This window comes from Empidonax traillii, unplaced genomic scaffold, assembly GCF_003031625.1.
Source record: "Empidonax traillii isolate 1590-97213 ecotype Southwest subspecies unplaced genomic scaffold, ASM303162v1 scaffold1145:size269165, whole genome shotgun sequence".
In the NCBI taxonomy this organism is placed as follows: domain Eukaryota; kingdom Metazoa; phylum Chordata; class Aves; order Passeriformes; family Tyrannidae; genus Empidonax; species Empidonax traillii.
This window is the reverse complement of record NW_020956338.1, coordinates 121,835-266,013: the sequence shown is the minus strand read 5'-3', so window position 1 is coordinate 266,013 and position 144,179 is coordinate 121,835. Positions and strand designations below refer to the sequence as shown.

At 42.1% G+C, this 144,179-nt stretch overlaps 2 protein-coding genes and 1 long non-coding RNA gene across 6 annotated transcripts in view; 2 read left to right on the top strand and 1 right to left on the bottom strand.

Moving 5' to 3' along the window:
- Positions 1–43,762: 43,762 nt before the first annotated feature.
- HIPK3 (homeodomain interacting protein kinase 3) lies at positions 43,763–109,620 on the bottom strand. 4 transcript variants are annotated; one of them, XM_027905333.1, is made up of 16 exons: positions 109,463–109,620; positions 93,812–94,907; positions 62,965–63,088; positions 59,095–59,214; positions 57,206–57,292; positions 56,213–56,397; positions 55,255–55,414; positions 54,717–54,840; positions 52,257–52,378; positions 51,959–52,083; positions 51,685–51,846; positions 50,452–50,748; positions 49,388–49,528; positions 46,335–46,570; positions 45,932–46,053; positions 43,763–44,256 (listed from the first exon to the last, which is right to left on the bottom strand). In XM_027905333.1, exons 2-16 carry the CDS (start codon positions 94,903–94,905, stop codon positions 43,780–43,782), a joined length of 3,576 nt encoding a protein of 1,191 aa, XP_027761134.1. In that variant the 5' UTR covers positions 94,906–94,907; positions 109,463–109,620; the 3' UTR covers positions 43,763–43,779. The 4 variants fall into 4 exon arrangements, with proteins under 4 accessions (XP_027761134.1, XP_027761136.1, XP_027761135.1 ...); XM_027905335.1 differs by lacking the exon at positions 109,463–109,620 and adding an exon at positions 108,797–108,924; XM_027905334.1 differs by lacking the exon at positions 109,463–109,620 and adding an exon at positions 108,663–108,917.
- Positions 107,792–115,743, top strand: LOC114068906. The gene is made up of 2 exons (XR_003573685.1): positions 107,792–107,942; positions 115,631–115,743. It is a non-coding gene; the product is annotated as an uncharacterized LOC114068906 (long non-coding RNA).
- A 23,539-nt stretch (positions 115,744–139,282) lies between these two features.
- The window catches only part of CSTF3 (cleavage stimulation factor subunit 3), a 43,740-nt gene continuing 38,843 nt past the window's right edge, over positions 139,283–144,179 (top strand). Inside the window, exon 1 of the mRNA XM_027905345.1 lies at positions 139,283–139,438. Coding sequence (XP_027761146.1) covers positions 139,409–139,438 — 30 coding nt within the window. The 5' untranslated portion in view covers positions 139,283–139,408. The remainder of the gene's footprint in view (positions 139,439–144,179) is intronic.

Here is a 144,179-nt window from a genome sequence, read left to right as displayed (position 1 = left end):
TAGAAGAACAGTCACCAGTGATTTAACTACGAATTTCCTCAAGACTCCAGAAGAATTAGTCCTTGCTGACCTAATGTTTCTTCAGCAAAACGTGCTTTCTTTAAACAAAGACAAATAAACACTGGGGGTAAGGGTTGCACTGATGCTGAGAATAGTGTCGCTCCCTACTTACAAGAAACAATGCCAAAAAATCTCACCGTTAATACAGATATCCCTAGGATAATAGCATTCATACAAATATCCCTAGGATAATACCATTCCCTTAGAAAAACAAGCAGAGGAGGAATCTGCCTTCAGTGATCAATGACCTCCTGGTTGGCTACAAACCACCTCACAAGTCAACAAACCAGCTTCTCTGCAGACAAGCCATGTCTTTAAAAAAAGAACTAAAAAAAAAAAAAAACGACCACTGCATTTCCAGGTAAATGATTTATAATGTTTCCTTTGAGATTTTATCATCTATCGAATAATATATAGTTGCTTAGGTAAAATGCAACGACCTCACCCACCATCCAAAAGTGACTCAAAGCACCATCAAGGAAGTTTCTGTCCAAAACATCAAGTACCTCCTTTAACTGAGCACTAATTTGAACGTTATTTATTTATTTATGGCAACATTTACAGACTTGGTGGACTAAATACCAGACTCAGTCGCTGAAAGAGAGCAACCTGCTTCCCCAAACTGCATATTCCAGCAATATCTTCCAATTACAGTGACCAGAGATGTTAAACCATTTTTACAGAGGCAGCAAAATTCGGAATTCCTGTCCCAAAATTCAGTTCCCCCAAACACATGTGTTTCAGCTATTTGGCCTAAAGCATATTTGTTGCTCAACACAGCCACGCTGGTTTCTAAGAAAATGAAAATATAAAACAGGAGAAGCCAGAATTAATAATATTGCATTCCCGTGGGATTTCTTCTCACCATCCCTCTACAGCGAGTTCACTAAACAGTAATTTAAAATTCTATGCATCAAAGATTTATGTGGTAGCTTGGTCTCCAGCTTCTGAAATACATAAATACATTAACAAATACGAAGGATTCTCAGAGATTTATCACAGCTGTAGGAGCTTTAGAAGTTCTTTTTGGGTGTTTTTTTTTCCTCCTCCCACCAGACGAAGAGTTGCAAATCCCAGTCGCTAACAGGGGGGCTGAAATCCTCTGGGACGTCAGAGGGAGAGAGCAGCCAAAGTGCCATGAAAAACACCACCATGACCGCAATTAAAGGTGAGAAATACTGAAATACAGATTCCAACATCCAAAGAAAGGGCAAACTGCACAAGGGGGGGTTCTGGCAGAACGTGATTAGCATTAAAAAACAACAACAAAACCAACCAAACAAAAAAAACCCTCCACAAACTAGGAAAGCTTGGCTATTTTTTTAGATTACCCAACTCACTCAAGACAACCTCGGTGTCTTGAAACCCGGTTCATTGCTTTTGAAAGTGTAGGAAGACCTGCACGTATGTATATATAATATATTCTTCAAAAAAGAGGGTCAGTTTGCAAGCTATTCATCAGCTGAAGGGGCTGAAAATAATGTTATAAACATCTAATAAGTACTTGGCATTTACAAGCTGCCAGGCACACAGCAATCAACATTTTCATTCAAGAGTCTGGACATCTGCCCCTCCGTGATCTGCCTTTTCAAAAATAATAAAAGTAAATACGAAATAAATTTTTGAAATAAGAAGTTATATACCGTGCCGTTCTTTCTGAGGTGGGTTTATGGGGTTATTTTACCCTGGGGGGGGGGAGGGGGGAAGAAAAAAAAGAAAAGAAAGGGCCTGGGTACACTGCTACTTTGGGTAGATAACAGAGTTTTTTTGAGAAAGGTGAAATTTAGCGCTGAGTACCAGTTTGTGGAAATAAATAAATTTGATTTCCAAGCATGTATTTGGTCTAAATGGTACTAGAAGTAAAATAAGGGCAGGGAAAAAACCTGGAGAATAATTCCAATCCAGCCGAAGCCAATAGGGAAGAATTTAATTTTAAATAGCTCCATTAAATATAGAGGTTAATTATTTAATCTGTCAAAGCATTTTGATTCAAAAAACCCCCAAAATCTTACAAGGAAATATTTCTGAAAATAGAGTATTTCAAATTTTCATTTTTAATTAAAACTTTTCTTTCTTTAGACCTGCGTAGAGAGTAAGTAATCTGAATGTAAATAATATGAGGACTTAGTTAAATATTTTGTTACATGTCAATCTGGAACACTTGTGAGAAGGCTGAATAATTTCATCACCATCTCTGTTTTGAATCCATCTGAAGCAAAATACTTTTTTCTGGTTTGGCTGAAGTAAAATTAAAACAAACAAACAAACAAACAAACAAAAACTCTCCTAAGTCACTTTGATTAGACTGCTGTCTTATAAAATGTTGTGTATTTCTCATTAGGTAAAGGCAATTAATATAATCAGTCTCCGAGCAGAGAACCACATTTTGCTGTAAATAACACTGGTTGAAAAGGTTGAGCCTCAGACTATCACTGCTGTCGGCTCTTGCCCTAGCATCTAGAAAGGAACGTGCAAATCACTTAATTGCTACAAATGGGGTTTACAGGCAGCTTGTTGACACCTAAACAGACTCACAGAAGGACAATTACACATTTCTATATCCAAACTCTCTGACTGGGATGCTCATTCCAGATGCAATTCATTAAAAAAACCCACAAACTAGGAAAACAGATGTGCCTGCACACCAGAAATCAAAGAAGATCATTCTTCAGAAAGGGTTAGGAGAAAACCAATATTTTCTGACAGTAATGGAACAAAGCCACTGCATTTCCAGTGAAACCAAGAACAACCTTTTCCACACGCAGAGGGGCAAGATTTTAAGAATTTTTCACCCAGAACTAATGTCACAGTACTAATTCCCAGTGGCTGCTCATTACAATATCACAGCATTAATAGAGAGGGCACGAAAATATACTTTTTTTTTTTTTTCTAAATTCTTCAAATGCCAGCAGAAGAAAAAATGCCTCTCAGGATCCCACTCAAGAGAAAAGGAATTTCAACGGGAAGACAACAAGGATAGGCTTTCTTTTCATCCTCCTGGCTCCCTAGTTTGATTTTGGTGACTGTGGAGTCCAAAGCTGGTTTAAGTGGTCACGGACAAGCCTGCTGACCGTGCAGCAGGAGAAGGGAGACAACTTCCCTGCTTGTCCAATTGAACACTTTTTTTTTTTTTTCTAATTTCACAACACAGTTATTTTACCCAGGCCACAAGGAAAACAAACAAACAAACAAAAAAGTATCTTCTTTAAATGACAAGAGAGATCCTCTGGAATGTTCCCATGAAAACCCAGAAGAGCCCAAACACGAACACCTTTCCACAACGCCGTGTCCCTCCAGCAACGGGCTCTGTTCATTCCGCTGGGTTGAACAGAGTTCATGCTGGTTTTGTGTGGTGTGCCCTCATCTGCCTGCTCTCCGGGGCAGATTCTGATTAACATTAAAACCCATACTGTGTCATGAGCCAAGTCACAGCCAGACTATTCACGTGGCTCCGGAGAGAAACAGGATTCTTTTCCCCCATCCCATCGTCTTCACAGCATCTGCTTCACACTGCTATGACCATTTTCCCCCCCCAGTTAGTTCATGCTGCAGAACAAATTCCTCCTCTAGGACAGATGCTTTTCCATCCTGAAACGCTACATATGCTCCTAAAGCACCAGCAGAAGCCCTTCAGCGAGCTGTCAGATTGGCCAAAACCTACGGGTCCCACATCCTTGGCAGGCGTAAATCAGCCTGGGGTAAAAAAAAAAAAAATAAAAATCAAAGTGAGGAAAATCAGGTCACACCAATAAAACCTTACCTTTATTTCAGACCTGGCCTATGCAACCTGATGTCTTCAACCTAGCAGAAAAATTCAGCCTTTACTAAAAACCAGGTCATTTCTTTTTTTGGGGGGAAAAGGGGAGACTGTGGCACCGGGAAACCCACTCACTTGGGAGCTTCCTTCTGGACTCTCCCTGCGACAGTCCCAGACCAGGCAGCCCTGAGCTGTGCTGCTGTAACCTTGAAAAAAAAAACCATCCACGGCACCTGCCTGTCCTGACTAACAGCCCTGCCCTCAACCATTTGGTGGCAAACATTTACAAAAGGCAGCTAATTATGGGAGTGGTTCAACTGGAGGCAAATCCTCCTCAAGGGGCGACTGACCTTCTCGCCTTGGAGAAGCTTACTAAGAGGTTTAGTGAGGTTATTGTCGAAAAGATTTTCTATGCGAGGGATTTTCTTCATAATCCACGGTCCCAGGGAACGCTGAAAACACACTTTTCCAATTAGCTAATAACCGTAGTTTTATTTTTCAAACTGCTAAGTAGCCACACAGGATGATAAAAATCTGCATTAAGTGACTCATATATACACACACCTGCTCCTACAGAGCATCCCACAGCAGACTGCTACAGAACGAGCACAGAAAAATGACATTAAAGGGAACTCTAAGAGTCCAATTTTGCTCTCATTCAAGATAAAGGAATTTTACAGATCAAACCTCTGGGTACTTCAAAGGTCAAGTACATTTATATTTATTCCCTCCCCCCTTTACTCACCAAAATCTTGGTATTGCTTTTATCAGTCAAGGAGCAAAGCGACAGAAATTAAAATGACATATTTTCTTCTAAATGACATATGCCCTATTCAAAAGCATATATCATGCACACATTTCTTGCATGTATCGCTACTATGAATCCACAAGCAAATGCAGATTGATATGTCCTGAGAAAGACACCCCAACTTCCTCAAAAAAAAGGAAAATAAAGCATATGACAAATGACAAACTCAGATAACGATTAAAACTTGGTTCTTTCGCTTTATCAGGCATAATGTGCACTCATTAGGCAGAAGGAGGCTGGTTTTCCCATCATCACTAATACATCTGCAGGATTCCCTGGCAAATTGAAAGTCATTTTAAAAAAATCACCTGCCACTTGTATTGGCGAAACAATACAAGTAGGAAATACTCCAGAAACCGCTTTTCTGGAGAGAAGTTGTTTTCATTTTGGACACACCGAGTGACTGTTGTGCGCACACAAAGGCCTGAGAACGTTGCCCTCTGAAGCACAAATACATATTGACCACGTTTTACGTTTTTTATTAAAATCTGCAGCAACTTCAGCCCAAACTAACCTGCAGATCTCTGAGGTGAAGTGGTGACACAAATATGAACTATCAGCATTACAAGACCATCCATCCCCTCTTCCCTCCTTTCTGCACCCAGACATCCCCACTCTCACCCTGATCTCACCATTCCCACCAAACCTCTCTGTAACAAGAGTGCCACAAAAACTCAGTGTTCTCCGGGTTTGACAGTTTTAACTGTGTTTATCCATTATAAAATATTCCACAACACGTTTTGCTTGAGGGCACTTGATGCTTTTACCAACATAAATCCTAAAAAAAAAAAAAAAAAAAAAAAAAAAAAAAAAAAAAAAAAAAAAAAAAAAAAAAAAAAAAAAAAAAAAAAAAAAAAAAAAAAAAAAAAAAAAAAAAAAAAAAAAAAAAAAAAAAAAAAAAAAAAAAAAAAAAAAGAAGGAAATGCCAAACAAGTGGAAGATTTCTAGCAGGTGTTTCACCTACAGCAGTGATTTCTCTCTCATTATCAAGAACTTCCTTTTACCCCCCACATGCCACGAGCACACAGAGAATGCAATACAACATCTTTACTAATAGTGTGACATCCTTCAATAATTACCCTGTCAGCTAGATCAGCATGAGAGGAGGACTGATGGCAAGTGAGCAACTCAGGTGAGCAACTATTTGGAGGGGGATGAAGTAATAACAGTCTTATAAATGGATTTCCAATTAGGTAAAAAAATAAAAAAATAAAAAAAAAAAGAAAGAACTCTACGGATTTTCCTCAATTACCATTCGTTTAATGTGCTGCCAGGCTTACAGGCCATACAAAAGCAGGTTTCTGTGTAAAGATGCTTCCTTGGAGAACAGCCTTGGAGTATTCTCAGACAGAATAAGCAGCAGTCATGGAGAGGCTTCTATCCTGCCTCCCAAGACTCTACAACACAACAGAGAGCTGAGCAATAGCCTTCCCCTCGCTGACAGAAAAAGGATCTGAAATCTCATCTGGTGGCTTCAAGACAATTATAAACTAAATAAATGGATACTTTGATTAAAGCGAAATTAATGGAAATATCAAGTGTTGGTAAGAATAGCTTCTCTCTAAGATATATCTGATGTTATTTGACGGTGATTTTAATATATAGAAAGCCTGAAGGAGAGCAAATCAGTCACTCAGTGGTGAAGCCACCCTTCCAGTCAAACACTGGACTTGTAATCCCAGTTTCAGAATACTTATTCTAAATAGATTTAGTTTCAACAATAAAATATTTAGCTTCAACATTCAAAAAATATTCTTCACTGATAATTAAATTAAATTATATTGTGATCTTCCTAAAAAAAAAAAAATGAATAGTGACATTTAAGGTATGTAAACAATAAATGAAACTTCAGTGTTCCAATAGGTCAAAGATCCATCTGTGTGCAATACAAAGCTGACAGTTTCATGAAGTGATACTTGAAAACATAAACTACTGTTACCAAATCCTGTTACCTAATGATGCAGGATCTGCCCTAATTTAACAAAAACATCTGGCTCGGGGATGTCAAGTCACAGCTGGCAGGTTGACTTGTCAAGGATCTCACATCAAGTCACAGGACACTTGCAACACCCGAGGCAGACCCTTCGCTCAGAGTCCTGGGCTGGAGCAGCTCAATGCCACGTTCTCCCTTTCTGATTTTGTACAACAGTGCTGAATGTATAATCAAAAACTGAAACCTGATGTTAGGAATTTGTTACTCAAACTGGAAAGTCAAGTATTCCAAAATTAGAAAGTGTTCCTCTTACAACAGCCTCTGATTGCAGACCCTTTCCTCCAAATCCTTGCCTTACTCAGCAGAGGGAGTGGATAGCAATCAGGAATTAAGATGTCTGTTCACTTTACAGTCATCTCCTTCATACCATATATTTGCCATATTTGCACCAGGTTTTAGTCATGAGTTCTTGTTTCATGTTTATCACTGAGGATGCTGTCCCTGACAAAATTGTCTCATCTGTTCCCTAAATGGAAGAAAAAAAGATGAGTTTTTACATCAGGAATCTGAGGTACAAGGAAAAATAATGCCAAAATTCATCAACACCGTGTTGCTTTTGGATATAAACTTGGAATCCCAAGAACCTGATTTATCCAAGTATGTTGCACTTGGGATGTCAGATTTCAAAACAGATATTAATTATTCCTTTTCTATATTGTCTTTTGAGGGAAGCAAGCATATTCTGATAGTCAGGAAAACATAAATTGAAACATAACTGACATATCTATAAGTATATGGTATCAGGAAAACTAAAAATATTCAAATCCTGTGATAGACCGTGTATTTTTCACATCCTTACAAAGCAATCTACCTTTCTTTCTCTCTGGCAACATCCTCAAAGACATTTTAATTCATACCTCTCTAACTAAACTCGAAATACCTGTATTCATGCATTTAAGCTTTGAAAGCTGCTGCCCTTCTTTCAGATTTGAAAGATGCAGGAAGGCTCTGCCAGTTGTTCCTGATAAAACATCTCATCTCCTGTAAATGTCGCCCTGCTTATATCCCCAAACCATCCCACAGTTGCAGCAGTGTCGTGAACAAGGGCAGTTGAAAAAGCACAAAGGCCATCACACAGAAAAACAAGCAAAGCCAGTTTTTCTGAAGAAAAAAAAAAAAAAAAAAAGGCAGCAAAACAGAAAGCAAAGCCTTTGCATTCTCTAAAAAAAAAAAAGAAGCCTTTAAGTTGTCAATATGGAGAGCAGTATGTTCCACTTCTATTTCCAGTGGACTTGCTGCAAGATGGATAGGTGTAATCATTTCTGGTGAATGAGGAAAAAAGCAGCTACTGATTGCAAGGGGTTAAAAATAGCTGAATCAAGTCATTTAAAAAATCATTAGTATTTGTATCTTCCTTTGTTCCTGTTGAATGCAACAAATATCTTATTTAGCAGAAATATTCATGGTTAGGAGATGATTTCTCTGCAGAAGAAAGTGAGACAAATGGCATATTTTTAGGAAATGCTATTAATTTACGAAGTGGGCTTTGATGTGCCTCCGATTATCCGTATTCCTGGCTTGCCCACAGCTACAAAAATCAGTGCTTTTCTAGAGGAACTTGATATGTGTGCTTCATTTTTCATACCACTCAGCATTAAACCAGGAGGCATGATTGTTACCCTTCTCTTCAAAAGACTTTCACTCATCCAAGCAATAATTTCATTTAAACACCACAAAGGGTTCAGGAAGGAGTTTGCTTATAATGTAAGCCAACAGCATATTTGGCACTGATAAATTAAATGTGGAGTTACCTCTGCTTCACACACTGGAGCCAAGGATCAAAGCAGGGTCAGAGCTGCTGGATCAGTCACTTCCACCAAGTCAAACTGGTCAGATTTTATCTGTCATCAATCCATGTGAAACCACTGATGGTCTAAGCATGCCAAGGGAAGACCTGTCCACTTTAATATTGCTTCACAATCCCTTCAAGGAGCGCATATTCTTAATGGAAGCAGGCAGGTCGTGTTCTGTTGCAATTATTTAGCATCGTCATGATCATGTACGTGCAATCAGCTTGCTTGGAAAGTAGTTTTTAAGAGAGAATTTGTGATTTCTCTTTGGAATTGATTTAAACACTTTTTAAAATAAAATAAAAAGGACAAAAGCAATCCCTTTGAAGTAAATTCTGGCTGCAGTACTTGAGTAGCACTGTGGTTGTGGGCCCTTTCTATCCTCAGGCAAGGAGGAAAGGGGGCATTGCCCAGGAAAAGGGAGCTTTCCTGAGCCAGAGCAGAGGGAAGTGGGTGGGAGGGGCAGGCCAGAAGGAGATGGGGAGCACGTGGGTGGTGCGTGCAGGCAGGGAAAGTGTGAGAAAAGAACTGATGTGGCGGCATCAGAAATTTATGCATCCGCACATTTTACACAAGCCATCTCCAAGCACAAGCTGAAGTTATGCTCCATCTATGCAATGTGAGAGTGAAGCCCTAAAACCAGTCTTACTGGGTGGACAACAATGAAGTAAGAAGAAAGATTTGGACTTAAAATGGCAAGCTGAAAAAGGACAATAGTGCTGGCTGACATGGGATGATAGATTTATTATTAACTGAAAGGATCAAACGAATGCACCTTAAAAAAGCAGGTGACAGAGCATGTGAGAAAGACTAGAATTTTTTCTAAGGCTATCTCAGAAGGAAGTAGACGCTTTCACAATACATATTAGATATAATACACACAAAAAAGTATTAAATAAAACTACTGAAATATTCATTATAGAAATACAAGCTAAATCAGAATGTAAAGAAACTCGGCTTTCCCTCTAGAAATGAGGCTGCGAGAGGAAGATTTTTGGGGCAGTAGCTTGGCTTGCATTCTGACACTCAGAGCAAGCAGATATTCACCTGCATGTTACCAGCTAAAAGTGCACATGCTGCAGTTATATTCCACTCAGAAAGGTGTTTTTTAAATGGTTGCCTTAGAAATTCACTCACCTACATCAAAGTCACAGAAGGTTTTGGTACCACAACAGCCTCTGCAAAGACAAGACCTCGTCCTGTCGTTATATCAGCTCCTACAAATCTGAGACTCACAAATCAAAACTCTTTATATGTTTTCTCCAAGCTACAAACGGGCTTTAATTAAGCATGTAGTAGTTAAATCGGAGATCAAAGATGCTTTCATTTTGTGTATCCTGTATATTCAGCACCCACGGGAATCGTGTGAGAGATTCCTGCAAAACCTGAAATGGATTTGGGACTCCAGGGCTCAGCTTTGGACGAAAATTCATTGTGTAAGCCTCTGGACAATAATTCATCTGTCCATGGTTTTGTGCCCCACTTCCAGTATGTGTAAAAAGTGATCCTTTGAGAGGCAGTGGTCTCACTTGAATGATTTTAATGTTTACAGGAATTCAGTGCAATTCCCAAATAAAGGGATGACAAGCACACCAGGGGGTTGGCACACATCAGCTTAGCAAACCTTTCCCTGGGCAGGCAGAAGAGTGAGGTGTTTCAGGTCTGAGAAGTGTGGGGATTTATTAGGGGAGTTCCAGCAAGGGCTGTGACAGGGCAACACACTAAATGAGAAAGATGCAAAAAACCCAAAATCCTAAACCTGCAAAAAGAATTCATTTTCAGTGTTACTGTAGAAACCCTGATGCATAAGAATTCACAAGCACAAGACCCAGATCATGATTTAGTTATTCCAGAAAGTTTCTGTTTACCAGAGTGAGGCAGATGATCAGTTAGTATAGTAAAGACTTCCATGCAGTTCCCTGGAAAACAGCTCAGGGTGATAAAGGAGGCACAAAATAAACATATCTTATAGGAAATTCACTGGCATCACACACACAGTTTTAGAGCTGCTGTTTTAAATCCACTGCAAACAGTCAACGCTCCCATCAACCAAAAAAAAAAGATCTGCCCAAAGCATCTAGAATTTGCAGGAGGTCTATCCTGGTGAGATTGACAGCCTAGGTCTTTCTCTCGGATTTGTTACTCAGAAGAACACTTGTATCATCAAAAAAATTGGGTCTTTGAAGTGGTCTTCCTATAATGAATCTCACTATTTTTTAACCAAAGGGTATGGAAACTGCAGCACACAAAGGTTTTAAAAATCTGCGTTCAGTTGGACCTTTGATGCTGTGACTGAGGCAACAGTGGATAAAAGAGTAATAATTTAGTATTGGAAGGCACAGAAGGATTCATTTTGCAGCACGCAGAATCTAAGCAACGCTTCAGTGATTTATTTTGTGGCCTCAAATAATTAAATATTGAATAAGTAAAGAAACCTTTTCAGATTTTGTTTTCCAATGAAGTCTGCAACGGCTATTTTTTGGGCTTGCTGTTACGTAATCGTTCCTGAATAAGAGTTGCAGATGCTACTGAATGGAATCAACATTCCTGTCAAGAAGCTGCAAGATCTTCCTTCCCCTTCTGTCCCTTCTCCCTTGCCTGAGGGTACAAAGTGACCACAACCACACTGGGCTTGCCATCAAGTGCGACAGCCAGGATTTACTCCAATTCCACGGCTCAGAAAATCCTTTTATCAAGTAAGCTCTTCCGGGCAAAGAGCTCTGAATTTTCTCCCCTTCCAGCGCAGGCAAGCCTTGCAGGTGGCAATGAAAAGAACTGAGTTATGAGTCTGGACCCCACCAGCCATAAAGATGAGCTGTGCAGCAGGGTGGGGCTGTTTGGGGCAGAGGAGGAGCCATAACTCATCCTCACTTTCAGCTATTCAGTCACAACACTGGCAGGACATTCCTTAGAAGTGGCAAGAAAGAGAGCCAAGCCAGTGAATTCTTTCAGGTGTCCTGTTAACTTAAAGCTTGTAAAAAAAGTAGCCCATGGATTAGTGGAAGCTTTATGATGCCATTGAACTGGTTTAGGCTGCCCTTCCACTCATCAGGTCTCCCTATGGGCAAATACTGTCTGAAAATTAACGACTGTACGTACGTCACAAAATAACACCGGTAGATAGACTAAATTTGTGTTTATCTCTTCTGTGCAGGAAAAAAATTCTACAGCAATAAAAGACATTAAAGCCAAAAAAGTTGTGCTAACACAGACTTACTACGTCCCCATGAGCACAGATTAACACCTCGGGTAGCTGGTGAGTGGGAAGTTGCCTAATAGGCGACAGCCAGCAAGCTGGTAGATGTGTCACTAGAGCTACATCGGCAGCTCTATAATGAAAAGATTAGATATTGGTTACATTTTGTCAGTCTTTCCCAAAGGACTTATAGCTCCGTTTCTGTCCCCGGGCTAGTACATAATCATCATCCAGTCAGAAAATCTGCATTATGTGGTGCACTGGCGTGTATCCACAGTGGGATGGAGAAGCCTGTTAGTCATGCCATGGAAAAACCCATCTGTGAGATGAAAGTGAAGTTGTGAAAGGGCTCATGAGCTAGGACCAATAAATAAAATGCTTGTTCTGTTACCAAGCACTGATTCATCCTTCTAACCTCTCCACATTATCAAAATTACTGTTACAGGCAACAAATGCAAGAGCAGCATTAGGTGATACCCTCTCAGACACTACAATAATGGATCTTTCTACCTTATGTTGGCAGCAGGAGAAGCTCTGAGCTTTTTTGTCCAGAGCAGTGAATTTGTCAGGCTACCCAGACAGAAACGGATCACCAGCTCCATGTTTTTCTTTACAGCCCAGATTTCTTACACCAGTTCTGTCTGCTCCCTCTTCATTACGTTCAAAGGATTTTTATTTTTTTTTTCCTCCACACAACCCATCTCTATTTTTTCTCCTGTTGCTGAGTGCTTGCAGGGCTGATTTAGTGGGCTGTGCCTATCCCAGTCAGATGTTCTTTCCTGATAACTCCTGAGTTAACCTCCAGAAGATGCACTGCTTCTGTCAGTTTATAAGGTATGAGAACAGCTAGTCTAGGAGATGGTCCTTCAGATAGCAAATGATTTTTAGTAAAGCTAATTCACAAAAAAAAAAAGTGGTAGACAGGACAGAGTAGTATTTTTTTCTACCTAGACAAAGCTTCAGACTCGGAAAGTGAGTGTTTCCAATGACTGGAACACCCTTAACAAGATCACACTGAGAACAAATACATAGATGTATAAAATAAAATACAGAATGAGGCCAAGAAATGCAACAGCTAAGCTATTCCATAGTATGAGTATTTAAAGAGAAGCAATAACCTATGCTAAGATTGTAACAGACTGTTCTTATAGCAATCCCACTAAACCAGCCTAAACACAGCCCAACTTCATTTTGAGGGTCCAGGTTTTGTACATTTTTCCTGTCCCGTTTCCAGCACTGGATTTTTTTTAAATTTCACAGAAAGCATTTGAACACAGAATTTCTTAGGCTTCTCTTGCTCTTCCACAACTACACTATAATTTATGTAATTTATAATTATTGTTCCATTTCTCACTTAAGTGCATCAGATTTTCTTGCAATTTATTTTATTTGTAACAAAAATCTAAAAACAGTTGACGTATTAGAGTGTAAATGTACCTACTAATGGAAAAGGATTCACCACAGATGTTGAGTGATGTCAGATGATCAAATTAGGATTTCCTTTGTCAATAAGGAGTATCTGCTACATCCTCTACAGTGCTCTGAGAGTAACTTGAGACCAAATCAGGCTACAGCATCTATAGGACATATCACAAAAACAAGATGAAATGTCTTATTATCACTTCTGCATACCCTGGAGAATGAAGTTTGAGGTTCTGTACTGATTTACCCCCAGAAGATATCAACTCAAATACAACTGTGGTTAAAAAAGATTTTCCACCACTAGGGAAGGATGGCCAAGCACTATCAAGGATTTACCAAGCTCTGAGTACGCTATAAAATGATTGCCCCCCATCTCCACCCTCACACTAAAGCCAGCAAATATTGTGAAATAATGTGTAAGTTACCTGAAAAAAATGTGATTTTGGGTTGCATGAAACAGTTCACAAGTTCCATCAGTCTTTTCAGAGAACATTTCATTAAGGGCACTGAAAATTTCAATGTTTTTGCCCTCAACCGCGTTAGTCGAATTTTCCTGCTGCCAGCAGTCCATCTGAGAACACCCTGGCTTGGAACAAGTAAATAACAAGTGACAGGTGTGACTCAGCCAGCTCTAACTAAAGCTGAAGCAGTACAGTAGCTATTGACAGGCTGAGGAAGAAAAGGGGAGAAAGTAGAGTTATGGCAATGGTCTCAACTTCAGGGTCCAAGGCATGTCTACACAGCCAGCAGGTTGACTGGTGCAGCCAGGCCTGATTCACAGGGGGGGCAACAGCAGCAAAGGGATGTTTTTATAAGAGATAGAGAATGACAAGGCTATAGCAAGGTGTTCACACTGTGCCTGGCTGCAGGGCAATCAGTCCTGGCCAATAATAACTCCATCAGCTGTCACTGGCAAATAGCTGTGTTTTGTTTCTGACGTGAAACTGGAACCTTTCAGGTGTACACAACGAAAACCCCTGATGAATCTGAAGTGTTAATGGAGTCCACAGCGCTACGTTGCCTTTTCAAAATAAGTCTAGCTGCAAAAAATTCTTGCTGCAGCTTGGAAGGGACAGCCTGTTAAGGCTGCAGGATTGCTTGTGATGGTCAGCATCACCTCGTGTTTCCTCTGTTGTCTACTGGAGTTCTTCTGACCATTCACGTAATTTTGTTCCTGCACACCGACTGGTTCAATGTTTCGGTTGATTTAAGAATTACAACTGACATATTTTATCCTGTCAAGGAGCATTTGCCTCTTGAGGAAACTCAAAAACTGGAAGCAAGATACCAGAGGGATATTACTTCAGTGACCCTGGAGCAGGGAGACCTGCACGGTGCAAACCCCTTGATATCACTCGACGTCCAAAGGACAATAGCAGGACAGGAGGGGATATAGAAGCCAAGAAAAACGACAATGGAAATGTTCAATCAGGTCAAGTGTGCTGTATCAGTAAAGAATAGGTTTTGACCAAACAGAGCACTGCTGTGCAATGGAGGGGAGCTACCAGAGCAGGGGTGAGAGTCTGTGGCACTGACAAACCACAGGTACTGCTCGCTGCTGCCACTGGAAATAACAGCTCCAGGAAACTGCAGTACACAAAAAAAAAAATAAAATAAAAAAAAAAAAAAAATTCAACACAACACAGGTGCTTTGCCTCCTGAGAAGATCACTCACGTTAGCAGTGAATTGTACTTAAAACTAAAACTCAGAGACCCTTCAGAGTGGGTGCCTGGAAGTGGCTGCGTGCTAAACCCTGTGAGCAGCATCACAAAATACCTGAGCTGTGCAAAGCCAATTTATTGCAAAGTATTTTGCTGCAAGGCGGCAATAACATCTACTTGCCTCCCTTCTCAGTTTTGCTGATAGTAGTTTTTACATGCTACTGGATCACTCTATGAAATGACCCGTGTTGGAATCATTAGGAAACAGTTCAGGTTTTTCTACATTAATGGTTGACGCAATAAACTGTGTCTTATTTAACTGCTCCATTGTCAGAGCTTGTAAATATAAATTTTCAGAGCTGCCTTTATTTCTAATGGCCTTAGCCAAATCGCATGGGGATACCTCCAGTGTAAATTAGAAACTTACTTAATTGTCCTGTGGAATATTTCTGATTTGTGGATGGATGGTGAAAAGGGAGGTGCAAGGCCAAATTTTACCTCCATGTAGCTGCACAGGACGCAAGGCAACTTGAGCTAAACCACTAGGAGTAGTGTTGAAAGATTGATTTTGAATGCCCCCACACCGATCACTTTTGGAGCTGCACTATAAAACTCCACCTTCCTTTGGTCTAATCACATATAAAAGCCGAGTCCGTGATAATATAATCACATATGCCCAGTCTCAGATCTCTGTTTCATTCCAGCAGTTCTAAAAACACACCTCCAACCTGCTCCACATTGGAAATACCCATCAGGGAACCCTGGGTTTTAAGCTCAGATCCTGCTCCCTTTGTCCCCACACGTGAGGAAGGGGTTGGTGGCAGGATGGGGTCAAACACTCCCAGGGGCAGCACCAGTGACAACTCGCAGTGCACCACAAGCACTCCACGTGTGCCTGACTTAAATCCTCTGCTCTGATGCAGGACCTGAGTGTTGCCCTCTGGGAAGGAAGCAAACCATAAACAGACACGTTAAATATAATTTTGGTATTAATTTCACAAACTGCTAAGGAGAGATTCTCGTCTTGGCAGCGATTCTGTGATTTTAAGTTTCGTATACTGTGTCACTTTGTTTTGCAGGTGACCTCCAATTCTGCAAAGGCTTTTAGGTGTGTTGTTATAAATTTAAGTCTGAAATGAGCTGACCTGCTTAATTAGGATGCCTAATGGAGTTTAATGGAACAATTTAGCGCTTCAGATTCAGGTTTCTGATTTCTCAGCTCTACAACAGAGACACCTATAAATTGTATTTATAATACTGTACAATTTGGTCACATCTACAAAGCCTGTTTCCCACAGGTGTATTCATTTCATGGAAATCCTGATGTTTTTTATTTCACTGTTACCTTCCTGGAAAATCTTTCCTCTCTCTCTCTCCCCATGCTTTGGAGGGAAAAATGTATTTGGTAATCTCAGGTCTCCACAAATTGGTGGCCTTGGTTTTGCTGCAGAGCAGCACCTCTGGTGGCTGGTGCATCACCTGGAGAAGGCACAGTGTTCACCTGGGCAAAGCTGGAGCGTTTGACCACCCTCACAGTAAAAGAGGTTTTTCTGCCAAGGAGAATGGTGCTTTGGCACAGTGAATAAGCTGAGCTTGTAAACTATTCTTTTATGGTAAGACACTATGAAATTGTTCAGCAGAGTTTTCTATCTATAGAACCCTTCAGTGACCCTATAGGAATTTACAGAGTGCTCTCTGCTGAGCTGCAGAGATTTCAAAGAGAAGTTTGATTTCTATAAAATCCACCAATTCCACCCTTCTAAAATTCTACAGGCCTATTCTCCCGGGGTTCATTATCCCAGAAATCCAGGTCAAGAGCGGTGTTCACCTTCCACTCCCTTCAAACCTCAAACTAACTGGAATAGATATTACACACACTTCTCCACAGCATGTTCTGCAGTTGAGCAGATGCCCTGCTAGGCATTAGTGTGACCACTGCAAGTGCTGCAGGTGATATTCAGAGTTTTATTTCAATAATGAAGGAAAACGATCTAATCTGAGTATAGCAAACTGCCACAGGAGACTTGTTCACTATGAACTAGATGTAAAGGTAAATACCACCTAACTTTCCCAGCATATTAATACATTTTCAAAAAGGGCTGATGAGAGCTTTTGATGCACCAGGAAAGTCCATGGGTGAGGGGCAGCCCAAATCACAACTGCATTTGTGATGTCAAATCCAGTCATCCATGCCATGAAACCACAGGAGGAGCATCCTCCTAGGAGGGAAGGACAGCACTTCTGTTCCTCTCTTTCCTGCACCAGTGGCTGAGTCATCCCAGCCTCAACAAATATTCTGTAATTAGAGCTGTTCGTTTTATCAATACTGAAGAGCTCCAGAGAAATGGCTGTAAATATTTATTGCCATTGCAAGACTGGAATACTTTCACCGCGCTGCATCCCGCCAGGTAACCTCCTTGGCAGCTCGTCCAGAGGGAAATGAAAAATCTCCCTCTGAAAGGGAGAGCCAATGCTGTGAAATCCTTTTAATAAAGCATCGTGAGTCGTAACCAGTTGAAGACTTTAAAAGGCAAGAAATGCCCCACTGCTGATGTGCTGGACTGGGACACGCGAGTTCAACTCCCAGATCTCATCTACGGCTTTGATCACGGCCCAGTCAATGTGACAGGTGGTGCCATATCAGAAGCATCACTGGTAGGGACTCCTGTAGCTCAGGTTGCTGATTTTTTTTTCTTTAACAAAATTAAGGGTGAAATTTGCCATTCTGTCCTCTCAAAAATTACAACGGCTCTTTCTTTGAGAAATAGAAGCTTACAGATGCTTTTGAGCAGGGGTGTGAAATACTGAAATGTGTCATTTACTGTCCCTATGATTATCCAGCCAAATCTGCTTGTTGCAAGCCTCTGAAAAATGACAATTCGCTCATTCTAAAGACCTGTTAGAATTTGGCAGCATTGTCAAAACTCCCTCTTCTCAACACATATTCTAAATTGGGCCTCTGATTTCTCAAACTAGACACTCAGAGTAGACTCAAATTTGGTTTAAATTATTCTGCATTAGCATCGTGAGCAAACTCTCTTGTGCTCACTCTTTACATTCAGAAGCACCAAGCCTATCTCAGCTGCCTTGTCCCAAGAACCCTTTCCCTTTTTGCATTTATTCTCCAAGGTAAAAAAAAAAAAACCATCTTCCAAAATCCCACGAGTGAGAACAACAGTCTCACTGATAACAGCCCTTGTTTTACAGCCCTGGTTCATTCCTAGTTCATATAAAAACCAACAGCAGCAACAGCTTCCCCTCACCACCAAATGGTTCTCAGGCCAGAATGTTGTGCATTAAGGTAATGGCATTTCTTCTTTCCAAATATATGTCCACAAAGGGGTGGGTGAATCATACAGGGATAAAAATTTACAGTACAGTTCCAATGCATTAAATACATCACATTTTACAACCCTACTGCTCAGGCCACTATAAATTCCCCAGGGAATGCACATACTAAGCAATACACTGAACAAAATTTAATCTATTAAACAAATATTTTGATCTACTAATTTTAGAATGACCCTTATCTACTTCCACATATGACAACTCAAAAAACCCCACTACTTTTAATTTTAAATGAAATAATGATTTATAGGTGACAAGAAATGGAAGCCTTTAAGACAGATCTAGTTAAATTACGTTACTCCACAATTTGAAATGCTGTGTGGTAGTACTACACAAGCAAGAAATAATCATGAGTTATGCAAGCAACTGTTAAAATCTCTTTACCTTGGTCACAAATTGTACAGTGTGAGCTGCACTGGGTACATTTGCAACTTAAAATCCAGTAACCTCATCACTTAACTATCAACTTATACAGTTCTATAATAGTTCACTTATTTCATTTCTGCAACAGGCAATTCTGCTAAACATGCAAAGCAGGCCACAGTTAGTAAATCATGACGTACCACATGGCAGTGCTAGGACCAACCTGGAGTGCTGTCCACAGCAATTCCATAAAAACAGTAACATGGAGGTGTCTCCAGCCTTGATCAGCAATATTTAGCCATTTTCAGTAAATTAATAGCAAATGAATTCTGCTTGCAATGCAGAAAACTCCCCACACTGGGCACTGGTGGGAAGATGCATGGAAAGTGCTCCAAGTGCCTTATTCCACCTCCTCCCTGAGCCCATCCAGGTGCTGGGCCCTGAGGAACAACCTCTCTGAGAGGTTCAAAGAAGCAAGTACAGAAACAGGTATCACATGTCACGACAAAAAAATTACCAGGTGTATATTAAGGTCAGAATTCCTAATGCAATAAACTGTTAAAAATAGTAACAGTGTCAATGCACACCTTGAGGCATTAGTGTACTACTACTCGTATCATAAATGACACTCTAATAACACAGTGAGTACACTGAAGGTGAGGGGAATCAGCACTGCCATGAAATCAGTACGAGATTTCGTAGCTGTATTTAGAAATGAACTCATTAAATATCCAAAAAAAAAAATTAATGATTAGCCCTGCACTACACGATTTTCCATTTTGAAATGAATGTGAGTTTATTTTACACCGCGCTTTCAGTCCAAATATCTGCCATAGCAATTTGATCTAATTGGGTTTTTCTGTTAATTTCTGGTAATCATTAAATTACTTTCAGTGCTACAAGTAATAAAATGCTGACTCCATTTCACTGCTGACTGACACACTCTGCTCAATGTATCTTGTTCACTATCAAGATTTAAAGTCTGTTCACACAGTTTGACAACTCTGCAAACCCTAATCCGGCAGAATTGAATATAATTTCTGAGGATGAGTAGCAGCCTACCTTAATGTTATATTTTACAATAACTGCCTAGAATTCAGTAGTTTCCCAACTATTAGAAATGCCAGAATAAATTGAGTTTGTCGAATAAATTCAAAGAGGCTTGATTAAAAAAATGCCAACTTGGCATAACAGAAGGCATTCTTCGAGAACCTTCGTGTAGTCTCTCATTTATGTTTGCAAAATAATAATTGGAAAGCAACCCTGAGCTTCTGAGCTTAGTTTCCCATGTTCTCAATCATGTAATGCAATGTCAACATTTATGGAAAAGATTAATTTAAAAAATGCCCCATGTCCCTGAAATAAATTGGCTCTGCTCTCAGCTAGTGGAAGGCATATATTTTCTCACTTGAAAATGCTGTCATCACCAGAGAAAGCATCTCTGGGGAGAGGGAGCAAAAACCAGTTTTGTGGTGCCAGAAGATGTTCCCATTTTATTCCTGAACACCTGATATAGGAGCTACATTGCCTGGATAAATAAGATACCCATAGAGTAATTTGGAAATCTGAGTGGAAAAGGAAAAACTACTCCAAATTAAACTCAAAGCAGCAAAGAAGGCTTTGCCCGCATCAGCAGCAGGTGAATTAGTGGTAAAAAGCCCAGGTTTAGAGAGATTTGTAATGAATAAATACTAATAAGTTAACATAGCCAGTAGTGATTCTCTATTCACTACCTTGATCGCTTCCATGAGTGGTAATTCGTGATTTCCAAAATCTCCCTTTGCTCATGTTTTTCCAGGCGGAAGAATTTTAATGTGCTTCTTCCTCACGAAGCAAAGGCCGAGGATGATGATGGTGATCATCAGAGAGTTGAGCAGACAAGATAAACAAAAAAAACCAAACAAAAAAACAAACAAAAAAACCATCTCCCCTAACAAACATGCCACCATCCCTGCGTTCCTGTCACATGAATTCCGTTACCGAGCACCAAGGAGAGCGGTGACACAGGGAACGTGCACAGCCGTTCTCCGGCCATGCACTGGTTAAATCACACGTGCAAAGTGTTTCTGACACCTCTGGTATGAAACTCCGCAGCATCTGCAGTGCTGCTGCTTATTCCATAGGCAGGAGCAGCCCTTCCTCGGAGCTAGACCAGCCCTGGATGTGTGTGTGTGTGGAATGTGTGCTGCAGCCAGCACTGCAGGGAGCTGCAGCTGGAAGCCTTTCCCAACCCTTCCCAGTTTTCAAGACGATTCCGCGAGGGGACAAACAGGTGTGATAATTTCCAGTACTGCTGCCCAGTTCTCACCAGGCAGATGCCCTAATGCAGTTGTGCGTGGAGGAGCTAAAAGGGCAGTTTGGAAGGAAGACAAAGTCCGGAAAAGTAAAGGAGCAGCATGAGGTTAAATATCCTGCAAACGTTGAAGAAATCCTGCAGACAGTTTGATGCAGTGCCCCAAATCGGTGCCTTGCAGAGGTGTAAGCCTTTTGGCCAGCCAGGGAGGACAGCCCTGCCTCTCAGTGCAGGGTGAAAGGCAGACGTGCACCCACACGCAGAGAGCGAGGAGGAGACGCTGCTCTGCTGCAGAGCCCTCTGCAGCTACACCAACCTGTGTGAAAGCAGCGTGGGTGGCTCTCAAGTCAGATGCAAATCGTGAGTGAATACAAATTTGAGGAAATAAATATAGGAGAAGAGCTGGTTTCCACTTCTTTCATATCTTCTGAGATTGCAGTGATTGTTAATTCATTAACATAAATCACAGAGCCGGGCACCTTATATTAGATCAAATATTCATGAAAGCAGCAGCTTTAAAGCTACCACCTTCAGAAAAACAGATGCTGGCCTTACAGAAACACAGGGGGAAAAAGGAGAGATTTAGAAAAACGCATACATTTGCATACAAGCCATACATTTACATACAAATACATGCCTTTACTTAACATGCTAGCTTAGCTACCAAAACATCCACACGAAAGAGCATGAAATACATACGAGTACATGCATAGGGCAAAGATTCTTTTACTTATAGAAGGGGCATCTGTGCATCTCAAGAGCCACAGGTCAGCCAGAGGAGTAAGCAGCAGTCTTTGCTCACGGGCAGCCCCGAACAACTCGAGCATATCGTGTCAACTCTGCCTAACTACTGCAAAATTCATGTTGGTTTGTCCCAGCTATTTTTAAGCCTTTGGTATTAGCAACATGAAGGGCTGGCGCTTTGTATTGAACACCAAAGGCAGGTAAAGATACTTTGAGTTGAACAAATGCTGCTGGAAGAATGACCTGCAATACGTAACCTTGCAAACAAGACCAGAGAGAAGCCAGCGCCTGCACGGATGACAAAACAAACATGGAACTAATACAGCGCTTGGAACAATTCATCACAAGTGCCTGAGGGGCAGATTTACAAATGAGGCGTGTAAGTGCCTCGTAAGACTCGCAGGAGCTGCCAGCTCTGAGAGCTGCCTAACACCTACTCGCTCGAGAAGCCACCGGCCCCTCGAAGAGGCAGCGCAGTTTCTGTGCCCAAATTACTCCAGGGACCTTGCAGGTTCCCATCTGCAGCTGTAGGCACCCAAATGCCTTTGCAGCTCATCAGTCAGTGCTCTGGTAACTACTGACTCACTGAGAATTACTGAGCGCTGCCACCTGAACTACCTGTGGTACTTTTAAAACCGAGCCTTGGAGGTCTCCTCGGGTACTCGTAAGTATGGATTTCCTTTGACAAAAAGCCAAAAAAAGGACAAACGTGGCAAAGAAATAGGATATTGTAAAACCTCAGCCCATGAAAGCTTTGATGTAGATCTTAGTTGCAACATTATACCCACTAATGAATACTCCAGCAGCTAAAACATCTCAGGACACAGGGAGTAACAGTACAGATTGCTGCATTAGGTTGAGGAGAATTACAGGGACAGTTCAGCAAATTCAAAATAGGGAGGATTTATTACTGGAATCCTCCCTTTTCTTTCTTGAAGCCACAGGAACGACTTCACAAGCCCTGACCCAGCTACCAGGCAGGAATGAGCAGGTTTTAGTTTCATTCCAGGAGGCAGCACCTGGGATGAGCGACAGAGAGAATCTTCCAAAAGCCCAACTTGCTGTTTACTTTTGAGCATTTTCTGATAGCTGCAACTGGAACATACTGCTATTTTTGCACCAAAGTTTATGTTAATTTCATCTTGTTTTACCGTAAAAGCTTAAATCACACTTTGTTATAATGTAAATCACCGATCTGAAAACTCCACACTGCAACGTGTCCTCTTTGTTTTGGCCTCTCCAAAGAGAAAGCTGAGCACCAGTGATTTGCATCACCTCTTCATGGGATTATCCATAAATTTGATACTACTTAAAAATTTCTGAATGACTCCTCAAAAAAACAAACCAAAAAAAAACGCAAAAAACCCAAAACAAAACAAACAAAAAAACCAACCAAAACCCCCAACAACAACAAAAACAAACAAACAAAAAAAAAACAACAACAACAAAAAAACACTTATTTTGAGAAAGTTGTTGAGTGTTTGGCATTTGCTATCTTGATGGCAAGATACCTTGGAAGGCAAAATATAATTTTTTGTCTTTGAAATGTGCGCTGAGGGGATTTTGTGGGGTTTGGGGTTTTTTTTGGGTTTTTTGACAATAGCACTGTGGAAAACTGCTGAAAAGTTTCAATTACTGCCACAGTGATAAACGGAGGACCCCGAGCTGCAAGTGAGCACCCAGCAGGATAATGCACATGGAATAAAAGAGGACTATTGCATGTGTACATGTGTTTGTGTAAACGAGACCAAGTGCTGACAGGATTTTTGTTTCAAACGAGAAAAGCCTGAAGAAATAGGTCAGGCCTTTTAAGAGATAATTTGTGTTTCTTGGTACCTCGTGTCGGCTGAATGAAACAACAACTGAGCTCGATAATGTCTTTCCAGCTGCACTCATAGCGGTTGGCTCACTGCAAGTGGGGACAGATGTTTGTCATCACGTTCTATCCCCCAGTCCCAGGAGCAGCTCCCAGCTCCCTGTTTGGCATCACGGCCAAACTTGGGTTTGTTTGCCAGGGTCAGGGCTCCTCTGCCAAAATGAACCGGGAATTGCTGGGGAAGGTATCCTAACATAGGAACCAAGCTACACACATTCAGAAGCCACATCCCCTCCCCCTGCCTGCTCCTCCGAGTCCCACAGCCCCACACGGTACCCCAAAAACCCCAATCCTTCCCCCATGCTGAGCCAGAGTCTCCCCATCTGCCCCCTGAGGCAGCTGCTCCATCCCACACTTGTGCTGCTGGTTGGGAACGGAAGATAACGGCAGAGCACTTCTTATCAGCTCCTTTCCATCTTTGCAGGCGCAGATTTTTATGAAAGCAGGAAGAACCTGAGACAGCAGACAGCTCTATCTCTGACAAACCTGATGGAGGGCGGCCAAAGGATTAAAAAGTTACTGAGGAGGGCTGTGCACTCGTCAGTCTTTCAAACGGACCGAGAAAAGAAATGCAGAGCCCGTGGCTTTGTTTCCCTAGGAAAGCAACCAAAATATTTCAAAACCAGTGTTTCTTGCACATTACCTATCAAACTGCATTGAAAATCAATGCGTTTACAAAACCCCAGAGAAGTCAGTAATACTTTCTGTAACAGGTTTCTGCCAGCACCATCAGGTGGTGAACTGCCTGAGGGAAGATAACCACGTATCCCAGGGCTTTAGTCAGGCTCTGCACTACCCCCCCCCAGAGGTTTGGGTATATCAAGCTTCAGGGTCAGCGCTCCCACCCCTTCCAGGGGGTTTTGTGCCAGCAATTAAGCAGCAGAATCCAAATGTAACTCAAGAACAAAACGCTACGTTTGTTTTGATCACATTAAAGTCAGAAGGAGCTATTAAAAGAAGTTGTAGCAGATGACTGGGTCCCAAAGAACCACAGGCAATAAATTCACATGGCAGCTTTGTTTCATAACTTCAGTCCTACTTATTCCTTCTTTGTCTATTCTAATTACTCCCTGATATGGAATTAATGTAGAAATCAAATTAAATGCTCAGGAAAGTGTACAAATCAGCTGGCCTGAAAGAAACAGCTATTAAAAACAATTAGGTAAATGCATCAATTTAGAAATGCACAGCATGTTTCTGCCTGAGTGAAAGTACAAACACAGAGACAAAATGGAGACCTGTGATGCCAAGCAAGGAGCAGCCTCTCTGGGTCCTGTGGAGGTGTTTGATATTACCATTGCTGGTGGCAGGTTTTGGTGGACTTCAGAGAGCATCAATCAGGGCTTGCAGGTGGCAAGCACTATTGCCTCTTTTCTGCAAAACCTCCCAAAAAGTGCTGTTCCCCTGGGATGGCAAACCCTGTGAACTTCTAGTGGGGGTGTAGCACTGGGACCGTGCAGATTGTCTAAAATGAGTTGACCTGAGGTAAGATAAAGTGCAGATGAAATTTTGATGTTTTACACTGAGATTAACTCAGCAAAAGCAACAGCAGGTAAGGAAATAAGTCACAGTAGAACGGAGAGGTGCCCTCTCTCTCTCTCTCTCCTCTCAATTTACAGCAAGAGAACCACCCCATGAGAATTGTCTCACAAGAAATACATAAATGGTTTTCAATACAGCAAGATCTGCGAATGCAGAGCAACTCTGGGCACTGCCTGTACCACCTCTGGCCCCCAGCACTGAGCCCAGGCTGTGGGGACACACTCAGTGTGGACTGGTGGATGTGAACCTCTTATTTCTACAAGAAGCTGGAGAATATCCTGGTTTCCCAGCTGAGAGAATGCAAAACAAGAAAAAAACCCCACACCTTTACACGTGCTAGGGTATCCACAGGAGACATTTAAGTGACTTCACTATCTCTCTTCTTGAATGCTACGTATTTTCTCTAGCAAAGATAGCTTAACCAGCGAGCCTGAAAATACCTCTGAGAACATTTTTTAACCACACAGTGGGATATGTGCACCTTGGCAAGTAAAAATAATCCCTATTATACCCTCTTGACAAAAACGTGCACCAGACACCTCACCTGAATGCCACTCTATCAACACTGTCAGTACACATTTTAAGAACAAAAAACGAACTCATCCATAATCCCTTTAATCTAAGTTTTCCAAATCATATTGTCACCTCAGCCATAAGAATCCTCTTGTATTAAATGGATAACAAATACAGTATATTCTTTGCTCCGAATTGAGATTACGTCCCCCTTTTAGACATGAAAATCATCAAAGGTGCAATGCTAATATTCATAGAGAGTATTTTCCCTAAAGAGACTGTGGAATCAGCTAAAATGGAAATCCTTCAGCTGCTTTACAAGAATAAATGCCAATATTATCACTGGGAAGAGTACTGGTATAGCAGAAGGATGCTAAGTTTTATCCTGTTGGGGCTAAGACTTTACACAGAAACAGAGCGATAAAATTTTCCCAAAAAGAGAAGGATGAATCAATATATTTATCTTTACTCTCAACCAAACTATGTTTAGATTTAAAAAAAAAAAAACAATGAGTGAATTCACATATCACTGTATTTTTCTGTTCCTTCTGCAAAGAGATTTGATACTGTTAACAGTATCAAAACAACAACTGTGCACCACTCTGAACTGAAATTAAGTTCATGGTGTTCCTGAAGATGTCAGAGGCGCAGATGTCTCAGTACCACACCAGTTTACCTAATGGAGGCAACTCCACACTCTGTTGCCTGGCTAACAATTACACCTACTGGAACAACCTATTGAAGGGGGGAAACCAATTTTAAGAAGGCACAGATAAATAACTGCAGGGTGGTACTCGAGTTATCTTCCAGATTAACCTTTACTGTGCCTGTTTACATTGTCCTGGCCACGGAAGGTCTCAGCAGACGAGCAGTACAACTTAAAATGGCAACTCCAGTTTGTTGAAGTCTTCTTACATACCTCATGCCCTCCATCACAGTTTTGCCTTTTTCCCAAATTGCCCCTTCTGAAAACACCTCCCCCAGGTGTATCACTACAAACTTTGTGGTATCTCACAGGAGAAAGAGCCCACACTTCAGACCTCAACTCGCTGCTCAGAGGCTCAGTCTCCACCCTCTGATGCCCCTGGGATTCCTCCTGTTGCTTCCCTGACCAGTCAAGACACCCATGGCTAGACCTGATTAGTCATGGAAATATCCAAGTATTTCAAGCAGCTCAACATCAATTCCACGAATTTAGGCAGGCTACAATATTAAGAATTTTTCTGCGTGTGCACGAGGAGATAGCATTGATTTCAGCAATAATTGCCTAAAAAGATAATTTTAGAATCAAATTAGCAGTTAAATAATTGTAGAAATTATACAGAGAGATTTCTTTGATTGGATGGTTGTAATAATAGCTACAGAAATCTATCCTATACAGATCCCACATTGCATTACACTACATTATTTTAGCCTGAAGTTAATATTGTTGAAAACAAATCTCATTCTGAGAATATGCTCCTGTAAGATTATTTCTTTGGGTTGATTTTAATTATCTGCGTTACACTGAAAATACTGGGTACATTAAAATATCTGATAAACTTTGAGTATTCCATACACCATTATCTTAGTCCTGTTCCCATTATCTATTACTTTTAATTCATCACTGATTTTTCAAATGAGCTGCTGGCTTTTCAACAAAACACAGGCTGCCCGGCCAGTCCATCTAACAGGAGGTGAGTGTTCTGCAGTGTTTTGGAAGACTGTGGGGTAATTTCAGATAAGCATTATATGTGCTTCCCTTCCAGCATTCCAAGAGTTTCATTAATTGTAGTGGCTGACTTGGGGTCTTTTGAGGACAAAAAGGAGATTCATATCAAAGTCACCATTCCAATCTCCTACCTAAGGCACACTGCAGAACCGAGGAAGCCAAAGTCATCACAGAAGGAAGAGAAAGCAACTGGAACGTCTCCCACATGAAAAACCAGCAGCAGAGTCTCTGTGGGCTCTGCCCCGGCCAGGATTTTCATCGGAGTATTTCCAGCTCCCACATAAATCATAGCAAGGAGCACAAGATGTCGAGCTCCACCTCACACAACCCTAACACCCCAACTCTTCAGATGCTTTCATGGAACAGCGCCTTACCAGTGTTCACCTGGCATCCCATTAGTCCACAAAGCAAAGAATATTGGATGTTTTGCAGCTGGAAGGACCATGAGGCTTGGTATGCTCATCCTCTTCCCTTTCCCTAATCCACAATCCCCTCCTCTCTTGAACTGGTCCCTGTGCACAGAGCTCTTACCACTTGGCTTGACAAATTGGTGCCAAGTTTCAGCTGTGCTCCATTCCCAGCTGAAATGAGAGTGCACCAGACCTACGTTTTTGGGGTTCCTAAATTATCCATTTTTGTGGCAGCGGCTCCTACAGCAGCACTGACTGGTTTTGAATTAGGCTTTTTTTTTAACCCCTCCCCTCAATTGCTGATTGTCCCCTTATTGCTTGTGCTAGGAGACAAAGCAAACAAAGAACAGTATTTATCTTTGTTCTGTAATATTGTGACATTTAAACAAGGAAAGTGGGAACTGTCAAACAGAGATTTTGATATTGATGATGGTGATGGGCTGGATTAGCAGAGAAAGGATTTGACTGATGACAAGCAAAAAGAGGATGGAATAATTAATGCCCAGGATTGAATTTTTATGGGCAATGAATCACTTTAAATTCATTTTACGTTTCTATCAGACTATAAATTTGATCTAATATTCTTAGATTTCAATGAGGCATTTGACTTTATATCTCACATTTTGATTAATAAAATATAAAATGAATATGGTGCCTATGCCACAGATTTTAAATGATTAAATTGAGCAGCAGTGCTTGGAGTAGACTCACTCAGGAAATGATTCTCAGCCTTGCAGTCAACATTTTCATCAGTAGCCTGGAGGAAGTCAAAACTATCTGATAAAAGTCCTCAGATGACAACTGGGCAAGTGATGAACAATGAAGCAGACAGGCAGATGCAGCCAAGTATCAGACCACACATCTGGAAATAAAGAGTGCAGACCAATTTCATGGATAAGAGTGCCTACAGAGGGGAGCAGTGATGAAGGGTTATGTTTACTGAGCAGGCTGCAGCTTCCGTGAGTAGGAGAAGCACTGTAGCTTCGGGGGTCGTTAATCTTGCTTCTCTCAACTACAGCTAAGACTTCTTCCAAAAAAAAAAAAAAGTCTTGGAAGCAGAGGTGAATAATCAGATCAGTGGGAACCACTTCAGGAGAAGCCTTAATTCAATTCTTACATTTGGGAAGATCAGCACTACAACAAAAAAAATTACATTACGTCTAACACTGATGCTGATGCCCATTGCTGATGAACCAGGAACAGCAGACCAGCTGTGGAGGCTGCAGCTTCAGAGGGACATCAGACTGGAAAGACTTCAAAATGGACTCACAAGGATGATGAAAGATGGGGAAAATATGCCTTTGACTGAACCCTATGAGAACTCAAAGCAAGAGGCACGACTTGATCACAGGATTAGAGTAGCTGTGCATGGAAAAGAGATTTTTGGAGGTTCATCAGTCTGGTAGGTTAGGGTGGCCAGAAAACACAGTGGTACAAGTTCAGTTTTGAATTATATACATTTCCAAATATGGTAGTAACGTCCTTCAGCTGTAATTCTGGTGAACTGGCCGGACCCTCAAACATTTCAATCAGATTTCACAGTCTTTTAAAGGTTGCCTGGAGCTGCCACAGTTGTATCAGTCACCAAAGCCAAGGGAAAACTTATGGCTCACGCTATTCAGAAGGCAAATTTGACATCAGTGACTCCTTTGTGACCCAAATGCCTAGAAAATGTTTTAGCAACACAAGTTTTCCCATGTTCTCTGCTCCTTCTTATGGGCCCTCTCCAATCTGCACTATCCTTTTGGATAGAAGATGACTGCAGGAAAAGCTGCATGTGCCCAGGAGTGAACCCAGCTGGTCAACAGGATTTTTGTCCATGGCTTCTCAGTAAAAAATAAAGAGCTTTTTTGGTGGGTGATAATCTGGTAAAATTCTTTTTTGAAAGTAACTCAGTCATTTCATATTAATTATGTGACTCCCTAAGCTTTGTGTAGATGTTTCATTAGCCAAAGAAATGGTAGATATAGAAAATAATGCCTTTTTTTTTAATAGCAGTAGAGCCACAAAGAACACCTCATAAAGTGTCTAATCAACACTCCCACTTATTCATTCAGAAAAGACCCCTGCCTGGAGACAATTTAAAGCCCAAGCTCTAATTCTCCAATAAAGTCAAACATTTGTTTTTAAATAGCAACACGTCGTCGATACCAAGCCTGGCACAGGGAATATATGAAATATATTTTAATACATTCAGAAGGTTGCAGCTTTGAAAACATGTCTGTTGCTGTCCACTATGAGAGCCAAAGCTTTAGCTGGAATACCAATCAACAATGGACAGAAGTGTTTTTTGGGAATATTTAATTCAGCAGCTACATGAGCACCAGGAAATTCAGACTAACCCATCTGAGAACACTGGACAGCTACAACAGTCAAGCATGTATCAGCCTTAAAAACATTCAGCCAAGGCATTTTACCACAAGATCCTAGAAGTACTTTTAGAATGCTAAATAAAACCCAAACCATCAGTTTTAAGCATTTCTTAAAGCCACCCCTAAAAATTTCAGCTCAAAGACGTCACATCAAAGACATACTACAATGACTGAAAACTGTAAAAATGTATTTCCTTTCTTAATTAGCCACAACCTCTACAGAAATCCAATTTTTCATCACTGACCTATTCATCTGCCAAAGCTACTCATCAGATTAAAAGAAAACCACACAAAGAAAGAACGAGGCAAGTCTGTAATGGTTTCTTTTAAATCAGTTTTTCAGAACTTGAGTGACAAAGCAGACCACATAAGCTAAATAATTTCCATTTTCAAAACAAAGAACAACTATTTGGTAAGAAGCTGCTCCCACAGATAAAACTTCCACATTTCAACTCTTTTCTTACCATTTTACACCAGTTGCCAAAACATTTTGCTGGCCTCAGTTATTTCATTGTTCAAGAAATACCACAGAAAACTAATACATCTTTGTTTCCTATTCCTTTGCAATCTGCTTTTTGGCATTTTAATTCCCATGCATTGAAAGGTTCAGCCTTTCTTTCGTCTTTTAAAAAATCTTTCTCTCAGCCTTACAAGTTACACACATTTATGTAACAGTCTTTTTGTGTTATCCTAGATAGCAACTCTACCAGGTTAAATTTACCAAACCCATGCTTCTCAAACACAGGGCAACAATTTATTTGAAGGCATTTTACTTACTTTCAGCTAAAGACACTGCAGTGAGATCATCATATCACTGAACAGCAGAGTGGTGCAGGATAGCTCTGCTGCTCTTTTATTACCTGGTATACAGATGGACTGTAATTCACATCAGCTTCCTTCAGGAGTTTGTCATCACCACACGTCTGCAGGAGCATTTAGGGAACCACAGGACCAGTAGGTGAACCGCCTGAAAAGACTTTCCCAGAGAGCAGCCAAAATCACCACAGTGGACACAGAGGCTTTTAAGCCATAACGAGGAAAATGCACACACTTGAAGGCAATTTAGGAGAAGCTGCAAAAGAAGAGCTACAGCTGCTTCCCTGGTGATGCACCCAACATGATGGGAACACCTGAAAATCGGAGAACACGCCCAGATTTACTCTCTGTGATTAAAGTCTTGCACAGTTTTTCTCCTGATGTCTCCCATGTGTTCTTCCTGCTCAAAGTCAGCAGGAATCCCCTGGGGTATTTCCCTTGAAAGGTGAACATTGGTATATTGCTAACAGATATTAAATGCTAGACGAGGTGTTGTAGATAGTTTTAGGTCTACAGCGATGTGCAGTGGAGAAAATGAGGAGAGGGGCACCCTCTTATGAGTCTGGATTTTTATTGTTCTCTTCTTTGAATGTTCTTACACTTTTCCTTCCTTACTCCTGAGTCCAGAGCACAGAAAGCAGTTTCCCCTAATTTAACGTCCAGATCAAGCAGTAACATCATGTGTGTTACATTTTGCTACACACACTGTATATACCTCATACCTGCAAAAGTGATTGTCATTTAAATATTAATAACATCATCATTTCCTGTCACCCAAATGGAGCCCATAGTACTTACAATCTTCAGATTTTCCATTTTCTGTGATAACTCCTCTTTTATAAAATGGAGAAGCCAAACCGAGTCACTTATTTGTGCTGTTGAGAATCCCTTAAAAGCATCATCTCTCTTCAGAGATGCCCTTCAGACAACTATTGGCATAATTTCTCCATTTCAGACCCTAAGAACATTACTGGCCTTTCCACATTATGAGATGCAGGTGTTCCCTTTATGCCCTTCTGCATGTATTTAGGACTGCCACCAAAATATCAGGTCAAAGACTGGGCTTTGCTCTTAATGGTTTCTTTTCCAGACCCTTTGTCACAGACCTTTTCAAATCTGGAATTGCTGAAAGGTATGTTTAAGGAGGGAGAAGGGAAAGGAGGGAAGACCCTGGTGGGTTTTCAAAACTGTGCCAAGAACACTACAAATACTTCAGCAGCAAACTGCTCTTTCCCCATATCCTGTGCTTCTTCTAACTAAATATCCTCATTGGGAATGTTTTCCTGGGGGTGTTATAGCTGAGAAATGCCCTGTGCCCAAAACCCACCAGTGCTATCCCACCTTGCTGGTAGGAAGGCAGTGCCTCACCCACGGCCCTCAGGATTGGCCATAAAAGACAGATTAGTTCAGTAAGTTCCTTCCTCGGACTCAGAGAAGGGGGTGAGAACAGGAAATAATCGCTGAAATGCTCATTTTATTTTTTTTCTAAATTAAATGTTGCCATGTTTTGACATTAAAGCCTATATTAATATGCAAGTGTCATCAGTATTTACTGCAGCAGAAACAACCATTCCCACATGAGTAGGAAAATACCGTAAACAGAAAAATTACTCACAGTTCCCTTCCTTTTGTTCATAACCTGACCTCAAGTGAGTGTGAAAGACTCAAAAAATAATGCAGTGAAGACTAGGAGGGTGCAATACACGACAGGGTGACTGAACATGTCAGAAAATAGGTTCTTCTCTAACCACAGATCTTAAACAGCCAGTCAGTATTTCTTACAAGCATAACATGGATATCCTTCCACCTACTCTGAGATATTCGCTTGTCTTAATCCACAGAGAACAGTTTCATCAAAGTGGTTTCCGTATATGTGAATTTAAAGTATTAGCTATCTATGTGAATACTAAACCCAGGTTATTTATTATTAGCTAATTATTTATTACCCAGGAATGTAGTGGAAGAAGGTAACTCATGGCTGGTGGATCTACACCAAGCATATCCATCAAAGCCTCAAATCCTCCCAAAGAAGCATCTTTTCCAAGCTCCTGGTGGCCTAACCCTTCAGCCCTTGCTGTGGATCTCTGTTTTGTTTGGAACAGTATGAGTTGGAACCTGAATTTTCCACTGTTCTTCCATGGGGTACCTGAGATGCCTGCAGGTATCCCGTTCTGTTGAGCTGTGCGATCCCAGGTGTGCCAATCCCGGTGCTTCTCGAGGAATTTTGGGATCTGAGAGGCATCGAGTCAGCGCTCAGGTGGTTGCCATCCGCCGAGGAGGAGGAGGTGGGGACTGGCAGTTTAGCAGCTGGCACGGAGCACTCTCCGAGTTGTTCAGTCAGAGCTCCAGCTGCGAGAAGCAGCCACCGCACTGGAGGTGTCGTTATTGTTTGTGAAATCATTGCTAATTAAGGTGAGATCTCACTGTGCTGGTGCTCAGCAAGCACGGGAAGAAATGGACCTTTCCCTGACGAGTTTATCATTCAAACAGAGTACACGAGCAAGCACAGAGGATGATGGAAAGCGTTAGAGGTATATTTTAATGTTTCTTAAAACTTTGTTAGCCCAGAATCCACCCCCCCTGCAGTCTCTCTGATCAGCTGATTAATCTCCTGAGCAACACAACTGTGAGCAACGTGCCTTTCCCTCCCTTTTACTCAAACAACAGTGACACATGCATTGACGGGCTGAGAGATGCTCCACCAAGTCCAAATCAGATTTCAGTATCTGCCTTTCAAAGTTGCACCCACTTCAGAAACTGCCTCTCTCTTCTTCCACCAGGGGGAAACAGTTGCCCGGGGTTCGTGGCTCTGATTCACGAGGGAGTTTTTTAGCTGGCTGGAGCGTGGCAGGAGTCAACCTAAACTTGCACAATTCCCTCCGTCGATTTCTGGAGCATTACTTTTCTCTTTCCTGACAGATATATTCAGTTCGCCTCAATTTTTGCACTGGTTATTCTACAGTCCACGAGAAATCACAGTTTTGTGCTTCTGATTACGGTGGACAATGTAATTTTATTTTCAACCTGAATTCAAGCAGTGGTCCTGGGGGTGACATACTGCTGAAATTAATAACTAACTCTGCATGTCACTGAGCAGTTTGGTGTATATGCAGCTAAAGAAGCAGAAAATACTTCTAAAATGAAAAATAAAGCTTCTTATCTGCTGTTTGAAACCTAATCACTCTGTAGTCGATGGTGAAAGTGTCCCGAGGCACTGACCAGCACTGAGGTCTGTCTCTGAAACCCTAACAGAAAGAAAAGCAATCTCCCAACCCCTTGGAGCCCAACACCTCATCCTGCCAGGATCTCTTCTCCAGGAGATCTCTGCCCTTTGTGCTGAATTCTCATTGAGGTGTAGGAAATTTTGTAGATCTCGGGGATCAGCAGACTTTTGAGTTGTCTTCTGAAGCAGCAACACCAGAGCAAAACCTCTGCTTTTTCTCTCCATGCCCCAATGGAGAAAGCTTTAGCAAAAACGCTGCATGACAAATGCTCTTCCCAGTGTTTAATGCATCATGGAATACCACTTGGAACTTCGTGGCAGTGGATGTGCTCTGTGAACCGTACACATTACCACAATAATCACACGAACCTGTAAAACCACACTGGCTGAACAGAAATCAAACATATAGAAGGTTAAACTCCTTAGACAAAAATAACCTTCTTGATTGAAAATATGGCTCTGCCACATATTTTGCCCCTGCCTCCAATGGGAGACAGCATTTCTTGTGTTCCATCTCAGTGGAAGACAGAGCTTTTAAGGTTGATCGACATCCAGTTTATGCACCTCAGCAATCATACCTACTAATCAACCCAAGGTGTTGGCTGTGACATACCTACAAATACAGTTTTTAACCCTACTGGATTTCTTCACTGAAAAGTGACATCACTGCCGCGTCCTAAAGACAATACAGACCACAAAGGAAGAAGGAGAATATTCATATACTTCATTCTGCTCTTGAATCTCACCCTCAAGCATGAAGAGGTGTCTTGTTGCATTGTCAGAAATACCTCAGCTTTTGCAACTCAGCTCTGAGAGCCTGGCTATCTCTGAGTGAACACACATTTCATAACTTAAATGTGGTGCCAGAGTTCCTGTGAAATCCAGACTGACTTGACAAGCCAAGGTAAAATATTACCCATTCCTCTGATCACGGGTCAATTTATCATATGGAGATTAATCAAACCGTGGTATTTACATGCTCAGAACAAGTAATGCAGTATGAGGCACTGTTCCACCAACCTACGACCTGCAAATGAGAAACCTTATTATATTATGGCTATAAAACTGGCATCAATTGTATACAATTACTGCACATACATATTAACAGCTTCGAAATGTGGATTCACATCCCTACTCCTTTCTTAAAACCATAGCATCAATCCAGCCGTATATCAGTTTTAGCCTCTTTCAATTATTTTAGCATAGCCTCAGAATTATATTTGGCATCTCTATCTGGCACATACAATAACTGCCAGCAACAGTAACCATTTCTGCATTGAGGTCACCGAGTGTATCGACTGCTGTAAGAAGTCTGGAGAGCGCAGGACAGTGCCTGACTCAGAAAGTCAAGGGAAATAGGAAAAATATAACCCAGAAATTGTCGGAGCGCTCAGCTGCATTTGAGGTGTAGTGCTCAGATCTCAGCGCAGCTTGCCCTCTCCTAACCCCTCCTTGTCTTCCCCTCCTCCCCGCCACACACACACACACACACACAGAGAATCACTAGAAATGATCCTTTCATTTAACAAACGCCTCTGCCCGTCCCTTTCCCTGCAAGGAACAAGACCTAATCCAACTATCCCGTCCCGCAGGAAAAGCTGTTATTTGTGCTCCAGCCAGGCAGGGAAGGGCAGGAAACCCGAGCATCCCCTCTCCACAGAGGAGCCTCTGTTCGAGAGAGCGGCTAAGGAGAGATGCGGCAGACAAAGAGAAGCGCCGGGCTTGTCCCCCGCTCTCGGCAGTGCCGGGCACAGGGCAGATTCCCGCTGTCGGGAATTTCACCTCGCCCGTGCGCGGCTCGGGCAGGAGGGGGGGGACCCCCCGAGCCACTGCAGCAGGTGAGGCTGCCCGGCGGGAGGCAGCAGGGCAAGCCCGAGCATCCCCGCAGAGCCGCGCCGTCCCCGCGGGCAGGGCGGTGACTGTCGCTGCCGCTGTCGCTGTCGCTGTCACCGTGACAGCAGCGGCTCCGCCGCCGCCACCGCGCTCTCCCCGCGCCCCCCGCGCTCCTTACCCGGCTCGGCGCGGGCGCTCGGCAGGAGGGCGACGACGACCCCGAGCAGCAGCAGCAGCAGCAGCGCAGCCACATCCGCGGCCGGGCCCGCTCCCCCGCCCGCGGGCCCGGGCGCCGCTCGGGGCCCCGCGGGGAGCGCCCCGCTCCGCCCGCCCTGCGCCCGCCGCCGCCGCATCCCCGGGGGCGCCTCGCTCGGCCCCTCAGCGGGCAGCGCTGCCCATCGCCGCGCCGGGCTCTACAGCAGCGGCTCCGCGGGCAGGCGCGGCGGGAGGCGGAGCGGGGGGCCCCGCATCGCCGCCCGCGGGGTCGCGGTGCCGGGGCTGCTCGGCAGCGGCGGCGGCGCGGCCGCCCCTCGGGCTCCGGGCGCGGGGAGCGCCGCGGAACGGAGCTCCTTCATCCACAAAGGGGCTCGCGGCGCCGCCGGAGCCGGCCCCGCTTCCCCGCCCTCCGAAGCGCGGGGAGGCGGGAGCGGGGGCGGCGCTGCCGGGGCCGCGGGGACCCCTCCGCCACCCCCCGAGCCGCACGGGGGGAGCCGCGGGTGAGGCAGCCGGCGGTGGGGACGGGCCCCTGCCCGCTGTGCCGGCCCGAGCATCACCTCCGGGGGATCAGCCACCTCCCTGATTTTTCTTCTGTCACTTGGCGCCCGGCGCTAACCCTGGGGTGTAAACGGAGCCGCGCCCGCTCACACCTGCCCTGCGAGCCTGCCAAGACTCAAAGTCCCTGCCTGCTCGCTTATTGCCGGCTGGTGTCCCGACCCGTGAGTCTCCGGGCCAGGGCATTCCCGAAGATGGCCCAGTTATCCGAGGCACCAGCCAGCGAGCCAAGCGGCCACAGCGCCCAGCGCCACTGGCAGCTTTTCTGCAAGTGCAGAAGCAGCTCTGGAAATGAAGAAACTCGAGTGTACCGCAGGGGGTGACCAAATTGGCAACTACAACCCCAGCCACCCACTGTGCAAACAGAGAAGAGGTCTTCCCCTGTCGCCCCTGTCCTGCGCTCACTCGGTCGGTCACTCACTCCCTGCCCAGGACAGGGCTGGGACGTCCAGCCTGAAAGGTGAGCTCCAAAGGACAGAGTTTGGTCTCTGTGATGCTTAAAGGTACGCCAGGAGACCGAGCAGCACGTGAAATGTGTTATGGACAGCAGCTGCCTCAGTCACAACCACACCAAACAGCGGGGCAGTTCATTTAGTGTTTTCTGCAATTACTGTTTTCAGCAGAGGTAACGTGAAATCTTTATTTTAGTGTCATCTCTTTCCTGGAACGCTTCCATGAATTCTTTTAGTTCCCAGATCATGTCCACAGGCAACAGGCACTGATGGCAGGAGGAGGAGCAAAGCAAAGGTGCCTTGGGGCACAACATGCTCCAGTACCCCGAGAGCTGATTCTGAAAGGCTGCAGCGGTGCTTACACGCAGGAAAGCTGCCCCAGCCTCGCAGCAATTCTGTTCTGCTGGAGGTTGTCTTCTGGAGAAATTCTTCAAAGTCACGTTTGAGGCAGAGCAAGCCTCATCAGGGGCCGGCCCCAGCTTGACACCTGCTACCCAGCCGCTCACAGCATCCCCAAAGCCTGGCAGCCCGTAATTACGTATTTATCTGCCTAGTTCAGCACACTCCCGATGTCACCAACAGAATTACTCGGCCACTATTATGTCCCATTTCTGCCGTCTTACTTTTTCCTCAAATCACTAATTCAGTCTGTGCAAAAAATTAGCTTCCACATGATGACAGCTAACGATTATCCAGAGCAAAGATGGCAGATGTATGATTATTATAGTGAAATGGAGAGCTCGCTCATCACTCCGCTTAACCCAGGGCCAACGCGTTTAGTGCAGGGCCCTCTGGTGGTACCTTTAGCGAGTCCTGCGGAAACCCCATTCCATCACTTTTATATTTTTTCTGGGTTTTGTCATGACTCGGCTTTGTAATAGATCCATCAGTAAGAGATTTTTGAAAGCGATTTTTTCCATTCTAGCTCTTAACTATTACCGTTTTCTCTAAATTTTCTATTACACGCTCTGTGTGCGTCTGTATGTATTACATATAAAACACAAACAGGGGATTTAAATGTTATTTCAAAGGATTTTTAAAACGTGTGTTTTCTAGAATGATGACTGGAACTCTTACTAGTGAAAAATCACAGATTTTTTTTTTGCAAGCAGCACGTGTATTTTGTCCATGAGTTCCCTTCCGTGGTGACGTGTGTGGCACAGGGAGGTGAAATGCATGCACTTCTGACCTGGTTTCCTCTCAGATGGGGAACCCTTAATGCCAGAAGTTAGCCCGTATTCTAGAAGAGATGCCTCGCTGTGGAGAAGGAATCAAGATGCTCCATGCCAGTCAAGATCTATTCTAGCTGGCTGTGATGTATTGAGTGTTCCTCCACGGGAACCAGGACGAGCACCTCTCTACCACCCTATGCAATAACAAGCCATACACACAGAGACCAAAATTCATGTTTGCAGGGATTCCCCTGCCTTTGGCCCAGAGCTGCAAGTTGACATCAGCTTTCTGACTTTGGCTGAAATGATGCGTAACCCCAGATCCAAAATTGGCTTGCTCGCAGCAAGACCTACCACAAACATTCCGAGTCTTCCTTGTCTTTGTGAAGGAACCCATTGATGAGGATCTTCATCCACGGATGAGAAGCCAGTGTGTCCATGCAGTGACCTCCCCGTGAAGCAGGTGGCACAAGTACAACCACAGAATGGAGCCCAGCCTCCAGGCACCTCTATCAACTCGGTGGAGATGCTTCTAACCCGCTCTTTCAGGATTTAAGGAGAAGAATCCTTTCAAATGTGCATTTCCAGCCTCTGAGCATAAAGCTTTACCACTCTAACAAAAAAAACTCAGTGCTGTTCCCCAGAACAAGGACAGGCAGAATTACCTGCATGTGCTTGAAGCACGAACCCACCTCTCCCAAGGGAGAAAACGCAACTTCCTACAGGTGGAAGGCAGGAAGCTGCAATTAACACCAATCACCGTCAAACCTTATCCACGCCTTCCTGCACAGCAGGACACCAGCCCCAGCATTTCAGTGCGGGAAGAGAGGCAGGAGGGGCTACAGCACTTCCCTGGTGCTTCCCAGAGCTCTGCACTGCACGAGACACGCAGGTGCTGGACACTGTGGGCCGGTGAGGAAGTCGCAGCCCTTTAAGTGGGGAGCAGCACTATTTCACAACCCTCCCGAAACTGTGACTCATGACAGGAGCTGAACTCACAGTGTGCACAAGCTGCAGCGATGGATGTGAATCTACCAGCATGGCCAGGGCTGCTTTGTGAGTGGTACCAAGCAGGAGCTTCTCTGTGGCCTCCTGGAGACTGATCATCTCTCCAGCTCAAAGGTTAAGCTAATTCACTGAGAAAACACAGCGTCATCCTGAACCCATTTGTCCCACTACAGGTCTGTAGCGTGTGACAGCCCCATTGACTCTGAGAGCTTTTCCTTGAATGAATCTGCCGTCTCAGATGCAGAACAAATCTGCCCTTTGCTTCTAGTGACAGGGAAAATACTCACCAAGTTTTAAACCAGCGTTAGTCATCCTGAAGGCAGCTGAGAGGAAGATTGCTTAGCTGTAATCGCCTGTCCTAGTCCAATCCTTCCATGGGATGGGGAAGAGCACAGGAGACAGCTGGACATTATTACAAAGCAAGAACAGAAAGGACTTCACAGGCAGCAACAGAAGTGCCTGCAGAACTTGGACAGACAGGTTTACGTGTCACCTGAAGGACAGGGCTGCGGGAAAAGCTTCGCAAACACCATGAGCAACTTGAAGGAGCAGATGCTGTGAAAGATCAGTATCCAGCAACGCCTTGTATTTAGCACATTAAAGCTTTCTGTCCATTCTGAAATATTTTGGTATCAGAAATATCCTGCACTGTCGCTCCAATCTTCTACCTTTTATTTATGACCGATGTCAGGCCCACAAACCATTCTCCCCTCACGTACCCTCTCAGAGAGTTTTCATCATCTTTTGCCTTAATCCAGCCTTGAGGTAACAAACAAAAAAATAAAATAAAACATAAAAGTCACCACAAGTCATCTGCTGCAATATATATTTTAATTCAAAGTGAATCTTGACAGTAATACACCATAAATTCTTATTTTGACACTCACCAAAATAGTCACCTGGAAAACCCGCTTTTTGTGACAAAGTACAGAAGGCTTGGTCACATTTAAATCACTGAGAACTAGAAAGAAATACTATCGCAAACTGTAAGAGACATTACATCCATAAAAAATTTTCCCAGTCCTCATATTGTAATATTGCACAGTGCAATTGCTACATGGCGAACTAGTGTAGCATAGAAATCCAAAGCAAAACAAAAAAAAAAATCAAAACAAAAACAAACAAAAAAAAAAAGCCACAAGTCTACAAATTGTTAAACAGTAACAGTTCAACCTTATTAATCAAGTCTCTATCACTGGGTGTTTCTAGAACAAGTCTTCCTACAGCTTGCAGTGTGATTTAACTTTTACTTAACACAAACCAAGTTAGTTAGCAGTAAAAACAGAAAATTTAAAAATTAAAACTCCCCCCCCCAAAAAAAAGTTAATACAGTAGCATATTTGACCAATAAAACACCCTGAAGTAAAGTTAAAAACCGAACACAAGAAATTCATATAAAATCTTGCAAATTAAAGTAATATGCAGATATGCAATTCCGTAGTCATGCAGTGTTTTATTTAAAAAAGGCATTTAAACGGTATAATGTATAAATGCTTCTCAGAGGACGACCTTTTTCACAGAAAAGGCCCTCGCCCTGAAAGCTTTTTTTTTTTTTTTTTTTTTTCCTGCAGATGGGCCACGGACACTTGGCAGTGACAAGAGCCCGTTCTCTCAGAGTGTATTGCAGGAGGAGGGGAAAAGTTACCTGGCATATTGAATTTAAGCTGTGGCAGGATCCCAAATATTTCGTTCTTTGAAATGCAGACGTTTCTAAAATGACAATACACAGAAAGAGCAGCAGATCTAATTTGGGGCGCGTTTACAGCAACTCCTTCCTGCGCATGGCAGGGTACGGCTGTGAATTCAACAAGCACATCAGCTTAAAACCTTAAGCGCAGTAAAAAGAAAGTACAGTAAATACATCAGACCAACGATGATCCCCATGGCCCCAGAAAAAAAAAAAATCGCAATTTTGTTGTTGTTGTTGTTTTTTGTTTGTTTGATTATTTTATTTTTTTTTTGTCGTCGCGATACAAAACTCACGTTCTCCGTTTGCATTTGGTGGTTCCTGGTGTGTCCATTGCCTGCAATGGAGGGAGCACCAAAACAAAAAAAACGTCGCTTCCCAACACAAGGGAGTGAACAGAAAACTGTCTGCTGGACCACACAGCACGAGTTTGAAGCGGTAAGGTGGACGTCCAATTTGAGCACTGCCTCGGCTCCCCATGTTTAGGCTTTGCAGATGCGTTGATTGATAAGATTTCAGATTCATCAGGACACTCCCTAGTTTCTAATGTATACTTTATACACACACACTCATACAAAATGCATAGAGTTGATTGCTAAAAACACTGAAACTTGCGGGAAAAGTTAGGTTTCTTAATTTTCAGTGTGATTAAAAATGTACTTGCTGGTATTTTCTTTTTTTTTTCTTTAAATTATTTTATGATCTAATACTGTTGCATTTTAGTTATTACTTAAAAAATAAATCAGATGTAGGCACATTTATTTCATTCAGACATTCATTAAATAAAACACTGCTTGTGTTAGTGGAGTAAAGAAAAAGATTACCAGTTATTAGCTTATTGACAGAGTTAAACTCAAATGCTTTGCACTCTTATTCCAGTCAACATTGCAAGGATTGTATTCCAGATTTTGTTTTAAAAAAAGTTAAGTCAAGCCTGCAAGATGCAGCTTCTTAAGTGTCTACACAATGCCAATATGAAAACATTAAAAAAAAATTAAGTTACATCAATACATCCACTTATATGCAGTGATGAGCTCAAAGTTAATGGAGATAAAATACTGATGCAAATAACACACCCCAAAAAAACATACGCAATCATCTTCCATCATTTACAGTATAGTAGTTACGACACTTCAAACATGAAAACAAAATAAAAATTTAAAAATTAAAAAAAAAAAAAAAAACAAAAAACAACCAAAAAGAAAAACCAAACCCCAAACCCGGCTTCTATTTCATGTAATCAGACTTGTACAGAAATTAGAAGGCTAAGAAAGAACTAGTTAATCACCTAATTTCACAGCTATCTGAAGTGGCAATCATTATATAGCAGCTTATCTATGATACATTCAAGATAAATGATACAATTTATTACTTGCCCATAAGCTAAAACACGGCCTCAGCTTAAAACCTTCCTTAAATCCCATCTCTACACTACAGTTTACTTGAGGTCTATGAAAAAGTAGCTACCTTTTATAGGAAATGGATGATTAAGTCTTTGGTGCCGCAAAAAGCAACTTCATTTGAACAAAACAGAACAAAAAAAAAAAAAAAAAAAAACAAAAAAAAAAAAAAAAAAAAAAAAAAAAAAAAAAAAAAAAAAAAAAAAAAAAAAAAAAAAAAAAAAAAAAAAAAAAAAAAAAAAAAAAAAAAATTAATGCAAAAAGCATGTAATTTACGTCCCTGACGGAATGTATTAAATAAGCAAACACCCGCAACAGGCTAAAACAAATACTATCATGTAAAAAAAAAAAAAGGCTAAAATTTCTCCCATGCATAAATGAAAGATTGCACACAAAGAACTCACATCTTTTCAAGCTTCAATAGTAAATATTCTGCTACTAGTTATTAAATACTGCATGGTTTGCTCAAGCTAAGATGAAACCACATCATGGATCAATGAGCACTTGGGCTTTTCCTCTCATTAGCCAGTCAGTCATGCCTACTGCACCTCTAAAACATTTTATTTTATCCAATTAGACAAACACTTTTAAAATAAACTACTTAGGTCGTATTGCAGTTCCATTTACCAGTATGAAATACTGTCTTGTGTGTCACTACTCAACAGCTACTGAATCAATTTCTCTTAAGCACTACTAAAGTCCTGTCTTGAAGCGAGATCATTCTTGGGGGGAAAAAACAAAGACAGCAAAATTCGGCTACAGCAAAACATGCTGCCCTCTCGGTAAGGAAAATACACCCAATACTAAAATCATACCACACAAAAACCCAAAATGAGCATTACGCTACCAAAAAAATCAGCAGATCTGAAGGTTTTTTTTAAGTGCTGCAGTCCTCAACATTTATATATAAGTAATAACATTAACAACCTCAAATATTTAAGGCACTATGTGTGGGAACAGTTTACAATGCAGCTGAGATTATTAGGACAACAACATTTAAGAGCAATGTTTAGGCTTTTCTTTTTTTTTTCCTTCGCCCATGCAAAAGACACATGCAATGTGAAGAAGAACAACAGCTCAACTTTTAGATAAGTGACTCAACATTTAAACACCAAGATACGCAATACAAACAAGTTACTCCTACACTGTACTGCTGACACATGTGCATCTGTTGCTCTAGAGTTCTGTACACTGAATGGCTTCCCAAATGTAGACGTGTCTTGCACTAGTTAGAAGGCAATTTTATAAAAAATAGCAGGAGCAAAACCAGATTTCTGCTCCCATAAGTCACCTGTCTAAAGTTACTATATAAGAAGATAACATGACCAAAGACAAGTTATACCAAATGTGCAAAACACATTAAAAGTGAGTTTGTTTGTTTTTTGTTGTTTTTTTTTCTTTTAAAGCTCAGAGAGTTGTTTAAATTGCACCCAAGTCTACACGATTCAAAAAAATAATTTTTCCTCGTTGTGCCATGGCTAATAATTATAATAAATACCATGTTCTCCTCTCAACTCAAAACCTCCGCATCACCGAGCTTCCTCAGCGTTACTCTTCTCACATGAAGGGGTACTGGCCGAGTTTCGTGGGGCTCAGCGGGAACCCCGCGTAGGCGGGCGACGCCGCGATGTACGAGTGCGGGGGGAAGAGCGGCTTGTACTGAGTCTGGGGGATGGTGGGGGAAGGCAGGAGGCGGGGGTTGATGCCCACCGGCACCTGGTGGACGATGCCGCTGGGGTGGGTGATGCCGTAGGTGGGGTGCTGCAGCAGAGGCCGGGAGGCGCAGGGCGAGGCGAGCAGGTGGGCGACGGGCGCGGCGGCGCTGCCGAGGGGCGCCGGCGACGGGTAGGGCAGGAGGGCGGGCTGGGCGCCCAGGTGGGCGCTGCCGGGGAGGTGGGCGGCGTGCACGGTGGTGTGGCTGGGGCTGCCCTGGGGCAGGGAGAAAGCGTGGCTGGCCGGGATGTAACCCTGCTGCTGCCTCCGCTGAGCGTAGTTCCCGTTCCACTCCTGCGGCCCGGAGCCGAAGTGCTGAACCTGTCCCCACACACACACACACAGAGAGAGAAAGAGAGAGAGAGAGCAATCTTAACATTTCTGGGTACAAGGAGGCTTTGAAAAATGGAGTAATGCGCTAAAAACTAGTCAACTGAAAATCGGGAGGAATATAGAGACGGGAGGAATTAAATGCTTAAAGAAATAATAATTAAAAAAAAAATAGATATATATTAGCTTTTTAGGTAGTAGCACAGACAGGAAATCTGACAATAAGAGATGGAAAACGGAAAACAGGTTATTATAATGCTCTTGCAAAAAAATATAATAATTTAAAAAAAAAAAAAAAGATCAAATGCCATGCTGGGCTGTTTTAACAGAAATACCATGTATCACATGAGCAAGGTGCTTATTCCACTCTACTCAGCACTGGCTTGGCATCAATTGGAAGTGCTGCATTCAGTTTGGGCACCATAATGAGGCACAAAGAGGACAAATAGGAGAGAAATTTTAGAGGAGAGCAGGAAAAATAATAAACGGATTGAAAACATCTGAGACAACTAGGCAAACAGAAGTCTAGGGCTACGATCACAGGAAGAGGTGGCAATCATTAACAGTCATAAAGAGAAAAGACTAAAAATCAATTACTCTCATTAAATGATGCAGACTTCAAACTACACAGGACATCTACCAAAGAAGGGAGGATCAGCATAAATTTTTTGCAATGAAAATAACATTCTACGCTTTCTGCCAAGAGGCTGAGGAGTTGCAGACACTGGAGAGATTAAAAATTAATACCATGCTGATCATATTAAGGTTTGCTTAGAATTAATTAAACCAATCCTTTTGCATAATCATGCAGAAGGGGAGACTGTGTCACCCACCCAAACGTTTCTTTCAGTCTACACTATTCAAGTCGTTATTGCTAAATCCTCTTATCTACGTATTGCATGCTTGCATTTAGTATTTAACTTACAATACCCAGTTATTCTGCAAGACTTACACAAACAGGTACTGCTCTTAGATTAATGTACCTCCAGCTATCTAACTCTAGCTCAAAATTAATTAATTAATCAAAAGGCTTAAACCTGATGTCATGTGTCAACTTCAGTTCTCAGCCACAGCAGACATACTTACTGTGTTGTTGGGTAATAAAAAAAAAGTAACTTTGAAGTTAACTTTGAGTATCTTCTAACATTGGACTGGACTACATTCACAACCTCATCTCTGCCCAGTTCCACTACCTGGCAGCAAAGGTACGAAATAGTTGAGTTTGTTAAGCTCTCTCTCATCTCTGGATACTCAAGCTACAAGCTACAAGCATTTTCTCCACACTGCTAACAGAACAGGACCGAGACACGGCTGCAGATTTTAACTGCACACTGTGAGCAGTTTTAGCATCTGGATGCAGGAAAAAAAAGCGCTAACGTGTTTTTCTGTTTGTCTCGCGCTTTGATTTTGTGTAAGCACTGACAATTTTGCCAATGGGACTTTTCTACTATTTTTGACAATAAAGTCAGCTGTTTCAAGAAAATGACCGAAAGTGAAGGATACTTATGACTTGCCCACTAAGTTGAAATCCGTTTTTCAAGATCTGAACACTTCTTTAATGAAGCTGCTGAATACCTGCAATTGCCATTGACAGCAATTGAAATTGCGAGCATTCAGCACGTTTTTGAGACAGAAAAAGCACTTTTTCAGGTGTGAGTACACATACCTGACTGAAGTTTACGTGTTGCTGATGGAATGCTGATTTTTGCTGACGGTTTCCTACAGCAGAAGACTGGTTTATTCTTCCCAGCACAGACCGACCCTTTTTCAGTGGCTGGCACGAAGCATCTTCCAAGACACAAATAAACAATGTTATGTTTTTGTTGTCACTATTCTCTTCTGACAAAAAGTTAGACAAAGTTTCATTTGCTTCAGCATACAGGGAGAAACAACAATAATACAGAACACTAATTAAAGTCAAAAGCCAGCAGTATTTAGAAGTGTTTACTATGGGTTAGCAGATGCGTGAATAGGTCAAAATCTTCAGATATACATCTACTGAATAAACACTCAAATTTCTGTTCTTATCTACTGGCATAGAAAGAAAAAAACCACCTGAACCAACTTACCTGTATTCACTATCTGTTCACCAAGATGTAACCTGTTTTCAAGTCTCATCGGTGGTACCACTACTGTGCAAACAGTTGATTTGGTTTCAGGATTAACCGAGGCTCTTGCTTCCTTATTTTTATTATTATTGACCACAAAGCCATTCTCCACAAACGGGCTGTCGTGTCCTGAAGAGTCTGAAGTTGGGGAACCATCCACTGTATCACATCCACTTTCCTGTTCGTCATCCGACATGCTGTCAAAAAATAAAAGTATCGCAATAAAACAATTCTATTTTTTGTATATATATATATATATATATATATACTTTCTTAAATTAACACGTAACATTTATGGAAGTGAAACTACTCAAAGGTGGATAAAAATAATACATATTTCTTATACAAGCACATATATTCAAACTCATTCTATCCATAAACTGAAAGGCTCAGAGAAAGGAGGTAATTTCTACATGAAGACTTAGACGTGTAACCCGACTTGCACCCAACTTTGTAATTTTATGTTTTAAGTAATTCTGTTCCTACAAACCACCTGAAATTTAGACTTTTAGGTCAAATAAAAAAGTTGAAGAAGACTATTTCATTTCTTCCTGAATGATAACATAAAGGCCTCCTGCTGGTTATTACAGTGGCAAACGAGAACAGAACACACCGATCCCATTTCCAATGCCAGTTGCCAGGAGCAAGACCACGGTTCAGTCAGTGGAACCAGAACCAAACACCTCTCAGGCAGCAAGAACTGAAAACCCCAGGAAAGGAAACTCTCTTCTGGCAATATACCTCATTGTAAATGATGCTAACCTCCTTATTATTTATTTATTGCACAAGCAAAAGGTACCTCAGGGGGGCATCTCTAACAACAACAACAAACAAATTTAAGAAGTTCTCGGCTGGGACTGTGCCAGGTTCATGTAGATATATATAGGTTATATGGATAACAAGAGACCCTTCACTTAACAGAGCTAAAATGAATGGTATGAGGGGATGAATAAGCCAGTGTAGACACTAACAAAGTTCCTGGTTCAAGGACAGTCATGAGAACTGAGAATTTCCATAAACTAGAAAAGCATGAAAACCCCAGGTTATATTAAAAATTGGTGGAATAAATGCTTGACTTAAAACATGCAAGAAAAAGCAGTGAATTCACTAACACTTGAACATATGGTCAAGTCCTTCAGCGATTTTACAGCTAATGTAACATGTCTTTATTGCATGTTGTTTAAAGTAAGACAATACAAATAAAACCATTTATAAAAATTCATTTTTTTGTGAAAAGTACTTTGACACTACGAAGGGCAGCACAAAAACCTGAAGACTCAGCCAACAGAACCAGGTATATCTGAGGTTTTTTTTTTTAAGCAGCACATAGTAATAACATGACAACTACTGAGCAACTAATTGTATTTCTGCATTATTATTTTTTTTGATTCAAGTTCCTAATTATATGACTCACATTAAGTTGAATGCTAATGAAACCAGAATCCGATACACTCCTCTGCTATTGACAGAAAGTTGAATTACAGAGGGGAATTTAATTACAGCTCAGTTCCTTGCAATTCAAAGAAAATACTGTAAAAGCAAGCAGGTCTTCTTAAAAACTCTAATCTGAAGTTTGGAATGTTTTGATATTAAAGAATATCAAAGGACTGACAACATTAGCTACCAACTACCTGACACCTCCCAGTATAAGATACATCTTGTTATCCAAATCTTTACTAAAACTTAACTATTGAAATGGAAATTCTTCAAATGCTTCTAGTTATTTTCTTCCCTTGCAGTCAGATATGACAAAAGCTTAAAAAACTAGGACCAGGGAAATACAACTAGTTTAGTCCATCTATTAAACTCTGGCAACTTTTTTAACTCCCTTATTTTTTTCTTGAGAGGAGAGGACTGTATTTATAGAAAAAGAAAGATTTATACATATATAAATCATCCATTAAAAGCATAATTGAGTCAGGCTGTAGAAAATTTAAAACATATAAAACTGCCTGTATAGACTAGCAGTTCTATCTCCTTACCAATACACACTGTGATAGAGTCTTGAATTCTTTTAAACAAACTTTTTTTCATTAAGACTCTAATCAAATTCATTTTGCACAATGAAACTGCTCTGAGTTGGAGTCATTCTTTTAGGTATAGAAAGCTATTCTGCAGAAAATAAGAAGTGAACTGTAGAATAAAAAAATAAAAGAACTGGTCATGCTTATGGCAGCCAGGGGTTGCCTGAAAAAAATTCATTGTGTCTCTTAGTCACAGAATTTCTATGGGATATTGGCTGAATCATATTAAACCAAACTTTCCACCAGCATCAGCAACTACACATCCCAAACATTTCTTGGTCAACAAACTCGTATCTAGGAATTTATTGGTAGATGTGGCACAAGTAGAAACAATTGAAATGTCAAGATATTAGACAAGTCCATGTTTTATAAGTGTCACACAGACAGATGTGTTGGTGTCAAGACCTCAGTTACTGCAGCAAAAAAACCTGCCACAAAACAGGTCACATTAACAGTGAATGGTTTTATAAAAGCAGATTTTTGAATGATGGGCAAAAATGGAGTCTTGAGCTAGACATGAGGCAGTGAAGATAAAAACATTTAAGAGCTGCTCATGTGAACAGTGTTGACATAAGTAAGGCTTGTGTCTGGTAGAAGAAAAAAGGCATCGGTGTTATTAAAGATTGCAAGATACCCAATGGGGGGACAAGAGGCTGCAAAAATTAAAGACAATCTCGTAACTTCCAATCTGTCACATCCTACTTTGGCAGATTTGAATTTGCAACCCTAGAAGACTTTTGTTCGGCAGGAAGCTGCATGCAACATGTTTATATTTTCTGTGTTAACACCATCCATTCAGTATTCGGAAAACTTCCAATGCAGCAACAGAGATCTGCTAGGAATGATAAAGGAACAGTAAATTAATTTTTAAGTAGATCACTTAGCCTCACCAGATGGCACCGTAACAAAAACTCCTGCATTTTTTAGCACAAACTGAGTCTGCTGCGTACTGGGATCTTTCTTTTTGTTGAAAGGACCCCAACTCTTTACCTGTTGGACCTCTTGCAAGGAGATGGGCTGGACTGCTCGGAGGAGCTGGTGCTCAGGGTGCTGTCGGGACTGCTGAGGGAGCACACGCGGTCGATGTTCAGGGTGTTCTGGCAGGCTTCGCACTCCAGGCTACCTTTACACCTGCCACACACAAAACAAAGTCAGCAAACAATACCAGCTCTCACTCCCCACTGGCTTAGGTGTAATTATGGACTAAAAAGGGCTCCAATATTAGAAAAGGTCCCTTAAACATGAATTAATCTTGTTTCTTTTATATCCAAACCAAGCGATACTAAAACAAGTAGATAAAAAATCCTGCTACAGTAGCTCAGACCCTTGAAACCTTTGACAAAGCTGAGATCTCAAATACAAGTCCTTCCAGATCAGAATCATCACGAGCAAAAATGAGGTCAAACAAACATTAGACTTCTAAGCCCTCATTTAAAATGATGCATTGCTTCTGTGATGGCTCTGTGAAAGAAAACTCCACTGGGGGACCATACCCAGCACACCTTTTCCCACTGTTAGGGAATTATTTTCTACCCATATGTATTTTCTACATACATATGTATGTAACACTATTTACTGGATAACGGAGAAAATATTCTTTCTTGTGCATCCAGCACGCTGAAATAAAAGAATGCTTTGCTCCTTAAAACCCTTAAAAGGGTCTTGGAGAGTGTTTTTTTTATACCCTTTTTATATCTACTGGTAGAATGATAACACTGATTATGCAAAGCCAGAAGACTGATCTTCAACAAATAAATAGGGTATGACATTATTAAGAAAAAAAAGGATGCTGGACCTAAAAGCACTATGGTTTGAAAATGCCTAATGCACATGGACTGACGAGGTAGAGTTTTGACAGTGTTGTTCACTCTCAAATAATACAGGGCTACAGTGTTAACCTCTTCCTGAAGTTTGATTTAAAAAGCATCATTATTTGTCTTTTTTTTTTTTTTTTAAACTCAGATCCGTTAAACCCAGCAGCTGCATTTAAGGAAACCTTGCAAAATAAACAAAACCAAATAACAAAGATAATGAATACAAGCACTGATTCTTACTCCCTCAGCGAATGTGTCCTTCCCAGGTCATCCTCGTCGGTGTCGCTGCTGATGGTGATGACGCTGACGGCGGGGCTGGGGGAGCCGGCTATGAACAGGGTCTGGCGCTGGGCGGCTCGCAGGGAGGGATCAGGGGCCAGCCTGACCGAGGCTTCACAGCAGGTGCCTTCCTGTCCTTCTGAGTTGAGATTGTCCTGTGCTTCGATGCAGCTTAATCTCTTCACAGCCTTCAGGTTGAGTATCTTTGGAGATATGAAGGCTGAATTTTGGATGTTGGTGTTCTGTAACGCGTTGCTCCTGTGAAGGAAACGCTCCGTTTGGCGTTTAGTGAATCTCTACCCACAGAGCTGAAAACTGTGTTATTTGCAGCAAAACCAAAGCAAACAATGTAGGCTAAACCAACAATTCTCTAAACTAATACCAAAAAAAACCCCACAGAACAGTAAACACAGTCATAAACACTTGGCATAGATGACTTCAGATATTAACAAGAAAGATGTAACACCTAAGACTGAAATTTATAATTTATATTGAAAATCCCATTTTCTTGTAAGGGGAAAAAAAAAAAAAAAAAGAAATAAAAATCCCATTCAGGTGAAAAACGAGCAAACAAATCCTGGCCAGATTTGCTGCAGAGATTCTCCCTGCAAACAGAAGCTGGTGGCCTCCAGAAGAACTCCTTGCTCAGTACAGGACTGCTGACATTGTCCCTGTAACGTGTGCTTTCCCATTTATTGAGCATCCCACACCTTTGCCAACACTTTGCATGGAAGTGGGGCATATTTTCTTCAGCAGGCAGCTGAAGCATTTTTGGCTACCAGTAAGAGAAAGGCGACTGCAAGGCAAACTGCAACCCCCTGGGCAGTACGTCTTTATTTTCAGTTCCCTAAACCTGATATATTCTCACACACATAAACTTAGGAATATCCCACTAGAGCTACCTCAATATATTCTTGTAACTTCCCAAAGCCTGTAAAGACAACTTTCTATCATGACAGGCACGTACTAACAAAAAGGAGCTAAACCATCTTACCGCTGCAAAGTACTTTTCCATCTACTCTATTACCAAAACAACATTGAAAACTTAAGGCAGAAAGGACACATTTTCCAAAAAAAAACTGTTGAAGAGTAATTGTCTCCGACAAACATGCCATTTCTACATTTTATTTCCCTGACCACAAATCAGCAACAGCAGGTACACGGGGCTTTGAGTGGCAGAAATGTTCTACCAACCTGTTCTGACACAGTTTGTTCCTCTTGGTAGCTGCGGGCTGAGGCCAGACGACGTGTGCAATGCCCACACTAATTGGCTGAGGGGCAGACAAGGTTATCTGATGTGTTAAGAGAGGCTGTGGTATCACTGAGCTGTAATGAGTGCCCTGGGTAATCATCTTCCTGAGGAAAAGGAAAGGCAGTTTTACATTGCGAGTCACCTCCATCGGCATCCGCAGTCCTTGTTAAGTCGGAGCCATTGTTAAGGTATGGCACAAAAATACCATGGGCTTACCCCCAGTCTCCAAGCCTCTGTGGGCCAGCCACAGGATCAGAGGCCAGAGATGTTGCAGGAGCTGCCACTGGTGCCACCTGCTGCCATGCAGGAACCAGGATCTGCTGAGTCTGATTCGACCACGTCTGTGTTGCGAAGCAGAGAAAGATTTTTATGACGCGGGGGAACGACTGGATTTACATTCACTGCTTGCAGTTCAGCGCAGAACAGAGGAGGGGCCACAACAGAACTCTACGTTTAAAAACATTTACTAACTAATAATAAAGCAAAATTTTTTTTTCCTTTAGAATGAGCCAACCTGAGAGAGGATTCCGGCTCGAATCTGTAGTGGCTGAATCGCGTGGGCTTGGGTCACCAACGGGACTGCATTATCCACCCTCAGGGAGAAACTGGTGGGTTTGCTGTGGTTTGTAGGAATTCCTGTCAGGGAGAAAAACATATACCCAAGCTTTAAGCAAACACCAGTCTTGCTTGTATTTTCTGAGCCAAATGCAAACAACACCGAGGACAATTTTAAAACATTTCACAAAAAAAAAAAAAGTTTTAATGTGTTTATGATCTAATTTCATCATTTATATGACTTTCAAGCCAAACAAATCAACACCTAAAAGATTTCTGTGCCTTAACTTATCTGCACAAATATTTGATGCTGGAATTTCCAGAAAGAACTGCCAATAGCTACTATTTGGAAACAGCTTATTAGAAAGAGGAATGACTTTGGCAGCAAGTTCTGCAAAGCTAAGCATTTACTCTTCATCACAAACTACATTAAAATATTTCAAAGGAAGCAGAAAAAAGTAAGCAGAACTGAATTTCAAAGCTTCTCACAACTGACTCCTGCACATCTCACGCTCTGCATTTCCAGCAGGTTGAAACCCATTCCTCTTGGCTTTCATAGCAGACAATGCCACAGGTACAATGACCCTCCTTGCTACCATCTCTTTTGTGGGAAACAATGTAAAATTTTCTGTGTATCTCATCAAGCATTTGCAGTAGAATCCATAACCCTTTCAACAACATAATGCAAACTATAGCACTGTTAGAATATACCACAAGAGCATAATACAAAAAAGATGCATCTCATGCCCTGTAGAGGTTTCATTATTGTCACAAGGAACTAGAAGACATACAGCGATGCTGAATGTTTACTACTTATTTTTTTACACAATAATGTAAAAAAAAAAACGTGGAAGAGGATTTTTTTCCCAAGAGATACTGCAACAGAGCAACTATGGTAGAAGACAATAGTGGCTAAGAAAAGATACACCTGATCTCACCTTCTAACTGCACTTCATGCCTTGTGCTTCAGTCAACAATTAAGCAATGAGTGTTCACAGGCAACTACTAAAGAACTACTAAACTAAAGTTTAGAAGTGTTTAGGTTGTTTGGGGTTTTTTTTATTCTTTACAGTAAAAGATGAAAGAAAATCTTCATCTGATGTAATTCTCATGTCATCACACAGTACTTAGTTATAACCATGCACTTCAAAGCTTTTCATTTTGAAATGCAGTTGACTGATTTTTTTTTTTTCCCCACAGCCATCAAGAAGAGCAACATCTTAGCTCTGACAGAAGTAGCAAGTTTTAGCACTTCAGACATTCCACAGAGCAGCCAAGCTGGGAAACACTGAAGCAGTGCCAGATACCGTTAATATCCCCTTTTCATCCCTGCCAACAACTCAACTCAGCACCTATGTGATGAAAACAATATATTCCCTTCATTTCAGCTGCAGCAGAATTTAAATTTGGAAATTTATCATCATATTCAGAGTATGGAAATTAGAATGTGGAAATTTATCATCATATTAAGAATACAGTATACAGATCCCAGATAAAGTATTTGCCTTTTCCATAAATCACTTCGGGGTTTTTTAATTATGAAGTATGTGACACAATTTCAATAATTAACTGCTCAGAAGGCAATCTGTATGAAGCAGCTATATATACATTTACCTCATATAGCCTCTGACACTCTGCCCAGTGAGTACTCAGACCTTTCTGGAAGCCAAGGTAGATGCAGCTGTCACAAATAACACTACTGATAAAATCTGCTATATCTGTCTCTACCTACAGAGATTAAGACTTCCTGGGGTCTAAGTTTAGGTTAAATGTTTTTGGTTGTTTTTTTTTTTTTTCAGAGTGAGCCCAGTATGACATCTGAAACTTTAAAATGCAGAGGGAGAACTAAGGAGGAGTTTGAAGGTTATTCTTAGAAAAAAAAACAACTACTTCCTATGAACTCCACAATTTCAAGACTCGTTCTCAACACGAAGATGAACATCACCAAGACAAATAAATTGCATCCTTGGAGATGAAGACTATAATCAATCAAAGTTAATAAGCAAATAATATAAACCACCTTTCCCTTTCCATAAAAGATCACTACTAGGATAAGACACTGATATTCCCTTCATCTTTCTTGTTTCCTCTCAAATTTTATTTCAGAATACATTCCTCTCTTCATCTTTCACACTTTGTTCCTCTATTCCAGCTAAGATATAAATTCATATGTGTGTCTGTGGTATATGAAGATGAGCTCTGAATTGCTTAAATCATTTTCTGCAGGTGCTGATTTGCTGTTTATTTCAGAAAGGTGCCACATACCTGCATCTGACTCACATGCTCATTTTTTAATTACATAATTAAGTTCTTTTAGATATAAACACCAAGTGGGATAGAATGGAAAACTCAACTATTGCTAACAGACAGACAGTAGCACTCTTATTTTAGGAACTGTGGCAATCACAGATAAACCTACCTTGAAGAGCAGGAGGACATATAATCAATGCCTGTTGGAAAACATCACTGCAACCAAACTGAGCAGTTCCTGCCTGCAGTGGTATCCCTTGGTGCAAAACTGAATGGGCAGATGCAGTTAATGCCTATGGAAACAGATCCAACACAGGCAACATTATTATAAGCATTAAATCTAAATGCCTCACACCCTCGTCCCACCACTTCATATAATAAACAACTAAAATAACTCATTAAAAAAAAAAAAAAGTTAAGATTTCAAATACATTTTACAGGAAGCCATTCTATTTGGCCACTGGAGGGCATCATGATACAGCACTGGCGATCCCAGTTTGTCCCTTAATTTGAAACGTGCCGAATTCTAAAGGGTTTCCTTAAGAAAACATTAGGAAAAAAATAAAAGACAGTAGATTTTGTCACTTAACGGATGTAATGTTTTAAATTATTAATTAGAAAAACTGCATTAACCGAACTTATAATTAAAAAAAAAAAAAAAAGAGAAAAATTTAAAAAACCCCAAACCACAAAACGTTGTTTTTTACCTGACTTCTTACTGGACCAATTTTGGTAAAGCTCGCAGTCAGGTTGGCTGCACTGCCTGAGGCAACTGATCTCATAAGTGATGTTTTATTGCGATTGCTTAAGTCATACAGATTTGATCTGCATTTGCAAATATCCATGATATGAAAACAGGACTTCACTCTATCAAAACCAGAAAATAAGTTGCTTTAATTACGGTTTCATGTCATGTTAAATGTATAAAACAATTCCCCAGAACCAGATTAAAAAAAAAAAAATAAAAAAAAAAAAATTAGTTCCAAGCCCACATTTTCCAGTTTCACAGAATGGCATCACACACAGAAGCAGGAAAAAAAGAAACACTGCTGTTACTATGGTCACGTCAAGCCTTTGTAATGCCTGTTTTAAAATCAAGGAAAATACTGCTATTTCCTACTCCTTCCATCTAACACCATTTTCTGACAACTGTGTACAAACAGGAAGGACAGTAAACTAAACAGGTGGAAAGCTTTCTCCTTCAGCGGAATGCTCGCACTTCAGGAAATCCACAGGGAAATCCACAACTCCAGAACTGCAGGAAAAAACTTTCAATACATGCCACATTTAATTAAAAGAAAGTACCAAGATGTTGACCTCGAGAGGAAATGCCCATCCTAGCTTTCAGTGGCTGGTTGGAACGAGGGCTCTTCACACCTCCAAAAATCAAGCCCAAGCTCCTGCAGTGTTGGAATTTTAACCACCATGTATAAAACCAACTGTTCTGCTACTTTTCAGAATGAAAAAAACCCACACTCTTTCAACCAGTTCCCTTGAGCCAGTAGGTGTGTCTAAATACTGCAAGCACTTGAAAGCATTCTCTAAGACACGACAAAAGTCATGAAAGGTTGGTTTTTTTTTCCCCCTCTCTAATAGCAGAAGTAAAACAGCATAAGAAACCATACAAATGAATTGCAAACAAGAAGAGATTCCCGTGTTACATACTGGTTGCTATGAGGAAAATCGAGGAGGTGCTTCATGGTAACAAAAGAATGGTTCAGGGTCTCAGCTGGAGTGATTCTTAGATCAGCATCGATGAGCAACATTTTCTTCAACAGACTGACGAATTCCCTCCTATCTGCCTTCTCTGCCAACAGGTCACTTCCTTCCAAATCCATCACCATGTTCACCTGGCATTGGACAGAACAGTCAGATATACAAGATATGCATATTATTTTACCTCTTTCTGTTACTGCTTTCTGCTATAAAATGCTGATATTCAACCTTTTGGTTAGACAAAATGATTGGCTTGGAATTGGTGACTTTTTTTCCTTCGCTCTCCCCAGCCAAAAACCCCTGAAGGCTTTATTCCAGTCTGGGACTTGGAATTTAAGAAATAAGATTTGGAATAAAGATCTTCACATGGTCTAACTCGAACAACAGAGTTAATCTTCAAAAAACAATATTCAAGCATGTGTTAACGCCAACATTGCAATCGAATTTTATTCTTTTTTCAGGATATGAAAGAAAAAGAAAATATCGACTTGAGAGTTATAAAGCTAAGGAAAAGTGAAAAAAACCCAGTTGTTTTTTCTACATTTTTTAAAAAATTATACTGAGAAATATATTGTTAAGATAACAGAATGATACTGGAAATCATGCAGTTAAGATAGCAGGTTCCAAATGCATTTGTTGTTTTACCCATAATGGCAGATAAGGCAGAAGAGAAACTACACATCCTATATAAAATAAAGAGTCCACAAGAAAAAGAACCACTGTTTAACAAAAGCAATGGCAAGGGAAGATCTTTATTAAAAGCCCAAAGGGCTGACATGGCCAGACATCTTCCTCAGAGCAGCAGAGAAGGACAGATATGACTGAGATATAATAAATAATATTCTAAAGGGCATTTCTTTCCAAACTAATAAAATGTTTTAAAATCAGCATTCATTCCCACACCTTCCTCTTGCAAAGGATGAAGAAGGCTCTGATACTCACGTGCACTATATCATCCAAACTGTTGAAAATATACTTTCTGGCCTCTTTAGACTTCATACCTGTTTCTGCCTCGTGTTCTTCCAATGTCTCAAAGAAAAAAAGAAAAAAAAGGAGAGCTGAGTTTAGAAGCTGTCAATGAAAGGCACAACTACAAAGGAACTTTACCTATTTAATGACCTTAAAAACACTATTGGGTTATGGTTTTTTTTCAAATAAATAGTTTTTTAGTTGGCTATTTGTACAGTGCTTTTCTGGCTGCTTTCATTCTCTAAATCAAAAGACAAAAACTAGTACATTTTACATCTGATAGATCACAGTACTGGATTACAACAGACAGTCTGTAAATCATGCAGGAAACACTGAAAGCCTAGCAAAGAGATGTTTAATGAAAGTGTCTCATGTGCTTATATTTTTATATATCACAGGTTTTCTAATACTCATATTTTACCAATTTCCTCAAACTCGGACCTTTAACTTCAAACACCAGCAACATCATAGCGCTTTTTAAAAAAAAAAAAAAGTAAAACAAAAACCAGGCAATCTCTGTTCAACTTCTTTGTTTTCTCTTTCATTTTTTCATTTTTATACTTTCATTCTTCCACATACACAACAGCTGGTAGAAATATTTTAAATACTGAAGTATGAAACAAACAAATTCTAGAGGATGAATTAAATCACTGATCAGTGATTTATGAGCTGGTATACCACTTTCTGTTCCAATTTTCCTCCTTCAACACAGACAGCACCTGTGGGCTGGTGCTGCAAGGGATAAGGTGGGGATTCAGGGGGAAAAAAAAAAAATTCAACGCACAGATTACAGAAAAGTTTCCAAAATTAACTTTGACAAAAAACTGCAAGTAGTGACCAACGGTTCATACCAAAACTCCTAATTAACCAAGCCAGGTAACAGCTTCTGAAAAACAGAGAGGGCTGTTTGCATCAAGAACTCGTTTAGGTTCTCTGATACGGAGAAGCCTGATGAAAAGAGTCACCTAAAGATCAACTGCTGGAGAAAAGAGGATACTGGATTAACCAGGAGGGTGTAATTGGAGAATTCTTGCATAACCCGGCCCTGCAGCGCAGGGGGGATTTACCAAATTTACCAAGTTACTGTGGGGAGTTACACAACTCGTGCCTTGAGCTGCTCAGCTCTTTGCTGCTGCAGAAATTCCGTGTCAACCTGTAACTGCGTCCTGACTCCCTGAGCCCTCGGTAAAGCTCGGTGCAGTTGGATCATGAAGCAATACAATTTAAAAAAAACAAAATTATTAGCCTAGGAAGGGACAGCTGGTTAGAGAGAAGCAAGGTGTGCAGAACACAGAAGAACTTCTTCATTTCATCTGCGCTCACTGCAGTGCAGCTTTCAGCCAACAAAGGCTGTTCTAGCAGGGGATCTGAAGGAAATTAGCTGCACACAGCCATGCTATTTCTTAATCTCCTTTTTCTCCTAGGAACTTCTGATCCTGAAGCCAGTTTTGGACAAAATTTTGACAGAGCGGCGTGGGCCTCCGAGACAAATTCCTTAAGTGAAGTGAAAAAGCAGTTACCGAGCAGGAAAAAAAAAAACAAACCAAAACGAACCCACTCATTTGGTACCCCTGGAGATACAAGGCTTAATCTGAACTCCCCACATGGCAGCCGTGCACTGGCCACTGCACAGCCTGGCAGCTGCACCAGACCTGCCTCTCCAGCAGGAGAAAACATGGACATGAGCTTGGAGTGCTGCTTTTGGGGAAGGGTAAAAAATGGATGAGATACAGAGCAGGAGGTGGCAAAAAAACACAGGAGATGAAGAAGGGAGAGAGAGTGGTACTGCAGCGAATCTTGGCCTCTCTGGTTTCCCTGCTCACAAAACAATAGGCTGTTTTCTACTACATTCCACTGTTTACCTTTAATCTCCAACTAGAATATGGTGCATCCGTTTCTCTACAGAAAAATCTTGCAGTTTTTGTTCCCATGCTTAACAACTGCTCTCCTGGCAAACCTTGAGTCTGTGAAATGTAACGAATCTGAGGGAAAAAAAACAAAACAAAACAAAACAAAACAGGAAAACCAATTTAATCTCTTTCTTTTCAAAATCTGATCCACACAGTTTAAAAAGTTTTCATTTCATTTAAAAGAAAATGGCAAAATGAGCCACGCTCAGAGCACCCTGGTTCAACAGCTACATCTTACATGGGGGAGAAACCTGACCCTGAGCACTTGGTACTGCTCTCTCCCCGTGTCAGAGAAAGCCATCCATAAACAAACCTCTGAAGTGACCTATATAAGTAAGCTTTTTAGGCTGGGTCAAAGAAACGAGGAGCTGTGCAGAGTGGCTGTCGTTGCCTCCTCAATCCATTCAAATCCTAAATGCATTATTTTCATTCTAAACAGAAAGAGTGCTTTGTTTGCATACTGAACTTTGGTGGTTTGGGGTTGTTTTTTGCATGCTCTCATTACGTAACTTGATAAAAAATCCTTCCCATTTGTTGTTTCCAGTGTATCAGTCTTCTACACACCTGACACACCGACAGGGAAACATTCCACGTGGAAAGGGGGTGCATGTACAACCTCTAGGAATCCAGCAAAAGATGCTGTCCTCATCCAAGAAACTTTGCTGCTGAATGTGATGGGAATGGAGTGGCTTCGTGAGCCTTTTCCATTGAAATGATCAACAGGCATTTATTCATTTTAGAAGATGTCTTACTGTGCATTTTGCATTGCCTTTCTTATAGTTGGTGATTGATGTTATTACCTAAAATAGTCAAGTTTCCAGGCTTCAACAGAAAACTGTTGAAACGTGATGTGTTTTAACTACTGTGCATGCAATGTTAACTCACTGTACAAGGGAGGAGTTACCCCACAACTTCTTTAAAAATTAAAAACCACCTTTGGAGTTGGAACAATAATTGGGCAATAACTGAAAACTGAGTTTGTTGCAGGGTTGGGATGGAGGGAGTCTGGATTCCAGCAGACAGGGCAAGGCCCTTCAGGGGTTCAGCCCTGAAGGGGCTTCTGGGGTGAGCCAGCCCCTGGAAAAGGTGGAGCAGCCGAGGAATAGGAGAAAATGGAAGAAAGTCAAAAGGAGAGGGGGGTCAAATACACCAAATGCACCTGAGAGGAGCAACACCGATGGGCAGCAGAGAGGAAAGGTACATGTGAGGCTTCTGCTGAAAAATAACTGACAGAGCCAAGTGGGGAGGAACTAAATGCAATCCTGCCAACTTTGGTTATTTGGAATCCTCCATAATTCCCTACCTCAGGGAGTAAAGAGAATCCCACCCTGACCAGAAATGTTTCTACATCACTTATAACGTGCTTAGAAAACAAGTAAAGACTGAAAAGTTAGCGGGGGAAAGGCAGCGCATTAATTCAAAAATTTAGCAGTTGAGCACCTGTGCCTGTTTTTAATGTGTATTAAAGCTCAGAAGGCACAGCTATTTTCCCCTGGGAAGCCCAGCTGTTACTGGTGCTAATCACAAAGGAATACAAGAACTAAGAGCTCCCCTTCCAGGGCGAGTGTGACACAGGCTGCCAGGGTGGCCACATAGCAGGAGGACGGGGGGGGAAATGCAGCACAAAGCCTGTTCATTTACTCATTGACACACACCACGGAGCAGGAGGGGAAGGAATTTCCTTGGAAGCCATCTCCCAGCGCTGCTGCACTCACGTACGCTGAGAAACAAACCCTGAATCAAATTTCTCCGCAGCGAGTTTTTGCAGACGTGCTGGAGCACGAAGACAAGCCTTGGCTAAAGTCAGGCAATTCCTGCCGGTGCAGAGAAGGTTACAGCCCCCCTTCCTCCAACATGAGGGGCAGACAAGTTGCTAGGTGAGTTATTAACCGATGCTTCCAGCAAACTTGAATGACGTGTCACTCTTTAACTAATAATGCCTTTTAATCTTTTGACTCGCTTGCAAAAGCAAGCAGAAAGTCTTACGGGCACTAAGACCCCCCCCTAATCCGTGCAGTCCTTTGCATGAAGCACCTGGGAAGGTGCCTGGAATTGGTGACAATGCTGTGAACTTGCACTGTCCAACAGGATCCAGAGGTTGAGCCATGTGGGGTAAAAAAGGGCTTTTCTTTTCAAGTGAGACTCCATATTCTTCTGAAAAAACATCCTCAGAGTCACGAGACTGAGCTTTAGGCTGTTACTGCTCCCTGCACCAAAGTCAGAGGCTCAAAGCTACGTAGGCCTGTTGGCACATGTTAATTAATAATCTGGGCTGCTGCCATCATGACAAATCACAAGTTAATCTGAGGAAAGAATTGTGACACAGGCAGCATTTTCCACAGTCAGACCCCAACTTCACCACAGGTGACTGAAGCTGTTGGTGAAAAGCAGAATTCCACATCCAGAAGCAGCATCTGTCTGGGCTTACCCACAGCAGCATCCCTTTTAATAGCTATTTACAGCAGTATGGGGTTCAAAGGTGCAAATTTCCCTGGAAATTACATATTTTGCATCTTTCTTTAATTTTTTTTTTCCTAATTAAAGTCCAGATCTTCTCCTGCAGTTTCTTCCAAAATAAGAGGTAAATAAATCTGCCAAATTCTTGGAAATATTTGAGACAGTATTGCAGATTCTTTCCAAAAAAAAAAAAAAGCCTTCACTTTATCCTTAAAAATTTATGGCTATTAGATGTTTTCTCTTTCATTTTCTATTTTAACAGCAACACTCTGCAAAAAGGTCTTTATATGCTTCAAAGCATCAACACACGTTCCCCTCAGAGCTCACTTTCTACACATGAAATGCTGCATTTTGTGTAAATTAAGTAAACTGAACTACAAAACATTACCAAAATCAACTCAAAATTGAGATATCCCCTGACAGTGCTTTTAACAAACAAATTTCTAAAAAAAGTAGGTAGGAGCTGTAAGCACAGGGAGCCAAAAGCCAGCCGACTACATCATCAGGACTCGAATGACCTAAACAACATGCTGGAGGAACTGCCCCTAAACTCAAGGTTGAATCAAAGATGCAGAACTCAGCAAGAAGCCAGTGCTGCTACTTCTGGGGTTTTCAGGAGATTTCTTCACTTTCCAAGTTCAAAACCAGGTGGGGGTACTCAGGATGCTCATTACATTCCTTCCAAATTCCGCATCAGGCTAGAAAATTACAGACTTCTCTAAGTGTTTAAAACAGATAATGTTCTACATCTTTCCTAAGAAACAATGTGGGGTTTTTTCTAAGTCAGCTGAAAACTCCAGCAAAGCAAAGGCACAGCTTCAACAGCTCCAAGCTCCACCACGGCACATCTGCATTATTATTATTATTATTATTGTGCCAGTTGATTCTCGTTCCCCGTGAAGGACGGGCTCTCAAATCTTTGAGCTTTGCTGGATTTCCAGAAAGCATCAGAAAGCATTCAGAAGACAATTAATCCTGACATCTGAATAGACATTCCAGAGTCAGCCCCGTTCATTATGCTCATGGCAAGTGAAAGAGAGATGATAATGCGATGACGGTGGCCGCAGACTTTGGTTTCCAAAAAACAAACAAACAAAAAGCAACCGCCAATACCAACACCTAATTTTTTTTAAGATGGAGGGAGGAGGACAAATTGAAATTTAGTTCCAAAAAGCAGCACGATGTACAGTCTGGTTTAGAAACGTGATTTATGTTTCTAGGATGATGAACAAGACCAAATTAAAAGCGTTGGACAGACTTGAAGAAACGCTACGGAACAGGGGACATCATTAACATTCACAATTCCAGATTTATTGATCTGAAATCCTTTAAGTTGCAGAAAGTTTGTGAAGTTTATTCTACTACCTGGTCATATTCCAGTGCTCCTGGGTACAGTGGCCATCCAAGGAACAGCTCTGCAATCACACACCCTAACGACCACATGTCTATGGCTTCGCAAAACGGCAATCCCAGTATGATCTCTGGTGCTCTGCAAATTAAACATGGTTACTGAAGTTTTTTCCTTGGGGGGAAAAAAAAAAAAGGTAATTCAACAATCCAACATGGCAACAATAACAACCAAAAACCGAAACAAACAACAAAATCTGTTATTTGATAACACAGGCTAATTATTTCAATAAATAAAGCATCAGAAATCGCATTTTTCTATAAATAATCTGTGGTAACATTTTGCAGCTCCAAGGTGTTTTTTTTTTTCCTGCAAGTATGTAGGAAATATCCTATAGTTTGCTATGTACATGAAAATAACTTATGTCCCTGATTCAACACTTTTCCCTTTCCTCCACTATATCTCAGATGATTCATCCATTCAATGTTGTATGTCTTTAAATACATTCTAAAAAAAATACAGTCTTTTGTATCCAACAAAAAAAACAAACTAAAAGTTTCATCAGAAAATCCACTTCTCACTTCCCAACTGGGCAGTACACTTAAAGCTATTTAAAATATCAATTTAATTACTTAACTGCAAATCCCTTAATGTACTCCAATCAGTTCAATGTGATCAATTTTTAAATCGCTCAAATGAAAACACTGCACTTGCTGAACAGAGCAGGTGTTATTTTCCACCTAAAACAAATGTGAATTATTTAACCAACAGCATCTGAATTTATTTCTGCATTCAAGAACTAGTAAAATTGTTATTGACACAGCTGCTAAAGGGGTTTTTAGCATTTCTGATCACGTGAAACCAACCCAAGTATTTCACAAACACCCGTTTTCATTGCATTTGTTCGTTTAAAACCTTCCCTCCCAGCTCATTCAAGCTATTAACAAAAGGAAAAATAATTGATTTATATCTGCATTCTAACACAGAGGGACGCCTGGAGACGTAAAGTATTATTTAAATGATCACACTATAATGGGAGGTGCTTTTAAAGCAGGCAATCAGTTGTTAGCTCAGCGTGTCACAGAACGGTGGGAAGGTGGTTAAAGCCAACAGGGCAATTCCCATTGCAGTTGGGCAGAGCGGGAGCATCCAGCTGAACAGGTAAGGTGTGATAAGCAAAAGGTTACAAATCTTACGCTTCAGCACATCCTGCTGTAGCCTATTGACACCCCACGTACAAACCAGACTCCCTGATCATGGTAAATTCCTACATATCTTATTCTCCTCTAACATTAACCTTTATCAAAATATTCTCTAAATCGCTGACATGTACTAGATTTGGAGCAAACCCCTATTTTTATGCTCCACTGGGACAGAGAGGCTATTTTGTAGCTGTACAGCAGACCAAGAGCTGAAGCATCTCCATCCCCTTTCACAAGGAGTAGCTGGTAGAAGCTGTCCACAGACACGCTCCAAGCTCCAAGGATGCACGTTGAGCACCAAGGGAAGGGCTCCTGATGGTCTGCCCCATCTCTGACCGGCAAAGTCGGTCAGGCTTCTGCTACAGGGAAAATCCGAGACTTCTGGATATTCTGCTAAATATTTACATACTTTCCATTCATGCCAGCCCTTCAGTTCTTCCCATCCTCGCCACAAACCATTTCAGATGCCATTACTGGAAGGATAAATCTTGCCCCACTGGCAGTGAAACTGGAGAGGCTCGGTTTTCCACTGAGCCCCCAAAGATGTGATTACGATAAACTTCTGGGGGATCCAATATATGTATTTCTGCAACGTGGGATCGTGACACTGCAGGAAGAAATCAGCCAGTTTTGTCATCTGAGAAATAAATTCAATATCTGTAGATGCCACAAGACTAGAAATAGCAGCGAGAAACGTCTGCCTTGACCCGCTGGCCGGGTGCCAGTCTGCGTACGGTTGTTACAGATCTCTGCTAAAATACACTTCCTTTTGTTGTATTATGTTACAGCCCTGAATAGTTAATGAATATACACACACCCAGCCTATGGATACAGGGGCTTTAACAAATGCTGCTGCTAAAATAAGCTCTTTAAAACCTCTTAGGTTTACTCAATGGTTAATATGCGCGCCGTATAAAAATAGCCGCAGTCGGCCGGTCTGTCGCTCATCTCTTTTGAGGGGCAGCATTGCAAATAATAGAAGGATAAGGGTGGATACAATGCCAGAAAGAAAAAAAAAAAAAAGAAAGAGAGAGAGAATGCTTAGTGTATATCAAAATACGGGAATCTTTTAGTTTTGCCTGGGCACCAAGAAAAGCGCCGATGAGTCTAAGGAAAAGGGACGTGTCTCAGGAGAGGCAAGACCTGTGCCCCTCACTTCCCAACACCTGACCTACTGTGCAGAAAGGAAATCAATGTGCTACCTGCACCATAACTACAGTACAGTGAACAAAAAAAAAAAAAAAAACATTTTCAGGCTAGCTTGGGGTGAGGAAGATGAAGAGTTGCTGCTCTTTCGGGTTCACCGTGTCCTACCACGTTTCACGTTAGTCCCTAAAATGGGACACCTCCCTCACAGCAAACGTTCCAGGAGAGCTGTAACTGGGTTTGATTGTGTTTAGATTGGTCTTAACCAGCTCAAACATTTTTGATAAAGGGAAGTTTGTTGATGTCATGCTCAGAAGCACCTTTTTCTGTTTTCCCTTCTTTTCAACTCCCCGTTAAAATCTACTTGGAGAACTGGGGAGAAAAATGTTAAAGTGGAGGGAGTGATTTTTCAGTTTTTATTTTTAAGATGATCTTTTCACAGCTCTTTTCTCATGTAAGAAACATTTGTTCCACGCAGCTTAAAAGGAAGGCATTCCCTTTCCTAACTATGACCAAAGACATCAGAGTGGCAGGAACTCCAGATGTCCCAACAGTCACTTTAACATCAGATTACTCAAAAAAAACCCCAGTGTAACTCAGTACTTCTCTCTCTCAAAACAGCAACACACACACACAGACACCACTGTTTGGTTTTTACTACAGATTACAAGATGTTCAGTGCACCAGAAGCTACACAGTCCCCAACTCTGTAAATAGCATCTGTTATCCCATATCAAGACATCAACAAGGACCAGAATTTTCCAAAGAACACCAAATCTTACTTAAATGTACTCAAATTAAAAGCAAGAGTTTATGGAGAAAGCATCCGTTTCCTTCTTATCAATGTTCATTAAACATTAATTGAAAATACTACCAGAAAACTTAATTTATAATTCAGAATGCAATATTACTACAGTGGAAAGATTCACGTTACTAAGCAAAAATTCCTAGGTTAAAACATCTGGAAATGCTCCTTTCTCACTTTGCACAGCACAGCTCAGACCTTTCAATTGTAAATATCTAAAAAGATTAAAGATGCAAATGAATATTTGCTTCAGCTGCTTGTTTGCGTAGTCACATTTCTATTTATTACATCACAGACCATGAATACATATACTATTCTACAAGTTTTTTTAAGCTTTTGAGGAAAGAAACCATACAATTTGTTCCATTAAATTGCTCAAAGACCAGAACATTTCATAAAATAGTTTAGCTTCAGTGTGTTCATTCAGCTTGGAGAGAAGCAACAAAATAAACAAATTCGAAGAAAAATGAAATGGTTCCTTGAGGGAGGATTTAAAAAAACAAAATCAAAACAAACCCCAAGCAAGAACTATTAAAAAAAAAAAAAAGAAGAAAAAAAAAGGAAAATCAAAACTTTAGCACAATAACAGAAAATTTCTTCCATCCTTTACACTGGAGAACAAAGAATGAAGAGCCAAAATTACCCATGTTGAAAAGGTAACTCATGACAGAAAACTGTAAGGAGTCAAGCCATTTCACACGATAATTACCTAGAAATCTCTGGTTAGAAATCTAATTTAGAACAGAATTTCCACGAAAAAGCTGGAACCCAACAGTTAATGCACGTCATAACAACTGCAGAACAGCATAAACCAACAAAAACAGCGGCTTCCCAGAACCACTCATTTCATGAAAAAAATTCAGTGGAATGCAGGAATCATTTCTCAAATATGTTCCCGCTGAAGGTCCTACAACGTAATCAAACTGCACAGACCCCCCCTCCCGGATCAAGGAAATGAGAGGCAAGACTGAGCCGTTCTTATTCCATTTCTTTCCTGGCGGTACAAGAGGGGTCAATGGATCTGCCACTGGTTTATTTACTGACCACCAGGCCGCTGCCCTCCAAAAAGAGTGGGGAGTACAGAATTAGTCATCCTCCCCTCACATCCCCCCACTCCCTTTCCAAGAACAAAACCTTCTCTGCTCCCCACCCAAACCAACTTCCACGTTGCAAGTGGAAGGTCAACTGTGCCATATGAGGAACACTGGAGCTACTTCCATTCCCCAGGGTGCTCCTGCCTACTCTGGAGATGCAGGACACCAGGAATGCTGGCATATCCTTGGCAGTGGCAGCTCTTTGTTGGAGCTTTTGCCGAAAAATTCTTTCCAAACAGGCAGAGAATCCTCATCAAGCTATTTTAACTCTGATATTTCAGCCATACTGAATTTAATACTGGTTCTCCGTCAATTTTGGGTTCCATGTGCTCACACAGTTGAAGGTAAATGGATACAATGCTTCTAACGTGAGCATTTTACACAAAATTTACACTCTTCTCGTGTAAGCCAAACTTTTCTACCCCTGTTTACCTCTGTTCATGGTGGCAATGCCTAATAATTATCTGCTCTGGATACAACACACTATAATAAATATTATTGCAAGGAAGTCATCAAATGGGGAGGTTCGTGGGGTTTTTTTTTTATTAATGACCTGGTCATTGGAGAACTCAAGTAAATGAATCCAATTTGCAAGAGTCAAAGTCAAACCAGATACCAACCTGAGAATAACACTCCTTTCCCCCCCAACTACCATCACCAGCATAATGCAAGCATGCACTTTCTGAAAGGAATAACCAGAGGGTTGGGGGATGTATAATTCTTCTGCTAAACAACGGAGGTCTAAGAGGAGGATTAAATGTCATGAATAAGTTAATGAGATATGGTAATGAGCGTTCTGATGAGTATTCTCACCTACAATCCATTCTCTTCAACTACCAATCTTTATTGTGAACGTGGAGAAATGCAAACCTGTCCACAAGATCTGCAAGAACACAGGAAAGACTCTGGGCTAGAGGGATCCAAATCAAGGTGGCAATGCTCAAAAAAAAAAAAAAAAAAAATCACAGGCAAGTACAATTCAATAATCTGAAGGATGAAATGGGAAGGAACCATGTAATGACAAAACCTGTGAATGATGAATGATACAAAGAACAGTTGGCTCTGTAGTGCATTCATGGTGGTCTTCAGAAGGAATTTCAAATATGCAATTAGATCAACACAACAACATGAAGTAGAGCATACATGGTGCAGAGCAAACCACTGTGAAAATTAATGTACAATAATATTAATTAATTACCCACAAGAATTATTGTTATAAATTAACTTTTAAATGAAAAATCTAGATAACTTTACAGATTACTCAAAAAAATATTTTACAATTGGGAGCAAAAATCATCAGGACATCACTACTTATTTTTAAAGAACAAAGACAGACCAAAAAAAAAATATTATGCCTTATATAAAACTAGTGATATTCCCTCACCTTGAATAGTGTGTGTTCACTTTTGAATTCTGTGTTCAGTTTTGGTCACCCCCATCTGAAAAAGGATACATCAAATAGAAAAGACGCAGAAAAGAACAATATAAATTAAAGACTTCAAGAGACTTGGGTAAAAGAAGAAAGCCTGGTTAGAACTATAAAGCTTCTGGAAAGAATGAATGATCAGTAACATTACTCAAATTATATAATTAATAAGGGAAGAGAAGCAGCCAGAAGTTTCTAACGCCCTGCCTCGCTAGGGAAGAGCAAGGAATTCCCACCCCCTTTGAGACAAAGACTGATGTAAATATAAAAGTGGGGTTTTTTAAACCCAGAATACATTTAATTACCCTTGGAATCATAGGTCACTGTTGACGTAAAAAACATTAAGAGTATTTAAGAATGGATCAGCAGAAAAATATCCACAAGGGCTCTAAATTATTCCGTTTGTATCCATGTAGAATAAAAACAGCCATCAATTGTGTAGAGGTGGAAGGAACCTGCACCAGAAGCCACCAACGTGCAAACTTTTGCTGTGGTAGATTTTCTCCAGCAACAGAATTCCAGAATACACAGACCACTGATCTGAAAACACAGGTGTATCTCATTTTCTATGTAATAAAATCGCTATTATTGCACAAATATAAGACACGCCCAAGCAAATCCATTGACCCAAACTACAGTCTTCTGTACAATATTCCGCTCTCTACAATCTTCTTCATGGTCAGAGTAAGTTTTACTTCTAATTTCATTTTGTTGGAGTAAGAATTATATCAGTAAAATCTATAGAAGTCTTTAAAAAAGTCGCGTTACAGATTTAAGACAAAAAATAAAAATCAATCAAGTGAACCTCTTAAAATACTTCTATATTTGAACTGCCTCTTGCTTTTAGGCCTGTTAAGATGGCAGAATGCAGACTGGCAGTGTCACGTGTTCATTTGATCCCAGAAATGCAAGTACACAGTGCCAGACAACGAGCCTTGCTCCCTGACCTTCCAAAGGAACGCCGCTGCAAATCTAGAATGCAAAACTGGTAGGTTTATAATGCAAAAATGCTACGTTTAGATTCACAATCCTGGCTTTTGTACAGTTCTCCATGTTTTAACTCTTTTATGTTTAGGTATTAGGAAGAAGTTAACTAGAAAATTCTGATTGGGGAAGGGTGTATTTTTTTTTTAAAACTCTTAAGAAACTGAAAGTGAAAATGTAAGTGCTCAGGCAGAGCCAGGAAATAAGAGTTCAGCTGGACAGGGGCATCTGTGTCTCTGAGGTGGCAGAAAAGAATCAATCCCACCACACTTGGCAACTTAAGGCTGTGTCACCACGTATCACAAAACCCAGTGAGAACAAGCATGTTTGGGATGACATGGGAAGTTATCCCCTCCTTCATGACTTCATTCCTCCTTTGAAGGAGTCTGGTGCACTACCAGAGCCTCCCTCACATGGGAGGTGACAGTGAAATCAGGAGGAAAGGCTGGAAGTACCTCCTGTAAATCTCTTAAGGCCATGGGATTGCTGTGGTGGTGCTCACACAAGGTGCCAAACGAGGGAATTCTCGTTTCCTGGTAGGAAAAACTTCATTTTAGCATAATAAAACATTTCCATAGAACTATGCATGCTGAATAGCTAGAAAAGACCTACTTCACATCACAGCCTACAAGTGATATATATATTTATATATATATATGTACATATAAAGACTGACATACAGCTGCCAGTTTAACTTTGAACCCTGATCTGCCCTGGAGATTTAAAAATCTTTATATAGAAAGTGGCCCAAACACGTAACTACTTACAGAAAGAAGCAACCACTGGAAAAAAAAAAAAAAATCATTAGAACACAGGGCTCAAAACTGAACGGGGAGAAGAAAAAAATACAACGAGAAATTAAATGAGACAAATAAATAAATCTTAGGTAATTTCATCAAAGAATACAAAATTACAAACAAACTATCCTAGCACTGTTTCCTGACACTGAAAAAGAATTTTGTTTTGAAAGAGCAAGCACAAACCTTAGCTAATACATCTCTTACCACTTAACATAAATACTAATGATAATCATTATTTAGTTGCTCCTTTTTGATTTTTTTCAGATGAGAATAAGTTATTTCAGTAGACTTTTTTCCACTTATTCACTCTCTCTAGCAAAATGAAAAGTTTTCACTAACAACAGAAGATGTTTAGGCTTCTGTCTTTTCATGATTTTGATTCTCCTCAAAAAGACTTAAGAGTGATTTATTTATGTACTTGATATGTTAAGCAGTTTTTGAATTACACAAAAATTAAGCAAAATAGACACTGAGGAAGCAAGAGAATAACGAAAACTGTGTACAGAGAAACTCTTCAGATGCTTTGTTGGTAAATAAAGTCTGCTATTTAATACACTTACGTTTTGGATAGGCAAGTGTCAGCGTTTAAAGCATCAAATGAGGTTACTCACCGACAACTGCATTTTGACAACACCCTTTGTGTCCTTGTGTGACTCAGCTGTGAGAACACTCTGCACTCCTCTGTCCCTGAGGGAGCCAAAGGTTGCCAGAGATGGTCACAGAGACATTTCCTCTGCCCCCATCTGCAGCAAGGACCATCTAGGAGGACCTACACACCTCTTTCTTCTGTAGTTTGCAGTCAGATTAACTTCCTGAGCTGAATTAACAGGCCCACACATCTAATTTAATGAGGTGGTCTCTGTCACACAGTGTGCTGTTCCTAAAATGTCTCCTATATGCTACAAACACCTTGGGAGTTTTTTCCTGTCTTCTTTTCTTTCTTTTTTTAGGGCAGGACAAGGGGAAGGATGGGAAGGGAAAAGCAGGCAATCCCCAGAAAATGAAAGCGTCTAAAACACTTGCACAAAGATTCTGTACAAAACAAAACCCCAAGAGAAGCTGGTGAAGGGTCCAAATTATTTTTGAGAGAACCTGACTTGAAATGATCTCGCTTGGAACGGTGATCGAGGGCAGGGCAAGCACAAGTAGCTGTGGAAGACCAAGCAGTGGGGCTGGTGGCAACCACAAACTGGGCTCCCCTGGGGGAGAGGATCTAACACCAGCAACGATTCCCAGCTCTGAAGGAGCACAAGAGAAGAGTGAGAACGGCACAGCGTGGGACGCTCCAAGGCCTCGCAAATCAGACATGTTAGAACTTAACTCCCCCCACCCTTTATTTTGTTACTGTTGATTCTGTGGGAATAACAACTCCTAACTCTAGAAGGGACTTCCAGTGCCCAAACTGCAAAAGGGTAACAAGCATGGCAGTATTTTCCTGTAGCATCCTTGTCGAGAATGACGAGACCTTGTAAGTCAGTTTTGTGCAGAGGCTTTTTGTGCTTTGGCCCCTGATGATGACAGTCCTACATCTGGACCGAGGTACAAAGCCATGGTGGTCCTGAAGAAGCAAGCAGACAGATCCCACTGGAAATACACCACCAGACACAAGGCAGTGGGAAGAGGTGTTACTCTAAAATGAGGGATTAGTACGAGGGTCCCTCATGTTGGCACAGTTCAGGTAAAACCCCAGAGAACGCAAGGATGTTGCTGTTATGTCAAGAATCACGTGACTCATAAAATATTACTTTAACTAACAATTAAGGGAGGGAAAAAAACAAACAAAAAACAAAAAAAACCCCAACCCAAACCAAACAAAACAAGATCAAAGTTTGCCCTGAAGACACAAAGGAATATTTCTTCCATTCTGCAGCAAGACTCGCAAATTCTGTCACCCTCCAAGACGGGGCCATGACACACTCACCTGCTGCAGGTCAGCAGCTCAGCCCAAGGGTTTGGTAAACCAGGGAACTACTGGAACTATCTGAAATCACTTTCCAGCACACAGCTGCTGCACAACAGCCCTTCAGTGCACACTGCACTGGAAACCAACACGCCACACAGATACCCGAGAAGGTAAGAAAATCTGCTCGCATCCTCCTGCTCTCTGAAAAGGGTTTCTTTAAACTGCTGATGCACGCCCAGCTGGATGATGCCAAGTGACATTTCCAAGGAAATTCTGCAGCCCAGACTGGTAAATTTTGACTTAAAGTTACATTGTTTTAATTATAGAAAGCTCATCAAAATTCAACACAAGTGTTCCTGCACAGGCAGAGCAATGTCACGTCGTTCCTCTGCCTCAGACCTTCAGATCATTCTGTTTCCATACAAACTGCTATGTTTTTCTTATTTACCTTCCCAACAATGTTCTGTACAGTATTAGAATAAGACTTTCACAGTCCATTATCCTGACCTGTAGCCTGAAGGTTATGGACCATGACACAATCCTGTCCTCAAATTAAAAATCTGTCAGAAGAAAAAATAAAAAAAGAAAAAAAAATCCATAATCTTAGAAAAATGTCTGTATTTCCATTATAGATAATTTACGTAGTGATACAGGATTAAAAAAAAATGGTCAAGACTCAAACATTAACAGCGTGACATCAGGATAGGTAAGAGAGTAGGCTTGTTAAAGCTGTTTAATTTTAAAAGACAAGCAAAAGACTTCTAGAGAAATTGATATTCTAAAACAATTTGCATCCTATTAATAGCAACATGTGAGCACTTGAAAGTCAAATATTAATTAGCAATGTATTATTATAAATATTAATATAATATTTTATATAAATATTAAATAATTAATATAAACACTAAAGTCAAAAGCCCACACAATTTAAGAAGTAGAGTCTAGCAAAACGTCAGGTACTGATGCCACAGCTTCACACAGGAGATTCACGTCCTGTTCACGAAACAAATGGAACACCAAAATCCATTTCTCTTTGGACATTCCCCCCAAAAAGTGTCATATAGACACTAAATACCTATGTCAGCACGTTACAAGAGAGTTATTACAGAAACCCTACAGATCAGCAACTGAGGCACATGAGTTAACATAAATGAAATTAAATCTAATTGAGACTTTTTGGTTAATAAAAAATATTTTTAAACACTTCTGGGTTCTGAGTGCACTGCTGGATTCACACCCCACAGATCTACGAGTGGCTCGGTGTTCTGGGAGGATCTGCTGCTTTCACAGGACAATGCAGAGAAATAAACCCAACATACAGCACACAGCAACATTTAATAACCTTGATTTTTTTTCTGTGAACACAGCTGGTAGTAATTTATGATGCTCTGGCAAGTGAAGCCACTGGCTGACTTAGCGAGTTTTTCCCATCCCCGTTTCTATGATTAGACCCCGGGTGTAAATATGACACCAGCCGAAAAAGTCACATCCCTTACCCACAGCTTAGCGATCCCAACTCACATAACCACGGGGAAACACAACAGAGCCTGAGCTTTGGGGCACTGTGGAAAAACCAGCTGTTCACAAAACTAAGACAAATCACATCAGAAAATTTAAAAGGCTGGGGTTTTGGATTTTTCCTCCCTGATGAGCTGAGGCTATGGACTGCTTCTGAGGAACGCTACACAAGTCTATTTTGGTAGGCCAGACTGCAAGACTTCAGCCTTCCAGCATGTCCCAACACCTGCTTGCCACCACACCACAGCCTGCTGAAAGAATCTGCATGCAATGGTCCCTCTAAGTGTTTCACCCCGGCCATGAATCCCACCAGTGCCAGGCTGCTCATTTTGCCCTTTTACTGGTCTCCTTAAGTGCTTTTTCCTCTCTGGTTTTTTTTCCTATTTTTCCTTCCCTAGTATCCCACTTCAGTTTATTTGTCCTTTCCTGTTGAAAGGAGAGCCTGTCTATTCTTGGAAGAGTTTTGGCTCCCAAAATAAACTGCTTAACTATGTATCTGTTACACTCAGATTGATGTCACATCAGACCCTGACAACGTGCTACAACAGGAATGCAACTGCAGCAAAGAACCCCAGCATTTCTGCAAGCCCTGCTTTGCAAAGGCTTTCAAAGTAAAATTGCGTACAAAAACGTAACACACTCTACCCAAACATCAAAACATTTCCATTTACTCTTCTCGCTACGTAAATGTTGATATAATTTTTAAAGCAGTTCTTGCCTGGTATCTAATAGTAAAAAGAACCACCACACTGAAGAGGAGAAATCAGGGTAACCAGATTACACTGGGAATTCTTTTTAATCGAGCTGAATGTTACAATTTTGCTGTCAGCAAACAAAAGTTACAAACAGGTAGGGCGGTTTAAAGGAAGAAGATAAAAAGGGGATCTAGATAATAAGCGGATAATAATGGGAGCCTTTCATCTGAGTGAACCCTTTGAGTCTGGTCCAGGACACTAATAATTGCAAGCAGCTCATTAGTTATGGCTAAAAATTTCGTTCTGTTCTCAATATAGACAGACACTCATGTCAGGAAAAGGCACTTGTTGACAATAATAACAGAAGCAGCAGGGATCAAATAGACGGGGAACTTTCCCCTCATTTACAGAAGAGCTGCTGCTCAAACTGGGCTGTAGCACACTGACTGCTCAGTGCCCTGAGCTGGGGATGCAGAGCTTGTGCCTCCAAGAGAAAAAGGAAAGCTAAACTGCCACCACTGACCTCCCCCCCCTCAACATACAGAGAAAGAACTATACAGAATTTCACCACTGCAAGGGGCAATAAACATGTCCTGAACTTTAAAAAATAACAGCAGTAGCTGCTTCGAGAACTGTCATTTCACTCGAACTACTAAAAAATGCATCAATATAACATCAATAAAGATTGTGAAGCACTCTCAAATATGTCCTGAGAACTGAGAACTGAAATATCCACCACATAAAGCCCATAATCCATCTCCAAGTACCAGACTGTGCCAAGAAGATATTCCAGTTTCAACATTCGAATGACTCGCACCAAAATACAAAACCAAAACACGCCAACTGAAAGTTTATTTTGAATAAACAAAAACTGCAAAGCCAAAAATCATCGTGGAGTTGGACTATTCTGCACGTGACACAAGCTTTGGCCAAACCCTGCCCTAAAGGCCACGGTATTGTGGGAGTCTGCCCAGTAGGAGCATTCACTGGGAACTCCTGCTCCTTGGAAAGATGAAAACCAAAGTCCAGTTAAGAAATCTCCCCTAAAAAGGTATCTGTGATTTCCTTGGAGATGTGAAGAACTCAACTGTTTTGTTTCCAGCATACATGAATTTTCCAAGGGGGGGGGGGGAGAAAAAAATCCTCAAATCAGTGATACCACTTTGATTGGTGGGGGAGATCTTTGCAGCTTTCTTCTATTTTCATGAAGTTCCTATAAATCTTTTGGGTCACTGGCACTGTAGGTGAAGTCAGACAGGATTGTTCTCATCAGCTCAGTGGGATTTTTGTGTGACATGCATTCCCTCACAGGAAGTTTTTCTACGTGTCTTCCTTTGTGAAATCATGGGTTTTAAGACTGACAGCAGTAAAGACTCTTGACTAACATATGAATAAGAAATTAAATTATCAGTGATTAGGGTAGCATAAACCATCACAAGCAGGGCAATATACTTAAAGAAATCCTTGGCAGTAATCCCACAGCCAACACAGACTTACAGATTTGTTTAGAATCACCCAGGAAGAACTGCAGTCAATCAGCCTTCTCTAAACAACATATACATTAATGATGATGCTGGGACGTGAGCAGCAAAATTATCCATTATCAAACAGTAGCCAAGATGCTGGAATACTTGAAGCCTTATACAGAAATAGCCTCTTGAGAATAAATAGTTGGAAACAAGAACAGTATCAGATCTACATCAAATTCAAAACAGAAGAGACTTAGAAGCCAGTAACATAACCTTATGAGGAAGAGTCCATTAGAGCATAGTGATAAATACGAGTACTTTCATTACTCATTTCAGAACTAGACAAACTTTTTTATTATTATTATTATTTTTTTTTCTGGCTCTGATGCCGCAAATGCCCTTAGGCAAATCATCTTGTCCTATGATTTAAGATTACAGATTTTTTTTTAAGCATAAATTATAACTAAAAATAACCGTCCAAGGAAGGCATAAAATCCAGCAGACATCCAAAAAATCCCCAAAGCTGCGTTTTTGAAATAACTTTTAATCTGAAGATAAAAATCACTACAGTCTACAAAAAGTATGTCACTGACTTATTAGGGTATGGTACTGTGAGTACCTAAAGACAAAAAGCTGCCTTAGTGAAGTCCCAAGGAAACAGGCCTTTACCTTAGAGACCTCAAGCAACTGTCTTTTGAAATAAAAGGCAAGATGGTCCTGTTTCAAAACAGAGATTGTTACGTTCTGCTCCCATTTTATGTTCTCCAAGGATGGTCAATGTAAGAGTGAAGTGTTCACTTTAAGGCTCATTAAGCCCCACGTAGCAATAAAGTGCATTACAGTTGGTAAGTTTTCTCCCAAAGGTGGTTACAATTCCACAGACTAACCAGTGTCCTTTTTGCCAAGCTGTAACTGGAACAGTTGAGCACATTTATGGAGCTGCAGTGGTTAAACCTGATGTAAACAGGTCTATTTAGTGATTTATAACACTACAGGTGTGAAGGTTTCTCAATCTGGGGGGGGGGGTGTGTGTGTGGAAGTTCAACTTTGAATTATTATAGTTTCATTAGGTGGGGGGGAGAAAAACCAACTCTACAATCAACCTCAAACATCTGAAACAGAACAATGGTGCTCAAATGTCTTACATCTGGAGGGGTTGAGGACTCTGTAGCAGCACCCTTCAATAAAGAATGGCACAGCAACCTTACCAAGGCACACTGGTACCAAATTCAAGAGGACTACCAAAGATAGGCTTTATTCAACAGAATAAGCACATACCTCACTGTGTTGTGCATTTCTTACCCCCCCACTGGTGCCTGTATACCCACTGAAATGAGAGACAAGTGAAATCATGGGGGTTTTTGTTTCACTGTTGCACATGGGGAAAAAGAGGAGTATGTTAAAAATCTATGAATTGAGAGACTGAAGTTACAACAGGAGTTAACTGAAGATAAAAGAGGACTGGCTTCATAAATGTCTCCAAATCATCAGTGTGCCTCAATGCAAGCTTGCTATGATTTAAAAGTGGTGAATAAATGCAAGTGTAATTACAATTGTCACACTTTCGGTATCTTCTAAACAGTAAACAGGAACAAGCAAAAACCAGCTGATGAAGTCAACACTTACAACTTATCCACGCAGCTTTAGATAAGAATATTCTGAAACAAATACCACCCCAAAGCCACTGCATGTGCCACTGCTGCAGCAAGGAGTTGTTGCTGTGTCATAACTGTGTCAAAAAAAAAAAGAAATCACAAAAATATCGAGGCAATGTTTACAAGTTGCGTGATTACTTTAAAGGTAATTATTTAGCTACAACACATGACCCTTATTTCCCTATGAAAGGCTCTCTACTTAACTGGATTAACACACTATTGATAGCTAAATTCCACTGCCGGAGGCTACTGTCAAGTCATCATTTCCAGAACAAACCTATAAGCTATTTTCTTTATCCTGTGTGCAACTATTACAACAAGCTCATCATGAATTTGCTTCCAAAGTGCTCTAAAAAGAAGAAAAAAAAACCCTGCTGCAAAGAACATTCAAGAGATGCATGACACATGATTACCTGTTCTAATGAAATTAGACTGTACATCAGTCACAGGTTGGGAGGCTGAACACATTTTGCAGTCAACCAAGAATATAACATCCGATTTTTCAACATTGGTGATTTTGGTTTTCAGTTAAGATGCTGTGAAAATTGACTATTGCCTAGAACTCAACTCCCAGATGCTTTCTAGGGAAAGCAAACCCAGCTCTGCATTCTCAGCAAATATTTCCCGTGAAAACCTTCACATTTTTCTGATCCAGAGCAGCCCTTAGAGAGATGTGCACCCAATTTCTCCACCCCACTTCCTAACACACGCCATACACGGGAGATTTCACGTGGAGAAGTCAGCTAGGAGAGAACAGAAGCAACCTGACTCAGAACAACCTTTCCTGCACAAACATGCACTCAGGGAAAGGCCACTGGAAAACACTCCCCATCCTGCACTGCTCAGCTTTGCAGAGCCCTCCCTCACCCTCCCATTTCTGCAGGATGGTAACACAGAGGTAGAACGAGGAAGAGGAATTCCTGACCCCTCTGTTTTCATGGGATCATCAAAAACCATATCAATACAAGCACAACTCCCCTTTTTTATCTGATTCCCATTTGTAGCATCTAATGAAAATCAGAAAGAAACTGAAAAGAAACCCTAAAACTGGAGTCGTAGTTTGCTCCTACTGTACTTCACATAAAGGGAATTTATTTTAAAGTTAAGCTTAGTAACAGGAACAAAAACAATTAAAAAAAAAACCAACAACCAATTGGTTCCAAACAGGGGAATTTTGAAGTCTAACTTCCTTCCTCCTCCCCCAGCCACACTCTCCGTTTCCTGATGTTGATAATGCCAAGTGGGACACAGAGCACAGGCCTTCCTAATGAAGGGCCCCAAAATATCCCTATGAAGGGTCAAAGGGGAGTCACCAAAAGAGGTTAAAGTACACAAGGAACACAACCCAAAGAAAACATTTTTGTTAGGGGCAGGACAGGCTGATGGACTCGGAAAACAAGGTACAGTTCCCTCGTTGTGCGTTCTGGCAAAAAGTGCTCCCCTACTGTACTCATCCAGGGCTGCTCGGAAAATTTCATGAGACCATCTTTCCAACACAACTTACCCTGTTTTCCTGGGCTCTTGTCTGCCTCAGCAACATCAGCAGCCAATTTCAAAGCGCTGGGCACTCATGCAATAAAATTGTCTGCTGCGCCACAGGAGCAGCTCCCCACCCCGGACCTTTCCAGACAGCAAAGCACAACATAACATCTATTGCAGAAAACATAACTGGGCTTGCAGGGGGCTTCTCTGCAGAATTTGGCCAGGCCAGAAGTGTATGTCATAGGAAAAAAAAAAATAAAGGCACAAAAAACTACCTCTAATGTGCTATTAGACACAAAATGTCCAACTACAGAAGCCAGGAGAATGTACCAGGAATCATCAATATAAATGTGTTTTTGCTATCCATCACTAGCACAGACTGGATTCTGACTGGATCTTTCATCATCCAGGGCTGGTTTCATATTCTTCAGGAGGTTGTTAGAGGCTCACACGTGTATTTGGCAGCTGAATGGGTTACGTTTGATAGAGGAGAAATAATGAGATTAAGCAAAGGAAGAATCCTCCTTTACAAAGCAAAGGATATTGTAAATGACATCCAGGTCTGCTTGAAATACATCTGCTGCTCGACAGAATGTGTGTATAATAGTTATTTTTATTATGGTAAGCTGTATCAAAAACGTTACCACTAAGCCTCGAAAACGATACCCCTAATTGTGCAAATTACACAAACCAGGTTTCAAAGCACAGCAAAGTTTGCACATTTTTTCTTAGGCAAGTCACACGTGAGCCCGATAAAGGGGAAAAAAAAAACAAACAAACCATGGATACTAAAAAAGAAAAAGAAATTGAAAATTTAGTTTGATTATAAATGAAAAGAACAACAATTAAAATGTTTTCTTTAAAATCCAGTTTAACCTCTAAGATTGACAAAGAATAAAAAAGAAGACTGTGTTAAACCACATCCCAGATTAATACCCAGGGAAATGGGCATTAATCCCTTTCAGCTTACCTTTCAGTAATGTGCAGCAGTTCATTCAGTGTAAGAAAAAAAAAAAACAAAACAAAACCAAAATAGAATAACTGTTGCAAAAAAAGGGGGGGGGGGGGAACACATTTTGACTGTGCAAAAGAAAATATTCGTGATGGCACATTTTCAGTGACTCCCTTTGCATTCCTACCCCTTTTTGCACACTTAAAAATTCCACCGTGCCCGCGGCGTCGCCGCCCTGAGCCGGACGGGAGCGTGGGAAGGGTCCAGTTGCGTAAGAGGTTCTTAAGGCAGCAAAGCTGGGGCTGCTTAACTAACTGCACATACTTAAATAACTCCAAATAATTCTACTGGATTAGCCAGCCACCCTCCCTGAGCAGAGAGCTGCCCACCTGCGGTACAAAAGGAGTTGCTCAAACTCCCCCTCTCTGTGAGCGTTCCGTGCTCCCAGGTGGGAGATGCCGACCCTTGTGCACTTCCCATGACACAGAATAGCACTTGACCACTGCTCCTAGGAGAGCCACGTGCTTCCAAAGGAGGGAAGAATTCCCTAAGCACAGAACTTAATCATGCTGCACCAATAAGGTAAATACGACTCCCACCCAAAAGTCAATTTAAAGGCATAAAGTATTTTCCCTCCCAGAGGGGAATGGCACCTTGCAGCACTGATAGCCCTAAAGAGGCATCTGCTCAAGCTGCTGCAGTTAAAGGACAGTGCTCAGCAGAAATACGGGAAGAATCCCACATCTCAGTATTTCAGATGTCAAGCACCGTGAGCGTGTTTTAGAGAAATCCGGGCTAATCTTGATTTTTCAGATATTTACTCACAGGCTCACACCTACGGAAGTTTGGCACAAAACACTGCATACTAGTTAAAGAAGGTGAGACATTATAAAATATTTGTTTGTTGGAGGGATGGTAAAAAAATCAACCAAATCACACAACAGAAGAAAAATTAAATACAGCAATGCACTGCTCAGAGGGGGCAGTCCTGTAAGTACAGCTATATCCAGCTACAGTTATCTTCACATGATTCTGAGCACTCTCTTCCCATTCCTCCATACATTTTGGGTGGGGATGTCTTTTGCTTTTGGGGGTTTGTGGCTTTTGGGTTGGTTGGGTTGGTTGCTGGGTGGAGGCTTCTTTTTGTTTGGACTGGGGTGGGGAGCGAGGGGGTCCAGCTGTTTTGTCTTGTGTTGTTAAATAAAGTTCCCTGCCCCGTCTGCAGAGTTTTCTGTTCCTCTCGCAGTGCCAGTCATGAGAAGCAAGAATTGAGCAACGAGCTGGAGAGAGAACTAAGAACACGGATGCTTAGTCCACATCAGGAAATCATTTCCACTTTAGAAGTCAGGAAGCTTTTCACACATTACTCCACAAGTCTCCGTGCCCCATCCCGCTGAAGAAGAGAATCTGCTGTCATGCCGCACAAACGTAAACAAGCACATCAACAACCTCTGGATTTAATTATACTGTGTTGTTGCTGCTTTTTCACATTTGCACTACCACTCTCCCCAGACAAGAATGAACAACCCCAGACCTCTGGGTTGTTTTCTACAGCACGCAAAGGCAACGAGCATATAATTCGGTTAGCCCAGAGCTATGCACACACACACACACCGAGCAGCCAGATGGCTACTGCAAAACAGCAAGGGTAACTGCCAGCTTCTTCCTTTTCACCTTACAGGGATCACCAGTTTGAATCTTCCCTCTACTCTGCAGCAACTGTTCATACCGTGCTGGTATTTGGCACCTTCAGGGCTTTGACCTCCTGTCAGATTTGGGTTGAAGCACTTGAAGGTTCAGTGGTACTGGGACGAATGCACGCTTTATGCACTTGTAACCAGTCAGATGAGAAAGCTCAGAGGTCAGCTCTGAAGTTTTTCCAAAAATCCTGCTAGATTACACCCACCCAGCAACCTATGGATTTCTTATTGCAGGAGTTTCTTGCACTACCCATTTCAGAAGCGCAAGAGCAGCCCACTAAATGTCCCCTCCAACAAGCTGGCCACGGTCCATTTTCATTACAGGTGCTTTTCCTTGTCCTCACAGCTCCCCACTGGAAAGTTATTGGTGTAAAATACACAGAGAAATTTCAGAGATTAGTTTGTAACCATTCTCTAATGAAACAGTCAAAACATGCAAAGAATCTTTAAGAACTACACGGGCATTGTCTTGTGCAGAAGAAAAATTAAGCTACATAACTCTTAGCTTAAAACTGCAAAAGGAATCCACTTAGATGACTGCAATTAAACCACAGAATACTTGTACTTTTTGATTTGCTAAACCACACCAGACTGTGTACTGCCTTTCATTTTTGCTTTCACCTCAAAGCCCATAAGTCACTTGCTTGACAAACTATTGTCTCACAAAAGTTCTCTCTTAAGGCACAGCCCCAGGAAAAAAACAGCTATGAAAGGGGAAAAAAATGTCTGAAAATATCTTTAGAAACTTCTGAAGCAAAGCTAAAATCAAAGCACAACAGCAAGGGGAAATGAGTTGTTGCATCCAGCTCCACACATGCCTCAGACACAAAAACGATGCAATTCATGGCCACACTGGTTCCAGTTCACTTCTGGGCCAAGCAAAGATCTTCAGAATCCATCTCGAAGATGCCCAACAAGATGTTCCCTGGTGCTCATCTGAGCATGTCCCTGGCATTGCTTGTGTCCTAAACCACAGGAACACTCCTCCTCCACAGCAGGAACACTGCTCCTTCACTGCAGTCATCCCTGGGGGGGTTCAACACGCCTGCCCTGAGCACCAGCCTGGCACCCACCACCAGAAACACGTGGAAATCCAGAGCAAGGACCGTGCACAAACTAGGAAATTACAGGTCTCCCGTGCTGGGAGGGGAAACAGCACTAATTACAAAGCAATTAGCTTCTACTAGAAGTTTAATTGTGTCATTAAAGGAGAGGGTAAGGGCTGAGGTTACTGTTGGGCATTTGATATTCCTAATTCATATAACACCATCTTCTTTGAAATGGTTAAATTGGTACAGATTCTGTACCTTGGGGGGACGTGACCTATATATACACTGGTTAAAAAATGCTTGGGCAGGTATTACACAGGCATTATTTCATCCAGGCCTGCAGCAGAGTCAGGGGTCTCATGTAAGCTCAGCCCTCTGTACACGGAGGACCAAAGTGCTGAAGTGTCAAAAATCAGCTGTGGAACAGGGAATGGCATACAGGCATGACCTCCATCCCATTTAGGAAATTTAAATATCAGACTAAATTTAGGGGCTTGTCTTTTACGTCAGATACCTCGATATTCAAAAAGGGTCAGGGGGGAGTCATTTGATGATATTTGTACACGGGCTACTGACAATGCTACAGGGAGAAACACAAAGAAGAAAAAGCGCCTCACGTGTACAGATGCTTAATAATCATAACCAACAAAACCTCAGAAGAACCAGAGATGAAGTGAAGACAAAATTAGCGCTAATTTGGCTCAGGAAATCCTGAAGTTGTTCTTTCAGGAAGGCAACCAACTGCATGGCCACAAACTGACTAACCCAAATGGCCCACGGCACCGCTCCACGAGCAACCACCCCTGTGGGACAGCCATTCAGAGGGCAGGGTGGAGTGTTCTGCCACTAACGACACATGCTAATTCCTAATTATCCTGCTGTGTAACACCCTGCGGGGTTGCAGGTTTTTCCCCTTGTTAAGTATCTGTCAGTTCTCCCGCCTTTTTTTTTTTTTTTTTTTTTTTTTTTTTTTTTTTTTTTTTTTTTTTTTTTTTTTTTTTTTTTTTTTTTTTTTTTTTTTTTTTTTTTTTTTTTTTTTTTTTTTGGTAGGATTTTAGCAGCAAAATATCCTCTGCCCATACACTGCCTCTAAATAGGAAAATTACACAGAACAAGGCAGTGCCAGGGATGAAAGTGGTGCTGGCCATGAAAAATACAGGTCACTGGCAGCTCAGTGAGAGAAGACTCACACAAGTTCATCTACTGGTGGGGCCAAGAGACCAGTAAAGAAACAGCAAGAAATGAACTTCAGCATCAGATTGATTTTTTTTTCATGCCTCTCTCTACAGAAGTTACACAGCAGAGTCAGACAGACACCAACTTTAACTACAGAGCTTTCCCAGGAAAGCTTTCAATTTAGGAGAACTTTCTTACTGGAAATTGCTGAAATAATTCAAGGCTCTACGAAAAACCGAAGCGCAGCCAGAAGCCATACCATATAATCTACAAATTACATCCTCCTGTTCTACTTCCTAGGGCTCTTGTTACCAAAAATGGCCCTCTGCTCCACTTCTAGCTGCTCTTCCAGAGAGGTGAAGCGTTCAAAACCAGCTGCATCTCCACACAATGCTGTGCGTGGAGATGTGTGTCCAGGGTAGGGCAACAAAGGTTTTGGGGGAGATCTTATTGCTCTCTACAACGACCTGAAAAGAGGTTGTGGCGAGGTGGGGGGCGGCCTGTTCTCCCAAACAGCGACTAACAGGACAAGGGGAAGCAGCCTCAAGTTGCACCAAGGAAGGCTGAGGTTGAAAACAGGAAAAATTTCATCACTGTCAGAGTGACTGAGCGTTAACAGGCTGCCCGGGGATGTGGGGAAGTCACCCAGCGAACAAGGAGATGTGGTACTTCACAATATGGTTTAGCTGGCAGGGTGGTGCTCGGCTTAGTGAACTCAAAAAACTGGCCACCTGGAAGACACAGATGTTTAAATGCAGCTCAGAAACCATGTTTATAGTGACAGGGGGGGACAAGTGTGTGTGAAAATGGTGAAGAAAACTTCAAAGTGTTAAAAACACTCTTAAAACACTCACGGGCAAATAACGTACTTTTTATAAAAAATACAAACTAGATCCTGACCGGATGGCAAGAAGTGAAAGAGAGAAAATCAAGAGCTCAAAAATTTAAACACTACTGGGGATCAAAAAGGGCACTGAGAACAACATTCAGTGCTGTTAGTGTGAACATTGCTTTTGCCATCAAATTTTTGGCAAGTATCAAGTGCTATTATTGATTTGCAACCCACAGCATACCCTACTAGTTCTTCCAGTTGATAAAACAGCAGTTTAATAACTCAATACAGTGTTGCATTTATATAAAAGCCTTGTACATAAGTGATGTGATGCCTGCAGTTTTTCAAAGAAGTCATGAAATGCACACGTTCAGAAGTTATCAGGGAATTCGGTTTTATTGAAAGCAAGTAATAAAAATAATGAAAAAAACTCCAATTCAATTCCTAAAATCGATTTGGGGCAATTAAAATACATTTTCGATTCACACTAATTTTGAATCTTCAACATTAAAATAAAGTTGTGTGCACTACACTTAAGCAATAAAGCATACTCTTGTGAAAGACTTCCTCACCAAGTATTTGCTGGTTTTAAGTATTTTGAACACTTAGAAAGATTTACTGCAAGGGTGAGACCCTATCATTCTCAAAAACATCCAAGAAGGCATTCAAAACAATGCAATTCTGAATAAAGGGAACCATGTAAAGACATGATATTTTGTGAGAGATTTCTGCGCTGTCCTGGGACAACAGAAATATCCCTGGTATTTACAGTGGGGGAAATGTTCTTAAGGTAACATCACAGTCTCAGAATGCCACTTCTCGAGAATCTTATCTGTGAAACGCTTTTTTGGCTTGCTTCTCCCAGGCCCCTAATCCCATCTCACTTGTTAGAAGCTGTTTTATTAACGGTCCAAGCAAAAAAATCCCTCCAAAACACTTGCAGGATCAAGGACCTTCGAATGCACAGTACAGCATTTACCAGTCCAGACATTTCAGGCAACTTATTTTCATCCGAAGTGTCATTTTACTTAACTACGTCCCAAATACTTGCTTTTATGTCAGAAACCTCTACCACTTTCCACCCTGCTGATTTAGATCCAGCGCTGTCTGCTCTCAGGACAGAAAATGCACAGCCACGTTTTCAGAAGAGGCCCAGCGGGAGCAATTAGACACAACATTTACAATTACAACGCTGCAGCTACTACTGATACTTTCTGCAGCTGAAGATATCCGATACGTCCACGCTCACGTACGCGCAGATGAACAGATCTCGGTGACATAAATATCACGTTTCAGTGGATCTATTTTAATGCGTGAAAAATAAAAGCTGCTTCCCAAAACCTCAGCCAGGACAAACACAAGGTCTGTCATTCAGCCTCAGAAAAACTGCAATACAGCAAGAATCAAGAGCTTTTTTTTGCCTTCAGAGTTATGAAAGGATTTCCCTCCTGGTGGAACTGAAGCGATCTAAAGATCAAGAGAATGCTTATCTGAACTCTGATTTAAAGTTGTTGCTCCAGCCGTTGTGAATAACTTGAAATCTGGGCTGACATTACTAGAAACTCCACGGTACCTTCCAATGGTTCATGTGTTACCCCAGCTTATGTTACTCAGAAAAGCTCTAGCTCAGAAAAACAACCAACCTGAAGGCTGGATGTCATTTCATCCCCTCCCATCCCCACAATTCTCATCTGGATCTTCGGAGAGGATTTAAATTTAAAAAAAAAACAAAACCAAAACCACAAAAAACCCCCAACACACAAACAACCCCAAAGTTGCCAAATCACAGTAATCCTGCCATTCTTTTCTACAGAAAAAATTAAAATAAAATAAAAAACCAAGCACAACAAAATCAAACACCACACACCATTACCACAAAAAAAAAAAATCTACTCTTATTTTGTGCTTCTATGAACAGAGAATAATAAGGTATTACAGACCATGATATGTTGACTAGAAAATAATGAGATAATTGGAAATGCATTTGTTATCAAACAGCTACACAAACATGAAGTTATGATGAGCTAAGATTGCCACTCCTGGATTATACTCATAATGGTTCAGGTTCAAGTCCGAGTAATCATGAACTAAAGAAGCTGAAAATGGGAATTCAATTTAAAAAAAAAATTAATGAGCAGTACACAAAAAGTGCAAACAAAGTCTTGCCAGATCAATAAGGTAATTTGTTCTCAGTCACAAGCCCCAAAACCTCATCTTCACACGAAGTTCCGTTCGCTTGGATAAGGTTAAAAACCAGCAGCCGCAGCTCTGCAACTTTAAAGGGAGGGGGGGGAAAAAAAAACAACAAACCCTGCTAAGTGTCCCAATTCACTTGTAATGGCAATTCCTTACATTATCAGGACTTTCTTATATATCCCACTGACAGTAACCATGCTCACAGTAGAGCAGCTGACTTTGAACACGCTGACCTTGAGCGAGCCAACGACCTCGGCAGCTCGTACTTCTGGCTTATTTCACTGCAACAGCGAAACAGCCTCACCATCTATAGAAGTCTGGAGCCTCTGGCCACCACCCCTGACTATTTTAAGATATCCCAATACACTTCAGTGATGCACAGTTCAAAGTGATAGAATAACATCTGCTAGCATGTTGAAGTGCAAGTTGTTTACAGAGGCGTTTTTAGCTTGTTCTCGTAACCGTGCTTCCCTGTCTATGACAGAAAAATCGATTTATTCATAGAGCTTTGCCTCTCATTTAAATGTCTAAACCCCCAAATTTACTAAATATTGAGCGAGAATTTTAGGCATTGTGAAAGGAGAAAAAACAAGGCATCCCACTCTAGATAAAGCTTATTTAGAAACTTCAAGTATGTGACAGTAATGGGTGGACTTGAAAAGACTCTGGCTTCCTGAGATGTCAGTTTTGCACAACTTCTCCCCCTGGTCACCATCATAAAGAAATTCTGTATTAGGATAGGTATTTGTATACAGGTTTTTAAGTGCTATTTTAAACATACAGCAGTTGTGTGTTGATCTGATGTTGGGAGAAGATAACCATCGAGTTGCTCGGATGCAGCGTTGTGTTACTGAGTCGTAATAACCCACCCTGCTGACAACCCTAACCTAGAAAGAGAAAACATTCCATTTAAAAAAAAAAAAAAAAGGCAACATTTTAGGGAGTCACTGTCAGCTTGTGTTCTCGGGAGCCCCTGGAGTGACAGGGACTATGTCTAACCAAATCACCAAGGCCACTGAGAAAACAAGCCTCTCTGGGAATTCATGGGCAGGAGAATTTTCTTCTAATTTTGAAGGAATGTGCGTAAGAAATCAAATAAATTGCGTAAGTTTGAGGGGGGGGAAGCCAGCGTAAGCTGTTGTTGGTCTATTCTGAAACTCAGCATGAAGCTGAAGAAGTCATAAATAAAAAAGCTGTTCTAGTACAAGAGCCTCAGAGCACACACTGCCCTCCTCACGGGAGCCCAGCTCATGGGCAGTAATTAAGCCACACAGTTCAACTACTTTATTGTTTTTCCAAAACCCTTCAAAACAGGAGAGACCCATATCAGATCAAATCACTCTCTGAGCCACAGCACAACTGACTGGGCGAGTGAAAACAGTGTCAGGAGCACAGGACACGGTGACGGTCACTCTTCCTCTGTCCTCTTTGATCCTTCACAGCAGAGGAGGGTGGGAGAAGGAGAGGGGGAAGAGCCTGCTCTCATCCACCAGGAATACATCCAACAGCGATTTTTCCATCTCTCTGAGCTCCGTTGCAACACTATTGACATTTGGCATTTTGTCTGGAACAACTCTGTTGATTAGCAACTATCCTTAGCTGGAAGGCTGGAGGGAGAATATCCCTGTCAGATTCAGGAATGAGTTGACTCCACTGAGTGCATCTTCTTCCCTCACTTGCTTTTCCTCAGGAGTGCACTGCTGAATACCTGGGATTGTATCTGACTACTGTCACCAGCGGAGCAGAGAAACACTTCCAAATAATCAAACACCTTCCATTCTGCCAGCACTGAAGTTGTCCACCAGCCTATTGCAGGTTCAGCTGGTGCCCCATTTAATAAGGAGATCAATTATGTTGCTTTCCACTCATCTCACGTTCCCAGTGAATTCGCCTATGCTAATCAGCAGTTTGCATATGGACCACTGGGTGCCAACAGGAAAACCCTTCCATCAGGGAACTGGAGTGCTTGTTCTCCAGACATATTTTCAGTGAAGTTTCCAGCTGTCCTCCAACAGCAGTATAACCTGGCACACCGTGGAGATGATGTTTTCTTCGGAGACAGGAGTTGAAATAACCGTCCAGGCGGCCACATGGGCAACCAGACAAGCCCCTTTTGGGAGCACCAGGAGCTGGCAGTGAAGCAGCACACTCACTCCTACACCTGCAGTGGCTACTGGTAAGCCCATGATGCGAGAAGGATTTTATGAATGATGAGCTCTGTGAGGTTTACTGAAGTCTCATCTGCAAAATCCTCCTAGGAAGACAACCCAAATGAAATCAACATGAAGGTGACTCCCCGTGGAAAACAGAAATGTGTTGCCTCTGAATGCAACGCTTCCCGTGACAACAGAAATGAAGGTAACTTGGCTCCCTGAAGCAGATGGGCAGGACTACCCTGACCATTACAGATCATTTGACTCTTCTTGGAGGGCACTGCCATTCCAAAGCCCCTCTTCTCATCCATACTTCCCTGAATGCATCCCACCTCAGCAGAGAGGCAACACAAAGGCAAATGACTTCCAGAGGGAAACACCACGCCCTGGGAAAACTTTCTGCCTTGCCAGATGAGCACAAAATGACCAGATTTAGAAATAAATGTTTTCATTCCGCTCCTCCACAGCCTCACTGTGCGATAAGGGGGGGGAAGAAGCTTCCCTTTTGGGATGCAACACTCCCCTTTTCACGGTTTGGGGCACAGCTGACCAAAAGAATATTAACATACTGATCATAGCATGCCCATAAATGACAAAAAGCTGCATCACCTACGCCGTATGTAAGGGCATTTTCTTTTGAAGATGTACACACTGCCTAGTTATTTCCCTCCCTAGATCACTCACTAAAGGTCAACAGTCTTAACGTGTGAGGCCAGCAGCAAAGAAAAGGCTTCAAATACCAGATCTCTCTAGTCCACAGCTATTAAAAAATCCAGAGCAGCACAAAACCAGCGTGTCAGCACAAGCACCGTCTTTTAGGGGAAGAGTACAGAGAACAACATTTCATCTTCGAAACAAATAAAAAATCATCATCTGTGACTTCAGACGGTGTCTTGCAGTTGGTATTTCTTCATATCCCTACTCTACTATTTCTAGCAATATAACAGCCAGGAGTTTCCAAAAGGTAAAGAAATGTCAAAATCTGTTTTTCAACCTTGTTTTAACCATTTTCTTCTTTCTCTTCGCTTGACATAGTTGAAACAGGAAGGTATCAAGTCATTATCACTCCATCCCGGTTTGTCTCCATTCTTCTGCTGGTTTGTACCCTTTTAAAATTCAATTAGTCTCACTTTTTTAGGACCTCTCCTCATACAAAATACTGCAATATTTCCAATAGTCATCATTATGTCACCTCTCCTTGTGCTACAGGCTAAGTAGCAGCCCATTATCCATTCACCTGGCTGTACTATGTTCCATGCCTTAAGTCCTAATCCTCTTATTACTTATTTTTCCAATTCATTACTCACTTCCTCTTAGGGATGCAAAGCAGTGACACCAGCGTTCAAAATAAACACCCTGACAGTGGAGAATGCCACCAAGTCCATTCTCACAACCATCAGCTCACTGTGGTCCCAAGAACGAAAAAATAAATAAATAAACAAACAAACAAAAAAAGAAGTAGTGATAAGATTGGGGGGGGGGGGAAACAAACAACAAACAACCTTTTCTCTGCAGCCCTGCTTCCCCTCAATCTACATCGTCATTTAAGGGCATTTCATTCCATCCTCTTCCAGAATCTCAGATCCTAATTTAGTCATTTTAAAACAAAATGTTTCCTCTTATTAACTTTCTTCAAACTCTCTCTGGCTGAGTGCTTTTACACAGCAGAACGGGCCAGGTTCCCATCACATTTACTTAAGAAATATCCCCATGGATGTCAAAACCAGCACATCCTGCCTGTCACTTGGAGCAAACCTCACGCACTGTCACCCCTGACCAGGCAAGGATCCCCACTGTCACAGTTCAAAGCACAAATCATGCCAGTACACCTCCAGCTCAGCACAGAAACCATTCCCAAAGCTTGTACACAACGGTGTGAGATGATGTGATCACACTGATAAAAAGAGGGGCTGGAGCGAACCAGCACTTTCCAAAAAACACTTCCAATTGGAACTCGGATTAACTTTGCTTGAAGCTTTAACTTAAAAAAAACTATTTAAATGACCAGTTTCCTGTTAAAGAACATAAAACAAACACACACCACCAATGAGCTTAAGGGACAAGAAGAAAAAATGTGGGGGAAAATATATTTCAGTAGCAGTCCCAACTGCTGCTCGATTTTTTTAAAGGGTTTGTTTCAATGTTATCATAGTTAAACAAGTCAAACCTGCACTATGACTCCCACCCTTTTCCAACGCAAAAAGCATTTAAGTACAGTTATATTTTATGAAGTAGCTCTTTATTTTATTGACAAAAAGCAAATTCTCTTGCAAAATAAATTCCATCCCAATACAATGTATTCTCTGAAGGCCCTTCTCATTCTTTTTTAAGGCTTTTTCTCTACCCTGTTTTTTGAGGCATCCTCTATTTTGAGACCTTTTGAACAAAATCTCTATTTTCTGATATTATTTACACTGGTCAGGTGCTTCCAAAGGAATAAAGAGAAATGTTGACAAACTGCCAAGCTACACAAAGTTAATCTGAATCACACAATTGGTAGAGAGCTATGCATCTATGATGAAATCCAGCATGCTAAAAACCTTCTCAGTAGTAAAACTTTTGCTGAAAATAATCTTGAGATACAGTATTTTCCTTTTTTTTTTCCTAAATTATCTTAACCACAGTTTAGATATTCATACAAATATTACACCAAAACTATTCAAGTAGACAGACCCTGATCTTTTTTCTTTTTTTACGTCCTTTTTTAAAGTTTCCAAAAATCACTGACCTAAATGCTACTTTATAGGAGGATTATAAAACTATACAAGACAAAGAACACCATCTTCTAGGGAACAGCCTGAATATTTACAAAGCACTTAAATGCAGCCCAATGAGCAGGTCAAAATGCTACATAAACTATATGAACTATTTAAACTATATGAACTATATAAACTATATAAACTATAGGTGCAAAGGAAATACCCAGCCAAGCAAAACAGAACCACAGCTACTACATTTTTATGTAGGCAACTAAATAAGCACAACACCACTCTGCCTACTGAGCCATCTGAAAGAGAGCAGAACCAACATTTGAAAGCAGTTGTAGCTGAGGCTGAAGTGCCACAATAGGACCACCCAGCCTGGCTGTCCCCAGACTCCCCTTTTCAGGGAGGGAGGAGGGAGAAGGGGCAGCGGCTCAAAATAATCTCCAATTGCTTCAACAAATTAAAAAAGCCAAAAACGGGCAGGAAAACATTCTCAGACCACGCACCTTGAGTATCTCTGCTGGATTACAGATTTGTACAGAAGGGCTTGATGGCTGCACTTGTCTAGAACCTCACAGAACTCATGCCATCTTCTCAAGTTTTCCTCCTGAGGGGCCCAAACCCACAGTATCTGCTGTGGGGTACAGCTATTGCACCAAAAGGGACTCTCCAGGGCCTTCATTTCTTATTCCCTCTGGTGCACATTTTTGTATAATGTGGCCATGCATCAATCCACGTCGTTTCCCAATTTAGTTTTCTGTTGATGAACTCTGGGTACTTTTCAAACCCTTTGCTGCAGTTTGCAATTAAGAAACGGAGAATGCAGGTGATGAACTGGAATACTTTCTGTGAGCACTGCACATGAAGTGTTCTTGTTTACAAGCTACAGCCAAAAGAATAGTCAGATCCTTCTGGTAGGAACTCCAGTCACTCGTTTCATCAAGCCTAGAGTTGCACTGCACAATTCATTCCTTTCCAGAATGAATAACTATAAAATATTTAAAATTTTCTTCAAAGTACCCATTATCCTATTTTACTAGCATTTTGTTGAATTGGCAGACAGGCAATACCCAAGGCATGCTATTGTCACTGATGCAGAGCACAACTGAAAAAGGTCTTCAATCAAGACAACTTCAGCTTAGGAGGAAGACAAAAGGACTAAAGATTGATAGTTTTTGAACGCCACACAGATTGGATAATTATGTGAAGAAAGGTTTGAAAAACAAACAAACGGAAATATCAAAAATATTTGTCCATTTTTTGAGGCAAATGTAGAATGCAACCGTGTACCAAAAGCACTTTAAATGCCTGCCTGGTATCACCTTAAACATTTAAGTATCCTATCATCCACTAACTCCAGAAGTTCACTGAAGTCCACTGCTGCTGCAGGCACTCAGTCAGAATGGAGTTTCTAAGTACTAGGGAAAATATTTACAAGTTCTGGAGAAAAACAGAGGCATTTACATAATCTCTGGCAACAGGATATAGAAGTATGGCACTTGTAGTACACTGTCCAGCTGCTTACAGGAAAAAACCCATCATCATGTTAGGAAGGCAGGAAAGGCACCCTAAACAAACAAGAGAAAGATAATTTTTTTCTCTTTTCCTTTTAAAAAGTCTCATCAGCGGTCTCAAAATAACACTAAGAGATGACTTCAGAGTGCAACACAAAACATACTTCCAGAAAAAAAAAAAACACACACAACAAAACAACACTGTAAAAAAAAAAAAAAATTTAAAGCAACTATTCACATTCAGAATGGAAACCAGCCACTTAACCTTCGTGTGGCCTACGTTCTTGGATGGTTCTTATTGTTTCTAAATTATTATTTACCTGGAAGAGTAATTCCTTAAGAAAATGCTAAAACCTTGTTCCATTGAAGGTTAAAAAAAAAAAAAAAATTAAAGTAAGAGACACCTACCTGTAATACCGAGATTGTAAATAAGTGGAACAAATAGTCTTTGATACATGGCTGGCAGACCCGAAGTCTATGACTTTGACCCGGTAAGGCTGCCGGACAGGATCCACCAACATAATGTTCTCTGGTTTGAGGTCAGCATGGATTAAACCCAGACTTTTCAGTTTTTTCAGTGCAGTGGCCACCTGTTGCAGAATGGGCCGTATTACTTTGAGCTGCAGGGGGCTGAATTTGTTTTGCTTCAGGAAGTCGTACAAATTCTGCTCCAGCATCTCAAAAACCAGACAAGTGTGGTTACGATGCTGAAAGCACTCGTAGGCTCTCACAAAGTTGAATTCATCAGCGTTCTCAGTGCTCAGCCTCGCTAAGATGCTCACTTCTATCTGCCCCTGGCGCGCGTACGAAGGATGATTCTTCAGGATTTTGATCGCCACGATCTCGTTCGTCCCCCTCTTCCAGCACTTCACGACTTGCCCGAAGGTCCCTCGCCCAAGGAAATCCAGAACCTCGTAGGTGTTTTTCACGGAGCACAACACCTCGTGCTGCACCAACTGGTAATCTCCATCCCCGCTCGTGCCGCTCGGTTTCGCGGGGGCGGCCGTCGTCACGACCGCCACCGGGTTCCCCACGCTGGTTTGCAACATGGCAGGCAGGATGGACAGTTCGTCAACAATCTGCATCGTGCCGCTCTGGTTATCCAGCTCTTCGCTCTTACGCTTCAGTCCACATCGCTGGGGTCCTTCCAGGAGATCCGACCGGCTTCCCTGCGTCCCGGCCCGAGGCGCCTCCAGCTGGGGCTGCTGCACCCACGCTGCCAACGCTTTTGTAGCACCTGCAGTATTTTTTAAAGCAACAGCATTTGACTGCAACCAAAAGTTCCGTCCTCGAGGTCTGTCAAACGGGCTTTTAGTCTGAAAGAAAGCACTAACCCTGTGGGGGGAAATTCCAAAGTTTTTACCATTCACGTAGATTTGCGGGTAGGTTCTCTCGTGGTACACGCAGCTGCTTGGTTCTAGTTTGAGTTTCTTCACACTACAAAAGGCACTTGACTGGGTTTGATAAACATATGGTGGATAGACCAAGACTTGTGAGGCCATACCTATGGAGAAGATACAAAAGGAAAAACAAGTGAAAATTCTACACACGTCCACGCTTTGCAGCAGCTGCTCCTAAAAAAAAAAAAAAAATCAGGACACGAGTCCAAACGAGCCAGTCTACAGTTGTGACGTATTTCGGTTTTTGTGGCTGATACAAGGCCCTAATGCCTTACCAGAGCACACACTTCAGCGCACTAGGGCTTTGACAGCAGCAGATTACTGCAGTTAGGTTCACAGGGTAGGACTGAGATAGTTTGCAGCAGGCCACTGAGTGTGAATTTTCAAGTGCAGGACCCACCTTTGCGCTATTAAAAACTCAGGTTTCATTTAAACCCTCCCACACCGTTGGCACATACAGAAGTACCACAGCGTTCAGCGACATAACTGAAAAACCCGTTCAAATACTTATCAGAGATGACATAAAATAACTCAGGAATCCTCAACGGTGAGATAAAGCTACCTGTTACACAAGATACCCGACCTACTCATTGGAAGCCCCACCAGGCTTCAGAGAACAGACAGACAACGACCCAACTGTCAAAGCTGGAAGAATTCGGCTGTGATGAAAGCGAAAGTGATCGAGCCATGTGATGGGGCCCGAAATAACTTAGGGGCGTGTGTATATACACATAAACAACCACAACTTTCCAGTAAATTACGATGTACAGTAACCTAATCCATTCACCAAAGGCAGGTGATTTTCCCAGGTTATATTCCACCCCGGTGCAGAAGTTCCCATATGAGTTGTAGGGGGTAGAAGCACTGAGTTTAACTTCCAGGTTTCCTCTTTCCACTGACCCTGCTGTCCCCTTCCAAACCTGTCAAACACCAGCCTTAGACTTATCTGTCACCTAATGTTAAACACTAAGAAAAAAGGCCCTGGATGGGCCCCACCATACAAGGTTTCGTGGAAGTTATGGAAGTTATACCAGTCTGATCAGCTCCCAGAGACAAATTCAACACCAATAATACCTTAATTAAATCACTTAATCATACCAAGCACATGAAAATTCTGGTAATAGGTATTTAAATTGCAGATGAGTCACATAAAAGTTGAACCAGACGTTGCAACAACTCTGATCAAATGAAAACTAACCAAACGCGCAGCGTAATTATTCTGGAGCTGTGATTTGATTTATGCAAATTTGCATTTAGATACCTTCAGAGCAATTAAAATAATCATACCAACACCTCGGTTTAGCATCCTCTAATGGGTTTTGTCCCAGCTGTGGCAGAAAACTTCAAAGCCCTTTCCTCCCCAGAGCTGTTTGCCCAGAGCCAGAGGATGGAGAAGGCTGGAGACAGCACCAGGGGCTGGACTCTCTCGCCACCAAATGCGATGGGACTGCCACCAACCTCCTGCTTCACACCCAGAATTTAAGACCAACTACTAACCTCAAAACACAGGCAAAAATTCCCCAAATTCTTAAAATCTTCTCAAGGTTCCTGCTAAAAAACGCTCTGCTTGCTTTTTCCCCCCACAATCCCTGCTTCCTCTTCGACAGGCACGTGGCACGACAGAAGTGAAATATCCAACCTCAAAAAACACATCCCTCCTGGAGAAGGTATCTGCCCGTGCAAGCACATCACCAAAGCTGAGGGTGTTGAATGAGGATGGTTACTTTGAAAAGAAGAAATAAACCCACACTGCGGTTTGGGATGTTCTTAAAAGGCACGACACCAACACAGTGAGGGGTGGGGGGGAATGGTGGGAGGAGAGGACAACTCAAATCCTCACCTGAGCCTGTAGAGACCCCTGGCATTCAAAAGAAGTGCAAGTTTTCCATAGCTCATGCTGTTCAAACCAGTTCCAGCTTTAACATTAATTTCAGTTGGACAAAAACAAACAAACAAAAAAAAGGCTATCTATCATCTTTTGGAGTTTGTGTGTTTCTTACAGACTTAACTACATGACCCTGAACTCCAACCACAGTAACAACTCTGTTCTCAGATAAGAAGTGTTTACTGAGTTATCACAAGAACATTTGCAGCAACTCCAAAAAAAAAAAAAAAAATATATATAATTAAGCACTAAATAGAAGAGATAACATACCCTGGAAAGTACAAACTTTGATACAATAATGAACTGAACTAAATCAGACTGAACTAAAAAAATAAAGGTAAAATTTTACTCCAGAAAAATAAAAACGGCCTTAGTTTTTGCAGAAGCATCTAATTTCTTACCTCCCCCTAAACACTTCTTGTCAGCCCCGTTACTTTGCTTGTATTTTTTTAAACATACACTTCAGGATGTCAGTCTTATTTGGACAGGCTGCAGGGTCTTCACGTGACCAGTGAACGAGGTGTTCCTGTGAAACAGCCACATGGAAGTCCCGCACCTGAGACAGCTCCAAGACCCCTGCCACGCACTCACACGCAGTGCTCAGCACACACTTCAAGACAGGGACACCTTCTCTGCTGTACAATAACAAATATGCAGCGAAATCCAACAGGACAGCATGTAACTATCCAACACAACCAGTTTCTGGAGGCCTCTGCTTTGAGAAAGTAAGTTTATAAATAGAATGGATTTCCCCCTCCCCGGGGCAAAAGCAAAGCCCCACGGTCAGCAGAGCTGCACAACAAACCTTGAAGAGAAAGGGAAAATACCACAACAGCCTCTGCTCTAACAGCACTGTTGGTTTGGGGTTGTGGGTGGTTTGGTTTTTTGGTTCAGGTTTTTTTTTTCCTGTGTTGGTTTGTTTGTGGGGATTGGGAGCTTTTTTGGGGGGGATTCCAGTTTCAATGCAATCCTATGTATAGCTGTACTGGAAAGAGTAAAGAGTTATCATGTAGCAGGGTTTTTTTTTTGCTGTAATTTTTTTTTTCACCAGGTCTCCTAGCAGAGGAAAACAATACAGCACATTTCCACCTACCAGAGTGGATCTTTCTTCCCCCTCCCGCCCCTTCCTTGTCACAAAACATTTCCCTGAGTTTATCCATCTTTCTGCACACTTCTTTAGAGAGACTATTCCCACTTCCTCGTGCAAACTGAAGCTTGTCAGGCTACATCTACATTAACAAGTCCAGCAGCAGAATAAGAGAGGGATGTGTAGAGCAAAGCAGCCACTGCTAAAGATAAAAAAACCCTCCTTCTGTGCTCATTTCACTTGAGCCCGAACACTCATGAGCACTTGGTGCACATCTTCCATTTTAAAATTTAGGAATTTAAAAAAAACCAAATGCAGGCACTAGAAGACGCCTTCGGAATGCAAATCAAAGCAGAGTAAACAAAACCATCAGAAGACGGACTGAAAAGTGCAATCCCCAGGTGACACAGCACAGGCACACAGGTAGCCTTTGGCTACCTGAGTAGCTCCAGACTTGTCCTTCAGTTTTAGTCTCAGAGAAGCCTGGCTGTTCACCCCAAACCCATTTCCAAAGCCGTCTTCTCCTCCCTCAAGTGCAAGGAGACCATCATAACTTCCCTCCAGCACAAGGACTGCTCCTGGTTAGTGGCACACACAAGCTGCAGGTGAGTCTGTAGTCCTCCAGTTTGTGTTCTCCAATACTGAGGTTGCCTCACGTGCCAGACCCTGCCAGTGAACACTGCAGGAGATGTGGAAGAGAAAGGCTGAGACACCAACTGCTGTTACCTCCAGACAGGCTTCCTTCGAAGGAATGAGTCGTCTTGCTTTGAAGCAGGGAGAACTGGGAAGACCACATTTGGCTTATTAAACTACATAAAACGTGTGACTTCTGATCAGAGCCAAGGCTGGGAATTCCACGCTTCTGAAGAAAATCCCAACAAACTAATGAAGTAAGCAAATTAATTGTTCATTCACTGAAATAAATTAATCAATGCACTTTCACAAAATAATGCCAGTGGATAGGAAGCACTTCACAGTTTGCCCCCCCCCCTCATCCTCCCCCTAGTCAGGCTTCTCTCTACAGAAACCCAGCAGCAAACCACACAGACATGTCTCAGCAAAATAAAACCCCTCTGCTTAACATCTTGCTAATGTTCCCCTAACTGCAACAACGCTGGCAGTTCCAGGCAAATTCAGGAACACGACCAACTTGGCAGGCTGTGACAACCTCGACAAGCACAGGCTGTTTCAGGCCTGACCACCATCAATAATTAACCGTACACTGACATTTCCTCATGACCGAGTAAAGGAAGGGGGGGGGGGGGCCGTGTAGCAGAGCAGCCGGCTGGAAAGGCCACGAGCTGAAGAGAAATTGCCACACTACACCCCTTAAATTCGCCTGCAAAACACGCAAGCTCCTTTTCCCTGCCCCGAGCGGTGCAGTCCGGCGTGGTAAAAACCCCCGGCAGGCAAAGAAAGCCCAGCCAGCGGCACCCACCTAAGAACAGGGTTAAGCAGGAACTCCAGAGAACTTGTTTGCCAACTTCCTTAGGGCCTCCTCCATCGGCAAGAACCGGTTCCGAGGCGCTCGCACCCCCCTCGCAGTGCAGCCGGGCATCATCGAGGGAGGCTTCCTAAAAACTCCGTGACTTCCAGCAAATGCTCCGTTTTTGAGCAGCAGCGGCGCTTACGCAATGTTTTGTTTACATTATGCATCACTTTGGAAACTCCAAGGATACTAACTGCCGGTTTTCCCAGGTAAAACAATTCTTCTTTTTATATCAGGGTGCCACTCAACTTCGCAAGCTATTTAGCAAACAGAAAGCTGAATTATTTGCCCTCTCTTCCCCCCTCACCCCCAGAAGAAACTTAATTACCAGTAGTAGCAGCATCTCTATGTCATTGTTTATTTTGGAGATGTGGCCGAACAAGCTGTACTGATGCGAGTACTTTCGTACCCATGACCCGTTCACCCCGAGGAATTCCCTTACTCCAGCTGTACGGCTAATAACAAAGCACTGGCAACTGAGGTTTCGTGCAATTTACACAGGAAAACATCCACAGACAGCGCAAAGTGTCCAGAAATACAAGCCCCGAGAGTCCCACCCTTCTGGCCACCTCAAAAACAGCTCCGAGAGCAGACGCGTGACCCACCGAAGGGAGGGAGCAGGGCAAAGGAGAGAGCACCAAGCTGTCTCAAGGAACTCAGGCCATGTGAATCTCTCTTCCTTGCATAACCACAGAGGCAATTCCAGACACGAACTGCACAGGCACACACACACTCCCACCACAGAGAACCGTGACATGCAGAGGCAGCTGATGATACCTCACCAAAAAAAAAAAAACCCAGTTCCAGGGGTAGCAACCAGAGGCACGCGAGTTAATTAAGAAATTATGGCAATCTTTGATTAAAACACACAAGACACAAACTCCAGAATTTTGGCCCATCACACACCAAAAAAATTCAGTCGAGCCTTCGCCCGACATAAAAACCTGCACAGGTTGGTGGCAAAGGTCAAGGCTGGAAGGCCAAAGGTGGGTTGCAAGCTCGGGGGGAGTCTTAGTGGGAAGCAAACGATACAGTGATTAATTTTTGGGTTTGTAAAACTTAGTTACTAAGCACCTAAGAAAAATGTTACAGAGCTGACTTCAGATTTGTGCAGCAGAGATATTTTTAGTCAGGCACTACCCGTGTTGCATTAATACCAGAAATCTAAATTCATTTAAGTGTGATACAAACTGGTCTCAATTGCCCCATTGTCTCAATACTCGGAAGCAGAACTGACGCCATACACTGAACACATATTTTATATAAAATATCAGAGTGAACTCCTATGACTCAACGCTGTCGTTAGTGCCAGTACCAGCACTCAAGAATACAATCACTATATTCATATTTTCCACAAATATCAAAAGCTAGATCTTGTGATTTGACCGCAATCGTAGCTAAAAAGATAAATGAAACAATACTTCAAGCACTCATTTTTCTTCTGGGCAAGATGCTGCCGTCCAACCGAGCAGCAAGCACAAGCAGGGCAGTATCAGCCATCAGCCCCGAACGAGAACACGCCCTCCAAATCAGAATGTGCCACCATCAACACAAACCAGCGCATTTCAACCAGCCGGGGCTTGGCCAGCCTAATCTCTTCTTTTAAAAGGTTAATTCTTTTAGAACCTGGAAACAGTAGGCACGCTGAAATAAAAGTCCAGAACAGTGGTAGTTAGGAGAGCCCACACCTCCGGGTTCTGCACCACAGCAGGACCGAAGGATCTACTCAAACTTCTGCTGCTGTCTGTCACAAGAGCAAGAGGGAGCGAGGCGAGTACAGCTTTTTCCATTGCTGTAAGTATTCCCAGAAGATTTTGCCACCTTCCCTAAGGCAGAAAATAAAAATTTGAAAGAGGGAATTAGCCCAAACTGCCTGTTGGTATAATCACCTGTTAAAACACCGCAGTCTTTTGAAGACAAACAAACTCCTTACACGTGTCTGCCAGTTTTCCTTCTAATTTCCAATCCTTTTATTTTTATTTCATTGCTTAATTTTGTTAGAAATAGAAATGGACCAACCCCACTAAGCAAGTTCTTTAGAAGCTTCCTTTTAGACAGTATCAAATGCAGCTCCTGGAAGGCTGGAAGTCAAGAGGGATGTTTCCCTTGTAGATCCCTCCCCTCCACAGAACAGCTGGCATGCCAGCACATCTGCATGCACATCAAGGGGTCCTACTTGCCTAAAGTTCATTAAGTCCTCTAAACTACTCCAAGTGGAGGAAATTCATCCAAAATTATCTTTCTCCCTCTTACCATAAAAGATTTTCACCTGGGCACAACAACGACAACAACAACAAAATGCACCACACACCAAATTAACAAAAACAAAATTAACTGTTCTCCCCACAGGACTTGCACATTAAGTTTGGCACAGCACACACACAGATAACCTGTCGAGCTCATTGAGTCTGACACGTGATGCAAAAATTTGCAAATCAGGCCCTCCTGTACCAAGGAGGTGAATAAAACTCTTGCCTACACACTGAGAATTACCCACCAGTAATATTTGAGTTAAAACTTTCCCCAAATATATATGGGGGGGGGGGGGAATCAGTCTCTCTTTCTAGAGCATATTCATCTCCTTCTGCAACAAAAATAGGAGAGTAAATAAGAACCTTGGCCTTTTTTGTTTGTTTGTTTTAAATCTGACTTCACTGTAAAGTAATTAAGGCATCTAAGCCAACATGCTTACCTTGATTGATCTGCTGCTGCTGCAGTTTTCAGGTCAGTTGCCTCAGCTACATCCAGTAACAACTTTCAAACATATACACATATCTGAGATAATGTTTTTCTTTCGTTGTAAGCAACGTCATCATGAAAATAGCATTAGTTGCTTACTGATAACAGCTGTATAAATTAGACATGGCATATGTAGAACTACTAAGAAAGAACAGAGGGGGAAAGAGGTGTTTCCCACTTTTTTCAGATCTCTAAGGATGCAGAAGAAGCAGCACTTCCTGCAGGTAGATGTCAGTGCACTAGAAATCCACACTGTCTCACAGAAGGATCAGCCTCTTGCCTCCTGATGAATCAATAACTGCAGCAACCCACCTCATAATGTTTCCCCACTGCAAGAAATGCCTCCCTCTTCTCTATGCAGAGAAACTTATTGATTTAACTCTCCAGAAAGGCAAAAAAGGAAGGAGAGATTACATGCAGCACAATAATACCAATAAATGTGCATCCCTTTTTTTCCCACTGTTGTATTCCCTTCCATGTTTAATAATCTTTGCATCTGGGACATAAATAAACTTTTAACAGTCACTCTTGTTATAGTCTTCGAGAGAATGTTTAGATGTCTCTGCAACCAAGTTTGAAAAACACATTTCGTGTCCAAGAGCACTTGTCCCAAAGAGCTTCCAAAGCATTTCTGGAGAAAAAACTCCCACCATGTCCTCTTTTAGGGCTCAGAGCTGAAGAAGCCTGCCCACAGCACCATTACAAAAGCCATGTAGAAAAGGTATTAAAAGGTATTTAAAACACCCCTTTAGCATCTCATGAAAGCAATCCATTGCTGTTAGGCTGAATACCAAATAATTTCATCAATCACAAAGTAAGTTGATATTAACAGACCAGGAAAGAGGAGGCAAGGAGATTTTTTTTTTTTTTCCCCTCCTCTTAGGAGCAAAGCTGCTTCCTTCTCAAGGGCTCCATAAGTAAGATCCCAAACACCAAAATTCCTGCACTTAACAGATTCAAATACTGAAAAAATAAAGATCTTGTGAGAACCTCTTCTATTCCTGTAAATAGTTTTAAATCTTCAAAAGCAAGATGTGAAAAAGAAACTTCTCGACTGGAACAGACAGACAGTGTAGACAAGCAACCAATTCTAATAGTTGTGGGTTTTTTTAAAAGAAAAAAGAAAGAGGGAAAAAAGAATAATTGAAAGGAAAAGGGCGGGAAGTAGCAGATGACCAAAGTTTGCAGGAAAACTCAGGAAGGAAGATGTTTACAAGACAATAATGCACATTAACAGCATTTCAGTCAAAAAGGCAGAAAGACATCTTACAAGAAACAACTAAAAAGGTTTCTGGAAGTTGTGTAAGTTCCACCAATTGTTGTGTGCCAATACAGACCTCATACAGAAGAGGGGTGGGGGAAAAGAATATATTTTACTCAAACTAGTGGAATTAGGTAAAGATTAACACCATTTTTTAAAAAACACTGACAAAGGACCAAAACAAGGTAGTAAACAGCACACTGAGACTGGAAACATAACAGAAGAAATATGGGGTTGTATCTACATATGAAAAAGTAAATTACTTCTGTAAAAGCAAATAAATCAAGTTTCAGATAGATAATATTTATGAATATGTGATACTAGGGGTTACTCTTACCTTTCAAAGGGAGCTTAGATCAACAGTAAGAAAAGTTTGTTTGCTTGAAGCATTGTTTCATTTACCTCTTTAGCTATGATTGCAGTCATATTGGTACCACAAGAGTTAGCTTCTGATATTTGTGGGAAATATGAATACAGCAATTTTTTTTAACACTTACTGGTACTGAAATTTGTTTTCACTCTGCACTTAGGCCTTTCTAGGTGAGCTTTCTCACGCAGACCTCAAGCCTACACTTGGTCCTTTCCGTGGGCAGGCACTTCAGCCTATTCCAGCAGGAGCAGGGAAAGGTTCAGATGTCAGCTGACATCCACGGACCAGAGGGAGCAGGCCTGGGGAGATCTGGTCACACTCGCAAAAGCAGCAAACACCCCTGCGATGAGGATGCTGCAGCCCCACACGGAGCACAGCTGCACCACCGGTTATCACAATGCCAGCTTGAAGTTGTTCTCCTGGCAATTCTCCCTGCCCAGGGACCAGTTTGGACATCTCACTGCGAGGTGAGGAGACCCACTTTCATCTCTCAGTTCAAGTAAAACCAAAGTAAACTCCTAAAACGACCCAAAGCAAGTTTTTCTCGGGTGCTGGTCGCAGCTTGCCCCCAGGCAACAGCCAAGCCAAGCTTTGCGATAAAAATCTTGCCTCACCCAGCAATTTAAGTTCCTTGGGAGTTAAAGTGTCCCGGTCACATAACAATCAGCTCCAGGACGGCACAGCCCGGTAACCTAAAGCCTCGGGAACAGAGGAGGGCGAGACACTCTCAGATCTGTGGATTACAGAGTGGTTTCCCACAGACACGGGGAGTGACCGTGGGCACCTCCAACCAGCAGCTACATCCTCCTCTTCTACCGAGGATGTTCATGGGACTCTGCACAGGTATTTAGGACCTGAGCTTTCCTGTCCCTAAATTTTCCACCGCTCATTCTAAAGGGGTGGTTACTGAGGTGCTGTACATATTCAGCAGGTGATGTTTATACGAACACAAAGAGATTTTCATTTAACAATCACTGACTTTTTACATTAAAGGCACTGTTCGTATTTAACTTGGAGCATGCTTTTTAAAAGCACTAAAAAGTTTTCTACAACTGTTAAATTGTTTTAGCAACTGTGGAAAGAGTCATATGAGTTTAAGATTATTGATTTTGAAGACAGTTTTTTGACGGGAGTGTCCTTCACAACATTTAGTAATAGTACTCTGTACATAAGAATCCAATTACTTTTTTAATATTGAGGGTTGCTGTGGCTTTGATCATACTAAAAGATAGGAATTTATTTGTTATGTCTCTTTTGTCCTTTGATATTTCACTGCATCTTATTTTATTGCTGTGTTTTGAAACTTGAACTTAACATTTTCCTGGGCTTCATCTTATTATACCCAAATATTGTAGAGCACAAGAGAGCTGGAGAAAAGGGAAAAGCAGGAATGTTTACAAAAAGGAATATTTTCTAATCTTTTTCTGAAAACATGAGGTGAAAAAGACTGCACAAAAAGTTTACATAGTAGTGGACCTAAAAAATATGTATAGTTAATAATATATGGAGAGGTATTTTGAAATTACACAGCTCCAAGTCACAGCAAAAGAAAAATAACAGAACTAAACTACATTAGTTGACTTGCTTAAAAAACAGTTCAGTTATTTGGCTCTTCTTCCTTTTCCAAGCACAACTGCTATGCTGGAGATCAACACCCATTTTTCAGAAAGTTACCCGCTCTCAAAAATTAAATGGAATATTAAGACACTATATGGGGAAAAAAAAGGTGACAGAATGTGAAAAAACACTACAAAGCTGTACAAAGACTATCCCCAAACTGCATCTAAAACCAAGGCTCACACCAACTCTTGCCATCTTTTTCAACATTCACTATACTGAAGAATTAAGGGGGGAGGGAAACAATCCAGTAGGAAATGCTACACTATCAAATAAAGTCACCAACAAAAATCCACTTTCATAACACCATGTTGTTCCCCTGCTCACCTGTCACCCAAAGCTTGGTGTCTCTGAAGAAAAACAGAGTTGTGGTTTCTCTAGAAATCTGTTGAAGAGGTAGAAGCTCTAAATTAAAACCGTCTTTAGGAGGGCAGGGGAAGCCGAGAACAGGTAACAGGATTTTCTAGGCTTTATCCTTCATTATAGGTTATTTCAGGTCAAAAAGAGGGCGTTCACTGCCTGTACAAGTCAGAAAAGGTAACCCATTACTAACCCATATGACAGGACTAGCTATTTAAAGTTGTTTAAATCGAGTTACCGTGGTCACTTCAGGTGCACTGCACACTCAGCCACCTCTAACATGCTCAGTGCTCACTTCCTCACATTGGGTTCTGTGCTTGACCCAGCCAGAGTTCTGAAACACTCTGAGACAGGCCTTGAGATACCTAGAGACCCATCTCACACTTATCCAGAAAATAAGCTTTTCTTCCAAGACCTATTGAAAGTAATACATTATTTTCCACTCCAGCCCTGACTGTCACTTAAAGAGACCTGAAAAAATATAATATTTCAGTGACTTAGAAACAGAGACATTAGCTTAGTAAAAGCCACCCAGCATCAAGCTGAACTCCTATTTCCCCACTTTTCAAAGGCAGGAGAATTTAATAGTTAGAGCAGCTGTGAGTTTACGTAACACATCTACAGGGGCATCACAGTTACAGTGAAGAAGTACTAAGGATGTTTTCTTCATCAGATCAATCCCATGCCAAGACTTCTGAACGTCTCCTCTGACTGCCCTGAGTAACATCATCAGGGAACTGAAGAGAACTCAGAAAACACAAAAGTGGCACACCCACAAGCTTTTTGGAGGTCTGAAAGGTGGATGCCATTTCACAAAATTCGACAGCAGACTCGTAACAGGTAAATATTGGTATCACCACCACTCTATCTCCGTGTTTCTTCTTCCCAGGTCTGCTCTGTCCAACTCATACTTCTGTCAGTTGACAGAGCAGTCTGCCTCAGCTGTAATGCTCCTGCACATCGGATGATATCATTATATATATCCAGAGAAGCTAAGGCTTAACTAATTAAAAAAAAAATTAAAAAAAAAGTATAGCTGTGCTCCGCTTTATTCCCCAGAATTCTGGGCAGAAAGTGACACTGCCCACAGTAACTCCTCTGTACGTGCACAGCACTCAGACCTCACACTGCAGTGCCAAAATTCAGCTCAACTAAAAGGAGTTTCTCCACCTGTATTTAACGTTCCTCCAAAATACAAATACTCCTCCAATTTGGCCCCAAACGAAAGGACTGTTCCTGTTGGTAGTGCTGTTCTTCCCCCACACACAAACACGTAAGAAAGCCAACTACAAAATTCCCGTTTCAATAAGCTACTGCTTTGTCAAAAGGGCCTTTGTTGCCATGATCAGCGTGCTGGCAAAATGGAAAATACAAGAAAGAGAATATGCACCGCTAAAAAGAGAGCTATTCTAAGAAACAGGAAGCGTGCAATCCCTTACAATAGTACAGAGAGGTACATACCTAAACACTCAGAGAAACACCACCTGACATTTCCTACACCTTCAGACTGGGCTTTGCACAAGAACTAAGCAAGCACAGTTGATTCTGTTCCACCCAGGAGCTGGCGAGCCAACCCTCTGCCTCCAGAAGCGCTGCTCAGCCTCCCATCCCCTGTAACAGATGCAATCAGTCCGACAGATGCCTTCGGAAGAATCACCCCCAAAACGAGGTTTGTTTTGAAGCAACTGCTACCAACTGGAGGGCACAACAAGAAAAGCAGCACGTGCGAACTCCAACATTTGTACGAGTTAGCTCTGTGAGATGAGTGGGTTGCAGGCTCGCTCTTCTTCCCCACACCCTGCCTTTGTCTCTGCTATCTCGTGATGCAGAGCCGGTCTCATTTCCCTGTTTATGTGGGTAGTTGTTTGAAAGACAAGGAGGGAGGAAGCACGCAGACACGAAAAACCCGAAACAAAGAAGATTCACGAGCACCGGCAGAGAGCCCCAGGTCACGGGCAGCTTCCCGAGCAATTTTTCAATGAAACTTTATTCCAGCCGATGGAATCCGTCCAATTACAAATTGTCCTCAAGCCCGGAGAGCCACACGCCGCCACCACCACCACCACAATCGGAATTAAGAGCATCCAGCCAAACGCATCCATGAAAAAAAAAAATAATTCACAAGCACAACCCGGTGCCACACCCCGAGCAAGCAGCACAACTCGCAGTACAACAGAAGTGCCCGGTAACAAGTGCATTAGGTGAAAACTCTTGCCTAATTCCCGTTTTACACGACCGTAAACATCACCTCGCCGCGCCGCTACCATAAATGGTCCGCGGCAGCAGAGATAAAGCCGTCACCGCTGCTCTATCGGTATCAGTTTTCTCCCGGTAAGTCCACGTTAACACTTCGCTCTATTTATCTGCGATCTCACCCTGCCACTTCGTAATACAGTATTGACCTATTTTCCAGGTGCTTAATTAATCTCTTTGCTGGCTGCCACGCTTGTTAGACAGTTACTGTGTGTTATTTTAAACTCGGTTTATTGGAATCTTTAGCAAATTAACTCCGTTACTGGAGGCATTATATCAGAGAGTAAGTATTCATGGTCCAGCTAGGCTTTTCTACTTTGTGTGAAATCAATCAGAGCTTCAACTTTCTGCAAATGATGTAATGGGAGGTAATACTGGGGGGGGTGGGAAAAACAACCACAGAAACATGCATAGATATCAACAACAGCAGCTTTACTTGATGTAATTGTAGGAAAATATGTTATTATCATAAGAGACAGTTTAAAGATAATAAAACCGAAATAAACAGGGTTATACAGTAGCAGGGAGATGTAAAAACATCAGAGCACCACATAATTTCTGAGAAGGCACGCCTGGGAGTCTCAAAACAACTAAGTTTACAAAAAAAAAAATAAACGATTGCAGTTTCTGACATTTCAAGTTGGACGCAACAGTTAGTAACAAAAGTACAGCCTCAAGAGGAAGGTATTTATATACACGTAAGCACACAGCACTGCCGACGGAGGGCTTAATTAAAATAAAAAGAATTTTAAACCCCCTCTCACTATCTCCTACAGCGGTAAGCACATGCAAACGCACCTGCCAGCTTTACAATTGCTATCACGACGAATCCAGAACAAACCCCGCACAGTCGCTGCCGCAACCATTACGGCAAAGCCTCCAGCAATAAAACCCCTCTGTTTTTTTCACGGAGCTCGCTCTTGGGAACTGACCAAATTTTAAAGCGTCCGCTTCCTTTCCAGTTGCTGCTTTTTACCCCGGCCCTGGGCACCATTTGCCGCCCCGGCTCCCCCCACGGCGCAGGAGGGGGTCCCGCGGGTGTCTCCTCCGGGGTCAGGGCGAGGGGCGAGTCCCGCCGGGAGTCCCGCGGAGCCAGCGCGGCTGCGAAAGCCGAGCAGGACCCGAGAGCGGGCGGAGCCGCGCCCGGGCACCACCCGCGGGACCCCCCGCCGGCCGGGCCATACAAGGCAGGAGGAGGAGGAGGAGGAGGAGGAGGCGGCTCCCGGGAGGGGAGCGGGGCAGTGCCGGGGCAGCGCCCGCCAGGGGAAGGGAAGGGCAGGGCAGGGAAGGGAGCGGGGGCAGCGCCGCCGCCGGCAGCGGGCGAGGGGCGGACACGCCTCCCCCGCCGGGCGGCGGCCTCGCCCGGCACCCGGGGCTGCTCGGGGCGGGCTCGGGGGAAAGGGGAAACTTCAGGGACGAAGGCCACGGGGAGAAGGAGCGATGCTAGCCGGGCTGGGCGAGGGCGGGGGAGGCTCCGGGCAGAGGGGCCGGGAGCGCCGCGGAGCCCCCATGGGAAGGGGGCGATCGCCGGCGGCGGAGGCAGCGCCGCTGCCCGCCCGCTGCGGCGGGGCCGGCCCCGCTCGCTGCCCGCCGCTCACCTTCACGGGTCGGGCCGCGCTGGCGTCCGCGCTGGAGCTGCTGCCGCCGCCGCCGCCGCCCTGGGCATGTCCGGGAGCGCCCCGGGGAAGCGCCGCTCCGGGCGGGCTCAGCCGCTCAGCCCCGCCGCTCCTGCTGCTCTCGCTGCTGCCGCCGCCGCCTCGGCCGCTGCCATCTTGTCCTGGCGGCTGGGAGGGAAGAGCCCCAGCTCAACCCGTTCGGCAGACCGGGCCTCCGCCTCATCTTCCCGGGGAGGGACCCAGCCCGCCCCCGGCCGCCGCCTCCTCCGCCTCCTCCCGCCTCCGCCGCCGCCCTGCCCGCGGCGGCCTAGCGGCGCCCGCCGCCACCGCCCATCGCCCCGCAGCGGCGGGACGCGGCCCCGCCGAGCGCAGCGGAGGGGGCGCCGGCCCAGCCCCGCTCCGGCGCTCCCCGCCCAGCCCCGGGGCGCTCCTGCGGGGAGCTCCCGCCGCCAGCCCGCCCGCTCCGCCCGCCCGGCCCGGCCCGGCCCGGCCCGGCGGCAGCGCCCCCGCCCGGCCCCGCCGAGCGCCGCCCCGAGCCTCTGTCAGCGCACGGACCCGGCTCTACCCCCGGCGCTTCTCCTGCCCGCCCGCACCCGCGGGCCGGGGCAGCTGTGTGGCCGTCACCGTGGCCATCGCCTGCCTCCTCGCCACCGGCTGACGGTCCCCCCCGGAGAGATCTACCAGAGCGAGTTGAGATGTTCCTACCGCGAACTCCCCTCTGCCCGCCCCGGTCCGTCACTACCCGGAGGAAGGTAGCCGTGTGGGAGCTCCGCTGTAAATCCCCCAGTGAGGGCCATCCTAACCATCACACCCCCAAATGGTGAGCTCTTCTTCCCGCCTCGCCAGTTGCCAGCATTCACAGACGCGTAAAGTACATAGCGAGGAGGCAACTGGTGCCAGGGGAAAGGCCCGACTCTCAAGACCCGCAGCTCAGATAGATGATGAGGTGAGAGCAAACACGTGAGCTCCCAAATTCATTTCAGTGAGTGCTCTTGCTTTGTAAGGTGAACAGAACTCCCCTACCCACCCCTGAAAAATAACTGTGAAGCACCAACCTTCCGGATCTGATCTGACATCCTTCCCTGGAGAGCAGTCCCTGCCCCATTAGCCCAGTCAATCAAACACACCACTAGCTATAGAGCTAACAGGACGGAGCAAGTGTAATGACCATTTTGCACCCTGTGTTACAGTCCAGCTTTTTGCCTTGCTCAAGTCTTGACGAAACAAGAAGATACACCCTGGGTAACAACATGCCCCTAATATTATACATCACTTAAATATTAGTGGTTGGTTGTAGGGCTGGTCAACTTCTGCAAACAGCATTCTTGGCCCTAAATAGTATTTCAGCTGATGTGGGGCGAAAAGGAATTACTGTTTGCCTATAAAGTATTTAGCCTCAAGATAAATCCTTGGCTAAAGCTACAACTGGACATCACATGCTTCTCCACCTCTTGCCAAAAATAACAAAGAATTTCTTTATTTACTTGCACAACTACACGTACTCTGCTATTTTTTCTCACTACTTGTTCCAGTGTTTTCAACACGTCTGCTTGATTTTACCCTTTATTTAGGTCTAATCCTTGTAATAAAGATTGTTAGGATGTGAAGTCAGAATTGGAATTAATTAATCGGAGAAGACGGAGTTATTGTACAGAAATACTAAAACCTAACATTGGGGTCACTACCATAACAGCACCAATGCTCAGTCTTGTAATGAGACATATAATTTAGGGGTGAGGAAAAATGGGTGGGTGTCAGTGTTAGCAAATTATAGCTCTCAAGAGCTGCTCATCATATATATTGCTTACTAATTTTATAAATATTAATCAAGCTTCTAAAAAATACCCTACAGAATTATTCCTATACATTTTATTAACATATAATCTGTTACAAAAGACAGTAAATTATGATGAACTTTATTTTTGATTACTTCACCATACCAACTCTAAAATTACTTAATAAATTAAGTGTGTGCTGATTCAGTCTCCATTTTATCTGCAAACTAAAATTGGTGCACACCACCCCAAACTGTGGTCTACTAACTAGTCTCAACATAATTCTTACAGCTGTTTTTTAGGATCTATTTCTTGCAATTTTGTCATTTTTCAACATGCAACTTCTTATCATTTAATAACCAAAACAATTCAAACCCAGCTGTAAACTTGAGCGATACTGATCCTCTAAAAATAGACAAAATTATGAATCCAATGTTCCACGGATACATTTGCACAATTTTAGCCAACTTCTAGAAACATTTTAATTTAGGTTTAGAAAATAAAGGGTGATTTTGGGGTCATTAACCTCTCTTATTATACTGGGCTCTCGCTGGAATTTTTGAGTTGGTCACATTTGCTAAACAACAGCACCTCCCAAAACATGTCACCACTGTCAGTTTTGTCCTCACATTCCAGTCTTTGCTAATTAGATCAACCTAGACTTCCACTCAGCTTGCAACAGCAGTATCACCAGTGTGTCATCAAACTCTCAAATCTCTTCGAAACTCCTTCAGTTGCTTTTGTGGAGCACAGAATCTCTTGGAGGATCCATCATTTGTGCTCGCTGGGAGCCGTTCCCATTACAGACTTCCTTGTTGTTCAAGGAATGTTGCTCACGTTTCATCAGAGTTAGGGCCCAAATGGCAGTCAGGGCTGGCCAGTGCCACAGAGGAGCTGAAGAGCTGAACCTCCTCCATCAGTCAGTGCCTTTGAGGGATTCATTCACCCACAAAAGGGTTTTTAACTGCCCCCAATGCGTGGCAAGACAACATCAGATGTATCAGCGAGTTTTAAACGCTCTGATGAACATTTCTACCAGAGGTTAAATATGACTGTCTGAGAAGCCCTCATGTGATTATTTTTTTTTTTTTCTCACTTGAAAAACAGTAAGCAGTTCCTTGCCCTAATTTTCTCTTGGCAGTACCTTCGTGCTGTCAGGCATCTGAGGGGTTAATTTGGAAACTCCTGTTACACCTGTACGCACTGTGGACTACTGATACCGTTTGGAGGGGGAGTGTTTTGTTTCAAAGCGCTTAAGTAACTCAGTGGAAGGAGGCCCCTGTCATTTAGATTCAATTCTCCAGTTCAGCATTGAAACACACACCTCCACAGGCTCTTGTTCCTCCTGGTGTCTGTGCCTTTGCCGAGGATAAGCAGCAGTTTTGTGTGAGTGCTCCGAGTGGAAGGAAGAAACAGAGGTTAGAAGAAGGCATTTCCAACAGTCGCAATCTATTACGCAGCAGAAAGAGACGATCTAAGGACAAACACAGGCTAGAAGCTTTTGGCAGAACACCTGCCAGTGACACTTTGTGCTATTTTTGTTATCAAAATCCCCAGCGTAGACACAGACCGAAAAACGCTTTGGCTAGAACAATTTGTTTTACTCACCAAATTGCTGTAAGCTATATCATCGAAACACTCTTTTACAGCCAGCACGGGTTGTTTGTATCAGCTTATGAGTTGTTTATATCGGCTGGACTGTGTTTCTACCTGAAGGGTACGAGCAGCAAGCACAGATCAACACAAGGACGGTGGAACAGGGCATGGGTACACTTCAATGTTTCTTTAAAAAAACCCCAAACTTTCAGGCCATAGTGTTTAGTCTTTCCTGCAGTATTTAACAATCTGTTAAGCAGGGAATTAATTCGTGGTAGGATTTCAAATTACAGTATAACTTTACAGTTTTTCACAGCAATTGGCTGAAATATTTTATGCTTACGGTATTTCTCCTTCCAAAACAGATATAAGACTGGACAAAGTTAACTATGTTTTCATCTTAAGAATTCCTTATCTAAAGCATTTTTCTCATTGATGTAACTGTCCCTGAATTATGACTCGTATTGTGAGAAACAAACACTCAGTGGTAGGCATTTGGATTAAAATTTTTCAGGATCAAAATTCCTGCTGAAACACATAAAGGGGTAAGGGTTAAACTGATAAAAGGTGCTTTTTTAAAAACAGGAAAATTTAAATTTATATTTTCCATTGATTACCGTCATATTCAGATAAGCACGGTTCAAAGTTCCCCAGCTCTCCTCCCCACAGATACGTTTGCTACACATATCCAAAAAGCCAACCTTCTGTTGCTGGGTGTAAATGGAAAATTACTTTCAAATTTAAAGCAAACATACACTTTGCTCTTTCTGCAACAACTGGAAGGTCAGTTGACAAGCGCTGTCTTTCCTCAATGAACAGTTTACACCGAGTGTTTGCAAATATAAGCACAGATGTTCAAACGCAAATTTCACCTTTTATTTCCACTTTTTTTTTTTTTTCAGTTTTAATCCAGGACTTTACAACAAACAAAAAACAAACAAACAAACAAAAAGCGCTAGAGGGGTAAAGGGAATTATTTGTTGTTTGCTGTTTAATTTACAAAGCACAGAACCCACCTTCCATGGGCTGGTGGTGGTTTGTGGGGCTTTGTGCCAGGGGATGCTCCTGCCAACGCTCATTTCAGGAAGACACCACCATTCCCTGTGCATCTCCCGAGGTTTGCATGAGGAGCCATCCGCTGTGGCCCTTCCAAAGAAGAAAATCAGACTAAAAACATTCCTCTGATTGCCTGTCTTTCTGCTGGTTTCTCCCTCAGCCTCGAAAACCCAGTTCCAAGAAACCTCCCACGCCATCTTGACATCGCGATTGCAAAATCTGCCAGTTAATGGTAACTCTGGGGAAATTAACTTGTCTTGTATAGAAAGATAATGACAGGCTGACTAACATGGTAATTCTTGGAAAACGTAAGAAGGAATCTTGAAAATCTTTTTGGTTGTCGTGTAGATAAAAGCCGGCTGACTGGAGATGAAATGCACACCCCATCCAAACTAAACCACTAATCCCCTAATTTTTCACATCACAGAAAGGCAGAATGACTGCATTGTAGAGTCATAGAATCATTAAGACTGGAAAAGGCCTCCAAGATCATCGAGTCTAACCTTTAATGGATGAGTGACAATTCTATACCAGGCAGCTGAAAAAAACCATGGAGGTGGAAAAACCATCAAGAATTTATCTTGAAATTACATAAATATTTACTACTTCAATTTAGGATTTATGGAACTTTTCTCTCTCTCCCTTTTTATTTTTTTTTTTTTTTTTTAAGATAATTGCTTCTTTTCAATCTTACTGTTCTTTTAAGTGCCACAGTTGTTGAAACAGCCAACTGGGACAACTGTAATTTAAAAAAATGCCACTCTGTAAATCGTCACAGATGATCCTGTTCAGGGATACGGTGAAATGCTTGTGCTCACATGATGTCAATAGGTGTAGATTTGACAGATGCCTCATTGCTGCGTTTGAAACTCTGCTGAGTTCTTGTTCGTATTTAAGAGGACCATAAAGAGTTGAAGAAATGCAATCTCTCTCTTTTCTGGATCACGTAAATGCTAATGTATCATGGCGTTGTGCTTTTCAGTCTATATTCTCACTTCCAGTCTGGATTTCCTCTTTTTGTAAGAGCCATAGAAGTAGATAATTTCTCATGCACCCTAGGAGATCCACAAGGAAGGGTCTATCTTCAGGAAATGTGTCATGATAATGTTCATTTGTAGCCTGACACTGTAAATTTTCTTGCAAGAGTCTTTCTAAATAGCTGTTTTCATGTAGTCATTAGTCTTTGCGGTGTCTGAGTGTCTTTCATGTAAGTAGGCTTAATAATTACATTTTTATCCTCTCTTTTCAGGAGGAAAATAATTTGAAGTGATTGTTAGGACTAACCAATGTTAAATGTGTACAAAAATACAGTATGTATTTTGTTTCTGTTTCTACTTTTGAGGTACAACAAATATGCTTTACAACATCAGAACGCCACACCATAAAATGGTGGGAATCTGATATCATCTGAGAAAGATAACATCCGAGGCTACCAATGAAAAAAAAGATAATCCATTAACAGTTTCGTGACATCCTGACATTGGAAAAAAAGTATTTACTTTACATAAAAACTTCGAACCACGAAAACGTATTTCAAACTAAAATTCCAGTGAGATAGTGCTAATTGGTAAAATCTTTAATAGCAAATATTGTTATTTTTTTTTCCGGTGTTTTGAAATAAGCATCATCTCTGCACCCTACATTTCAGAATATTCATAAGGTAGTACACACTAACATTACAACCATGTCATTCTTAGAGTTGAGTAATCACTTCTTTTTTTAGTGGCTGATACACTGCAAGATCAAGGGCTGCAGACAGATGAAGACCACAAATGTTCCGGCTGACCTCACTTTCCGAAACGCATCATTCCCACAAATAAACATCATTAACCATAAGCTGGCAGTCAAATTACAGAATATAAAACACAATCCTGCATTACTCAAGCGAGTCGTTGCTTATTAGCAAGGTCTGCTGACTCCAGGAAACCATCTACACCAATAAAGATTTCGGGGGTTGTGCTTTTGCGACGTCTTCCGAAGCCTGTGAAGTAAATAGTCTGATTAACTGATTCCCAGTTCAGTTTGCTGTGGCAAAGAGGAGTTTTATCTTAATGGAGAACATCTCACGCTCCCCCACGGACCCTGGAGCCCGGCTGAGCTGCAGCAAGCCCTGAATCACATCCAAGCCTATTTTGGAATTAAGTGGAAGATGACCTCGTTACCTGGGTCCCTCCAACCTCGCCGTGGAAGCACTTGAGGACGGAGCCAGGGCTTTGCTGCCAGCAGATAATAAAGCCCAACCACGTTAAAAAACAAACCCCAAACCGAACAGAAGAACCCCCTTTTGTTGCACTGGTGTGAGGGCCTGTCACTAATCTGCCTGTGGCACAAATCCCTCCCGAGGAGCTGTTTTACCCGAGTCAGTTTGCACGTGGATTGAAAATGTCCATGCACACCCTCCCTTGGGAGTTTAATACATCAGAAACTTAGCCACGTGTTTTCCTACTTTTTAAAAGCAGACATCCTCATTTCTCCCCCCACATCATTAATGAAACACCAGTTAAAAATATCTTCTAAAGCTTTAAATTACCCCATTAGAGACTCTCCTCCCAGAATGAACAACGGAAAAGGCACCTATTAATTATATGAAAGCAGATCGAGCCACTGTAAGGAAAAAAACCATTCAGAGACGCAAATATTCTAATAAAATTTTTCCAAAGCTTAAAAAAAAAAAAAATTAACTCGTGCTTGTATTTTCTCTTTCTGTTCCAAACCAGGAGCAGCCCAGACCTGTTCCAAAGGAAGAGGTGACGCTCAGCAGCAGTTTAATGAACTGCTTTGACCGAGTGGAACACACCACGTCCCCTCCTGGTAATGAGACACTTGGCAGAAAGTATCACATCCCACGAACAATGGCAGCAGACTGTCATCATGGGCCACAAAACACCCTCACCTCGGAGCAGTCTCCCTTTCAAACAATGGAGGGGAAGATCGAGTAACACTTCTACTCAGCCGACTGCATGTGCCTGTAACGTTTTCCGCTTTCTGTGCATTTTGATGATAGTAAAAGGTTTGTAAATATTTTCGTTTGCTTTTTTTTTTTTCTTAACGCACCTTTGCTAGTTAGGTGTAAAGTTGTTTTCTGACTCACAAAGGCTTTTGATTAAACAACAAATGCTTTAGTGTGAAATACACTAAACTATCATCAAAGCATCAGTTTTTGGGGATGTTTGCTCATGTAACATTTTAATTCTATTGAGTGTGAAGTAGACAGGAAATCAGCTGGGGTTTATGGCTTTGTCATATTTTGATGTAATTACCACTCTCTGCTATTGGAGCAGCCAGGACAGCCCTACACGTATTTGATCTGATGCTTAAAAGAACATGACAGAGGAGAAGTGGAAAGGGAAGTGGCAAACAGGTACCTATAAATAAAAACCTGGTCACAGATACCACGTCAAACCCAACAAAAATGAACAGCGATGAGAAACAACAGGTGAGAAAACAAAGGGACAGAAACTGCAGAGCAGGCAGACTGAGCCTCGGGACATCATGGGGAGATTTGACTGCTTGAGTACACACAAGAATTCTGGCTCTACCCTCCCGGTTTTGTAACAACACCGCAATGATCTTGCTGTCTTTTCTCTTGGAGGGGATCACAAGTAATGGAAGAATTGCCATCAGGATGCAGGGGCACAGCTCCAGTCTCAGATGCTGCTTTAACTGAAGGCCTCGAGAAAACTGGAGATGATTCTAAAAATAAGTTATTTTTGTGACTTAGGGAGCAGAGTTTCTACAGTTCTAATATGTGCTCTGAACCTCAAAACCATTTTTTCTGATTTATTTTTCTTTTTTAAAAACAAACTGCATGTCTCAGTAGAGGATAATGAACTGGCACGTGCTACATAAATAGTACATCTGCCAGGGACTGAAGGACTTCTGTTCTTACCTGTTGTGCCATACCTTGAAAAGGCAAACATGTACAGCTGTTCCAGACAAATACAATTTATAAGTGCAAATTAGTTCATCCTTTTCCTATATCAATGACAAAAAGCATCTTTTTTTTAGACTTAATTGTTTTTCTGTATGCATTTTATAAAACAATTAAAAAATCTAAAATACAAATCTGAGAGGACACATATTTTAATCAAAAAAAAGCTTTGTTCCTCAATTGAATCTATAGTTCTTATTCTGGATAGTACCTCAGAATGTGATAAAAGTGCAATGTATCACCCATCACTCATGTTTCACACAAATACCAAAAAAGCAGCTCAAGGTCATAGCTGAAAGGGCAAGTGTTAGGGCACAGACTGAAATAGCCCAAAATTAAGAGCAGAAAAAAAGCATCACTTAATCAACAGCTGGGGACTTTTCAAGTAACCTGAGTAAAAGCAACACCATTTGGGTTTTAAGGTGTTTCATTTTCAGCAGTAAGCACTTTGTGTACACATGTGTAGCCAGTTTTATATTTGTTTTCATTCCCTTGTTTATGACTTATTTGTTAAGTTTCTTATGTACACGGCTGTTAAGATCAATGCTGGAATAATAGTAAAAGTTCCATTTTCATTCAAATACCTCCTGATGTTTTGTGGGTTGTAACTACTACATAAAGCTCAATCAAAAGCTCACTTTAAATTACTAATTAACAGCGTTAGAGGAAATACCAAGATATTAGTATTAATATCAGTATTCATTTTAGCAGATACAGAGACAGCAACACTAGCAGAGTAGCCCAAATTACGGACCTGAATTTCACGGTCAGGAGTCACCTAAAATATAAAGCCCAAAGACGGCTTCCAAATGAAATCTTAGGGAACTTGGCATCTAAAGTGTCAGACAAGAGACAACAGATGGACTCAGGCACAAAAAGGAGGGGGAGTGTACAAGGAAAGAGGAGACAATGTTGGCCAGCACTGTAGGGAGCATCGTATCAGTGCAAGCAGCTGCCCTCCTGCCTCAGGAGTCCTTATTTCCTGAAGGAACAAAGTTAGTTTGCCAGTGCCAGTTTTATTCCTTATTGTAGGACTGCCAACATTTTTTTTTTTTAATCCTGAAAGACAAAAAGGTGGGTATCATGGAAAGCCCAATAAACAGAACACGAGTTGCACTGAAACCTCCCAAAAGTACATCAGTGGCATGGGTGGGATCAAGACTTTACTGAGATATTTTCCCATTTATTGAAATCCTGCATCCACATCCCCTCAAAGAGCAAGTACTTGGAGATCAAAATGTACTGAGAAAAGTATTAAACAAACAAACAAACCTGGCTTGTTAGTGTGTTTCCATTCATCATTACACACCATAAAGACATGGAAATCAGCTTTTTTACAGCCTGGCATGATGACAGCTATTTACTTGAGAACTTAAAAAGCGGTATAAATATTTTTGCTTTAACACATGAAATGTAACTATCAGTCATCAACCATTCTTTACCATTTAAATGCATTTCTTCAGCAGATGCAAATTCATGTCTTATACTAGAAACTAATAACTATTCCACAGCAGGGTATGAGTTGCTTCTCATTCATTTTTTATTAAATAGTTGTATCTATTACATGTGTGAAGGATTACTTTGAATGCTTATATGAGGCTTTTAAGTCAGAATAGCATTGCGCTCAGCAGATGATACTGAAAAGCACTAATAATTAACTTTCCTCATGCTTCATTTCCAAGCTCAAAATACTATCTTTAATTAAAAATACAATAGGAAATTGCCTAGTTATCTAGTTCTTTAACAGTGTACTTCTTAGTGTAAGGCACTTAAAACTAATTTAATCACTGTCTGCAGTCTTTCCACTAAGTCGTGCTTTAAAAATGAGCTGGTTAACTCATGTCCCTTAACTGATTTGCTTTATATACCTAAGCAAAAAAATTCAGCTCCTGGCTTTATTTATGCCCAGCGGTGGAGCACCTTTCCTGTGGAGCAACCTGGTTATTTCTCCTTTTCCCCCTCTAATTTCAGGGCAGCCTCAGCAACGCCTTCTGGGCCAGCAGACTGGGTTGTGTCATCTCCAGCCTCATCTGCATCTGCATTATTTGCAAGTACTTTGTTCCCCTCACTAAGTGGCTGTGGAATCAAACTTCTTGCAGCCTCTTTGGCCAAGCTCCTTTCTGAACCTGACTTTTTGTTTAGTTTCATTTCAGAGCATCATTTTTTTAGAGCTTGATGTTTATTAGACAGACAAGGAGAGGCACTTCCAAAGTGATTTATTTTTGAGACCTCTTTCTAACCTTTCAATTGAAATCTTAATTCGGAATTGGTTTAACACGAGAAAGGGAAATCTATTTTTTCCACTCTAATCCTAAATCAATATTAGCTGAGAGAATTATTTCATCTGAGTTGGATGCAGTTTATCATTAAAAGTAATCTTCTGCAGGAATATACGTAATGCTGCTTTAAAGTAATTTATTTCCACAAATCATGATGAGAAATCCATGTTGTTTTTTTTTTTTCCCAGACACCTTAAAATAATTTTGTCTTTCTCTGGATACTGTTCTTGCTTAATTGATGCTAATGGGTAAGCAGACATAAGGTTAAGAAATAACAGATCCCCTAAAATGTAGAAAGATTCTTCTACCTTCTACATCAAGTCAGCCCACAGAAGTAATTGAGCTGAAGTATATTGGAAGGAAAACATGATTTAAATGCAACAGTTTGATTACACTGCAACATGTTGACATTATTTATTACAAATATCTACAAAACCACTACACTTTCACGAATCCTTCCAATTTAGTTGAATCAGTCTTTCCTAGTAGAAAGCCAGCTTTAATCAGTATTTCCCAGAAAAAAAAAAGGTAAATACCTCAAAACTTGCTGAACCTGAGCTATTTATCCTGAACCTTATTTATTTCTCAAAATAAAACCTCTCCAAATATTTTATTCTCTAAGAATTTCCTCTCCCTGATGCCCTTTCAGTGCAGAGCTAAAACCCTCACGGACGTGTCCGCAGGAGGTGCAGTGTCCCTTTATGCCCCTGATGGTCCAGCAACACAGCAGGACTGAAAATCCCAGCCAAAGAAGCAAACTGAAACTGGGGGAAAAATCAGGTTATCCTTCTCTCCATCACAAAGCTCTCTAGCAAATTCACTTTCCAGTTAAGGGAAATTATTATAGTGCTCCAGAGCGAGGAAATACAAAATCAGCTGCAGTAGCAGCCAAGATTTGGTCTTCTTTGAGCAAGATGAGATGAAACTTTACAGGTAGCTCAGCCAACAAGGTAGAAATTTAATTGTTAAATTGCTTCACATTTAATAATTTCTTTTATCCTACATTAAGAACACACTTCTGCTGGGCTGCATGATTATTTTTCCAGTAAAGGTGTCATGTGATCATTTGCACTGCCCACTTTTTCAGGTAGCATCCTGGTTTGCCTCCTCCTGCAGGTTTTAGAAGCGACTACGATATTCAATTGATTTTCTGTTAAAAGGGCATGGTATTCTTAGAGTTAAGTTTCTATTATAGCTCAGGTTTATTTTGGTTTAGTCTGGGGACACGACAGAGGGCTAACCCAGTTCTCAGTCATAGATCACACGAGATGAATCGGAGATGAAAAGTTTCCCAGGTCGTTCAAGGGGAAACAGAATTTCAGATGTAATCCCTTCCCACAGAAGAAACAACACTTGGGTGACTACTGAACGAGCATTTGTGATAAATTCCAACCAGCACGCTGCGCTGCAGAAGGAGCCGCGAAAACAGTCCCTGTTCCTGCAGGTTTTGTGCTCCACGTACGTATCAAACACGAAGCCCTGCCCTGACATGTACAAAGCACTGCACAACAGAACGAAATCCCAGTGCTGATGAAACTCTGATTACCACCCACTGAAATGCTTGATTCCTACCAGGCCTGCTTGCATATTTCTCCTCCCCTCTCCCCTCAGCTGGCTGAGCTGTCCTGAAGTGTCTACTTGTTAGTCTCTGTGTCTCTTGGGGAAGGGGGTATAGAATTTCTATCTCTAATAATTTCTTCTCCTTCTTTTCTTATTTCTGAAGACACTCTCCAGTTTAAAAAAAGTTTGAGATAGAGTCTGAGTTAAGGAGCACTAATTAGTAAAAGGGCTTCAACATATGTACATTGAATTTTTCAAGATTATCAGAAAAAAACACAAACCCTAGAGATCAACCAGCCAAGTTGTTTTCTACTGATGGTACTACAAAAAAACCCCTGGTTTTACAGAAATAAAATCACAGTTTTGCAAAGTAATAATGAAGAAAAAAAAAAAAAAATTAAAGGTTGCCCAGAAATCTCAACAGCATGTGCTTTTTATGAAGAGCACACTGCAGGAACCGTCTCATCTCCATGAATAAGCATTTACTCATCCTTATTAGCAGACACATAGGCCTACTTGCCCTGTAACTTAACACTGAAGGCCAAATTAAAAAGCTGTAACACATCATTTGCTGAACAGAAATCGCCCATATAAAAAGTTGATTATTAAAAAGACTCTTAAGAGGATGCCAACATTGATTTGAATTGACTCCAGCAGTTCCTCTTCTTATAATTTGGAAGGCTGGAAGTTAATTCAGCTGCACTTCACTTTGACACAAAAAAAGAGGGATGATGCAAAAGTGCAATCAGGGTAATAAACTTTGTCAGAAAGAAGACATTAATAGGAGCAACCAATGACAAAATAAACTGTAGATCCAAGCAATGGCTTATCAAACCTAAGAGGATTTGCCTAATTAATCCCGTGTTGCACAGCCATCCAGATTGCTTTTCCATCCCATCCATATTGTTACTGTTCATTACTTACTCTTGGCTTTCTAGAAACAAGTGCCCTATCACGTAACAAGCTAAACAAGTATTACCTATTTTCGAACTAGGGTTTATTCTACTACCCTGTAAGCAGCTGGCTGATGCACTGCAAAAATAGTCCCAGAGCTCCAAACTGCTTGGAACTAGTTTATTTTTTTTTAAATAACAGCAAGACTTGATTATCTGGAGGGCAGCACTCACCTTCAGAAGGGAACTTCTTTTTTAAACCAATTGTGCAAAAGGAACTTTCTGCCTGCCCGCTTCACGTTCAGTTTTGAGTTCTCCGAAGAAAACAAGCTAAACAAGACCTGTATTGTCAAGGAAACCCAAATGGTTACAGTTTAAAGGCTGCCCTAATTGATAAATTTGAAATATCTGGCCAAGAAGCTTCAGAATGTGGCAGGTGCGTGTCATGTATAGTTTTACTGTCTAAGTAAAGCAAACATATGAAGAGATTAAAAAAATAGATTAAGTGTTTTATAAGCTACTGCTAGCCTACACTAGCCAGCTGAAGGCTTTAAATAATTTAATCCCTTCAGCAACTGCCAGTCCCAACTGCAATACTGAAACAAGGTCTGAATTCAGTTTGAAACCCAACAGGTGCAGTCTAATACTGCTTCCTTAATTCAGCCACTGATCTATGTTTATGCTTGGAGGGGACAGCATATTCTTAAGTCCACCATGGCATTAATTAAATTAGTCTAAGTGCCTCTTGTTTTATCCCATCTTCTACTATCAAATTTACCTCAGACAGTACTCTGTTTCTTTCCCCTCCCCTCCAGAAATGCTCCTCGTGCCAGATGGAAGACAAAGAGTTCTCAAAAAGCTTTCAAAATAGATTTTTCTTTATATATAACTTACATAAAAAGACTAAGTAAACCAGGGACACTGAACGACATAAACCACTTATTACTGGTTTTATTAGCTTGAATTTTAATATTTGGAAGTGGAAGGAGATATATAAAGTTAATGGTAAGTAAACTCTCCAGTGGCATATCACCACTTGTACTCAGTCTTTTTCTTTGGATAATCCAGGCAATTTAAGTTGTACCTGATACTCATAAGCAATTTCTCATTTTTATATGCTAATTATTTTTACCAACAGTTGCCAGTAGCACAAACTAATGCATATTGCCAAAAATAATAATTCACTCAAAAAAAAAAAAAAGAAAAAAAAAAAGAAAATCCAAAAGCCAAAGTAAAAAAGCTGCTTTACTCCGAAGTTTACAGCAACGGTAAACTTTAGTTTAAAGGCTAACCTATATTTTTCTCCCATCACTGGACAAGAGGAGAGGAAAATTTCGACCACCTTGCTTCTTTCACTGTGCAAAGGGAGCTGCAAGATGAGACGACTCAAGGCACGACTCCCTTTCCCTTTTCTTGCGGGCTCATCCCTGGGAGGCACAGAGAGAGTTTTGTCTCTCCAGCACCATGTTTGGCACGTGCAAATGAGAGGACAGCATTTACCTTTTGATGCAACCTTAATTCAACATTTCTGGTTGTCGAGGCATTGGAGCAACGAAGGCAGCTCAGACAGCAGGTTGCAATTCAGCGTCAATCCATCAACCCTGTAATACACTGTGCAAGCAACAGGCAGGCTGATGAAAAGGAAAACAGATGAAGTGCACACTAAAATAAAGGTGTTTTCTTAAATCCCAAGCTGCTCAAGATAACTAAAGACTGTCATCCATAAAAAAATGTCTCGTGACCGCAACAAAAAGTAAACTCTGGTGCACCAGCACGGATTTGAATTGCCAGTAATTCTGTCAGCATGGGGACAACCAGTACTCCCAAGTATATTAAAAGTATCTTTGAAATCAGATACAACGTGATTATTTCCACAGTTTTGTGCATATGGAATGCAACTTTTAATTATTAACAAACAACTAGTCTTTTATTTATGTAAAGTAACACAGGCACCGTCTATTCTCTGCTTACAAACTGGGAGCATATTGTTGAGGTGACACAGTTTTATGAACATTTACAGCGTGCTCTCCGACCACAGTTGTACTTCAAAGCTCGAAATGGGTGAATTTTTGGAGCACAGAACAACCCAAAGTAAGTTCAGAGCAAGTGGAATGGCAGTACCACTTAGTTTTCACAAACCTGAAATTTAAAAAAAACTCAGGCTCAAAGCCATCTGCTCCAGGATTATGGCTTTCGAAAGAAGGAAAAGCCAGGAGGGGAGAAAATTTACAAAAGACACTGTAGGAAAGCTCAGTCAGTAATAATACCTGTATTCTATCAACAAAGCCTATTTTAAATTCAGAACACCCCTATATATCAAATAACTTCAAATATTTAGGGTATATAATTTTATTACTGTAAAAATGTTTTTAAGTTAACAATTTTTAGTCATGTGGATAATCACTGCCTAATAATTCCCAGCATAGTCTTCTGGGATTAAGATTTTGCAGAATCAGATCTTGGTCAAGTATTTAATAAATATTATGCTAACTGATGCTCAAAAAAACTGAACTCAAAGCCCCATGGCATAGCAGTGGGAAAATACTATAGTACTCCATGGAGTTTTGAGGGGAAAGCAGAGCTTTTATGAAGGCAACAGCTGGTATGAGAACATGCCAGAAGACCTCAAAATAATAATAAATAGCGAGTTAAATCCCAGACTTCGTGTTTTTAAAGTTCACTTCTTTGTTTTCTTTTCTAAAACAGTTGCTCCAAAAAATGTCAGTTAACTGAACTTATAATGTATTTGTTAAAAATAGTAAGATTTATTAAAAAAAAAAATTAATCAAAAGATAACTGCACTGCAACTGAGAAGAGACTCCTGAGAGCTGCCACTTTTGAATAGCAGGCATTGCAGCTTTGCCTCTCTGTGTCTTGTGGAGATTTAAATGGCCTAGAAGGATGCCCAAGATTCCAAGGGTTGGTCCTCCTGCCCAATCCCTTTCTGACAACTTCGTCCCCAGCTGGAAAAAAAAATTTATACATTTTTTCTCCCTTCCTTGCCGTGCGAAGGGTACACGATGCTCCTGGGAGCTCTTAACACCACCTGATGCACAAAATCCAGGCCTTTCATTGAGAGCAGCATTCCAAACCCACTTCTACCTTATTTTGCTCTTGATTTGTCTGCAGAAGAGTCCTGCTACAAGGAACTTGCCAGTAGGAACTTGATCACTAGTTCCTTGAAGTGAACAGTGAAGTCTCAAGTGTCCTCTATACCTCTGTAAAAACAGGGCTCATTAAGAAGTTTAATTAATAGCCTTGTTTTATGGACACTGGAAATAAGATTATTCACTCCTCGTTCTGTTTGGGTTCCATCCTGTGCCTGGTCAGGCCAGCATGACTGTCTTCACCTACTCAAGTAAATTACAGTGACCTGTGAGTTTCTTTTTCCACCCCCTGCAGAGGAGGAAAACCTAATGTTAAAATAATACATCTTGCACTTGCGAGAAAAAAGTGATCTGCTTTGTGTCAGTTCTTCGTTGCTGTGAGAATGAACTCCAAGAGCAAGTGGCAGCGTAAGGAGAACTTCAAGTACTCAAAATGCAATTTCATAAGTCTCCTTACTATTCTTAGTACTTAGGACTATTATTCCCCACACCCCCTTCCCCATCCTTTTCCCTCAAGCTCATTTTCTAATTTTCCCTCTTCGGCATTTGTACTCAATTCTATTTCAAGTTGTGTGTGTGTAGGGTTTTAATTATCTTCTATTTTGGGGCATTAAAAGATTCTGAATCATCCCACCTTCTGGGAGATTACTAAATCCAGTGATTATCAACAAAAACGCTGTTGAATGCCTATTATCCATGTTAATTATTCAATTAAAAAATATGCTGGAGCCATCAGCAGGACACTTCCATTTCATGGTTGAAGGGAACAAAAAAAAAAGAAAAAAAAAACCTTTCAAAATTGCTCTAAAGCAATTATTTTAAAACTTGTTTTTCAGAGCTAATCTTTCTCCAGTCCCTTCATGCTGCTACAATAAAACCCAGTGCATGGAGATCAGTGGATGTGGCAGCCCATGCAGAAACCAGTCAGTAGATGCAGAGACTTTTCTTGGACACCCCATGAAGATAAACCCCTAATTTGTACTCTTTTTCCCTGAGTAGAGTACATTTTGTTTCTGCCTAACCTTTTCAGACACATGGATGCTGCCAGACTTTGGTATCCTGACACTCTCCTGGTTTCAGCATACATTTAGGATCAGGAAGGTAATTTTCAGCCTGATCAACCTTACCACCATCAGCAGCTCAGAGTCTTTACAGTGATTTCTCCTCTTTCTAGCACTTCAACCTTTATTTTTTCTTTCATTTTTTAATCTTGATTCTGCAACCAGAGTGCCTCTATGCCATTTTATCACCTGGCTACAGTCTGAAATGAGTTGCCTGACAAGGAAACCCAGTACCAGGTAGAAAAGTAGCCCATGATGGAGTCCTTTCCCAACAGGGATTTACTCCAGTCCAAGCACTCACTGAAATGTGCTTCCTCCCTGTCGAGCTGGCCTTAATTCAGAGACGCCCTTATACTCCATCACCACGGCAAATGAACTCCAGAACTCTAAATCCTACCAACAAAAGCCTGGGTGCATTTCAAAGGAACCTTTTTATTTCTGGGATCTGCTTCTGGCACCCGAGGAACGAGAGTTAGGCAACATAAGAGCAGCTTGCCAAAACGAGTAATTCCGAAACGATCCAACCCAACAAGCACCACGACACGGAGGTCTCACATCACCTGTCTGAGGTTGCCACTATCAGAAAATTCGGCTGTTACAAATAAAGGTGCTCTAGAATGCAGACTTCAGAATGGAAGCCAACACAGAACAGCACCTACACATGCTCTGCTTCAAGGAAGGGTAGGAGCAATTAGCTTTTTCCCAAGAGGGGGCACGTGCAGGAGGCCCGTTGGTGCCTCGTAATTCCAGGTGCAGTCTCTGCCCACCCTTCCAGCAAAAGCAACGTGGATGTTAACACGGGGAACCGAGCAGATAAATGGGAGCCAGCTGTGTGTGATGTAAATGAACGGGTCAGGGATCACCACGAAAGGGCCCTGTCACGCATATTTGTACACATATTTTTGTCTGTATTTTTATGCGTACCCATATAAATATACTCACGTGCTTTAAAAATACGAAACTGGGGTGAATACACAAACATCAGGCTTTCTATTTTCAGGTGCACTGACATCTGCAATACAGACACGAAAAGCCAGAAGGGTTAGGCCAACGACTATATGCAACTCGTGACTTAATATGAGAGAACTGCGCCTGGTGCCTGCCTGGAGGGTCTGTTCTTCCATCTGGGGCTAACTGGGAAGGTTTCTGCCTCCCATCTATTTCCAGCCAAATGTAGAAGCTAGGACTCCAGCAGACCACTTCAACTACCACAGCCACACTTGCTTTGAGCTGTATCCTTCCACTGGGTCCCTCCACACCTCCGTGCAGATGGCACAGATGAAACACACTGGTGCTCCACGGAGAAAGTTCTCCATGTAAAGCAGAGAAATGGCTCTTCCCAGGCCAACCTGAGAAGGATTCTGCTCAAGCTACTGACAGAGAAGAAAACTTCCATTCAATAAATCCACCCACCAGGCAGCTTCACACAGGTTCAGGTCAGCTAATGGGCAGCATTTCTATTCCCTCCTACCCAATGCAAAGAGGAACATCAAATCAAAAAATTTAAAAAGCCTTTAACTATTCTGTTTAAACTACTATTTTCACCCCCATTTGCTTCTCTCAGTTGCTTAACTTAAAAGAAAAAGGCAAATTTTAATGCAGATCCACTGTGTGTGTGTGTGTGTGTAGATGCCTGACACGCCCTGGTGACTTGTTTTTGCAGGAGCTGCACAGTAGTCCTTGTGTTGCCTCAGTAACAACTCCTACACTGGGATACTTGAGGAAACCAGGGCACAACTTAATGAGGACCATGGCACGTAGTCTGTGGTCCTAAAGCTACTTCAGCAGTGTCTGGGAGGGGCCTGTTTACTTCTTACCTTCACATTTTCAAAGAGAATATGAAGCAGACTGTGTCCCACGTGCAAATCCCAGCGCTGTGCAGAGCAGGGTGACACAGGCACTGGCACAAATTATCCCAGAGAAATGCCCAGAGTGCAGGTATTGGGTGTGAAGTTTCTTCCTACATATCTTCTACCTTGTTATTTTTTAACCCTGTCCGAATGTAATTTATGAAATCAAATGTTCTGTAAGGAAGAAAAAGAAACCCAAAAAATTAAATAAAGTGGGGAAAGAAAGAAAAGCTCCTTTTAGCCTTGAGAGAGAATAGGGAAGATCCTGGATCCTGTGAGGAAAATATCCCAGTTCATTGCCCATGAGACTAGCGATGTTTTACAGTTCCCAAAACCACTTTCTGGATTTCATGTGCTGCCTTTGTAACACAGTTAGCCTATACTGAAGGGGAACTGGTGAGCTGCAGGCACACCATTGGTAGCAAAACCAGCAAGGCAAAAAGCAGGACAGATGCTTTATGAACAGCAGAGCTGGATGTGACAGGATTCTCAAAAGCTGGTAGGGAAAGTTTAGCAAGTAAGCAAGCAAACAAGCTGATGTGTCTTCTGCTGGTTGTACCTTTTTACTCTTTGCAGTAGGATTCTTATTTATAAAAGCTGTTTACTTTTCCCCTACTCAAACAGCCTAAAGCTGCCAGACCAGTCTGGTCTGAATGCTCTTTTTTTTTTTCTTTAGTGCCTTTTTGCTTTCCTGCTCAGGAAACAGGCAGAAGATGCAGGCCAGAGAGCCAACTCAATAATGATTTAATGATTTTTTTTTTCAAAGGTAGCCAGTTCCTAAAAGGATTTGAAGGGTCAATAGGTGTCAAAAACACGATTTTCTCTGGAACAACTACAGCACCTCTTCACATTTTTACAGTAATCGTTGAGGACAAGACAATACTCTTGCAATCAGGGGGGGGGAAAATGAAACCATCTACAGGAGCTGAGAGAGCTGATGAGTAGAAAGCAGCACCTCCTTTGGAACGAGATTCCTTAGTAATGGTGAGCCCAGGTCTGGCTGCTGTTTATTTTTATAGTATATTTCAAATTACACTCCAATTTTAAGCATTTATTACTCCTTAGAGATGGACTTGATGATAAATTTCAGTGCTGGCTCCAGAGTGCCCATGATTTGAAGGGAGCAATCCCTTCCTTACAGAGAGACAGGCCTTGACACACTGAGGATTTTAGCTTCGTGTCTCACATTTTTTTTTGTTTACAAAAATTGTATAAAGAGAAAGCAAAGAGGGGTTATTACATTTTCCTTACTCTCTCCTTCCTCGAGCTCCTGGTACTCACTTTAGTCTACGGCAGGTTTGATTTTTAATTGTTAAAATTTTTTTTCACTATGTGTTCTTTTTTAATAGAAGTCAACTGCATTAGTGCTTGGAAAGAACTACACAGAAGGCCAACTAATTAGATCTCCTCTTTATCCTCAGTAAAAAATCTGGACAACACCTGTAAAGGGTATTCTATAGTTATTTATAAGTACTGATCACAAAACAGCAACATAAACTTTTCTCTGGATTTTATCATTTTACAAGTGCCCAAAGCATTCCCTTACCTCTTAGTCTCAGAATACAATGGGAAAATGTATTCATTTGAAACCTTTCTGAAACACAGAAAAAATTATTTTAATTGAATCCTATGTATCCAGATAATCGCTAGGAGTGACGTTTTTTCTGAATTCACAAAAATAAAAGGTAAAAAAAGTAGTTTCTCTCAAAAGAGTTGCTTGGTTTTCATTCCTCTTTCTTACATTAGCGGAATTTCTCAGCCATTTGTTGTTTTCTGCCACTCAGATGTTTTACTGAAATGGATGGCAATGCTACCAGAGAGCTCAGCTGAGGGAGAGAAACTGAAGTAGTTCCCTCAGTTTTACGTATGCACGTAGATACACTTACAGGCTTTTTAAAAATCTGTACAGATACTTAAAATGTATTTCATCTACGCTCTCTCAGCGGTTCTGAGTGACAGCTGCTCCAGCTTTTAAGTACAAAGGAGAGGGATAAAACAATCCTTAACAGTCTTTAATCCAAAGTATTCTTCTGAGGCCTTTGAAAAGCTAAGCAAACACAGTTTTGAAATTTATCATGATTGTAAGGGTCATTTACCACTCTATGCAAAACTGTGGCATTTCTTCATTCCTGGCATTAACTTACATTTCTCACAGTGTTTTCTAGTGCACGCAGCAGTGCTTCCCCTTACAGACCTGAATCTGTAAAATAAAAGATATGCACTCATTTAGCACATAGTTTAGTTGTGGTTCTTTGACACTGGTAACTGAAAAAAAAGGGTGAGGAAAAAAAAAAGGGTCTTGAATTTATCAACAGATGAATTCTCAAAGCAAACCTGAAGAGGAGAGCAGCAAAGGAAGAAATGGGATTCATCGCCAAACCCAGCAGATAATTGTAGCAAAAGCATATTACAAAGATGAGTCACACAGAAAGGGATGAAACAAAAAGCAAAGTGTGAGGACGGAGATACCGCTGGAAGAAAAAGCACACAGAGCTCGATAAGACACACAATGCACCAAGTCCTTTAAGCGCTCTTAACACAACCAGCCAAACCTGCTGTCTCTCAGTTCCCAAACACAATTACGCCCTTTGATGAGCAAACAGCGCTATTACGTGCCATCCCTTCGGTCTATCACACACATGCACAGTCATCAGTTCGCTTATCATCCTCCCTTAACGCTGCCTTCCGAGTAAATTACCACACGGCTTTCCAACACGGCTTGTGCTCCCCCTCCACGACACCACACGTCGCTGGTTTCCAGGCTGCTGCCCTGCCCTCCATCTCAGCAGCACGTAGACAAACAGAGCAGCCTGGCTCTGGGTTTCCACACAGCACCACAGCACGCTTGTTATTTCCTGACTGCACCCCGAGGAAATTAAGGAATGGCTTCTCTAGTGGATCGCGGAATACCCCTGAATAGAATTTTTTAGCAGTAACAAAGTTAACAGGTAACAGTTGACAATGTTCTCCCTAATGACTGAGCTGGAGACCTGTTGCTCGCCAGGCGTGCGGCGTTTCTGCCAGGAGACAGCAGTGGCATTTCAGAAGCTGCTTTAGAGCTGAAGTCCACAAAAGCATCAGCACAACTTTGCCAGACTGCACCGACACGGATTCACGGATCCCACTGGCTCTGTCCTGCCACAGCAGTTGGGGATGGTCCCGTGCGGGGCCAGGAGTTGGACTCCATGATCCTTGTGTGTCCCTTCCAGCCCGGCATGGACTGTGATTCTGTGATCCCACAGGCTCTCCCTCACTCAGCACACGCTGCAGAAAGCACATTTTGATGTCTGACCCACAGCAGCTCCAGAGCTTTCCACAGAGCATTCAGCTTGGGCAGAAAGTGCCCTGGATCTTTCAGCATCCAAACAACAGCCCACAGGCATGTTTCTACCGCTCTGTGCAAACAATTAGCGCTAAATTGTTTCAAATCTCCTGGCAATATGTTCCTAACTGGGAAAGCTACAGTTGTTGCAATGGCAGCTTGGATTTACAAGGTAATTAGGTTGACAACGTTCCCAAACCTACTGTCATGCCGGAGTGCAGGTCACTTCCAAGCTGTGCTGGGATACACACAACCTTCTGGGCTCACCATTTCCAAGGAATTAGAAATAAATTAGAAATAAAAGGGAGAGTTGTGGGGTTCATTCCTTTTCGACCAAATTTGCATTGAAAAATCTGCTTTTCATAGAGTGGAATGGATGCTCCTGATACACAGCAGCTCTAGCTCTTCTCTCCAAGAAACAAAACCAAGACAAACGACTGCAAGAAGAGTGACAACAGGCAGTCCGAATGCTGAGAAATAAAGACACACCATTTCTGGCCAAGGAGCAAGGAAATACAATAAAAACCCACGGCACACTCATTTTTTTTGTGTCAAATAACTGCAGGACCATTACATTTTGTGTAATTTTACACAGACAGACACACGCATGCATCTAAAACTACAGTAATATATGATAATAGAATAGTTTGGGTCGGAAAGGACCTTAAAAAATGACCTAGTTCCAAACCCCCTGCCGTGGGCAGGGATATGGTAAGACCTGGCTTCATGGCCTGGCTTTGTAGCTCACCAGTGAAGCTTTAACTGCTTTTCTCTGTGCAATAGCAACTAACAACCAGTAAGCGATACTATGTACCATAAACAGAGAGGAATTTTCCCCAGGAATTGTCCCCAGACAGCCTTTGGAAAGTTACTGGTTGCAATAAGAACTAATATATAGGCAGGACATTCCCTTTTCCGCCTCATTGCCCTCTCTGTGCTAATAAAATTAAATGACTGTTCCAAAGGAAACGCTCGCCGGTGTCTTATTATTTAAAAACTGTCATAACAACACAAGGAAAAAATTAACAAATGCAGGAATGTAGCATGCAGTGAACTGTAATGCAAGATTTAAATACAATCAATATGTAATTAGAGCTGCCTAGAAGAGGCAATACTTTTCAGACGGTTGACCCGAAGGGTATTTTTTCTTATATTTAGTCTGAGACATTTCCCTTAAATGAGATTTCAAAGTGCAGTGTTATATTATTACACAAACACAACAAAGCAAATTCTACTGTAGCATGTGGTGATTGAGCTATCAAGACAGGTTCAAACGCAGTCACTTCCCTGCTAACTGCAAGCTTAGCTAATAAAGAGAACATAAAAGCATCCCCTTAGCTTTGTGTCGCTATTAATTTCCTAAAAAAACAGCACACAAGAACACTTTCAATCACTGCTTTTACTAGACAACACAGCACTGTTGACAGAACACCAGCTTCTTATGGAAAAAGACCCCAGCACTGCAGTTAACATCCAGCATAAATTTAACTGTCTGCTTGTCTGGTATGATCACCATGGCACCCAGATGCTTTCTAGATAAATATGAAGACACAATCCCTAATTCAGAGTGCGTGCAATCTGTCAAGGTAAATTTACACAGGGGTAAACTGGTGGGGAGCAGGGATTTCGAGTACAGATTTGCACAGGGGTCAGAAACATTAGGCGCTTAAAACAACCCCAAACTTTGCTTTCTTTCACACTGCATCTCGTTTTCTGAGAGCTTGTGATACCCTTGAATCGCACAAACAAGCTTTGTTTCGTAATGGAAGGAAACAAACTTAGAAAGAAAAGAAAGATTGATTGGTTCTTATGTAAACCCTCGTTTCCTGGAGCTGAGCTTTCAAGCAAAACATTAAATACTATAGTTGCATAGCAACCTCCCCACCCCCAATTACAGGTGGACCTGTTGGCCACTTCCACCTTTCCTGTTTCTCCGGGCTGCACAAACACGGCGCTGGAATAGGTAGGATTTATGTCAGCAGGGTGAATTTCCTGGTTTGTGGACAGCTTGTATTTAAGAAAACAAGAGTCCTACCCAAAGCAGCCTGAGGTGGAAACCCTGTGATGTTGTGTGTTTACGTATTCCAGTAGAATTATGAAAATGAATGGCATCTGATGTCTTATAAACTTATTTTTACACCCTCATCTTACGATGATTGGATTACTCAGCTAAGTAAAAGCCATTTGAGTGCAAGCAACACTATGCTTAGACAGTCAATTTTTATTTGCTGCTAATCGCTAACATTTTTGGAAGCACTACAGTATCACATCCAACGATCTCAACTAACACTAAATTTTGTATCGCTGACTCTTAAATGAGAAATAACTGCAATCAACGCTGCATTTTTAAAAAGGCTCTGTCTATGTCTTCACAACCAGAGCAAGCATCCACCAGAGAACAGCTGAGGCTGAACACTGGTGTGCAAAAGCACAACAGCAATTACAAATGAGTATGTTCCGCCCCACCTCGTTTTGTTCTCCCCTTTTATTCGCCGGATGACTGCTACGTTAAATATTGGCAAGTTCCCTCCTTGGTTTCCAATCACCCTTTGATGCCTCTGTTCTCCTCCCATACGCTTCTGCCTTTCTTATCAGCTGCCAATACCCTCAGACCCGAACCGCGCGTGACTTTCTCAAAAAAATAAGGTGAAGCCGAAATACTTTAAAAATGACTCATCCGCTGCAAGCGGTGACTCAACAGCGGGATTCACAGAGAGGCGCTTCTGGTGTCCGAGAGTGACGCGGCGGGGAAAACTCCTGGAATTAGACACAAGAAGAGCTAAGTTAGTGCCGTGCCATTTTTTTTTTTTTTTCTGTGCTTGGGAGGCCGCCAGGTCCGCGCTGCTCGTCCAGCCCGGCCCGAGCTGTGCCTGGTGTTCGTCTGCCACCTCCCGGGGGAGGCAGTGCCGGGACATCCAGTGCCCAAGAGCCGGCAGGGACGAGCCCAGCAGCAGCACATGTAGTAGCCGTCAAACGCATTTTGAGTCTGCTATTTGAGGACGTTACCTCATCTCCCTCCCTCCCTCCAGCTGCGAGGATTGATTTGGACTCTCCACTTTAACCCAGCGCACAAACAAACAGCATTTTTCAGTTGGGGTGGTTGTTGTTGCTGCTGCGGGTTTGGGTGTTTGGTTGGGTTGGTTTAGGATTTTTTGGCGTTGGGTTTTTTTTGTTTTTGTTTTAACTTTGCTGTGTGATTTGAGGTTTTCGAGATTTCTCCTATTTTTCTGCCTGGAAAGTCAGTCTGGTCAGAGCTGATGGGTGTTTGTCTCTCTCTGATTTTTCACACTGATCTATCTGCACACAGACCACACAGCCACAGCACTCAGGACATGCTACACTCACTGAAGGTGCATTACAAATGGGACATCCAGAAATACCTGCCCACAAATCTTAAGGAAAAAAAAACCCCAATGGAACCTTGCCTTAGAAAATATCCAGTTGTTGGTTTAAACAACTTAGAGCACCACGTTCACTGCTTAATGGTTCATCCTTAAAATACAGCTTTGAACAGAGAGATCCAGCTTCAGATTTAATTTCATTACGGCAAATTTTCCAAAGAATCCTCAAGGTAACATTAATGAACACTGAGGAACACCAACACTGATCCACAGCAGCAAGCTGTGTTATAGAAAGGCAACAGCTACTTACACTGGGAAAGAACCCTGCAGTGAGAACAGAGCAAGATTTAAAAAAGCTTGTTTGGATGATGTGTGGATTATTTATACTTTCCTTGGAAAGCTGCTTACGAAAAATAAATGAGGCAATACTGTACTAAATAGCATTAAATGATAGGCAATTGAAGCAAATGAATTGATGTTGAGGAGGCTACACTTCAATCCAGAATTTTAACCTCTTATTACACTATTAAAATACATTACTGCAATATGTAGTCTGCTGTAATTATTTTCAACTAATCACTCTATTCACTAATCCACTCACCTTTGTTTTCTGCTTACATACTACATTTCTAAACTATTTTCAATCCTTAGATAAACTAATTTTAAAACCTGACAAATTTCTCTCTGTTCTGGGAAAAAAAAAAAAAAAAAAAAAAAAAAAAAAGAAACTTCCTTTCACAGCATTACCCATACATCATTTACCAGTGCATGTCACTGGTCCCCTTCTCTTTAATTTCACAACAGGCTGTGATCATGAGGCCTGATTCATTGGCAACGGGGGACACAGCAATTTTGCTGTTGTTATAACCTGTATTTCTGTTCCTCTAATCCACACACCTTTCATGATATACACTGTAAATCTCTGCTTGGATGCCACATCTACCCACAGGAATAGTTTCAGACACTGCCATTCCTGTCAGCTGAAAGGTTCCTTACAGGGCACAGATTTCTGCTGACCTGTGGTAATATAAACTTAGAGTGCCACCAATTCCCATGGGGTTGTCAATTCAGAAATACAACAGGCCTGATTATGGGTTCTATGGGGAGACTCAAGCACTGCAGAGCTCTCAGCTGAGGAAACAACAGGGCCCACCGTCCCCCTGGCCAAGGCGGGGTCTCTCAGTCTTCAGGTCACCATATCTTCACCCTGTGTTTGCTGAAACTCATCTTGGAGGATGGGGGGACAGCCCACAGCCCCCAACAGCATGGTGACAACACGGGGAGGGACAATCCCCAGCACCCTCTGCATTCAGTCAGCACTGACACGTAGGAATTAACGTGGCGCTTCCAATCCAAGAGCTGAAAACCTTCTCTCCAGCGTTGAGCAGACGTAATTACATCTGTGAACGAATCCTTTGGAAAATAAGGTTGTTGGCAGTTAGAGAGTTGCACTGAAAGGGTTGCACAAAACCCGTGATTTCGTAACTAGCACGAAAAAATGATCTGCTGTGGCAGCTGAAATCGCTTGGAAGACAGGCATGTCAGTTGTTTGATAACCACCACCCCAACTGTGAAAGCAGTTCCCTTCCGAGTTTGCTTCACTTACAGTTTGCCAAGACCTCGGCACGGCAGCCTTTGGGGTTCAACACCTATTTGAGATCTCATTTTCTTCCAGCTTTAACCGACACGTCATTTTTGTTTCTATTTTGCAGAAATACATCAGTACCACTGAACTGTAGGCACAGCAGTCTTCACGACGTGCAGTTTTCAGATTTGTTTTTGATTTCTGCAGCGTTCCCTCCCAGAGCAGTGGAACCCAGGGAAGTTTCCCTGTGAACTCATAGCTTGCCATTAAGCCTCGTGCCAATTTACTGAGCTGAGCATGAATCACCACGGCACAGCAGGCATTAACAGTGTCCTCTTGCTCTGGGACCACAAACCATCAGGAAATTAAAAGTGCAGCCTTTCTGAGCAGACAGGCCTGTAATCATGTCCTCGCTGCTCCAGTTACCCCGGGAGGGGAGGCCTGGAGCTGCTCCACGGGCGATGACGCGGCTTCCAAAGGGAGGGGAGGAACAGCCCCATCCCAAAACAACTTCTGGGCTGAGCAGAAGGAATTGGTAACTCAGGATTTGTTGCAAGCTTAGCTGCTGCACCCTCATTATTTGCTCTCATGCCATCAGGGAGGAAGCTCCAAATCAGGCCTGTCAAATGGGCCAACTAACACGAACTTCCAAGCCAGGGTACTCCTGTATTAGGCCCAAGTTTAAGTTACAGAGAGGCCAAACCCAAGTTAAGCTAACCCTGCTGTACCTAAACGTTAAATTTTAAAGACAAGGAAATCTTTTCAAACTGACTTGTTTTATTATTATTATTATTATTATTATTATTATTATTATTATTACATGGGATGAGGGAGCAAAAGTCTTAATGACATCAGGCATCACTTATTTTGCCCATCACTAACTTGTTCCAAGATGCTGTTGGTGCTGCCACCTTCCAAAAACACCTTTATCACTCTATAAAACTCAAGGAGTCAATCCCAAAAACAGAAGCAGATAAAATTAGAACAACCCAAAGGGCCAGAAAAAGCTTCAACCAGGCCAGTGCAGACAGCTGACACTCTGCAGTCCCATAATAACGTACCTGTTGTCTAATTAGGGGTTTCACCAGCACTGCTTTGAGCAATTTCTTTGAAGGAATTGGCTCCTAGATGGGAGATGGAAAAACAGTGCACTGATGAATTAGAAATGCAGGGGTTTGGGGAAAAGAAATTTTAATTATTCATCGAATATTTTCAAAAGCGAGTCTGTTGTGACACGGAAGGAATAGCCCCTAAAAAACAACAAATTAGGCTCGTGTCACAAAATCACTGCTCTCCAAGAACAGGGCAGCTTATCTTATCACCACAGATCAACAGGCACGTTTGTACTTCCGCTCTGGAGAACCAAAACCCCGAGAAGAAAAATGTTACTGCACAGATGAGTCAAGTAAGGGTTTATTACCTGCTGCCTTTTCCTTTTCCCGGGTGGAGCTTCAGGTTACGCCCGATGTTTTCCTTGTGTCCTCTTTCCACACGTTTCTGTGGTTAAGAAAGTGACTGTTGTTGGAAGATGAAGCAGAAAGGGACCCACAGCACCAGCACTGAGACGTTTCACGTCTCTCTCTGCATGACTCTTACACAATTTTAAACCCACTTACACTGTTGTTGTGAGGGCAGCTAAGTCAGCTTTCACCCTGGCACCTGCCAAGCCTCCTCCAGTGATTTTAATTTATTTTTTTAAATTATTTTTTAATCACACAGCACAGTTTTTCTGCAGCGGCTGATTTCGTAAATTTATGCAGCTTTCTAACTACAGATTCAAGGATTGCCTCACCTGTCCCACCCGATCTCCTCCCACAGCATCCCCCTCGAACTGTTCTCCCCTCGACTCTGCCTTCTGGGCATGGTTCAAGGCCTAAGCCCCGTCTCATCTCGTTGGTTTTTGTCTTCTTTATCGCTTTTATCAGTCTCTTTCACGAGTGCGAGCAGCCGCCTCTGCTTTCATCAGAATCCTTCCCTGTAAAGAACCTTCACAACGCGCTTTCGCCTGAGAACTTCCAACACGAGTTCTCTGTCTTAAACACTCTCAAAATGCTCAAGTCTAAAACAAGCGAAGCACTTGATTTTACGGCTACGCCAAAAAAAAGAATAAAATAAACTTTCCGAGGTTTCCGAGGCTCTCCCGGGGTAACCGGGAGGGGGGGTGGGGGTGGGGCGAGCGATGGGAGCGAGCAGCGACACCGCGGGGCGCCACGGCCCGGCCCGGCTCGGCCACCCCTCAGGGGCGCGCGGCGGGGCTCGGTCCTTCCCCCACAGCCGGAGAGCGAGCGAGGGAGAAAAGGAGGAAGGAAAATAAGGAGGGAACAGGGATGGAGGGTGGGCAGGAGGGACTGAGGGCGGTGTCTCCCTCATGGCCGCCCCCTCTGAGGCTTCTTCCGCCCGCCCCCGCGCGCGGCGATGACGCACTTCCGCCTCCCCCCTTCCCCGTCCCTGAGGCGCCGCCGCCATTTTGCCGCTCGGTCGGAGCCGGGCGCGGCTGCGGCGGGAGCAGCGCCCGAAAAGGGGCTTTGTTTGACCTCGCTCGGGGCCCCCCCCGCGCCCCACAGACCGCGCCATGTCCGGAGAAGGCAGCGCCGGAGACCAGGTGAGCGGGGGAGGGGAGGGGAGCTGGGCGAGCCGCGCCCCGGGGGGAGCGCGGGCCCGGCGGGGCCTGGGGGAGCCTCGCTTGTTCCCGCTCCTTGGGCACGGCTCGATCGGGAGGAGAATTCCCAACCGGATTAGCTTTTTACAGTGATAACTTGTTGTGTTGGGTGAAGCGAGCGCTTGCCGTTTAGTGAGCGAGGCCTCTTTAACGACGCGTTCTTCCTCCCCCATAAAGCGTTATGAAAACGCGTTTACATTAGAAAAAAGTAATTAAAATATGCTTATTAAATTAAGAGACTTCTTGGTTGTACGGCGCTGATATCCTCTAGCGTGAAATTAACTACAATTTCAGTGGAGTTTGGCCTGTGGGTTGTGGGGTTTTTTTAACATGTATTTACCATAATTTGTTATTTTTATAGGGGGGTGCAGTCAGGGTGTTGTACATTATCTTTTTTTTAATCTTACATAACTGTGAACTATCTCCTGCTTGCTGGCAGAATGTCTCCAAACTGTTTTTTTTGATTTTTTTTTTTATGTTTGTTTGTTGGTTGGTTGGTTTGTGGGGGTTTCTTGTTTGTTTGTTTGTTTGTTGGTTTTTTTTTTAAGCAGCTGGGATTATGTTTAAAATCGGTGTCAGGGGGAGAGGTGGGGGTGGAAGTTCCTGGCGGAGGGAGGAGGGATTGGCGACACAGTCACGTGCCTGAGTGGCCACGGTAGCCTTCAAAAACGCTTAAAAATTTAAGCTGACGGCTCGATGCTTCTTCAGGGAGCTTTTTCTTTGTAGAACGCCGTTTTCTTTGTATTAAAAAAACCCTAACACTTTAATTTTTGTGTGTTTTACCCCGAAAGGGTAAAACCAATCCGCTGGAGGGGGTGGGTGGGTGTAGGAAGGGCAAATGCTCAGAGTGTTAAAATATCCGGGTTTGGCCTCGCTGGGAGAACATCCCCAGAATCGCCAGCCTTTGTGCTCCGAGCTGGGCAGGTTAGTCAGGTGTACTTGGGGCACGTATTGGGGTAAGAGATTCTTCAGGATGGTTCATTTCATTGCTGCGAAGAAGTAAGGATATGCTGCAGCAAAGTTCTGTTGGTGCTGGTGTGTAATGTTTCACATTTAATATTCTCATTTTTATATATATATATATTTAAAATACGTGGATGTTTCAGTGCGCAGTTGAGCTGTTGGTCAGAGCAGTGTGTGTGTGTTTCTGTAGCTTGTAACACGTTACTACTTAACTTTGAACAATGCTGACTTAGGGTTTTATTTTCATTTGCAAGGGAGTGTTTGACATGCAGAAGGCTGAATCATTATCTGTAGAGTGAAGTAGAAGTTACTCTGTGAAGTAACAGCTGCAGTGCTGTCACAGAGGGGTCTAGCTGTCAAAAATCTGTAAATGTTTACTTGCAGCCCCCAAAAGCACCTAGTTTAACATATGGCCTAGGGGTTGGTCTATGTGAAGGGTTCTTTTGCCCCCTGTGATTGATGTGTTAATGTTGGGTGCACTTTAAATAAAATAAAAAGCTTTTGTAGAGTGAGTTAAATTTTTATTGTGCCTCGTCCCTGCCCCACCCGCAGCTGCCGCGGGCTGGGTGGGACCCAGCGAGGCGCTCTGACTTAGCAAACATTGTTCTAAGTCCATAAATGTGCCCTGCTGTGGGAGGCTGGAGCCGGGCAGAGGTTGGGTCGCACCTGGCTTCCCTGTTTCGGGTTTCATTTGCTGCCTCCCCGAGCGGCTCCTGGAGTTTTGGGGGCCGTTTTCATTGGCAGTCACACGGGTCGGGGTAAAGGGGAACACTGCACGGTTCGTTTGCATCTGCCTCGTGGGTAAGATGGAAACGTGGTCAGTGTTTGACTCGCTGACGTGCAGGGGAGTCTGCATCCTGCTTCTCAGAGCTCAGCCTTTGGGGGGACTTCCCAAGGCAGCCAGGGGAGTAACAGATTGTCCTGCTGCCTCCAGCAAGTACAGAGCCCTGGCAGCGGGGGAAGGAAGGGCAGAGCGGAATGCTGGATGTAGGGAGGGAGGGAGAGTAAAGGAATTACAAAGTTTAAGATCGAGGTGGGCTTTAGGAAGCTTTGTTGTACTGGGGGCAGTGCAGCTGAAAGGTGGCTTTACTGCATTTAGGCCAAGCTAAAGTCCAGGAATTGTTGGGCTGCTCTCCTGGGTGGATCAGGAGCCTGAGCTGTGTTATGTAGGTTGTCTCCTCCTTGCACTGTTATTGTAGAACAAGATGGAGCTGCAGCCATCACTTTTCTAGTGTACTGAAAAATCTTGCACTGTGTTGACTGTGCTGGATCCAAATTAACTCTGCAGAACCAGTTGAATGGTGTCAGGACTTCAAATCTGTTAGACCCCTGCCAGACACGGTCTTTAACAAAACAGAATTTCCAGGGTCAGTTTTTGGAATACCAAACACTCAGCCCTCTCTGTATCATAGACATGCACATTCGTAGACTGCAAGGCTGCATCTGCCACTGTTGGGCAGAACATACCTCTAGAACAGTCTACTCTCATTTCTTGCTGGGACTTTTCTTCCTTTTTTTCACTTCTTTCTCCTTTTTTTCACTCCTTTCTCAAGTTCGTGTATTGTGGCCGTTTGAGATGGTACATCATGAAAGTTTCTGCATTCTAAATACAATCCTAAATGTTGTAATTAACATTACAAAAATTGATGTCACTGAGTGCAGGGCTGAAAGCAGAAGGTTATTCTTGCAGGTTTGTGTGGGTTTAACATCTCAGGAGGAAACATTTGAAGGAAACTTCTCTAAGAACCTATTTTATGTGATACCTGTGAAACTGGGTTTGTTGTCACTGTTAATGTTTACTGCAGGAACAGGCTGTAAACAGAATGAACGGAAGTGTTGATGAAGAAAGACTTTTGAATTGGCAATGTGGTGGTTTTATGCTAATTACTACACAGTTGTAAATACACTATAATTTAGGTGCACTTCCAGAGTCAGTAAGTTCCAGGTATGCCAACAAGAACTTGAAGTGGAAAATGTGTCAGTCTTAAGTTTGGGAAATAGTCCCATGAGGAAAGAAGGGTGATCGTTACTACTCTAAAGCTCTCGGTTTATCCCGAGTTCTGAAACAGCCCAGATTGTGTTGGGATGGAGCAGTACTGAACAAAAGTATCCTTTTTTAGTTATTTAAGATGAATGTGCTGGGCTCTGTCTGCTCATAGTGGTCCAGTCTTAAAGGATGACATTTTTCACAGTTAAATTCATTTAGTAGCAGGATAGAAGAAGTCAAGACATTAAAAACATTTCATGAAGTGCAAGGATTGATAAGCTGTAACTGTAGGGTAGTGAAGGGATGTGTTACCGAGGAAAGGATTTTAAAACTTCCCCTGTGCACATCCAGCTATAAACAAACTTCAAGGAAAAAAACCTTTAGGCTCGACAAACCTGTACATTTACCAGTGCTTGTTAAGTTGGCTGATAATGTGTTTGAAATTGTATCCACTGGGACTGTTCCAGTCCAGGCTGTGCTGAGCTGTGCAAGAGCAGCCAAAAACATCAGGCAGCAGCTTCCGTGTCATGGGAATATTGAACCAGTTTGACTTAACTAGCCATTAAAATTTCTGCTTTTTTGTGTACAACAGCCTGTGTGTCTTGTTTGTAGGAGTTCTTACTTCCTAATTCGTGGTAGTTTTTAAATCATCTTAAACTGACCACAAGTGGAACAGCAGTTTTAAATACATTTCCTTTTCACTGCAGAAGACCCTTCTGTGGAAACAGGATGCCTGAGAACTGGATGCATTAGGTGGCGCAAATAATTGAAAGGTGTTTAGATAAGTATTTTCTTACAGTCTTTTGAAGTCAAGGTTCATTCAAGAGGCCCGAGGAAACTGTTGCTTTTACCAGGATGGTACAAAACAATTTTTCCTTGAAGGTGATTGATAAAGAACTCTAAGTAAATATTAGAACTCAACTTTGTTTCTTCTGTTTTTCGTTCCCTCTGACATTCTTTATGAGTTCAGATTTGGATTTTGTGCAATTGATGTATTTTGCAGGAAGGAGTTCCTAGACTTCTTGCTAGATAATTTGGTTTTAGGTTTTTTCAGATTTTGGAAAGATCATTTTACCCTCAAAAATCTGTTGCTATTTGTCAGTGTATACATAATAAAAGGGAAGCTGTGAGCTGGACTAGGTGGTCAGAAGATACAGAACCTGAAGTGCTAAAATAATTCCATGATCATTAGGGGGTTGTTTCTGGGATAGGGGCCTAGTATGTGAATGTACTGAACGCAGCTATCAAAAGTGTTTTTACAGTCTGTATGCAATAATTCACTGTGACACCTTTTTTTAAGGCTATGAAGAAAATTTAAAAGCCGAGATCTATCTCTGATTAGGTTGGGTTTTGTCGTAGTTTAAGCTGATCTAAGTTGGGACTGCTGAGGTCTTGAATGGTTTTGCATCCTTTATTCTGCATCGATCTGATCCTGTAATGAAGGGATTGAACCATTAGAAAGTTAATCACTCCTCTAATAGGATTATTTTTCTGCTGATTTAACTGCAGGACTGGCTTGTTACAGGATGAGCTTATGTGAGAATGCTTATCCAGGGGCAGGATGGTGGCAGTGAACACCCAAGAATTAAGTGTTCGCAGTTTGGGACGTTGCTGCTTGTGCAGACATGACAAATACATAATCAAAAGCTGCACAGCCTTGAACTGGTAACAGCAGATGTGAGGGCAGAGTGCAGATAACAAGCAGCTTTCACAACTGGGGGCAAATGTTTTCTG

Excerpts from the sequence above, each read along its gene's own strand:
- HIPK3 (XM_027905333.1), bottom strand. The coding sequence starts at position 94,905 with ATGGCCTCACAAGTCTTGGTCTATCCACCATATGTTTATCAAACCCAG. Across the intron at positions 52,379-54,716 it reads ATGTCCTCCTGCTCTTCAAG|GAATTCCTACAAACCACAGC; the intron begins GTAGGTTTATCT and ends TCTCCCTGACAG. Across the intron at positions 46,571-49,387 it reads CCTTGCAAGAGGTCCAACAG|CATGTCGGATGACGAACAGG; the intron begins GTAAAGAGTTGG and ends ATTTTTTGACAG.